The sequence below is a fragment of the Chelonia mydas genome, chromosome 2 (assembly GCF_015237465.2).
Source record: "Chelonia mydas isolate rCheMyd1 chromosome 2, rCheMyd1.pri.v2, whole genome shotgun sequence".
In the NCBI taxonomy this organism is placed as follows: Eukaryota; Metazoa; Chordata; order Testudines; family Cheloniidae; genus Chelonia; species Chelonia mydas.
In genome coordinates, this window is record NC_057850.1 from 229656225 (window position 1) to 229778120 (window position 121896).

General features: G+C 41.1%; 1 protein-coding gene across 6 annotated transcripts; it reads right to left on the reverse strand.

Annotated features, from left to right (window-relative positions):
• Window positions 1–62732: 62732 nt before the first annotated feature.
• Window positions 62733–119039, reverse strand: MKX (mohawk homeobox). 6 transcript variants are annotated; one of them, XM_027826704.3, is made up of 7 exons: window positions 118872–119039; window positions 115423–115714; window positions 112555–112714; window positions 103825–103978; window positions 102221–102556; window positions 65446–65479; window positions 62733–65329 (listed from the first exon to the last, which is right to left on the reverse strand). In XM_027826704.3, the coding sequence occupies exons 2-7, from the start codon at window positions 115602–115604 to the stop codon at window positions 65143–65145; spliced, it is 1053 nt and encodes a 350-aa protein (XP_027682505.1). In that variant the 5' UTR covers window positions 115605–115714; window positions 118872–119039; the 3' UTR covers window positions 62733–65142. The 6 variants fall into 6 exon arrangements, with proteins under 6 accessions (XP_027682505.1, XP_037746830.1, XP_037746831.1 ...); XM_037890902.2 differs by lacking the exon at window positions 118872–119039 and adding an exon at window positions 118245–118394; XM_037890903.2 differs by lacking the exon at window positions 118872–119039 and adding an exon at window positions 118245–118393 and having other exon boundaries at window positions 62733–65324.
• Window positions 119040–121896: the final 2857 nt, after the last annotated feature.

Genomic DNA, 121896 nt, shown 5'->3' on the forward strand with positions numbered 1-121896 from the left:
TTCACATTAAGGTCAGTGAGAGTCTCATGCAAATGCAGGTGGAAGCGTTTGTCCTCAATGATTTCTCTCTTGCTCAAGCCTGATCTGAAATCGTACTCCTCTGCTGCATACTAATATTTAGCAGTTCTACAGGGCTTTGCATTTTCAAATCAATACATTAATTCTCATAGCCAGAGGTAGATTATAGTTTTGTGGGACCCTGAGCCAGAGCAAGTGGGGGCCGCTCCCTATCCCTTCTGCCAGGAGTTCCCCTCCCTTCCCCCCTCAGCTAGGGTTGCCAATCCTCCAGGATTGGTCTGGAGTCTCCAGGAATTAAAGATTAATCTTCAATTAAAGATTATGTCATGTGAAGAAACCTCCAGGAGTACATCCAACCAAAACTGGCAACCATACGCGCAGCACTCCTGCTGGGAAGCAGGGTCGGGGCTCTCCAGCACTAACTAGGCGGAGCGGAGCAGGAGCGCCGGGCGGGTGAGGGATTGTCCATTTTTCTGGAGCCCCCAGTTGGCCGGGGCCTCTGGGCATGTGCCCCATTGGACCAGTGGCTAAACCATCACTTGCTCACAGCAAACCTCTGAGGTCAGTAAATACAGCTCTCATGTTTACAATTGTGGAAACTGAGGCCTTGTCTACCCACACAAGTTGCCTCAATTTTACCTCTGATTTCAGTTTAAGAATGGCCTGTTTTACTTTAAACACATTCCTAAGTGACTTAAGCTAAACCAAAATAAGTCAGGTTTAAGCCAAAATAAGAGAGCTTGCACAGGGGCTTGCATCTATTTAACTACATGAGTTAAAAACCACAACTGTAGTTAAGCAGGTTCAACTTTATTATATACAGAAGATACAGTTAATTAACTTCCCCAAGGCTATATAATGAAGACTTGATCCTAGGCTCACAGAGATAAATGGCAAAGCTCCCACTGAATTTAATAGTGCAGGATTAGGGCCTGAGTCTGTGGTAGAGGCAGAAATAGAACTCAGAATAGTCTACCCCCTTTCTCAGGCCGCTAGACCATGTTGTCTCCTATTTGCTCTGAAAATTACTGTAATGTCCCAGACAGGCATGTGACTTCAAGTGAGGAATAAGCAGCAGCAGTAAGTAGCTGGATCTCCAAAGCAACAACATAAATAATAAGACAGTTTTTTAAGATGTAAATATCTTTATTATTCAAGGAGTAAAGTACATAAGAAAACAGCAAAGATATAAGAGCAGAATTATTTGTTTTTAGAAAGAATGTTTTTCAAAGTCTTCCATAAGATGGCAGCAGCTTGTCAAGGGAAGTGGGCTGGGAGATGTGAAATAGTATGCAAAGATCTGCTAATCTAAAAAAATATCCAATTTTCATGTGTTTTATTTTCATTTGCTTGGTGCTGGTCCCTTGTGATTTTCCTGGCATAGATCAGTCAGGTATCTAATTTTTATTCGATAAAATACTTTCTATTGTCTTTAAAAAAAAACCCTGCAGACACAGATGTTCGCAGGCAAACTTCATAAGAGAGTTATTAGTGTCAAGTTACATTCTAACATTCACAGTGGTTGACTGTGCAGAATGTAGGGGAAAGTGACAGAATAATTCAGTCTTTTTTTTTTTTTATGTTTCATTTTGTGTGGTTATTCTTTAAAGGGAGAGACTTAGAGTCTGGAAGCAAGAGGAGGTAGAAAAACAGTAGGGATATTTTCCCCTCTAAACTAAGAAGGGGATTTGTCTCATGTTGTGGTCAAACGAATTTTCCCAATTTACTATTGTTTTTTAAAGAAAAGTGTTTTGTAGTTTTGGGGGCAGGGTCTTTTGTTTGTTTTATCTGAGAGAAGATAATAGGAGGAGAAGCCATTTGAGAGGAGAGCTCTGTTTTCTGAAAGCATTTATCTTAAAAGGTTTTAAATCTCAGGTATTTAAATTTTGTCTTATAATTTATGTGTTTCTATAGTGGCATCTACAGTTGAAATACACATGCACATATTTATGCAGTGAGATTATATATATTATTACTCAGATGTATTTTCACAATCATGCAGGTAAGAAACTGACATTTTTCTGAGCATAGTACAGTGTAGTTAATATCCATAAAGTGCTTCGAGATACTCAGGTGGAAGGTGCTATATAAGTGCAAAGTATTGTTATTTATTTATTTATTTAGCTTGAATGACTAGGGATTGAGAGTGCTAATAGTCACTTCTTTTTAATTTCCCTGGTGCTTATGTTTACTGGCTAATATTAGTCATCTGTTTTTTTTCCTGTGCACCATTAGAATCCAATCAAGCAAATGCACAGGAATCACCGTTTAAAAGTTGGACACTTCAGTTTCAAATTGGAAAAGATTTGAGGGGGAAAATAAAATATCACAGATATTTATTTTCCATTCAAATCTTCCTTTTTTAATAAACAAAACTTTCCAGCTTTTTTTTATTTTGATCCCTGGGTGTTTGATGGATTTTATTCAAGTGGGCTTCTTACTCCAAATCAATTCAGTTAGAAGCAAATTCTGTCAATGTTCCCCTGTCCTCCCTTAATATTAAAAAATGCAGTCTGATGATGACCCTAGTTTGAGGCCTTGTGTTGAAGTAAATGAGCTAGATCCAAGAAGTGTGAATGGTTTACATAGGTATTCTGGGAAGGAGGTGAACCCAAATTACTGATGACTGGAAGTCTGATATTGTAATCGTACAAAGAACATTAAGGACTGGAGGCCAAGAACAGTGTTTTGGTATGGCAGAGATATCTCTTTATGAAATATTGGACCTGCTTTCCTGTAGGAAACAGCAGCTGAAGTGAGTGGCTTTTTCTAGTTTCTCCCTCTCTGTAAAATTTTTCCCAACCCCAGCTAACTTTGTCTGTGACAAAGTTTAGAGCTATAATTGAGGTTATGTTTGGCAGTTGACCTTGTATGTTAAGGAGTCATTTCACTGTTACTGGTCCACAAGATGCTTGCTGCCTGACTTGCTTTGAGGAGACTCCTGGCATTTTCCCCTGCGACTGCATTCTGTCCCTTTTTTCTAACAAGATGGAAGCAAGTTATCAGGATCTACATTTTGGAAAGTTTATTTCAGAAAGGTTTTAACTGTCTTTTTAGAATCCATTTCCCACGGGTTTTGTGGTGGTGCGCCATACCCATCAGGAATTGTTATTTGTATTGTGGCAGCATCTGGAGACCCAGATCAGGAGCACCCAGAGGAGGCTAAGGGAAGCAAATTAAGTGAAGTGAAATGATGTGTAAATTAGAGCAGTCTCATGTGGCCCTAAAATGTGGAGCATGCAAAGGTAACTTAAAGCCACCTCTGCCCCATCCCCCTCCACTCCTGCCCCGACCACAGGAACAAACACACTGAGTCTGGGCCTGAATGTAGAGGATTGGAGCCAAAATAAAGCACCCAACGTTTTCAGCCTAGCACAGTCCATCTATGACAAAGCATAGGTGGAGTATGCTAGGGTGTATGAGAGTCCAACACCTAGCTGTATATGAGGCACAGGATAGGCCTCCCAATGGCCACACAAAGTGCTTTCCCTATCAAATTTTTGCTAATGGAACGAGTTAATGGCAATAATTTTGGTCAGTAACTAGCTCCTTAGAATAAATGGCATTAAGTAAACTATGTATCATGTGTTGCCACATATTACTGGTGTTTAACCACAGAAATAACTCATGAGGACAATATTTTTTTATTACCAGACACCATAATTTACTTCTTGCAAGCATGTAATTCGTGAGAGAGTTTTGTTCAGCCTATATGTTCTTTGGTACATTTTCTATTTAGTCCAACACAATGGGTGCAGAAGAAAGATTTAATATCATCCTGAAAGAATGCGCACAGAGTGCTGAAAAAGGAAAATGGAAATAATCTGTAATTGAATGTAGTTTAAATATGTGTCTACAATGCATGCAACAGCAGAATGACACTGAGGAGCTTTTATTTAGTCATGGAACCGTAATTTCTTGTGATACAAGAGAAAATTCATCCTGTTGGGTGGATTCCGTTAAATAACACTGAATCCCTGTAAAAAAGATACTCCTTTCCTTTAGGATAGGTGAAATTTTAAGACTTCAGGACAGAACAGGGGAAAGAAGAGACTCATACAAAACATGAATTATTCTGTTTATGACATATTGGTATGAAACAGAGTTAGAAATCCAAGAAGTATGCTGATATATCGGATTCAAAGGTTTCAGGATTCTGTGTATCAAAAAGAAGTTGGACGGGCTTGGTGAGTCATTGAGAATCCAGAGAAAACAAACTTTAGATGATTGATTTTAGCCTCAGCTGTGCTACATTTTACATCCATCTTAAATTGGGATTTGGTACAGCTGTAGCTGTTCCTGTAGAAAGTTTCTTGCCTGAAATCCTGCTCACTGAAGTCAACAGAAATGACAGTATCCAGCACCTCTCAGGATCAGACCCAGATTGAACACAGGGTTGTCAGCAACCATATGATGTGATGTTTGGTTCATAAAGACAGGACTTTGACTAAGGGAAGCTCCACACTTAAAACACTGCATGGCACAGCTGCACTGGTGCAGGTGTGCCATTGTAGCGCTTCAGTGAGGACGTTAGGTTACCAACAGAAGAGCTTCTCCTGTCAACATAGTTAATCCACCTCCACGAGAGGCTGTAGCTATGTTGACAGGAGAAGCCCTCCTATTGACATAGAGCTGTCTACACCGGTGGCTAAACTGGTATAACTGCATCACTCAGAGGGGTGGATTTTTCAGACTCCTCTGTGACATAGTTATATCAGTCATAGAATCATAGAATATTAGGGTTGGAAGAGACCTCAGGAGGTCATCTAGTCCAACCCCCTGCTCAAAGCAGGACCAACACCAACTAAATCATCCCAGCCAGGGCTTTGTCAAGCCAGGCCTTAAAAACCTCTAAGGATGGAGATTCTACCACCTCCCTAGGAACCCATTCCACTGCTTCACCACCCTTCTGGTAAAATAATCTGTAAATCTGTAGTGTAGACCTGGCTGGAAATGGCATTACTCCTGATTTACACCGGTGAGAGAGAGGAGTGAGACCCAATCTATCTTACATCTGATACAATAAATGGGGCACCATTTTTATAAAACTGGTTCTATTTTGGGGGGATTTCAGATGTGATGATTTGGAATTTTTAAATATTGAAGAAAACGTACATCATATTTGCCAGAGGAATAAAGTGATTCTGCACACTGACCTTTATTACTTCCTTTTTACCTTTTTCAAATGCCTACTGGAAATTATTAGAGCAACTTTGGTGCCAGGTAGTTCGGGTGTGCCTCAGAAAAACTTGTTATTCCATTTATTGTATTGTATTCTATTTCCTGTATGCGCTAATTATTCTATCTATTTAAAAAGATGTTTACATTAAATATCACCAAGCAAGTGGAATATGCTATATGGCTTTTTATGTTGCTCCTGAAATAGTACCACTGGCAACATTAAATCAGTTAAGATCTTTTACTAAAATAGTCCCCAGTGCAGCAGCAGGATCTGCTAGCATGAAACTTTTCAACCACCAGAATCCCATTCGAGTCAGTATGACTTTGTGTAAATTTAAGGGTCTGCACTTGTGAATCCTGTTGCAGAATCGGAGCCTTTCTTTTGGATTGAGAATTCAGAACACAATCCTCTTGCAGTATGTTCTGTAGATAGCACAGCATCTTTACAGCTTTGGAGGCTTGAAATGTCTTGCTATTTTACTACCCTTTATAATGTTTTAGGGTAATACAAACTAAATTAAAAAGTCAAAACACAAATAGAAGTGTCCCTTACCCAATGCACTAGTATGGATTGATGCTGATTATGTTAAAGGTGCAAGTTCTTTAAGGAATCTGTACATACCAATAAAAATCCAATTTATGTACCAGAAATGACTACATGTGTTACATAATTAGAATACCTGCACTGTCTCCTGAAATGTATCTCTGTTGGGCCTGCTTTAAATCTAGTGTCATCTCTTCAGATTATGAAATGAAATATAGCTCTAGGGCATATTATGAGAACCATATGGAAAGCTGGCTGGTTGGCTTGAATTTAAGGGAGTACCCTGGGCTACTCACAGCAAAGCATACTGTATACCTTTAAATGATACCTTAATTCATGGTAAAGAGTGACAGCTCACTTTTCTGAAATCAAAACCACATTTAAGAGTGATAACCTCTTTCTAAAACAGAATAAAATCAGAGCATACACTATCCTCTCTGAATAGTGGTTATTACTAGAACCAGATAACTAATATATGGATATGATAAAATCATACAACTACTTAATACAGTACATTAATTTGAAAGAGACTCCGAGTTGATGCAAATTCAAATATTAACTTGATTTATTAGCCCACTGAGAAATTTGCTCCACCTTTCAGCCATCTGACCCAGATTTATAGTACATATTTCTTTAACTCTTACTAAAGAGGGAAAACATTTACAATTTATAGTATGTATTTCTATAATTCTTCGTAAAGGGGGGAAACATTTAAAACTTTTAAAATATAGGCAGACAAATCTCTCCCCCCAACTTCATTCTACTTAAATTAATAGAACTTGCTCAAAATTATAGTCAGATGGATGGGATTTTAAGACAGTGAGGATCTAGTGTTGGTAACCAAATGTTATTCCTACATACCAGCAGAAGTAAAGTCAATAAACTCCAAAGGAAAATATATTAAAGAATCCTTATGCATCATGATTTTCCTCTTGCCATCGAGGGAAAAGATTGTATTTTATACAGGAACTGAGATGTTTCCCTTTCTGTAGTCCTGTGTGGATTTAACTAAAGCAGCAACTAAAAGAAACAAGACTTTTAATAAAGAAAGCCTTGTTGATAATTATAGAGTGGTTGTAAGCGTATGTTCGTAGCCTTTATTTTTCTTGTTCAGAACTTTATTATGAATTTTTAAGTTTCAAATGGCTCTTGATACTTTGCATGTGTGAGACAGATTTTAGGTAAATAAACATAACTTATTATTTTGGGACAATACTTCAAATATATATTTGAAAAAGGGTGCCTTCTTTGTTTGACCAGATACGATTGATATAAATCTATAAACTAGCTATTCTAAAACAGATTATCAGATTGTAAATAGCACCGGGTAAAAAGAGTGAAAGGAAGGCATAAATACTGTTTCTAATTAACACTAAAGTAAATCACTCTTAAATTAAGCTGGTGGGATTTATTTATTCAAAGTTTTCAGCAGTCACAGTTAGAAAATTAAGCATAAAAGTGTAAACATTCTGCGTTCAATTGTCAAATTATAAGTAATATTTATAGTTCCTGTAAAATAAAAGTCCCAGAAAGTCTTCATTTCAGTTGATTCGCTGTTCTTTGTCTTTTGCATCTACTAGAGTGAAACTAGTAATTAACTGAGGAAAGTGAAACTTAATAATGTTTAACAGGTTTTTTTTCTGTTCAAAGATCAAATATATTTTTGGCTGTTTCCATATGTCATTCTATCCACTTTGTTGCCTTTTTGTACCTCTTCAACTATTGTGTGTCATTTTAACAATGTAGAATGACAGATGTGAACAATTTGGAGGAAATTGTAACTACCTTCAAACATAAGGTACTCATTGATCTGGAAGAAAAACTTTGATCTGTGGAACTTCTAAAAATTTCTTTTCAGGTGTGGCTTCCCTTAGTACACATTTTTTTTAAGCCCATGCTCTTCTGAACACTAACTGATATGACTAATGCAAACCCAGTTTCTGTGTTTAATATCACTGGTTTTGTTGAAAGTATTTGGGGGGAGGAATTATTTTCACAGACCATTGGTTCAAAAGACTGTGGAGTTGAGACCAGTGTCATCCGACTCTTGGAAAGTTGGTTGGTTTGTTTGTTTTTTAAGACTCTCAGTGCATTACAAGATCTGGATTTGATGTTCACAGGTTGCAGTGTTGTTGTTTACAGCATCAGCACATTTGTTGTAGATCCAGATACAAATTCCATAGAATTGTATTTGCTGCAGCCTGTCCCCCTCACTCTTCTCCCCAGATTAGTCCTTAGCGTGAAGTAATTAAATGTACTAGTCTTTGGATCAAAATCAGGTATAAAAGATTAAAATTGCAGAGGTCTAAAACTGAAATTACATTTCTTTGCTTTTAACCAGGTATTTCTTCATTTCCATGTAATACCTTGAATGTATCTCATCTCTGTAGGTTAGCATTTTAGTGCGTCATGGAGACAATTATAAAAGGCCATTTAGAAGTTCTAAGAAACAATACCATTTGCAAAGCCATTACTGATCTGTTATGTGTTGAAAAAGCCAAGAGTCTGACCTGTAGCAGGGTCAGTTCAGAAACTGTCTCCCAGTAAGTAATATTACAACTCTTGCAGATATTTAATTTGTTCCTTAGTAATCCTTGATTTGGTATTATAAACCATTAAAATGGATGTTAGTCTGCTAACACATAATGTGCATTTATTTTCAGTGATTACTGTTGTCCTTATAATTAATTACTTTATTATTTTACATACACCCCCAAAGTTTGCTAGGTGCAGAGGTGAAAGTAAACTGGTACGGGCCGGTACTGTGTACCGGCAAGAGCCAGTGCACCATACTTGGCCGGCTTCCCCAGGTCAGCGATTTAAGGGCCTGGGGCTCCCAGCAGCAGCTGGAGCCCTGGGCCCTAAAATTGCCACCAGAGCCCCGCTGCCCGAGCCCCCGGGTAGCAGAGGCGGCCGATTTAAAGGGCCCTGGGTTTACCTTAGCAGAGCCCCGAGCCCTTTAAATCGCCGCTGGAGCCCCACTGCCCGAGCCCCGGGGTAGCGGTGGCGGGGCTCCGGCAGTGATTTAAAGGGCCAGGGGCTTCCAGCCGCCGCTACCGCAGCGGAGCCCTGGCCCCTTTAAATCAAGCCCGTGCCCTTTAAATCTTGATTTAAAGAGCCTGGGGATTTAAAGGCCCACCTCTTCTGGTTGAGGCCACACCCCTTCCAGTTTAGGTCCCGCCCCCTGCTCAGGACTCCGGCATACCGGTAAGTCCTTTAAGTTACTTTCACCCCTGGCTAGGTGCCTCAGAATACAAATAAGAGGGCCCTGTCCCAGTCATGAACAACTTACAAACTTAAACAAGACATGATACTATAAAGGGGGGAAATACCAGCAGGGAGCTGGTGTTGTTGGATGTGATAGCAATAAGATTACCTGGATATTTAGCCCAGCAAATGTTAAGTGTGACTATAGATACAAATTTTTAAACAGTTTACCAAGGGTCATGGTGGATTCTCCATCACTGTTAATTTTTAAATCAAGGCTGGATGTTTGTAAAAGATATGCTCTAGCAATTATTTTTGGGAAGCTCTATGGCCTGTGTTATAGAGCAGGTCAGACTGGATTATTACAATGGTCTCTTCTGTCTTTGGATGTTAGGAACCTCTATGAAAGTGGGTCTTCAGGAGGGAGTGAAATGTGTGGGTGTTGGCCTTGCAAACTATCTCAGGAAGAGCATCCCATGTGAAGGGCAGGTGGCCGGGAAGACAATGTGATGATGGGTGTGGAAAAGGCAGCCAGGGATTGGGGGTGGTATAATAAGAAATGAGGCTGGATAAGTAGGGTGGGTCAGAGTTATGAAGGTGAGGACAAGAAATTGGAACTTGATGCAGTATAGAAGGGGAGCCCTGGTGGAAATCAAAGGCAGGGGGTGACATGGTCAGATTGATGGACCAGGCAAATGATATTTGTGCGGCTACATTTTATACAGCTTGAGGGGATAATGCAGGTGTTGGGGAAACAAGAGAGGAGGTGGTTGCAATAATTAAGACAGGAAATGCAGAAGGCATAGATGAGTTAACATTCTCCCCTGGGGTAACACTCTTGCTTTTTAGTGCCATAACCATGTAATTCTTCACCCCAAATCCTTCCTCCTGTTGGTCCCCCTCTACTTGTTGCATCACATTTAAAATTAGACTATTAGAGCTCTTTGGGACAGGGTCCGGACCTTTCCATTTGCTCTGGAAAGTGCCTAGCATGCCTTTGGGTGCTGTACAAATAATAATAACCTGCAAGTTACACGATATGACACTGTTTAGGAAAATAAGAGTGCTTCAGTGTGTACGCTGGATTCCTGGAGTCTGATCAGGAGGGTATTATTTATAATAAACAAGAGTATCACTGCTCACCACAGCAACTAACTACCATGTTGAATGTAGATTAGCTTGTGCACTTGCATTACGCACAGACATATACAAAGTCTAGATTGTCGTTCTGGTAACTAACTAAAGGAATAAACATACAATCTTCCAGGAGCTGGCAGTGCAGCATCTAGCTCTCATTACTCTCTTTGTATCTTTGGCTCTAGCCATAATTGAAGACAACTGCTCTGGCCATTCAGCACAGCATCTGCAAGATGAAGTTATATACCGCTCAAGAATTAACAGCTCCAGATATGGCACCCACTTGCCAGTTTATTTCCCTCCTCTGATGTCCTCCTGGCCTCTCACTTGGCTTGACAGCTGCGTACCTGCCTGCAAGGCAGCTGAGGGTGCTGTTTTGGCTGTGGTGGATGATGTGGTGGTGGCTAGGTTGCTTTCAAACAAGGAAAAGAATGGGGAATGTGGTGTTCACACAGAGCTCAGTGCAATTACAAATACATGCAAAGCATTTAGGTTATTCCCAGAACTCTGGCACTGGCATTCCCATGAAATAGCAGTGAGCTACAAGAGCTTTCTGGGTCTATGCATTCCAGTGAGCGCACCAGGCATCATGCTTTGCTTCAGAAGCCCCATGGACAGTTCCCCCACAACATGGGCTGATTCTGTTTTCTGTTTGTTTTTAAAGAATTAAGCAGGGCTACAATTGATGTTAATATTTATGTATAGAAGGATGATTCCGTTAGAGGCTTCATGCCATGAAGATGGAACTGTATTCCCCAATGATAATTTATACAGCAGAGAGCAAAAAGAACTGGCGCTATGCTGGAACCACGCTGGAACGCTGAAGTAAACTGAAATTACAGGGCTCCAGGTTTTAAAAGCACATGTACACAAGTCAGGGTTGGCACATGCACGTACCTGCCTGGAACATGAAACCAGATTACCGTGAGTGCACTGGAGTTTGCACAAACACAAAAGTGCACTTTTAAAAATTTGGCAAAAAGAATATAAGACCACCAGAGATTTTTGTCTGGTAATGCATCCATTCGCCACTCAAAACAGATTTTAAGTGTTTTCTGTTTTCTTTAGTTGGCAGATACCATACAGGGCAGCTGTTCATAACTCAGCAAGAAAAACTCATGCATGGAGACTGCAGTGCTTTGTTTTCTGGATTTTATATCACTATAGGGAGCATGGACCTCTCAAGTGTGGTCTGTAAATGCAGAAGTACTGTGAGTGCAATGACATTTCACACACTGTCTGTCTGCAAGTCTAACTTGAAGTTTATTATTGCTTGTTTCAGAACTAAAATGTGTCTTCTTTCCCCTCTGGTGTTATTGACATATTTGAATTTTTGTTCATTTACTAATTAGCTTAGTTGGCAGCTCCATACTGCTTTCACTGAAATCCACTGATTTCCTCTTGAAAAGCGTGTGTATTATTAATGTAATAATGTCTAGATGCCTGACTCCTTCTGACAATACTGGACACACTTTTTGTTTTATAGAATGTGCTGATCTGATTTGGTGTTAGGAAATAATCACATTTGTGAATCTACATTTTTAGTAATGGTATTATTATTAATAAACATTGATATAGGTGCTTAAAGGTCTCAATAAGGATTCAGGCCTCATTGTTCTGTATAAACAGAGATTGACTCTGCTCCAGACCCCTTACAATGTAACAGACTTAAGAACAGACGGAGCAAACTCTACAGCTGCTGAATTCCTGTTTATGTATTATATTTTTGTATCTTTTTCTCTGAAATGGGGGAAAGTTCCACAGAAAGTCTGTGTTGCCATTTACTCTACGCATGTGCACACACATTTCCCAGCTAATTCCTAATAGCTTTTAAAAGTTAGTTTTTAAAAAATATATTTGAGAAAGACTCATGAGGTGGCTTTTCCAATAACATCTTAAACTTGTAATTCTGCAATGTTGTCTTTGAGCCATTAATGAAATCCATATTGCAAAGACAGCCTTGAAATAGAGGGAGGAAGGAAAAAGCAGCTGTATTTGCTATCCTTTGGCTCTAAATTCTTCATTATGTTTTTTTTTATTTTTTGTTTTTGAGCTATTTTGTGGAGCATGCAGCATTCATGTGATTTGTCTGTTGCAGACACTGCAACCTGTTAAGCAAGGCACAAACATGCCTGAGAAACTATTTCAGTATTTTCCTGTGCAAAAAGCAATGCATGTGGATGAAAATTCTACTACAAATATTTGACTTAAAATGCCAAAAAATAAATAAACTAAAAACAAAACAAAACAGTCATTACCAAAATTAGCTTAATGAAACCAAGCATTTTATATGACTGATGACCAATTAAATAGGAGAATTTGATTCTCACTTAAAAACTACACTATGGAATAATTAGTTAGTTAATTAATTGGTGTCCAGTGGGAGAGGAGTGACTCATTTTAGGTACATCAGTATAATTATTATTGTTATCTCTCTCATGCTGTAGTAGTTCCAAGCTGCAGGGCTGCTGTGTATGAAATTTACCCAGTAGGCTTTCCAGAGAGCACTGAAACTGTTCAGCCTTCAACTTATGTCTGATGGAGGAGTGGGAGGTGTTCAACTGATAATGTATGGAGGAGTGCAAATTTTAAATATGTGCATGCTAGTTAATAGATGCCTTATAGCCTTACAGGACACTTTAAATAAGCAGTATTGACATGCTGCCACAATTGGTTAAAAGCCCTTCTCTAACAAAGGCTTGTCACAGATAAATAAAGTTCAAACTTATCTTTATTTTGGGTTGCAGAACTCACACTGCTGTCCTTCCTCCATACCAACCTTCCACGTACTCTGTGCTGACCATGTATGGGCACCTGCTTGCCCATGTCACTGTACACCTGCTGCAGAATTAATCTCGGATCACAGCACTGTGGCCATTAACCTTCCACTTTGACTATGGTGAAATCCTGGCCCCCCTGAAGTGAACAGGAGTTTTGCTGTTGACTTCAGTGGGGCCAGGATTTTGCCCATAACTATAGAAGTCTGGGTATAGATATGTCTATGGCTTGTCTACATGGGTTTTTTGCCTCCAAGCAGTGACACCAAAGTGGCTGCACCAGTGCAAGCCCCTAAAGTAGATAATATCCAGCTCTTATAAAGTGCCTTTTAGCTATAGCTCTCAAACAAGGTAAGTATCATTAGCCCCACTGTCCAGGGAATGGGGAAACCAATGCACGGGGTGGGGGCTGAAGTGACTTGCCCAATGTCACCCATCAATCCAGCGACAGAGAAGGAAATAGAACCCAGCTGTCCTGAGTTCCAGCCTGGGCAGAGCTGTAGCCTCCATGCCACACTGCCTCCTTAGCCATGCAAAAAATGACTAATAGTGGTGTTGCTTACTCCGGTTTCAAACTAGAGTAAGCAGTAGTGATGCAAGCGCCATATTATACTGGTGCAAGGCGTCCATGCTGGAAATCTGCACAAACAGAGCTAAATCATTACAAATATCCCCAGGACAGACAGGCCCAGAGGCTGCAACAGCACAGTTGCAGCAGATTGGGCTTCCAGTGGAAGAGCAGAAGCAGTAGGGGCAGTTTTAGGAATAGTCAGCCACGTATGTCTGTCCTTTGGACCTCCCACATGAGGAAGGCTGGCAGCACTGAGCCCTGTTTTTTGTAAGCAAAGTTAGTGGAAAGTATTGGATGCCAGCTGCATATCAAGAAAAATACAAACTAAAATCAGTGTGTGTCTCTTTGATTTTTTTGCTGCTCATGTAGCTAGTTCCACTCATTTCAGATTAATATCTACTACACCGATGCTGCAAATTTGTAACTCAAACTGTTTTACTTCACATTAAGGTAAGAGTGTTTATTTATGCAGCTTCACTTCCAATAACAGCTCAACTTTACAGTGCATTATATGGGATGACATTGGTGCACCATAGTACAGGGTCATGCTATCGATCATGGGTGCCCTGCCAACACCCAGCAAGGAATTTTGAAGTAAACTGTATTAAGAGGCTGAGACGAAAGTGGAGCCAGAAACAATATAGGTTAGAAAAATATTTATTTTATTTAGCAAAAGAAGAAAGAGTTTGACTTATTAGCTATATTTTTCCTACCATATTAACTCCTGGAAAAATGATTGCAACGGGACTTCCTGGAGTTGACCCAATTCTGTCTCCAAAAAGCAGGATACCAAATGTGTTTGAGGAGCTACTAGCAGCTTATGGGCGAAGCTATTATGCTGCAGGCATTCTGCCATCCACCGTAATGTGTGCTAGGCTACATAAAGCACACACCCTGCACCTTGGTGATAAAAGATCCCCACACTAGGGTAAGGTCTGGTGAACAGTGGGAAGTTTCACCACCTGAGCACACATGCTATTGGCATGCTACTGTACATCTGATTATTAAAGTAGTAAAAGTAACTAATTCCAGAGATTTGCTGGAATACTCTACATGCTTGAGGCAGAATTCACCCAGGGTAGAGGGGCTGTGGAAGGTAATGCAACATAATGGAACCACAGGATGGGCTTGTAGAGGACCTCTGCAACCACCATGTGCAGCAGCACTGGCTTCAGTGCCAGATCTCTATCAGCCACCCAGAGGGATTGTATAGGGTCAGAAGAGGAGGCAATGCAGGGCCAGTGTGGGTCTCTCAGCAGCTATGTTCTTGGCCCCTACTCCAGGTGCAGGGCAAGAATAGCAGCCATTTACCCTATGCAGGCAGTGAAAGCGGTGAGTCTCAACAAGCTGCTGTCACACCTGCCCAAAATTAGATTAAAAGGTTGAAGAAAAATCCACACTTAAAATAATTCTGCTCAGCAAGGCTGGTGAGCTTCTGTAAGCCCAGAGATCTGAGGCATCAATTGTCTATAAACTTGGCATCTCAGCACAACAAATGCCAAGGTTTCATTGAGTCACTTTATTTGTCCTTTTAAAACTTTGAGGAGTAGCAGCCTCTGGGGAAATGCAGCAGCCAATGGGCTTTCTGTATTCCAGTGGATTTGGTGTGGCAGGGTGGAGGATGTCAGCAAACTTCCACCCTTACCAGAAGCCAGTTGTTCTCGTATATTAATGGTATAGACCAGAGCATCTTCACTCTCCCTCACCAAGCCTTGTTACTCCAGGCTCTGTCCTCTCAACTGATCACATGCTATTTAAACACACTTCTGTACCAAAGAGCTGGTACCACCCTTGCAACAGGCATGAGGTCTCCCCATTGTTCTCCCCAGCCATATCTCATTCTCTCCCTCTAGAACATAGCTCTCCACCACACTGGCAGGTGTGGTGATCTGCTTTTTTCCTAAGGATCTGGCCTTGTGGCTGGTGTCTTCTGCTTAGTGATTGTGGAGTTTTCCATGCATTAAGGTGACGTCCCTGCCAACAAGGTCTGGTGTAGATCTTCAAATTCCTTTCAGTGCATCCAGGTCATCCTGGATGCTCTCCTTGCTCCAGATTGCAGGCAGGGTTTGGAATTGTCTGTCAGGCCAGGCACTCAACTGTGACGTCACCATTTCAGATTAGTAGCTCTCTGACAGAAGTGGACATGTTCACTATGACCAGCAATAGGATGTGCTGGATGTTTAAACAGGCCTGCCACTTCCTGGTTAGATATCCCGCAAAACCCTGTGGGATGGTTGTGTGCTGGGGATAGAGCACATGGATGGTATTTACATTGACTGGATCCACATGCTTTGTGCTGTCCTACAACACAAAGAGTGTCAGGAATGGCAAGCTGGCTCAAATGGCTCAAATGGTCTATCTTGCAAAACAGCTGTGTTTGGGACCTGGATGTAGAACAGTAATCAGTCTAGGATCCAGCCCACTGGCAAGGTCTAGACACAATTAGTCACCACAGTAATGAACTGTGTCTTAATGTGTTGTGTGTGGATAAGAGCCATATTTAGGATCCGCTGTGTCACAACCTGGTTCTGCATACAGTTATAGTGTGTGATGGGGAGTCCAGATTCACAAAGGTACTTAAGTGCCTAACTCCCACTGAAATCAATGAGGGTTAGGTGTCCAAATACCTTTGTGGATCTGGGCTCAGTGGCCTACACTTTGGACTCTTCAGTGAAATCTGTGTGTTCTAGCACACGTATAAAAAGCAACAAATATCATTACACTGCAGACAAGTATGTCAGTATTGGTCAAAGCAGCATGAGGAAAATATAGCTTTTGCTGGAGCCCATTATAATCAAATGTGGAGAAAGATATTCCCTGGATACGCTTCATGTTTGTGTCACAGGGTTATGCTGGTTAATTTCACAACCCCCTTAGCAAGGAATAGGTGCAAAAGCAGTAGATTTAAACAGAGCAGAATAGAATGGATTTGTGGAGCAGTTCTTAAATTAATGTCTTGCTGGCTGTTTCAGTCCTTTCCATTTAGATGTTTTCCCCTGAATGACAGAAGAAAAAAGAGAAAATGGTTGTTTAATTCATGCTACATAATATAATGACAAGAGATTGTTTCCATACGTACTGTTTTTGTTGACCTTTTCACATTTTAAATGTCAGGAAATACCATTACTGTAGGTCTATCCAGCTTTAAGGCTACAATAACTTTGTAGCGGTTCACAAGGGAAATTATTATATATTATGAATTGCCTAAAACAGTGAACGTGTGTGTGTGTGTACGTACATGTATGCATACACACACTCCACTCTCTCTCTCAATTTCTTTCTCCATAATAATATCTATATTAAAGCTGAAGCCAACCTCCACTATAAAATCCTGCTTTTGCTTCCCCATAACACTGACTTGAAGAATTAGTTTGGCCTCAAAATTGCCAGATTTACTGGGAAGGTAAGTTTGAAGAACTGTCAAACAGTTTTGAAATACAGGTCATTTTAAAAGTACTCTGATTTGAAATTCTGGCTTTTGTCTAATGTTTCTTAGCACATTAGTATTAGCCACTTTTTTTCAGATGGGGCAACTATGATTCAGAGCGAGTCAGTAAGCTGGATAAGAGGCGCTTGGCGGGGAGGGGGGGTTATGCACTGGCTATTAAACTAAGCAATGGGGATTCTAGTCATGGGTCTGACACTTGAGAAAATGTTCTCAGGTTTTGCTATGAATGCAATACCAGCAGCCCCCTGTACGTGTTGTTTTAGAGCTGTGTTTTGCAGACACCGCGGGTCTGACTGATCGCCTGTTTTGGATGTCAAGAAGGAATTTTTTCTTCCTGTTAAGGCCAAATTAGAAGAGGCCTGAGGGGTTCTTTCCTCTCACCATCCTGGAGGCACAGTCAGGTTAAGAAGGAATAAATTTTAGTAATTAGTAGTAGTACTTGGTGGGGATGTTAGTTCATAGCAACTTGCAGCCAGTTGCCAGTGTGGTTAAAAGAGATGGTGCCAAGAAATAAAAAACCTGGCTGGAATTTTGCTGATGAGCCTTATACTCATGGGATAGGGCAGGGTCATTGTGGCCTTCACAGGCCAAGATGCCCCCCTTTTAGCGCTTTCTGTCCCCCTCTCAGGGAAGGGGAGTGAAGGGATTCAGAAGAGCAAGCTGAGTTTTGTGATACAGCAAGACAATCCTAACTGTCAGGTGTAATTTATTACTTGGCAGAACTTTGGAAATGAAAACTGGCTACCCATAAGTATAAAAATCTTTTCGGCTGGCTGAGATCAAGCTTAGAGCTGAATTTCACATTGGATTATTCCAAAGACTATATGACACATGTTTAGATGATGACACATTTTATTAGGTTTCTATACATAGTCTATCTTATATGTGTGTGTATATATATACACATATAATATGACAATCTGACTGCCCTAGTAAAGTTCTCAGTTTGTATTAATTTGTATGCTACAACAGTGTTACTAAATTTCAACTTCCACATCTGCAGAACACTAGATGACCTTTTCTACAAGTGTATTTAATTGTAATTTGCAAAATGTTTTAGTGCCAGCTACAGTTTTGAAAATCATTAATGCAAATGGATCAACATAATGACTTGATTCACTTTCTCTTTCATTTATTACATCCTGAAAGAAAAAATCTAAAGGTAAAAAGTATGACATCATCGAAATATTTTTCAGATATTTTGGGATTAATCTATATGAAATTCAGCCTTAAGATTGATCTCAGCCCATAGAAAAAGATTTTTTTCATATATATGGGTAGCCAGGGTTCACAGTCTTAATTTCCAAAGTTCTGCACAATAATGAATTACACCTGACACATTTTGTCTTCAGATTTTTGGTTTATACGTGCTTTGTTCCTTTGACTACACTGCAAAAGATTTATGATCTTTAATTATGAACTCTGACACTGGTGTATGCAGTGAATGCTAACAGACTTGGTTTATTTGGAGGCGCTCTGTATTTTCAAATGATTACATTTGATCATTGTTATGTATGTATTGCCTTTCAGTGGCATCATTCCCATCACTGTATTTAAATGAAATTTTCATCTTTTTATACTGGTATATTTCAAAGGAGTGTGACTAAAGCACAAAAGTGGTCTTGGATACATCTGGGTAAATATAGTGTCAACCTGGCAGTGAACTATTTTTAACCTAGTTCTCAAACAAATTTTTCTATTTTAGAACTATAAATGGTAGAAGATTTATAATCTATGATGTTATTGTGGTTGCATACAACAGAAACACAGCTTCAACTGTGTTAACTCACCAGTATTGCTGTATTTCTAGGATTGGAGTGACTCCCATGCATGGACTCAAGAGGGAGAGCAAGATAACTGTGAGATGACCTGTGGGCCAGCTATAAAAACTAATTGCCTGGGATAGGTGTCTGGCACCTCTTGCCAGAGAGGGCTGAGGGCTATGGATACTATCTGGAATCTTCTTGTTTTCAATGGTGGGGGTGGCTACTTTACCCTCACCACTGATTTAGTGTTTGGTGGGGAGAATGAAAGGGTGACAGGCACTCTGGAACTGAGTGTCAGCCAAGGCAATGTCTTTCAGGCATACAGGCCCTTTAAAATGCTTCAGCCAATCAGAGAAGAACCCACAGGTAAAGCTAAATAAGAGAACCTAGTGAGTTTCAGGGGCCAGATTGTGACTCTGCTCCTAGGAAGCCCTACTTCAGATAATAATCAAAATAGGGAGCAGCCTGCATAGCCAAGAACCTTCTTCAGACTGGCAACTTTAGAGTTTAGACCTCAGACATAAAAGACAAAACCCTAAGGGCAGATTTCCAAAAGCACTCAGCATTAGCTCATGTTGCTCTCACTGCCTTCAAAGGGGCAGAAATGGAGACCAACGCTAAACACTTTTGAAAATCTCACCCTAAATAATATTTTGAAAACTTTAATGATTAAAATTGCAGGGCAAAGGATGAGTATAAAGGCGTATGTTACTTGAAATTGCCCTTGTAAATGTATTCTGTTTAAGAAGGTAGAAATGACCTTGGAGAAGTCACCAAAGCCAACATTTTTGGTTGCCGCACTTTTGAGGGCCCACCTTTTGGTGCCTATAAACTGGTTTTCCAAGGTTTCAGCACCTGCAGTTCCCACTGACTTCAGCTGGACTTGTAGGAGCTCAGCACTTCTGAAAATTAGGTGAAAGGTGTCTCCAGTTGGTCACCCAAAATTAGAGCACGCTCTCTTCGCCTCCAGTCCTTCATCTGTAATATAAGCATAATACTATCTCTTTGACAGGAATGTTGGGTTCCTCAATGCTTAAGGCTCCTCAGTTAGGAGGTGATAGGCATTAATAAGATGTGCATGCTAATATGCATTTATATTAGTGATGAGTTAGTTGGTGAAAGTTCATGGTTCGGTTCAGTCAGCACACAAACTTTTGAATGTTGCTTTTCTGAACTTGACCAAATTTCTGGAAATCCAGTTGGAACTCTGGTGACAAAAGATTCTTGTTTCTTCTTCTCCTGGGCCCAACCAGGAATCACAGTGGGGCAGGTAAACTGAGGCAAATAAAACTAAGCATTTTCAAGCCTCCCAAAAGAATGAGGTTCAGTTCAAATTTTCCACTGTGGTTTAAAGCTGCTTCTTATTTGATCAGAGTCAGTTCACGTGTCCCTCACATTTTAATATGATCCGTTGTTCACAAGTTCCAAGATTGCATTCTTACATAGCTTACAAGAGCGCAGCAGGGCGGTTTCCAGTAGAATAATGTAAAAAAACTGAGACAGTTGGGAGGTCATCAAGGACAACTAGAGGATCAAACAGAGAGAAGCTGGGTGATTTCATTGAGTGAATCTCCTGTGGTTGATAATTTTGTAAAGCTGAAAGCCAGACTCTGGAGCAGCCCAGTTTTATTGTCTTCCACAAATATTCTAACTCTCTCAGAAATGCAGTAAAATGATCTTGTCTCAGCTTATTCATCTCAAAATGTGGAAAATGCAATCCTCTTAATCCTTGCTTGGAAGGACTTGAGCGACTCAGTAGCCAAACTGGTAGTCACTGTATTGCTATGGTGTCCAGGTTTCTAGGATTCCTACACCATTTTACTCTTGGATCATGGATGGCTAAATCACTTTCTATTACCTCAGAAAAGCACAGAAAATAATCATAATAATAATAAAATATTAAATGTGCTCTGGAATTTCATTCCACTTCTATAATGAGCTTAGCAAACTCATGAAGTGGAGAAGGCATAATTTTAAACAGACTTTAAATAGCTTTTTGCCTGTGTCACAGTTTCAGGGCAACTGCACCTGTATTCTCCCTCTGTAGTCCCTCAAGGGCACCCACTTAAAGGTTTCCAGCTCCCAGCCATCAGCTCTCTTGGGTGAAAATCAGAGCCTTCCTCCCTCCTGACTGGGATTCTTTCATGCTGCACAGTTCCCAGCCCACACTGTGATATTCCCCGGAAGCCAGACTGCCTAAACAGGTCAGTATCTGTGCTTTGCTTTCTTTTGAAAGGTGATGAATAAAGTAATTGCCTGCAGTCACAAGTTGCCACACAGCTTTTTCTAAGCAAGCACATTTATTCTTCAGGTGAAAGCTTTACAGAGAAAACATTAAAAACAATGAAATAACCTACACACATGCTGAAAAGCTTACCAGAGATCACCTATGAGTCTTACAAACCCTAGCAGGTCAAGTCCTTCCAACCCTTCTACGCAGATTAGGCCTCCCCCTTGGACAGACAGCTCTCACGCACCCCTTTTTACCCCAAAACCTGTGTACATGAATTTGAGACCAGGTCCTCCCACTTCCCTTTCTAGGCAGTATGTGTGTTCTTCCTCAAGGAACTGTCTTCCCCAACAATGGGTGGAGGTTCCCCATCTGCCCTGGGAGTATTACATGCAGCAATTCCTTGGGAGAATTTCTAATGGGAGAAATAAGGCAGGGCTGCTCCCTGTGAAGAAGCTGTAAAGCATGGATAGCAGAGGGGTCAGGCCAGGGAGATTCTTTAACCCCCTCCGCTGATAGCCAAATTCCTGTCTTTGCCCCACCTTCTCATAGGTTGGCTCCAGAGAAGCCAGTGGCCTGTCCTCAGATTCTCCTTCTCATCTCTCTCATACTGATGCTGCTTCTCCCACGCTGCAAGCTGCTGGGTTTCAGATACACTCTGACCCTGACCCTCTCCAGATGCAGCTTTTCCTGCTCTATCAATCTGCCCATAGTTATTGGTGCATTTGATCCTGATGAAACATGGGTGCTGCCTTTGTCAGCTTCTCTCCAACCTTCAGCTCCAAGATTTTCCCCAACTGCTGGATGTTCCCTGCAAACGGGGACCATAATTCCTATTTTGGTCATCACAATACAACAAGTCAATAGCTGTACCCTTGCCTGCTCCTCAGTGTTGAGCAGCCTAATCTGCATAATTATCTGCATAATTCAAGCAGCTGACCTGTCAGATGCCATACCTCTTCAACCCAGGTCCATGAGGCTGTCAAGCAAGAGCCTTATCCTCTGTATCACAGCGTCAGATGAGGGAACTGCAGCTAATGCCCCACCACCAGATGCTACTCCTGCTGACTCAGCAGCTCAGGTGGTAAGCAGCAGACTGCTGATTAGACACGACCAGGTATAATTCTTCCTATTCCTGTCCCACCCCTTGTCTCAGTAATTGGTTGTTAGGCTTGTTGCTGCCTTGATCCCTGAGACCAAGTCCCTGTCTCTTTGCTTGTCCCTGGCTCTTACTACCATGCCTAATCCCAATTCCTGCTACCACACCTTTTTCCTCATTTCTATTTCCTTGCCCTTACCACCACTGCTGATTCCATCTTTGACTGTTGGAGTGACTTCTGACTCCAACTCTGGCTTAATCCTTGGTGTGGCTCTGACCCTGAGCCTTGGGAAGGCTTTTCTCTGACTCTCATTTTGATCTTTGGCATGATTCCTAACTATGACCCTGACTCCACCTCTGTCTCTGACTTCTAGGTCAGAGCACCGTGTTATGAGCCCTGACATGACTTTTCTTTGGCTGTTTATAACTAATTTTCCGCATCTCTGTTTTCACTATTCCTTTCCTGAAAAGACCATAAGACTTTTTTCATAGAATCATAGAATCATAGAATATCAGGGTTGGAAGGGACCTCAGGAGGTCATCTAGTCCAACCCCCTGCTCAAAGCAGGACCAATCCCCAATCAAATCATCCCAGCCAAGGCTTTGTCAAGCCTGACCTTAAAAACTTTCAAGGAAGGAGATTCTACCACCTCCCTAGGTAACGCATTCCAGTGTTTCACCACCCTCTTAGTGAAAAAGTTTTTCCTAATATCCAACCTAAACCTCCCCCACTGCAACTTGAGACCATTACTCCTTGTCCTGTCCTCTTCTACCACTGAGAATAGTCTAGAACCATCCTCTCTGGAACCACCTCTCAGGTAGTTGAAAGCAGCTATCAAATCCCCCCTCATTCTTCTCTTCCGCAGACTAAACAATCCCAGTTCCCTCAGCCTCTCCTCATAAGTCATGTGTTCCAGACCCCTAATCATTTTTGTTGCCCTTCGCTGGACTCTCTCCAATTTATCCACGACCTTCTTGTAGTGTGGGGCCCAAAACTGGACACAGTACTCCAGATGAGGCCTCACCAATGTCGAATAGAGGGGAACGATCACATCCCTCGATCTGCTCGCTATGCCCCTACTTATACATCCCAAAATGCCATTGGCCTTCTTGGCAACAAGGGCACACTGCTGACTCATATCCAGCTTCTCGTCCACTGTAACCCCTAGGTCCTTTTCCGCAGAACTGCTGCCTAGCCATTCGGTCCCTAGTCTGTAGCTGTGCATTGGGTTCTTCCGTCCTAAGTGCAGGACCCTGCACTTATCCTTATTGAACCGCATCAGGTTTCTTTTGGCCCAATCCTCCAATTTGTCTAGGTCCCTCTGTACTTTCTGTGCTTTTCCCTTCTATGATACTTGCTTTTACTTTTGTTGGCACTTACGACAATTTATATCTTCCGCAATCCCACGGCTTCCACCATATTGTCATCGTTTTAGGGCAACTGCACCTGTATTCTCCCTCCACTGTCCCTCAAGGGCACCCACTTAAAGGTTTCCAGTTCCCAGTCATCACCTCTCTTGGACAGAGACCTGCACCTCACTCCCTCCTAAGTGGAGGCTACACAGTTCCCAGCCTATGCTGTGATATTCCCAGCAAGCCAGACTGCATGAACAGGTCAGTATCTATGCTTTGCTTTTTCTTCAAAAACTATGAACAGTATAATTGTCTGCAGTCACAAGTTCCCACACAGCTCTTTCTGAAACAGCACATTTATTCTTAAGGTGAATCATTATGAAAACATGTTAATAAACATAAAAAGAACCTATATGCACACTAAAAACTTACAGAGGTCACCCTTTGGTCTTATGGGACCCTAGTAGGTCAAGTTCTTCCAAGCCTTGTGCAAAGATTGTGGTCCCCCCTTAAACAGTAGACCCTGTTTGTTTGCTGAATCAGAAAGAAGGTCGTGAGTCAGTTTAAATTCAGCTACTTTATCCGAAAGTCCTTTCTTTGTCTGTTGGTCTCTGGAGAATTTTGTTCGAGCTAATGTTTGTGAGCCTCCCCTAGTGGTTGGACCACTCTGGGTGGGTTACCACCTGACTGATTTGCCTTGAACACTACCCACTGTTTTTAATTCCCGGGGGAATTGTGTTAGTCCTCCTCAGTGGAGTAGAATAGAGTTGTACATAAATCATTCTTTTAAATTAAGGGACAATGGGGTTACACTATCTGTCACATCTCCCCCTAGAGGGGTTACACACAGTCCCAGCCCATGATAATACATAAACTTAGTGCAATAAGGTCTTTCAAGGAAATTGAAGGAAATTGCCGTATCTGTCGCAGCGTGCTTTCTTGGAAGAGGAGCAGGGCAGGCTAATGATACTTTTTCAGAAGCAGCAGCAGCAGCTTTATGGGCCTGATCCAGCAAGGTGCTGAATGCCCCAAGATCCTATTGCAGTCAATGGGATTCAGGGCACTGCACTTTGCAGGACTGGGCCCTATATGAGTAATAGCAAATCACAAATGTGGTATTAGTTGTCAGATGTAGCATGATTGTTCAGATTAGGGCGACAATGCAAAGAACCCTTGGTGACAAGGCATGGAGATAGTCAGCTGGACTTGGCAATAAGACCAAGTCCTTTTTATTGGAGTACAGGATTGCACAGCGCAGCAAGAACTATAATTTCAATAATTTCCCCCACCACTTTAGGCTTCCCTGGACTCCCCCTTAATGAAAGCTCCTTGCTGCTCTCCTATGAGGGAAAGGGGATAGGGAAGGGAATCTCTCCCCAAGTGGGAGTTGCAAGGCACCTACAGCCACGGCCATGAGAAGAAAGTTGTTAGGTTATCTATAGCTATAAAAATCCACAGGTAGGCTAATTCTTTGTTAGCTCTCTCCATTCTTACTTTCTCTTGACTGGTAACCTTTGGGCAGAACCAAAGGGAAAGCTTTAAAGCACCTATCCAGTCGGCACAGTTTCCTAAAGACAGGCCATTCCAATTAGGCCACTATGGGTGGTAAAAAGGAGATCTCCTGTGCTCTTGATCATTCTCCAATGTATTTGTTTGATTTATCTTATTGTGGTGAACAATGTGAAGCTGAAATCAGAAAAGATTCTAGTCTCAGTTCTGTCTGGAAATAAAAACAGACAAAGCTAAAACTAGCTGCTGCTTCTTGATTAAAAAAGCTGGAAACAAAACTGATGAAACCATTCGTCTATTTCACGTGAAAACCTCTGTTTTGAGGAGAGCTATTCCATACTGTTCTGTACAAGGACGACACATTAATCTCCTTTTCTCTCCTTCACCTTTTATAGTGATATCATTCTGAAGGAGAAAATTATAAATATACTGTGGTTGCAATTTAACAACATTAATCACACAAATTTAGTAGTTTTAGATGGTAGTAGGTCATCCATTAGCTGAGAAGCTGACAGTTGTAGTATGGAATCCTGAGTTCAGGCCTCGTCTTCTCCTTTCAGGTCATCTATTTCTTTCTCGGCAAAAACATCTGGTCATTTCAAAACTGTAATTTTCATACATTTTAGCTAACAGTGGAATGTTGAAAAGCTGTTCTGAAAAACATAGTTCTTTTCTGTGCCAAACCAGTTGGCCTAGAGTTAGCAACTGTTATTATAAATCTTCCCTTTGCTTTTTCAACAGCTCTAAAAACTACAAAATAAAATGCTTTATAAAGACCAACCGGTGGCTGTCTAACACAGGTTAGTGCAGTGAAGAAGGTTAGCATGCAGAGCCTCCAACACCTCTTCAAGGCCACTGCTGGCACCATCACAGAGGGGCCCTGTGAACCCCACAACTTCTCCTCCTCAATCCCTGATTTCAGGGTACTAGACATCTAAAGAAGAATCTTAGCTTTCCTTAAAAAAAAATTTCTAACCCCCCTCCCCAAACATACAAACACACATACACTTCCCCCTTTCTTTGCAAAAACAAACAAATATCAAGCACTGGGGAGGGTCAAAAGAAACAAGGAGCTGGACTCCACTTCTTTATCAGGAGGCAGTGGGAACCCTAAATTCCTCTCCCCCCCCCCCCACACACACACTCTGAGTTAATGTTTAGCTGGAGGGTGTTCCTAAAAAAGTCTCACTACTTCTCCTCAAAATCCTTAGCCCAGTCTGCTGCATGGAGCTCTGATCGCAGTGGACAGGAAATCAGTTTTATTTGGTGCCAAGGGAAGAATGGCAACACATTGTTTTGCAGACCTATCTGAAAATGTTAAAGTTGGCTCTGGGAGCTCCCTCCTGGTGGCTGACTGATTAGCAGTGTGCAGCTGAACTGGTACCTCAGGTCACAAAGATCACAGCGTAACAGAAAACATGATCTAGCAGCCTGAGCATGGCACAGGGAACAAGGGCCTTCTACTTCCTAACCTGGATTCTGACCCTAATGCCTTCTTCACATGGATCTCAGGAAATCAGCAGAGGCTTCTGACTTCTAGGCCCATAGGCACTGGGTAGCATAGGCAGGGGAAGGCTGTGCCTCTCTAAACAGCCTGGGGTGGCCCCACCCACACTCCACCCTCAGGCCCCCTCCTGCCTGCTTCTACTTCCCTCCCCAGTGTGGCCAAGAAGCTGGGGGAGCAGGCAGGCTGGGGCTGGTGCGCACAAGGCCCAGGGCTGGGGGCACTGGGGCTGGGACCATGCCTCAGCACCACCTGTACGTCTGATGCTGGGACCGCGCCACTCACCCAGAGCTGGGGGTGGGGCTGGGGGCACTCCAGCCGTGACTCCCGCCCCCTGAACTCTGGCAATTTATTCCAGTGCTTAACCACTCTGACAGTTAGGAAGTTTTTCCTAATTTCCAAACTAAACTTCCCTTGTTGCAATTTAAGTCCATTGCTTCTTGTCCTGTCCTCAGAGGTTAATGAGGACAATTTTTCTCCTTCCTCCTTGTAACAACCTTTTATGTACTTGAAACCTCTTATCATGCCCCCTCTCAGTCTTCTCCAACAAACCCAATTTTTTCAGTCTTCCCTCATAGGTTATGTTTTCTAGACCTTTAATCATTTTTGTTGCTCTTCTCTGGACTTTCTCAAGTTTGTCCACATCTTTCCTGAAATGTGGCACCCAGAACAGGACACAATACTACAGCTGAGGCCTAATCAGTGCAGAGTAGAGTGGAAGAATTACTTCTTGTCTCTTGCCTACAACACTCCTGCTAATATATCCCAGAATGATGTTTACTTTTTTTGCAACAGTGTTACACTGTTCACTCATATTGAGCTTATGATCCACTATGACCCCCAGATCCCCTTCTGCAGTACTCCTTCCTAGGAGTCATTTCCCATTTTGTATGTGTGCAAGTTGTTGGTCCTTCCTAAGTGGAGTGCTTTGCATTTGTCCTTATTGAATTTCATCCTGTTTACTTCAGACCATTTCTCCAGTTTGTCCAGATCATTTTGAATTTTAATCCTACCCTCCAAAGCACTTGCAAGCCGTCCCAGCTTGGTATCATCTGCAAACTTTAAAGGTGTACTCTCTATGCAATTATCTAAATCATTGATGAAGCTATTGAAAAGAACCAGATCCAGAACTGATCCCTGTGGGACCCAACTTAATATGTCCTTCTAGTTTGACTATGAACCACTGATAACTACTCTCTGGGAATGTTTTCCAACAGTTATGCACGCACGTTATAGTAACTCCATCTAGGTTGCATTTCCCTAGTTTGTTTATGAGAAGGTCATGTGAGACAGTATCAATAGTCTTACTAAAGTCAAGATATACCACATCTACCATTTCCCCCCATCCACTCATTTGAATACATGGAAGGGTGTTCATGCTTTGAGGGGGACAAATGTAAGATAATGCTGTCAGCCAGGGGAGAAGATGGCTCACCCACCTCCAACTCGGATCAACCCCCAGAGTAATTGGGACAAAGGACTCAGCTTCCTTTGATTCTCAACTGCCTTTCAATTCATGAAGTCACTTATACCTTCACTGAGTGAGTGCAAAGTAGGTGTAAAATGCTGCAGTTCTGATTTTATAGCATGTTACACCTACTTTGCACAGGTGTAAGTGACTTCATAACCTGCAAGGCAGAAGCAAACCAGGCTCTAAGCACATAATTATAGATATTAGAAATGCAAGGATCTAGTAGATTACCGACCTTATCTATCTATTTGACTATATGTAGGGCTTTGTCTACACTGCACTTTCATCCTTAAAACTTTTGTTGCTCAGGGGTGTGAAAAAACATCCCCCTGAACGACAAAATGTTAACCACGAAAAGCGCCCGTGTGAAGAATGCTTCTTTGGCGGGAGCCGCTCTCCCATCGATGAAGCTACCGCCCCTCGTTGAGGGTGGCTTTATTTTGTCATCGAGAGTGCTCTCTCCCCGCAACAAAGAGCGTCTACACTGCATGCCTTACAATGGCGCGGCAGTAGCAGCACAGCAACGTTGTTATAAGTGTAGACATAGCCTGGGCATTTACACTGTCCTACTACCTTATCCTGGCAGCTCTGACATGTGCCAACCTTCTAGTTCACAGAAGGACTCATAATGTAGGAGCAGAATTCTTTTTTACACAAAGCAGATTTGGGTTTGGTTTTAATGTCCAGTGAAGATTCAGGTCAGTTTTTATTTTATCTGAACTGCCTCTCCCATTCTGTTCAACATTGTGCGTTCTTGCCAGGCTTGTTTACCTAAAGTGTGTTTACCTAATGGCTAATAATTATTATGAAGGAAAAATTTCCCCTAGCTCTTCCATCTCATTTCTACACCTGCCAGCTCTGCCCACCAGGACTCCCTCTTCCAAACACCAGTGATGCCCAGAAGTCTCCTCTTATAATTAACATTTCTGTGTGTTCTAAGACACAAGGAGCTGTATTGAACTTAAGAAGCTGAGTTTGGGAAGTGTTTTTTTTTTATGGCTTTAACCAATAGCCCATTTATTGCCATGTCTCTGTTATAAATGCAGTACACAGTGCTAGCCCCTTTTTCATTGGGAATCGGGGTTTCCTGGCCTACATTACAGTGCTGGCAATTAGAGAAACTACAACTGTGAGAGCTAAGGAGTAAAAATGTAAAAAGCTACTTAAGAAAAAGATCTCATGTGCTGGTCAACCTGAGAAATGAACAATTACTTTTCTGGCTGGCTTAAAAGGGGGCTGCTTTATTTCAATAGCAGAAAAGATATTCTGGCTCGCTCCCCAGGCACTTGCAGGGCAAATCTTCATTAGTCAAGGGTGCATGGACACCTGGGTCATCCTGAAACAATGTCATTTTCAGTAACACACCCAGTGAAAAGTAGCAGCTTTGCTGTGTAATGCAGAATCGTTCCAACCAACCTGATTGTGAAACATGAATTTTTGCTTCTACCTGAGCATTTGTCAAGCATTAAGATTATTCCAGAGGAGTGATTTCATAAATTGAAACTGAATTTTTTCCTTCCATTTTCTCCCACTTATTGTTAATAATGATTAGTAACCATTACTATTATTATTCATTAAGCACTGGCAATGTATTTGTATCGCTTCAAGACAAAAAACAAAGAAATTCCCAGTCCAGAAGAGCTTGCAAGCGAATAGGCAGAATAAGAAAAGATGAGACAAGTTGGGAATCTTAGGAGAAGAAATAATTTGTACCTTTTTTATATAATATTTGAATTGGTCACTTCATGGGTGCATCAAAGAAGAAGTGAATCTTGAATAGGAAGTTCAGTATTGCAGGGAGCAACATTGGTGGACTGGTTACTGACCTACGAGTTAGAAGCCCTGGTTTCTAAACCTTTCACTCACTCTGTGATCTTGCACAGCTAACTTCACCCATATGGGCTGCTGTTTCTCTTCCTCCCACTGTCTGTCTTGTCTGTTTAAATTGAAAGCTCTTTGAGACAGGGAGTATCTCTTACTGTTTTTGTACAGTGCCTGCTATAATGAAGCCCTAATCTTGGTTGAAGTCTCTAGGTGCCACTGTAATACAAATTATAATATGGGTAGGGCCCTACCAAATTCACGATCATGAAAAACACGTCACGGACCATGAAATCTGGTCTTTTGTGTGCTTTTTCCTTACACTATACAGATTTCATGATGCTGACCAGCGTTTCTCAAACTGGGAGTCCCGACCCAAAAGGGAATTGCAGGGGGCATCACGAGGTTACTTTAGGGTAGTCGCAGTATTGCCACCCTTACTTCTGCGCTGCCTTCAGAGCTGGGTGGCTGGAGAGCGGCAGCTGTTGTCCGAGCGCCCAGCTCTGAAGGCAGCGCCCCACCAGCAGCAGTGCAGAAGTAAGGGTGGTGATACCATACCATGCCAGCCTTACTTCTGCTGTTGGCGGTGGCTCTCCCTTCAGAGCTGGGCTCCTGGCCAGCAGCTGCCACTCTCCAGCTGCACAGCTGTGAAGGCAGCGCCACCACCAGCAGCAGTGCAGAAGGAAAGGTAGAAGTACCACAATACCCCCTACAATAACTTTATGATCCCCGACCCCACAACTCCTTTTTGGGTCAGGACCGCTACAATTACAACACTGTGAAATTTCAGATTTAAACAGCTGAAATCATGAAATTTACGATTTTTAAAATCCTATGTCCATGAAATTGACTAAAATGGACCCTGAATTTGGTAGGGCCCTAAATATGGGGAAGGTGGCAGCCTGGCACATTGAAGGGATATTCTCCATGCAGGAAGCAATGTAGAAAGACACCTGGAGACAGACAGGAGAGAAGGAGACAAATGGAGCATTGTATTCTGAAACATGCCTCTGAAATGAGCTCATTTTGTTTACAATGCAGTTTAATTGCAAACAGAGTTTGCACAGAATGCCCAGGGTTTACATTATTGGTGGTCAGCAGTTGTTAAAGTTTACGGCACTGGAAGTATTTGATATTTGTCAGAATTCACATCCTGCTCCAATACTCCTGAAAGTATTTCAGAAATCACATCAAAGCTGGCTTTTGGTTTGGTTTGGTTATTTTCTTGAAAGGTAGTAAATATCTGACAGGCTGGCCTGGAAATAACTTCAGCTTCATAATTAAACTTTCAATGGCAATGATATTTTCTACACTTATGCATTTTTTCAGATCTGTAAAGTATAATGTCCTCTCTAGCCTTTCTGTAAGGAGCTGAAACTTATCAAAAAAATTCAACTAGTTTACTATCTATTATTATTTCAACACTTGTTACAAGATTCTGAATGTCAGTAAAGTGCTAACATCAATCAATCATAGAATCATAGAACTGGAATGGACCTCGAGAGGTCATCTAGTCCAGTCCCCTGCACTCAAGGCAGGACTAAGTATTATCTAGACCATTGCTTCTCAAGCTATCTGATGTGGTGGACCGGCAATTTTTTTTTCCAATGTGCGCACAGACCAGCAGCCGATGGCTCGCAGACTGGCACTAGTCCGCGGACCACCACTTTGAGTAGCACTGATCTAGACCATCCCTGGCAGGTGTTTGTCCAACCTGCTCTTAAAAATCCCCAATGATGGAGATTCCACAACCTCCTTAGGCAATTTATTTCAGTGTTTAATCATCCTGACAGGAAGTTTTTCCTAATGTCCAACCTAAACCGCCTTGCTGCAATTTAAGCCCATTGCTTCTTGTCCTATCCTCAGAGGTTAAGAAGAACAATTTTTCTTCCTCCTCCTTGTAAAAACCTTTTATGTACTTGAAAACTGTTATCATGTCCCCTCTCAGACTTCTCTTCTCCAGACTAAACAAACCCAATTATTCCAATCTTCCCTCATAGGACATGTTTTCTAGACCTTTAATAATTTTTGTTGCTCTTCTCTGGACTTTATCCAATTTGTCCACATCTTTCCTGAAATGTGGCACCCAGAACTGGACACAATACTCCAGCTGAGGCCTAATCAGCGTGGAGTAGAGAGGAAGAATTACTGCTCATGTCTTGCTTACAATACTCCTGCTAATACATCCCAGATGATATTTGCTTTTTTTGCAACAGCATTGTACTATTGACTCATATTTAGCTTGTGATCCACTATGACCCTCAGATCCCTTTCCACAGTACTCCTTCCTACGCAGTCATTTCCCATTTTGTACATGTGCAACTGATTGTTCCTTCCTAAGTGGAGTACTTTGCATTTGTCCTTATTGAATTTCATCCTATTTACTTCAGACCATTTCTCCAGTTTGTCCAGATCATTTTGAATTTTAATCCTATCCTCCAAAGCACTTGCAACCCCTCCCACATTGGTATCGTCCGCAAACTTTAGAAGTGTACTCTCTATGCCATTATCAATAGCCTTAGAAAGTGAAATAATGTTACCTCAGCATTCACAGTATTGCCCATAGAGCCTCTTTTCTAAGTAGTGAATATAGACACTGAGCAGGGGCTGCGGATTGCCATTGGAAGTGGGAGGGGCTATGGAGTCCCCCTCACCTGACCTTCCTCCCCCGCCAGGCACGCCCCTTAGTAGCCTGATTCCCCTGACCCATGAGCCCCCACACTCACCATCTCCAACCTGAGTGAGAGATGGTGTGACCTGGCTCATGGGGTCACAGTGTCACTCAGGGTTGGCCCAGCCAAATAGTGGCCAGACCATTGCCCTGATGCCCCCTATACCCCTGTTCAGCTCGGAAACCTATGCTGAGGTAATATTACCCAAGGGAAAACCGGAAAGTGTGTAAGCACGAGCACTGTTTGCATCAGGGTTAATCTAACAATAGAAACCTTTGTCTGTATCTTAAAGCCTGAATTACCTTCACTGGGTTTAATTAGCCCAACGCTGGAACTTTCTGATACAGGTTTCTTCAGAGTAATTATCTGCGGAAGGACTGATTCATCAAAGGATTTCGAAGTGGTACAAGGAGCCTAGAGATGACATACACACCTGGAAAGGCAGCCGGTATGAATTCTAGACACTGCTTAAGTCCCAGTTTGAGCCAATTGAAGGGTTATAATGAGGGCTCACATAGTGCAGCCTTCTGTTGGCCCTCTGAGCAGGGGTAAACTTTACCCAGGTGCAAAATCACCCATTGTAAGTTCTCTGGAGCACGGGCCTTGGATTCTGATCTCACATCAGTTTAACATATATTGACTTGATTGGAGTTACTCCTGATTTACACCAGTGTGAGAACAGAATCAGGCTCCTGCTCCTTCCATTTGTATGTAAAACACACAGAACACCGTTTGCACTATATGCATAAGAATTAATAGCCTTCCAAATAAATATAACGTTGCCTGACAGTTCTGTCAGACTTGTAGATCACAAAAGCTAACTTCTTACCTTAATTTGGGCTTTCAAATTTAATAAATTCAATATAATAAACAGGGTTCAAGATTATTACAGAAAATAAACATTTGTAATTAGCCTCAGCAGCCACTTGATGTCAGCAATTACTGCAACTTTAAGAGTATTTTTTGGTGAAATATGAAGGGACATGCTTTCAAAACTAGCGCACCACACACCAAACTGGAAATGGGAACTGCAAGTGCGAACAGATGGTTAGACAGAAAAGCACAGAACTAGATGTTCAGCTTTGTTTCAAACTGGGTGCAAATTCACATGCATATATGTTTGTATGCAGTAATTTACAAAAAGATCAAGTACATTGCTGGTTGACTCAAGCATGCACAAAAAAATGTTTAATTGCACTGGGTTTCATTTGCTCAATTTAGGATTTAAAAAACAGACACAAGTTTGTGCCACTGGAAAAAATGTTGCTGCAGTACTGGATATATGGTAGGAACAGAGCTGAGGCATAAGCAGCCATTTTTATTTGATTGATTGATTTATTACGATAGTCACCTGTCAGAGCAGAACGGAATTTTAAATGCAAAGCAAAAAAATAAAATAAAATAGAACCACATAGCAAAACAAAGCAGTACAAAAAGTAAAACGAGCTTTCTCCAATCTTTATCTATCCAGTTCTCTTAGCTATCAGACCAAATCCTGCTCAGCATTATGAAGCCTACATGCATGAGTAAGGGTTCGTCCTGTGTGCTTCCAACAACGGATGGCTGGACAAATTGTGCCACGTGGCACTGGGAGAGCTAGTGAACACTATGAGATTGCCCAATGTCTTGTACATTATAAAACCCCTAAGTAAGTGTTTGATGATTCGCCAAGAAAAATCAAAATTCACAGCACTCAAAATTCCTCGTTGCCTTTTACAGGGAGCCTCGCTTATGGGTATGTCTATGCTGCATCTGAGAGCAAGCTTACCAGCCCGGGTCCAGAAACTTGCACTAGTACGCTAAACATAAACATTGCAGCTTGGGCTAGAGCCCACTCCTCTGCCTCGGCTTCAGAACCCAAGTTCCAGCCCGAGCCGCAAAGTCTACACAGCTATCTTTTAGCACATAATGTGAGTCTGTGGACCCAGGCTAGGAGGTTCATTCCCAAATATAATGTAGACATACCTTAAAAGTCAGGCATTGCAGCGCCTATGTCCCTTTGTGGATCTGGGCCCATGTAACCAGGAAGTGCAGTACAGTAGCAACTGTGAATCATTAGATGGTCACAGATTTGTTACAGTAGATTAGTGTTTTAAATGATACAAATTCATATAAAACATGAGATAAACAAGAAAGAGATTAACCTAACTTTGACTCTGGAATTTTGCAGTCAACCACCTGCTTTGCTAATAAGCCACAGGTTTGTATCACATGAGCAAGAGTCTGACTGGGAGGAATGCAAGGGAATTCAATGGTAGCCTTGCACATCTGTTATAAGTGTAGGCATTTCATTTACTTGTAGTTTTAGCAAACTATAAGCATACTGTAAGAGATACATAAAGAAGGCCTTTAAGACAGAAACTCTTAAGAAGGGGTCCATGAAATAGCGTGTTAATTCTCCTAAAAATGGCTTCAAATAGTAAGGGCTATATATATTATTGGGAGTGCAAGAGTGGATGGCAAGAGACCTCCACGCAAAACCTGCCTTTACTGAAAATAAAGATTTCATTAATTTTACCATTACCTTATGTGTATTAAGACAGTATGCAGCTTTTAGAACAAATGATGCAGGCCATAAAACCCAACAAAGATCATCTCCATGCTGTGATGGGTTACACCCACACACACACACACTCCAGGATGCAACCTGGTGTACTGGGGTTTAACTGAGCCACTCCTTCTCCACCAGCCTAGATTTCCTCTCCCTCTTGTGCTGATTTAGGCTCTCCAGCCTCTTGCAGCGCACACACACCAGTAGGGCCACACCCAACTGCAGACACAGACTGAAGTCAGCTCTGTCTGAGAGGACTCACCCAGCACTCATGTGCACACTCCTTCTGAGAGACAAACCCAAAATAATACTGTCTTGCACTGTATAGAAAATCTATACCACACAAGCTCATAAACTTTCGCCCCCTTTCTCAATGTGAAGAGAGATGTGCACCACTTCTTCCCCCCTCCCCGGGTTAGAAATTATATAGGTTTAATAATAAACAAAACAAATTTTATTAACTATAAAGGCAGATTTTAAGTAGTTAAAGGGATAGCGAACAGAACAAAGCAGATTACTAAGCAAATAAAACAAAACGCGCAAATTAAGCTTGATTCACTAAAGAAACAGGTTACAAAATGTAATTTATCACCCTAAATGTTGAATTAGGCAGGATGCAGAGTTTTTGTATCGCAGAGTTTCTGTATCGCAGAGTTCCAGTTATTTCTTCTTACAGACTGGACCCCTGTCTCAGTCTGGACTCATCCCTGCCTTTCCTTTCAGGCTAGTTCCTTTGTCCCTTCAGGTTCTTTCAGCAGTCCTCCTTCTTGGGTAGGCAAAGGAGGAGAGTCCCATTTGCCTTCCTCCCCATCCTTAAATAAGATTTACATAAGGCGGGAATCTTTTGTTTCTCAAACTTGAGCCCCCCTCTCCTTTTAGTGGAAAGTTACAAGAAGTCCAAGATAACATTTAGTATCAGGTGACAAGACCACCTGACCTAGTAGTGTCACAGGTACGTCCCAAGATGCCTTTCAAGAAGGAGAGGGATTAGTTCCTTCACAGTCTTGTTGTTTCTTCGTAATGGCCCATCAAATCTGATGGCCTGTCGTCTGGTGGGTGTCTTCCCAATACACACCCTGTTGTAATTGTTACATAGTCCATATTCCTAACTGTAGATACAGAAATCATACATGCATACAAACTGGATAATCACATTCAGTAAATCATAACCTTTCCAATGATGTCTTACATGAGCCATCTTGCATAAAATATATCTCAGTTGTGTCATATCCATATCATAAGCATATTTTCATAAAGAATATGGAGTGTAACATCACACGTGCTTCATCTCTGACACTGACTCTTTGATACTATTATTTGTATACACAATACTAAGATTGAAGTTCTGGTTGAATTATTTGCCACAGTCAATGTTTAATTGCTTATGCTACAAGTAATAAAGATCTTTTGTCCTAACGGTCATCATTCTATTTGTGGATCAGATTCAGTCTGACTGTCACGGGTTAGAAATGAATATCTTGGCTCTGTTTTCCATAGTGCCTATAAATAATACCATACTTATGTCGTAGTGTCTCACTTAGTAGTAGTGGCCAGTTCTTTTCCATGTACTATGGACATGACAAATACAACAATCAGTTAGAGCTGGTAAAAGACCATTCACTTCACTGAGAGTTGAAGACACTCAGCAGCTCACAGGATCAGACCTTAATGCATTTCCTTTAGCTGATGGCTCTAAGGAATGGGTTAATGAACTTTCACTGCTGTGGAGAATGTGTTCTGCTTTGATATTTATGAATAAAACTTATATGTCTAGAGGCACATTTAAAAAAAACCAAACCCTGATAAATAAAATACATGTACTGTTTATGTTCTTCTATGCAGAAAACTTCAGTAGCTTATAAGAGCCATATTTTTCTTGATGTATTTACTGGAATTACTAAGAGTTTAATGAGGGTAAGGGAAGGGGTGAGGAAAGTTGGCAGGTGTAGAAATAAGATGAAAGATTTTCTGCAGGTCCTTTTTTTATATTACCAAAAAATAGCTCCCAAACTGTATAAATCCACTTCTTTAGTCAAAAACTCAACAAGATAAATAGTTCTCTCTTTTTTTTAAATGGGGCTCTGTGGTAATTATTACCTCTAACCTTTTGGTCTGGGAACTTTGACAAAGGCCAGCAGATTTATGTTTTAGAGCAAACTACTCTGTTATGTTCAGCAGTTCATAAAAAGTAAAGTTCCCTTGGAAATTTCTCATGTGTACCAGCTCCCAGGTGCCTTTGAGAAGTAATATAATGTAAAGAACAAGTAATGCCTGGAATATTTCAGTGATGGCTAAGGCAGGTTTTAGGATAATTTACTTAACTAACAACAAGGAATGATCTTTAAAGTAAACACAGCTCTGATTCTGCTGTAACCTAGCCTGGCAGCATTCTTTACCTCAGTCTGTGCAAGTAGCCCCTGTTTCTCAGCTTGAGTATGTGAGCCCACAATAGTGTGACACTGCGTAGTGTCTTCTGGAATAGGAGCAACTTTAAGCTTCATGCAGAAGCTTAGCCCCATTTAACGCAGTACCAGGCAGAATTCAGAATACTCATGCTTATCACATTCACATACGTACTATTGTCTTGACACACATACATGGCTTCCATTACCAGTAATGGAAGCTACACCCATGGAGTAAGGGATGAATGTACTCCTAGGCAATTGCTGACATGCAGGTACTTTCTGATCATTCTATGCCAGATGCCTCCATTGCTCTACATTTCCACCTGCTTAAGTGCTTTACAATCATTCTCCACTGCTTTTCACCTTGAGTAGTCATTTGCACCTGCGCAAAGTGAGTGCAAACTGAGTTGACACTTTTTACAGATGCAAATGATTACACAAGGCAGTCCAGGCTCACTGAAGCTGCCCTGGACAGAAATTGCATTGTCTGTTGAAGCATGAAGAATACGTTGAAAGTAGGTGATGGAAATTCTCTACATGAAGGGATAATGGATATGCCATGAATTGAGAGAGAGAGACTTCATTTATTTTAATGAAGGTTTGATATTCCTTGGATCATGGGGTAACAATTATCAAATAAATAATGGGGAAGTGTCTGTCTTATACCTGATTTTTTTTAAAACAACTCTATATTTAGTATCGTGTTACAATGAAGGGAAGTTGAAAGTAAAATACCAAATCCAAAGGAGGTTATTCGCTTGGAAAAACCCACAGACAATGCAATTATTCCTAGCAGCCAGATGTGTAATAGTTCATTTTTGGAAAAGATCATATCCCTCCCCCTGCCAAATATTAGTGGCATGGAGAAATAAAGTCTGGGAAATCACTCCAATAGGAAAAATCAAAGACGGCCTTATATCAAGATCAAGTTGGTATTATAAGGTGTGGTTACCATTTTGGGGAATTTCAACAAGTAAATACACAAATAGTAATAAGGAGTTAAGCAAATACAAATGGGTCTGTAATGGTAACAAATACAGGTTATTTATTAATAAGATTTAATACTTATATGGAAAGTTCATGCATGTTAATGATAAGTTTTAAAATACTAATGCCTGTATTGTTGTATTGAAAGTTTTCTGTTCTATTCATAACATCACTTTAAAGAACAGGGAGCCTGCATTGCTACATGTTACTAAAGGCAATGGAGTCTCTTTTATCAAGGTCTTTGGTTTGAATTAGCACAGACTGATCGGGACTGAAATTGCTACCATCTCATGGGCCTTTGTGGTGGGTTCAATCCAGCACCCAGTACAGGGATATCCACACACAACAAACCGCCACCACCAGCACAACTGGGACCCATGCTTGCAACCTCAGCAGAGAGTAGGCTGACCAGATAGAAAGTGTGAAAAATCGAGACTTTTTTTTCTGGGGGCAGGGGGAACAGTTGCATATATAAGATTTTTTAAAAAATAGAACATGCACATAAGCCTACCTTGTACTATAGGGCTCCTTGAAGGAGCCCTGCCATGCAGCACCGAAGGAGCCTCCTTCAGCCCCACGTGGCATGGTGCGGCGTGGGCTCCTTCAGCCCTGCGAACAATCAGGACAAACAACGTTCCAACTGTACTTTGACCGGGACACGGGACAAAGTCCCTAATATCATGAGAATCCTGATTTTTATCAAGAAATCTGGTCACCCTGCCAGACAGGCAATGAAATGAATGGGCCTGAACTAACTTTCCCACCCATATAGGTAGGAGTTGAGATAGATTAGCAAGGCAGCGTAGGAAAGATTGCACTGCACTACCTGTGTTGTACTTGTTCTGTGGATAATAAACAAAGAGCTTCCGTCTCAAAGGTAATCAGTCAGGCATTCTCACCAGCATTAAATTCAATAATTAGGAAAACAATCACTGGAGGGTTAGCTGAGACTGGTGTTAGCTTGGGTGGGGGAAGTGAGGTGGAGATCAGGAGCTGGCCCACAGCTTTTACTTTGTAACGCCCCTGGAATGGGCTCCTTTTAAGATTATCCATTTAAAAACACGCTCGCTAATGTTTTTCCCTAACAATTTACTTACAGATTAATTTTTATAAGCTTTCCGTGGGGGGAAAAATGATAATGTGACCTAAAATATTTCTCTTGCAAAAACGGCCAAGTTACAGTGGAAAAAACCACTTCAGCCACATAAAGATGTGATAGCTATAAAAACAATCCTAGCGACTTGCACAGCTCTCCACCTGCAGCAGCTAATTAGAAGAGAGGCTCCAGAGCCAGCTCCTGCCGCATTAAACCCTAGGAAAGGAATGCTTCCTGTCTGTGTGCAGGACAGGATTTAGGGTCTAGTCCCGGAATCATCTGCTGCAACAGACCTGGGTGAAAGGCCCCTGAAATCACACTTCCTGCTTGCAACTGGATGAGAAGTGGAAGAGCTCCCATATACAAAAGCAGCTTTAGAAAATGGCTAGTCATTTATGTGGTCAAGTGAAACGAAACTCAGGGAGATCATAGTGGCCTCTTAAAAAGTAGGGGGGGTCCATTTCCTTTGGAGTCTGAGGGATATACAGGATTCCTAGCCCTCAGCTGAAGCTTACATATATTCAGAGGGTGCCTCCTAGCAGTTCTTTTTTCTTTCACTATAGACAGACCTTACATTTCAGGTTATTCTCTGTTTAGAACATGGGAGCGGATTTTGTGGGCATGCAGTGCCACTGCAGACTACCACTGCTCAGGTGATGCCTCCTCTTCAACATTTAAGCTTTCATTTAACACAAAAGTTGAACTTGTATCCCTGCGGGTTGTAAGGAAACTCCTCCAACCATACCCCTAACACAGCGCTGGGTCACAGTTACTGGCCTTGCTTCTTCTCTCGTTTGTTCTGGTGTTTACACCAGCAGAACTCTGCTGACTGCAGAGAAGTGAGTCTTGGCTTTCAGTGGTGTAATTGAGTAGAAAATCTGGCCCATTGACTGCAAACAAACAGAAATAATCAACGGTGCATTAGGTGCTGTAGGATCAAGACCCCTGCCCTAAACCATTCAAACAGGGAGTGAAAGATGTCTAAGGGTGTGTCTACACTATGAAATTAGGTCAAATTTATAGAAGTCGGTTTTTTAGAAATCGGTTTTATATGTTCGAGTGTGTGTGTCCCCACAGAAAATGCTCTAAGTGCATTAAGTGCATTAACTCGGCGGAGTGCTTCCACAGTACCGAGGCTAGAGTCGACTTCTGAAGCATTGCACTGTGGGTAGCTATCCCACAGTTCCCGCAGTCTCCACTGCCCATTGGAATTCTGGGTTGAGATCCCAATGCCTGATGGGGCTAAACCATTGTCGCGGGTGGTTCTGGGTACATATCGTCAGGCCCCCGTTCCCTCCCTCCCTCCGTGAAAGCAAGGGCAGACAATCATTTTGCTTTTTTCCTGAGTTACCTATGCAGACGCCATACCACGGCAAACATGGAGCCCGCTCAGCTCACTGTCACCATATGTCTCCTGGGTGCTGGCAGACGCAGTACTGCATTGCTACACAGCAGCAGCAACCCATTGCCTTGTGGCAGCAGACGGTGCAATAGGACTGGTAGCCGTCATCGTCATGTCCGAGGTGCTCCTGGTTGCCTGTGTGAGGTCGATCAGGAGCGCCTGGGCAGACATGGGCGCAGGGACTAAATTTGGAGTGACTTGATCAGGTCATTCTCTTTAGTCCTGCAGTCAGTTCTATTGAACCATCTTATGGTGAGCAGCCATGAGATGTGGATGGCATGCAGTCCTTCTGCACCGTCTGCTGCCAGCCAAAGATGTAAAAGATAGATGGAGTGGATCAAAACAAGAAATAGACCAGATTTGTTTTGTACTCATTTGCAAACCCCCCCACTCCGCCCCCCGTCTAGGGGACTCATTCCTCTAGGTCACACTGCAGTCACTCACAGAGAAGGTGCAGCGAGGTAAATCTAGTCATGTATCAATCAGAGGCCAGACTAACCTCCTTGTTCCAATAAGAACAATAACTTAGGTGCACCATTTCTTATTGGAACTCTCCGTGAAGTCCTGCCTGAAATACTGCTTGATGTAAAGCCACCCCCTTTGTTGATTTTAACTCCCTGTAAGCCAACCCTGTAAGCCGTGTCGTCAGTCGCCCCTCCCTGCGTCAGAGCAACGGCAAACAATCGTGCATCTGAGTTGAGAGTGCTGTCCAGAGCAGTCACAATGGAGCACTCTGGGATAGCTCCCAGAGGCCAATACCATCGAATTGTGTCCACAGTACCCCAAATTTGACCCGGCAAGGCCGATTTAAGCGCTAATCCACTTGTCAGGGGTGGAGTAAGGAAATCAATTTTAAGAGCCCTTTAAGTCGAAATAAAGGGCTTCATCGTGTGGACGGATGCAGGTTTACATCGATTTAACGCTGCTAAATTCGACCTAAAGTCCTAGTGTAGACCAGGGCTTAGGGCTTGTCTATATTCAGCTGCTCAGAAAAGTTAATATGAATTAAGTAAAGGTGTAAATGCAAATTGGAGATTAATTAAACTGCACTAAATCCCTCTGTGGACACTCTTATTCAAGATAGAAGTGGCCTTAATTCAGTTTAGTTTAATTCACTTTCTAGCCATAAGTGATAGAAAATCACCTGCAATTATTTATACCCTCAACATTGCAGGAACAAAATGAGAGGCTGCTTTTCAAATTCAGACACATTATGTGCCTGACAAGTACATAATCTCCACATAGTTCATCAGCACCTCTAATCTAAACTCCTATATACTGTGTTCGATAGTGCATGTGTTTTCCGTGTTTGCAGCGTACCAAACAAACTAGTATCTTACTTATCAGAATGTAATTAAAATTTCCACTAATTATTTCAGTATGAAGTCTACTCTACCAATGGTTCTTCATATAATCACACAAAAAGCTTTTAATGGGGAGCTAAACAGTTCAATCACACTAATTAATTGTGTTTTTTGGACAACTGCAACCACATAAGTGGAAAGATGGTTCTGGTACATTTCCCACTGCATCACTTTTCACATTTCTGGAACACATTTCCCCATAATACTTGTTAGTGTGCAGAGAAAAGAGTTGGAAAGGCACAGTACAAGGATGGCATTCCTGAAATATGATTTGAGATTTCTACTGGATCTGCGCTGTTTGCCAGAAATTCAAATTCTGGCAAATAACTTAGCCCTTCTAGGCTGTTTGCCCAATAGGCCGAAAGAAAAAAAATACAGCAAGCCTAAAAATCTGCTAATATTTATGTACCAGTGTGTGACTCAGTTGTTTTATTATAGAGTGAGAGTGACATGAGAAAGAGGGATGGAAATTCTGTGAGTCCAGAGGGAAAAAAATTAAGCATTTGAATGTTACTGTTAGAGTTTTAAGGACTTTAATTAAACCACCCTGAGACTTACAAGCTTGAAGAGGCCAAGAGAGAAAGTGAGCATGATTACTCTCTAGGGGTTTTCAAAGCTCTACTTTCTATTCATTTCTTAAAGTCCACAAATTGGTACAAAGAAAGTGCTTTTCCCATTTGAGCACTGTTGTTTGGTGATTCATGAAGTTTGCTCCCCTGACTGAAGTGGACATCTCTCAGTTACGTACCCCAGGGCTGCACAGCTCCAAAGGGAAAGAAAGTGGACTGAAAGGGGGTATTACAAATTTGAAGGGCTTGTGGGACCCTTAAACTTTTTAGATCAGCAGGACATTACTCAAAATATAATAAGAAAACATTCTTGTGAGTAAATGGATTGTTATACGCTATAGCATGGAAAAGTACATAAAAAAGGCTGTCTTGGCTGGAATCTCTACTGGTGGTTGTAGGCTCACGTTCCTGTTTCAAGGCTTCCATATTCCATGGTCTCTCTACATTTTCAGGCCCTCCGCATCTTCCTGTCTTTCCTTATTTAGTTTCATATAATAAGAGGAATTAAACCTATGCTTAAAAACCCACAATCTGCTCTTCTGGTTTTGTCTTATTCTTCCTCTCCTGCACCTGTGACTCCCTGTGCTCAGCTGCCAAGTTTCTGGTCCTACCTCTCCTGCTGGTAGCATGCCACAGACGGGAGTGAAAAGATAGCTGTGTCGTATGGTTCAACCTGTTTACGTTCCAAACTTATTTCTCAAATAAAGACAGACTACAAGAGCTAGAGGTCAGCAACAAACACGTTTCTCATTTATTCTTTGACAGGCATCACATGGGGTTAGATCCTCAGTTGGTGTTAATCAGCAGAGGTCCATTGACACCAATAGAGTTATGCCAGTTTACACCAACTAAGGATCTGCACACTAGTTTTTATATACAGTGTTAATATGAAAAAATCAGTCAGTGCAAAACTATGCAATCACTAGATGTAACATATTGCTGTCCCCCCATGGAATGCTCTAATATTTAACTATTATTAACAAGAAAATGGGGATTGACTACTATGAATTCTGTCCTAGACCAGGAAGTATGATGTACCCAAATGTCTGTAGAGGAACTGGAACTTTAACTGTAGCATGAAGTATTCAAAGCAAATATCACATGAAAGCATCACTTACTTTTGAAAACATGTTGACAAAGGGCCATCTGCTAACATTGATATTAGAGAAGGCTCTGAAATGAAAGAACTGATAAACATGTATCTAAAACCTGAGCAACATGTCTCTGGGATGTGAGGCCATTTGTGTACTCCTTGTGCATGATACTGGTCCTGTCTTGCTAAGGGATAACCAGGAACCCATTTAAGCTGTATAACATATTTGTGAGCTATTACTTGTCCTGGTGTTGACTCTTATCTCCCAAGGCACCTGTTGTTCTTGTGCCTTATGAATCATCCCCAATAGTTTCAGTAAATTGAAAGAAATGTCCTCTAACTAGAAGTACTGGGGACTCCATTCTTGTGGTGTGATCTGGTGTTTCAGTAACTTAACAAGTTAGCTAAGCCTTTATGCATACATTGGGTTTTTCTCAATGAAGAATTAGCTGGATGGTCTGGTGCTGATTTAATATGACCTCCTTCCCCATTAAACTGCAAGAGTTTTGAACTCAGAAGATAGAAATAAAATTCCTTTGTCACTTTGTAGTTGTCCTGGCAGACTGACTGAACATTTCACATACATCTTGGTAGCATACTCAACAGACGTGAAGGCCATTACACAGATCTCTGGCCACTTTGAATAAGCATCAGTGACCACCAAGAATATATGTCCTCAACGAAAACACCCAACAAAATCCACCTGACTATCCTGCCATGGATTCTCAGGCCATGATCACATATGCAGTGGTGCCAGTTTCAGCATATTCTTTATAATCTGATTCACAAGGAAGAAGGTTTTTGCCCTCTCTTCAATGGTATGATCCAAATGAGGCCATCAAAAGTGACATCAGGCAGTTTCTTTCAGATGCATCCTTTCACTATGTCCAGCATGAAGCTGACCCAGCATCTGTTGTTTTAAGAGTGGTGGAATAATAACTCAAATATGCTGCAGTAAGTATGTGCTGACTAAACTAGTCATCTAGAATAACAGGACATTCGTTTTTCTGATCTTCTAGTGTTTGCCCTTGCAAAACCAGGTATGCAACTGGAGAGTATTGGCACATTCTGAGTGCTTTCTTACTTATGAATCTGTCTTTCTATGTGCCCACCACTATGAAAGCTGGATGACTGCAAAATTACATAAACTAACTGTAATGGGGGCATTAATCTCTTGAGCACCTCCTAGAGGCTGGGTGTGGGGCCGCAGTTCTTTTCTCACCCTGGTACCCCCTGCAGGCTGCCAGCTGACTTTGGCGGGTCTTCAGCATCTTGGCCCTATGGCTAAATCACAAAAGGGTGGATAGGTAATAAGAAGTCCATCTTTGCATTCTACAGGCAGCTAGAGATGTAATAGTTTGTGAAGCCCAAATACAGACATGAAAAGATGGAGATCTCAGAAGCACAATTCTTTGTCCATATAAATATTGACACAATTTCTACACTCTACATAGAAGTTCTAAATCTTCCCATCCAGTTTGTTCAGAGTTGCTTCCTGTCTTGTGTCCTTAAAATTCTCTCCCAATTCCACTCTGTGTGGGGATACATTACACACCAATCATATTGGTAAACTGGGATCAAAATGCATTTAATAAACTTACTATTTTAGGATTTTTTTTATTTAAAATGTATATTACAGTAGCACATAGAGGGCTGATCTGTATCAAGAGCCCTATTGAATGAAGTTCTGTAAAAGCACAGAGAGAGAGAGAGAGAGAGAGAGAGAGAGAAGGAGACCTTTTTACGTTTAAAACTACAAGTTCAAAAACAGTTGCCAATCCCAAACCGTACAAAGTGCATTTCCAACTGCCACCACTGAATAAATTGATCCAGATTGCTTATAAGAGTATAATATCTAAATTTCAAATGAAGGCAAAAAAACACTAAAAATCTAAAAACCTGAAGAACAGCAGCAACCCCAGTACCAAATAATTTACATAGTCTACTTTTTAAAATGGCCCATCTTTGTCTGACCCAAAATAAAGTTTGCAAGGCATACCATAGATCTATTTGTGAACCTATACTTAACAGTAAAAATAAATACAGTAAGAGAAAAATCAAGGGACAATAACTGAAAAATACCCTGAAGTAAAACAAATAATGGTTGTAACCTGGAACAAGTAAGAAATATATGCAAAACATCTCCTCCGTGTCACAAAAAGGACATGGCGTGGACACCTGCAGAGTCAAACAATGCACAAATGCAGTCATGGCAATGGCCCTGTGAAGAATTCTCCATTGGAGATCACCCATACGCTTTGCAATCGGAAGCTTATATACAGTTCGCCAGGCTGGATGGATGGGTCCGCCACCAGGAGCTCTCTTTTCCATACTCTATCGGGAAAATCAACAAGCATTGGAAAATGAGGAATCTTTACCACACTCACACACAATGACTTATGGCCTAAGCTATTAAAAGGAAATTCAGAAGATCCACACATTTGTATTCCAAGCTCAAGAAAAACTGAGTAGGTGCATGCGTTTGAGAAGGGCCCTAACCAGTGCACCCTGAATGTTGCTATCTAATAAGTCCCACAAGAGCAGCTTTTTATATTTCTAGCTCTCATGCAGCCCAGCAATTCATTACTGCCATGAGAGGCTTTTTCAGGTTCCACATCCCCCAATTCTAATTCTTCCTATTCTAGCAAAGGCCCAGGGTTGTCTGCTGTGTTTATTGCTGACAAAAACATTAATATTAACTTTTCCCCTCCTTGATGCAATGGTGCGAGGTGGATAAACATCTTCTGAGGCAAGCCAGGCTCCCCAAAAATAATTGAAAGAGTCCCAAAAGTGAACACCTTGCAAAAGGCAAGTTAAAATGCCAGTATGGATGGCTGTCTTGCATAGAAGGAAGAGACAACATAAATAAGACCAAACCAGACTCTGAAATCCCAGTGTGGACAATACAACTGGAAAGTAAATGAGACAAATGATAAGTAAAAACATAAATATTGTCCAAATGGGCCATAAAGAAAGAGCCAGCACTAGCACTCAACTAGGTATACTGCTTGCATAAGGGTGAAAATGTCGCCACACATCAGTCAGGTCAGCAGCCTGTAAAAGGGTTGCAAATAGCTGAGCAGACAATGGATGTGGTTCAAAATGATTCCTATCCAATCTCTCATTAAGAGTGCAATTAAAATCTTCCCCCAAAATTAAAATATCACTTGTCAAACAATTTGTCAAAAAAGCACTCAAGCACCGAAAAAAACCACACCCTGTCTTTCCCTACAGTAGGAGCATAAACATTAATTAAAAAAATGATTGTGCTCAAAAGTAGCTTGAATAAATGTCCTGAAACAACTTCCTGCACAACCACTGAATCAGGCTTCACCATGTCCAGAGTGAGAATGGCAATCCTTTTGCTTGCAGTGGTACCATGACTCAGAAAAACCTCCTATCTCCTATACAGCAAACCAAGAATGTGTGTGTATCTCCTGAAAAAATGAAATCTCCACTTTTTTTCTGGGACAGGTACTCAAAGAGAGCCATACTTTTTTTTTTTAATGTCCCTACACCCATTCACATTCAGCAAGCCGCATACAAAATTATTCACCAGACCAATAGTCAACAGAAAAAATAAGAAAAAGATGGACAAAGGAAAAAAAACCCCAAACAAAAACATCAAATTCTCCTATATCCATTAATCCCCAACATTTCTATTGGTCAAAGAGACACGCCATTTGATCACCATTTTTTTTCATCTGTACCACTTCTGTTTGTCAAACTCAGTCACACAGAGACGTGTCTCATCACATACTGAGCAGATAACAAAAACAGATTAAGGACAGGAAACCAATCCACCACCTCTACTCCACATTTCCCCTTAGTCTCATCCAGAAACTTACCTACCAATAATATCCAGGGTATGTCCCCCCTCAGGCAGTTCAGGACCCAAAGAGTCTGTGAGTTTGTCAGCCCCCGCAGGCTGAGTCACTACTGACCTCAAGCGGGGAGACTCAGAGAGACCAGAGGGAGGGGGCTGCTGGGACAAAGCCAGCAAAACTAATACCTGAGAACTCTCCATGCTCCCAACCAAAGGGCCACCCTCAGCAGTTTGCTTCCCAACTACCCTGAGCAAACTAGCCCACTTTGCAGCATCCTCAAAAACTAGAGCCCCCTCTGCCTTTAACGGACATCTTTTGCTTTGGGGCTTCGCTTGCAAGCCAGAATCCTCAGTCCAGGCCCTGGATTCCATAGCAAGAGGCTCAACCTCCATTTCGAAGTCAGGCTCAAGCCAGGAGGCCGCTGAGTCAGGAGCCACAGAACCAGTAATGCCATCTCCCCTGGGGTTGGAACCTCCCAGGACCAACATCCCCAGAGACAGCTGGAGCCTGTTGTGACCCAGTTTCTGCCAGAGCCACCTCACTCTGTGTTTTACTCTCAGAAACCCCTGCATTCCTACTGTCGCCATTCTCAGGGGCAGCCTATCTCTTCTTAGGGCACTGATTAAACAAATGTGTCAGCTTCCCAAAACAGGCCCTGTCCTCAGTGGCAACAAACACTGCGTAGTCACGCTCCCCAATCCTATAATTCAGGGAAACTTTTAACACTTTGGAAGCATTGTTTAATATCACATAAACCTGCCGATGAAAGGAGAAGACATGCCGAACCTCTGGGGTTTTACAGCCCAAAGGAATCCTCCTGATAGGGCTAGTGATCTTCCCATAACCCACCAGGTCTTTAGCCAGCTGCTCATTTCCTAAGAAAGAAGGCACATCAGAGATAGAGACTTTAACAGCAGGTGTTGAGAGGGGCACTAAAGGGACAAAAATCCCTCAACCAGCCTAAGTGTGGCAACACACACAATAACAGCCTCTCTCATGTGGGAGGCATACCTCACATGTTTAAACCCAATCACCTTCCCCATAGCTAGAACCCACTCCTTCACAGAGGCAAAATCTGCAACCCATGGCCACGGGTTAAACCCTTAGACACCACACAAATTGAGGTCTCTGTCCCCCTGGGCTGGCCATGACAGCCCAGAGGCTGACAAAAAGCTGCTAAAACAAAAGAGAGCCTGAAATTAACCTAACAACCACAAAACTAAACACACAAAAAACCAAAACCCTATTTCCCCAGCAGAAAAAGCACAGAGAGAACAGCAAAGCACATCCACTTTCAGCCTCACTCCCACAATCCTTAGAGTATTAGGTTCACAGATACTGTGACTGTGCAGGATGCAGATGGAACATCAGAGGAACAGAAACTGTAGAAACTTAGGCTATGTCTTCACTAGAAATGCTGCAGCTGCAACACTGTCTGTCCCAAAGAGCTTGCAATATAAAATGATGTACAACATACATGGAGTGTAGTGATTGGACATAGGGCCTTAGGTTTTTCTTTGATCTAGAAGAATATTTAGAACTGTAGGTAGATGAGGAATGAAGAATCTATAGTAATTCAATAATCCCAGAAAGGAACTAAATATATTCAGAATTTTCAAGAACAGGAACATCCACCATGGTCTTAACCTTTGTGGGTACCTTGTGAAAACCATTAGAATCACCCATATAGCCCACATATTAGGGAATGCTGGAAAACTTTGCATTTGCCATTATGAACTCTCAGACTATAATGCTCAACATGCCAAGAATCTGTACATAATCTTGCTAACTTTCATTATGACCAATGACTAGGTAGTAGTGTATCCCCAGCATTCCTCTCCAAAGCCCTCTGAAACAAAGCTGGTTCCAGAAGATAAACAACAGTGCCAGGCTATCACTGTTGTTAGTAAACCCTGAGATTTTTCCACCATTTGCATTTATAAGTAAGTTTGGCACAGGTCAGTTTTGCTAAGCTTTTCACCCACTGCAAAAGAAGCAGAGATCAGAGGAAGTGGATTTTAGTCTGAATAAAATACTAGCTTTATAGTCACAATGGTGTTTCCACAGATTAGAATGGTGGCATAATGGGAAGTTGCCCATTTTCTCAGCCAATAAAGAATTCATGCCTTGATCAGAGGTTTAAGATCCGCTTCAACATTTGATGACCTATGTTTCTATTCTCACCTCGCATCACCTGGTTAGTTGTCTGACTTAATGTACAGCTCTACAGAGATGCCTTTCATGTTCCCCAATTCCCTCTTAAAAGTAGCAGCTGTTCCTGCAGCACTGTGGTTGGACCTTGTAACTGACTCACTGTCCTGAATCGCCCCCTTCTGGCATGATGCAGCATTTCCACAACTCTGCCTCAGCTCTCCATTGAGATTTGGGTTGTCCAGCATTGAGATGACTTGGCCGTCTGGCCATGGCCCACTCTAGTCCCAACTTTCTGGGGTACCACTGTCCTTCGAGTCTCAGGTAATGTCCACTATGATGCCCTTCACATGTAATCTCCTCCAACATCTTTTGTCCCTCCTGGGTCTCTTTTCAATCCTGGTCTTGCTCTCAAATGGTGTCAAACAAGAAGTACCCCTAGACCTGACCCCTACAGGGCTTGAGATTTCAGTCACTTTTCCTTTCCCCCCTGAATCCTCTGTCATGTTCTCAGGATGTTGACTCGCAGGCCCTCCTTGCTCAAATTTTATCCCTTCCCAGGGCCCACCACAGTAGCTAATCTTCTCCTACAGCTTTTCCATAGCCCCTTATCCGTGGCTCTTGCCCATCCTCTCCTCTCAGGAGGGGATCCAAGGCTGCCTCTCCCCTTGGCCTCGTCCAACTGCCCTGGGAATCTTCTCTTGAGTCTGCCACACTATCTTCAGGTGTACCCAGGCTCTCTGGATCTAATTAACCCCTTCTTCTCCTGCGTGCAGTTTTGACACCCCGTCACAGACCTGTTTCAGCTTTCATTGTTGTCATGCAATGTTCTAGCCAATTCTTATGGCTCCTTTGGACCAGAAAGGATGGATCACCCTTCATTGGAAAGAATGGCAATCTACTTGTTTGTGACTGTTGAACATGAGGGGCAATTTGCTTTGCAAATGATATAGATCACAGAGGAAGATGACTGACTTTGCTATAACCACTGCATCAGATAATGGAGCTACCCAGAGCTACAAAAAGGCCTACAATAGTGAAGACATGCAAGTTTGTTTGTTTGTTTTCTTCTTTCTCCCTCTGTTTTCTGGCTCTAGCCCCTTTCATTGTCACATTTTGACAGTCCTTCACCTTCCATTCTTGCCTCCTTGTGCCCCATTTACCACCTCTTGCCTGCAGCCATGTGCCTTATGCCACAACATGCAGTCAACATGTCTCTTTTCACCCCACTGCCAGCCCATCAGGTCTTTGCACCATGCCGGGTCTCTGCTTCTGAGTGACCTATCTTGTCACATCAGTAACATTCCGAAGTAATGATATGTGACGTGAAAATTCTGCTAGCTTGTAGACTTTGTTAGACACATTCACCACTTGGGATTCTCTTACAGCAATGTCCGTAACCTTGTGGTATGACACACCATGCTCAGACAATAGGCACTTGTTTCTGTATTGCTTAACTACATAGCCCAGCCTGTCATGAAGGGCATCAGTTAATACTGTGTCCACCATGTTTAAGACTGCAATAAACTGTGCAGTTTTTCCTTCCTCTTCTTTGCTTCTTTTAGGTAACCAGAATCCCACAGCAATCACCAGTGGCTCCGGAGCTTTATAAGATCTCTGCATGTGCTTTTGTTCCTGGTGTGTCTGTCTGCATCAGACTCCATAATAGAGTGAAAGTTTTATTTCCTGTGCTGTTCAGCAGAGTGAATACAATCTGGTCCTTCAGTATAGCATGTGCAGCTACGTAATATTCAAAAGTATAGGAGCTCCACATTCTCATCAACAGATAGCTGCCACTATGGTGACATGTACCAAAGAGCATGTACCAAAAATCTCTCTGTCTCATGATCTGCTCAGTTGCACCTAAATGAAAGTTTCCTTGCTTCTGGAAATTTTATCTTTCACTTTAAATATGCATCTCTCTTTCTCTCTCTGTGCCTCCTTCCCTCTTCTTCAAGTACTTTGTTTTCCATCAAGGAGCAAGTCTTACCTCTTACTTAGAGTCTGGAAGGCTGGAGAAACAGAGAGCTTTGCAGTACTAACTCTCCTGCAGGTAGGAGATTTGCCCTGGTAGTGGTGTCACAAATTGTTGTCTTCCTCACTAGAGCTGGGTATTTTTTCAGTTTTCTCGCAATTCTGAAAAATCAAGAATAGTCTCATTTCGGGTTGTCATGAACATGAAAAATCTCCAATTTCTGGCAAACCTACAAACAAATTCATTTTGGGTTGAACGAAAAAAGTTTTGTTCAAATCAAAATAAAATGTTTCAGGTTCAATTTTGAACCTTTAAAAACGTTTTTGATTTTTTAAAAATAAAATTAAAGAAAGTATGAAAATGTCACAATGAAATGTTCTTTTTCAGATTATTGTTTAACTAAACGGTTCAGCGAAACCAACACAATTCATGAAACAGTTCAATGTTGGCGAATCTACATTTTTCAATGACCAATGTCTCAGCCAAAAAATGTCGCCCTACTTCTTAACACTGTTAAGTTTGGAAAGGAAACGTACTCCAGTAAATGAATACACCAGCTGTGAGTTATCAAGGCATTCATCTAATAGTCTGTGGCACAATAGACATTAGATGGCTGCTGCCATCCCACAGGTTTAAGGTAAACTGTTATGGTCCATGTTATGGTGGACTATCTATGTTCTGGAAAGTCACACTGACTACCAATACATAATGCAACCTCAACCAAAAGTGGGGCTTGGCTGTCTACCCCAAGAGATCAGAGTAAGGTTGTGGGTGTACGTAACCCTCTGATCAGTGCATATTATGCATGTCTGACCCACAGAGGGCATAAATATTACGGTGCCCAGTTGCAGTGCCAGGCTGCTTAGCTCAAGCTGTAGAGACTCGGGCTTTTAGCTCTGGAGATTTCTGGTTCAATCTCTAGTGTGCTGTTCAAAGAGTTAGAGCCCAGATGAAGGGGCTATGGCTGCATCTTAAAGCACTATGCCTTATGGTTTTCACCCACCTGTCATGTGGCATTCTGAAAAGGTGAAATTCATCTCTGTGCAGAGGGCCAGCATAAAGTTTGTGCACCACTTACATCCATCTCTAACATTATAATAGTCTATATATGTCTAAACTGCAGCCATCTTGAGATAAAGCTCCTACTTGAGCAATGAATGGGTCATCACAGTGGACTACGGAAGGCAAGAAACCCAGAGGGTAAAAAAATGTTCCAAAGATTCTTAGTAATGCATTTAAAAAATAATAATCCTGGAGCTTGTTTTTGCTAAAAATTGAAATTGATGGAAAACTTCCATTGAGTTCAGTAGAAGCAGAATCTGGCTATATTTAAGACTTCACAACAAAAAATGAAGTTTTTATGCTAACTTTTTATCTATGTAACTGCACACGCCATGTTTGTTCAAGACCTTTATGACATGGCCTTGAATTTTAGTCAATTAAGAAAAAAAGAATGAATACTAGAACACACCCAGTTTAAAAAATGTAACTAATTGTCATTGGTCCTCAGAAGACTTTTTTCTTTTTGTTCTTGTAAAACAAGTTTAAAAAATTACACTTGGCATTTAGTTTCTGTGCTACCATTTTGTTGCTGTTGAGGAAATGTAGCAAAAAGTAGCTAAGTATTAGTTTACATAATAATGTTTCCACATGCCCATATTTAATGTCCAGTTGTAAATCCATGTTCCACTAAATCCCACACTCATGCTGGTACATGTCCTTGTGAAACAGATACAGGGGATATTTCATTTTATAAATTGGGTATAGAATTCCGACCACAGTTGCCCATGAGGAAATTGCAAAAAGGTTTCAACCGCCCTCCCTGTATTTTTGTTTCTGAAGGGGGCCCTGAGTAATGGTCCTCAGACTATATTTAATGTAGTGATTTATTTATAGTAGTTCTTACAGTAAATGCTTTTATTTTAAGTTGCTTTGGTTAAGATAGCATTTGTGGCAATGTATTTTGATAAGAAACAGGTTTGGTTTTTATATCAAAGGGGGTAGAGTACATATAAATATATATCTAACAGTGCTACACATTTCAAACAAAGTGACAAACACTTTGAACATTTTCAGTAAGAGCATAACTTAGATATGGTCATATGGATCTTCCCATGCCATGGAACCAGCCTTGTTCAATCTTCTCTGATTAAAGTCTTTATACTACTCATTCACAGACAACCTACTAAGCTGATATCTGTTCCAAGAATGTAGCCAATGATTTATAAAACTTTGACATTTCCAAGTTTTTCTTTACAAGATATTTTAAAAGGTTTGGGTCACTGTCAACCATGTTTTTTGAATTGACAGTTTATGTTGGTTTCACGACCAGTAAAATATTACAACAAATCTATGGCCACCTGGAACTTTATGGTTACCATTTTGCTGCTCACTATGACCATTCAGAAATTCATATACTAATTTTTTGTTGTTGGTGGTTATCATTTTAAGTGCAGGCAATACCCACCTCTTTGATCTGTTGCCTTGTGCTTTCTCCTGCTTCCTCCTTTGCTCAAAGGGATCTTGACCCTTACCTTCAGGTCTGGAAGGAGAAATGCATGATCTCCTGGCATTAAACAACAAGCCCTGTAGTTAAGGGTGAGCAGTATTAGAGACTTCTGTGCTTACCTTCTTTGTCTTCAGACTAAGCATGCCTACTTTTCATGAACCCAGGGAGCAGCAGGAGCCCTGAGTTTGTTCGCAAACCCTTGTATCTCTGATGGCAACACAACAGTGCTACAAAGCTACCCTTCAACTCTAATAACATTGTGCTTGGTGAATTTGTTAAACACAAAAACGTAACTTTTTGAAAAATAAGTGTGCAAAGTTAGGCTCCCAAGTGCACATTTTGGCACCTAAATAGGTGGCCTGATTTTCAAAAATGCTGAACAACTAGAAGTTCCCAGTGACAACAGTGCAAGCTGTGGAGTATTCAGGATGTTCAAAAATCAGACCATTTATTTAGTTGTCAAGTTGTGTGTCACAGTTGAGGGCAACTGCACCTGTACTGACCTTTTATAGTCCAGAAAGGGCACCCACCCTTAGGCTTCTAGTTCCCCAGCCATCCCCTCTCTTGGGAGGCGACACATGTCTCTTCCACTCCTGACCAGGGTATTGCCAGGCTGCACAGCTCCCTGCCTACATGGTGAATTCTCCAGCAAATTCAGACCATTTAACAGGACTACTTTACTTTTCTCCACAGAGAGCGCACAATAGGCATAGTTTGACTTACATATTGGGGGGGGGGGGGCAGCTCCAGCCAGGTCAACGGGGCCATGCACTGGGGACAAATTCCACACCTGCCCAAGGCTTGCAGGGCTGGCCTGCCATGGGGGTCACTGTTGGCCCATGGGGCTGGGCATCTGCCCTGGTTTTGTTTGGGTCTCACACAGGTATCCGGGCGGCGGGGTAGGATTTAACCAGGGCCACAGGGTAGCTAATGTGCAGGAGCCCCAGCCAGGGGGGGTGTGGGAGGAGGTGCATGTGTACTGGGACGAGTATTTGGGGGTGCTGGAGGGGATACCTGTGGGGTGCTGGAGGGGAATACCAGCAGCCTCACACTCGAGGTGGTAGTGTTGTGATCCCTGTTATCATGGCAGGGCAGCTGGTGGAGGCCCAGGATGCAGCACCAGCCCATCAGTCAGCACCTCCGAGCAGGTCTCTCCCACTCCCCCAGGAGAGGCAGAGACCTGGCCCTGTCACCCCTCCTGGCCAGGCTGTGAGGCCCTGCATTGGTGCAGGCGTCCCAGCCAAGAGGCACTTGCTGGCTCCACTTACCTGGCAGACTGGGCCAGGCCAGGGTGGGCGGGATCCAGCATCTGCAGTTGCGGGGGGGAGGCAGGGGGCAATCAGCTGTGGATGCAGAGCCGGGACCAATCAGGCATGGAGATGGCTCTTTCTGAGCTGCAACATCTGCTTCCCAAGGAAAAATCCCAGACTTTGCCTCTTATTTGAAAAGTCCAGGTGGACAGAGAGCAGACTACCAAAAAAGAGGCAAAGTCCAGGAAAACCCAAACCTATGGTAACCCTAGCTTTTGGGGGGTGGGGAGGAACTCAACCCATGGAGAGCACACAGTGTAATTGCCACAGTTAAATTACCACAGGTCTCTTTCTAAGTGAGCACATTCTTTAGGTGAAAGCATTATAGAGAAAACATATTGACACATGCTAATAAGCTTACCAGAGACAGGGCCGGCTCCAGGCACCAGCGTTCCAAGCAGGTGACTGGGGCGGCAATCTTAAAGGGGCGGCAGTCCATGCATCGTTAGGACGGCATGGGTTTTTTTTGCCGTGGCAGCAATTTGACGTCAGCTTGTATCTTCACAGTCCCGCAGCGGCAATTCAGCAGCAGCTCCCTTCTTCAGGCAGCAATTCGGCACGCTGCTTGGGGAGGCAAAAACTGTAGAGCCAGCCCTGACCAGAGATCACCCCAACTCCAACCAGGGCTCTGGATGGTGAATAGTCCTTCAAACCCCACCAGGGTCTGGTCTGTGGTTAGGCGTTCATAACCCCTTGTGCACAGAACAAGAACCCTCATGACTGTGAGTTATCCCTTTATGTTTTATGGGGGAGCGCTTTGAGCATTGGCCTGCTAAACCCAGGGTTGTGAGTTCAATCCTTGAGGGGGCCATTTAGGGAGCTGGGCCAAAAATTGGGGATTGGTCCTGCTTTGAGCAGGGGCTTGAACTAGATGACCTCCTGAGGTCTCTTCCAACCCTAATATTCTATGATTCTACGCTGTTTGGGCCTTTTGATCCTGGGAATAGGTTGCTGGTAGCCAAAGGTCCCTTCCTAAAGGTGAAGTTTCAAAGAGCAGGGCTGGAGGTGGGCATTTGTATTTCCCTCCTCTCAAGTATTTCCTAAGTAACCTACTCAGCTAACCATAAGTTCTTGTCTTGGCCCACTGTTTAAAAGAGTCCTACGAAGCTCATAACACTTCCCAAGGATTACATCAATTACGTCTCCTAACAATTTACATACAATCCCACAATAACACACAAACATTTGCATTTTTAATACAATGCACTCCTACAATACTTAAACTTATTTCAGCAAGGTTTGGCCAGGGTAGTGCAGGAAATTGACTTAGCTGTCACACTACACACTTAGGAGACTAACTTTAGGCACCTATATTTTAAATACTAGCCAAAAAAACCTAACTAAACTCTTTTTTATTTGGGTAATGTCTCTCATCAGCATCCATCTTCATCTCACCAACAACCAGTGGACCAAATTCTGAACCACTGTTCTGCTGCCTCCAGGCTGAGCAGTCACGGAAGGGAAATGTAATCTTGAGGGGGAACCCACAGGAACACTGCAGTCTCTCTGCACCACAGGTTGGGGAATCTATGAACCTGCTTTCCACGGCCATATATGTTGTTCCTCATCTGCCATCCCAGCACAGGGTAAGGGTTATCTCTGGCTGTGTGACATCTGGGTAGCTCATGAATGTGCCACATGTTACCCCATCGTTTACAGACCTACAGACAATTCCTATATGAGGCTGCCAAGTAGGGAGAACAGGATCATTAAGGATGAAAATTCCCTCCCTCAGGGCAATTGGGAAGGGGGAGGAGCTAAGACAGCTTCCCTGGAATCCCCAAGCGACTCTCGCACAAAGCATAATTTTGTCCCATCTTCAGGCTCCTCTCTCACCTCCACAGCAGCTTTGTGAGTCCCAGGATTGCAACAGACTCCAAAGAGAAAATGGAAAGATCCAGAAGGGCTGATTGGCACAGGCAGGCCGTTCAAATGCTTGAGCTCTTCACCCCATTCATCTGCTGTGTGTGCCCGACCTCAGAATGATATTACACCTGTGGCCCACATGAAGGTCGGAGTGCTCCCCAGTTAGTGCAATATATGAGAGGTCTTTTTGAGTTGTAAGTCCCAGCTTCTCAGGAACCAACAACGCCCCTTTTGGTGTTAAAACATCTCCTTTATTTACTAGGCGGACAAGGGAAACATGGTTTCCAAAATCAGCTTTGTCTCTCATACTTTTCTTCACTGCTGATGTAAATGTTACTGCAGTTACTTACCAAGCTTTAACTTTCCACAACCGAACACAGACAGACAGCCAAACACAGATATCAGGGAAGACAGCAGAAGAGGGAAAAGGATAAAAAGCTTAGCTGTGGCTGAACTGAAATAGTGTTATCATGTCAAAGGTGGCACCTGTCTTGGATTGGCAGGAAGCCTGGCCCATGGACATTCGGGTCATCCTGGAGTTGGAGGTGAAATCCTGTTGTCAGGAGAAATTGCCAACTCTATCCCAATAGAAGGAACCAGTGGAGCAGGCGATGACCAAATTCAGGACAGGCTAGGTCATACTGAGAAAAAATGTGGTCTGGTAGGTCCTTCTAGAGCAGGGGTTCTCAGGACAATTTTTTTGGTGGTCTAAGAATACAGCCACCAACTCTTGCTGGTGGCCACACTCACACTTTTTCATGAAATACTTAATTACCTTTAGGAAAACCAAATAAATATGCACAAATTACAATGATTTGGACAAAAAGAAAAGGAGTACTTGTGGCACCTTAGAGACTAACCAATTTATTTGAGCATAAGCTTTCGTGAGCTACAGCTCACTTCATCGGATGCATACTGTGGAAAGTGTAGAAGATCTTTTATGTATATGCTTTATGTGTATAAAAAGATCTTCTACACTTTCCACAGTATGCATCCGATGAAGTGAGCTGTAGCTCACGAAAGCTTATGCTCTAATAAATTGGTTAGTCTCTAAGGTGCCACAAGTACTCCTTTTCTTCTTACAGAATTGGAAAACTTGCCACATGCACTTTATTAAAAACAGTTTAACTTAATTAAGCACACTATAATGCTCGTGGACTAGCACTAAAGAATTAGCGCAATAGAAAAAAATCTGATTTATTGACTGATGCAAATAATATAATTTTTTAAATTTAATGTGTCAACATTTTATTGGAAATTTATATGAAGAGGTATTGAAATGCTATTGTAGTGATGGTCAAGATGGCCCATTTGGACAGTTGACAGGAAGGTGTGAGGATACTTAACATGGGGAAATAGTGTCCTCTCTCCTTCTTGTCAGCTGTCTGGATGGGCCATCTTGATTATCACTACAAAGTTTTTTTCTCCTGCTGATAATAGCTCATCTTAATTAATTAGCCTCTTACTCCACCTTTTCATGTTCTCTGTATGTGTGTATATATATATATATATATATATATATATATATATATAAAATCTTCTTACTATATGTTCCATTCTATGCATCCAATGAAGTGGGCTGTAGCCCATGAAAGCTTATGCTCAAATAAATTGGTTAGTCTCTAAGGTGCCACAAGTACTCCTTTTCTTTTTGCGAATACAGACTAACACGGCTGTTACTCTGAAACCAATGATTTGGACATGTATATATTTATTGCTAGCTAGTAAGTCTGTTGTGAAAAGTGATATTAACAAACATACAAGTACTGCTTTTCACAGCAATCTTACTAAGCCCTGGCAAGCCTGGGGACAAATTAAGCCCTGGATGGAGGGTGAGGGGAGGCACTGGAGGCCCGGGAAGATGGGGGTTGGCAGAGGTAGCAGGGGACCGGAGCCTGAAGCCCTGCTGCCAGAGCCTGATGCCTCGCGGCTGAACTCAAAGCCGTGTGGCCAGAGCCTGGGGCCTGCTGTTGTGCAGCCAGAGCCCAGGGCTGGAGCCCAAGCCCCATGTCCAGAGCCTGCCTCCCTGCTACCTCAGGGCTGAAGCCCAAAGCTTGAGCCCCACCGCCCCTGGGAAGGCCAGGAACTCACTGGCTGCCTGGTCCTCCAGCCTTGTGCCCCAGGTGACTCCAGAGGGGGGCAGGACCCAATCCCTGCTGATAGCCCCAGCAACCAACATCAAGGCGGTGCATCTAGGCGCAACAGGGACTCCTGGGTATTAAACAAAGCATCCCTCTCTGCACTGTTTAAGAGTTGAGCCAGCAAGTCTATGGTCACCCTGAATGAGCAAGCAAACACTATGCACACCACACAGACTCTCACAAGACCACATTCTGTCTGCTACTTCAGCTCCTTCCTTCCCTCAGGAGCCTGAGAGTTTTCCTTGAGAACATGGCTCCTGAGCCCCATAGTGAATTTCCAACAGGGTCAACCCAAAGAAGTGCAGTGTTCCCAGCTCCACCTACGTGGCCATAGAGAGGTCACTTGACCTTGTCAAAATGAGAACAAGGCATCAGCATCAGACTGGTAGCCCATTGAAATAACCCTTTGCAAATGTTAACAGGGTTTTCCTGATCTGTTCTATGCCACATAATACTGCTGTGAGACCTGGACTACACTGGCCTGATGGGGCAGACATAAATGAATTAATGACCTCTGCTGAACAGGGAGAAAGTGAAGCAAGGATTCAGGTGGCAATAATATGAGAGAAGCTACAGTACTTACAGTACCCTCACCCTTTGTGGGAGAATATGCAACAGTTGCCCCTAGCCTCATGAATGTACCATTTCTCCAGCAGGTATTCTAGGCAGCCATACTATTACTGATGTGAATTTTCCATACACACCTGCCCATTATTCACATTTCTGATGTCTTGTATGTTTCCAGGTTCTGTGTTTGTTCTTTTCGTTACCCAGCGCTCACTGCGTAGCCCCTGGTTGGCTGCCAGATGGGGTCCAAGAGTAATCGAGGAACACTTTTGCATTTTGCAGCTTGCAGGCCCAGTAGGACAGATGATCCTCTACTGCATAACCTAATATGATAGTAGCATCTTGAAAACCCATTAGGCTGTGAGTGCTCACCTAGATTCAGAGCATCCGGGCAGTGTGGGAAGCCAGAGCAAGGGTTACATTTTCAGAACTTCTGGATCATTCTGGACTACAGCTTTGAAAATTCTTGTTTTTGAAAGCATCCATAACAGAGAGCTCCAGTCCCCTGATGTTTAACCCATGACTTCCTTTGGAACTCACGCTACATAGGCCTTACTTAAATTCACACAGGAAGGCTGTGATAAACCAGGGAATAGACTCCAGGTCTTCACATGCAAACCATCTTTCTGTCCCTCAAGGTAATGTGCCTTTACCGTAAAGGAAAGAAATGCCCCTAATTTGTGGTTATTTACAGCACTGTAAATCAAGCATTTGCCATGAAGTACCAATAAAAATTGTTTAACATCAGACTTAAATAACTAAACTCTCAGCAGCAGCTCATAAAATGAGACTTGGCAGTTCTTATGCAGTTATGGTTAAATTGACAGTCCTTTAGGGAGTTAAGATAGCCAAAAGCAGTAATAGTTAAGAACATAGTGATAGATAGTGCAGTTTGTTGGTTGGACAATCTTTACTGCACACTGTTGAACCCTTCACATGTTAGGAACTGTTAATTAGCACTGGAATGGGAGAATGAAGATATCCGTTAATGGGAGACTTTGTCATTTCAGTACTATCCTACTGAACTCATATAGCCTTCACCCACATGAGCCTAGACAGAAGAATGAGCTCTGGCATAAACGGTGCTGTTGCCATCTGTATGTAATAGGATACTTTTCAAGCAGGAAGAAAGATGGAAGAGGAAGCAAGTCCAAAAGAGGCTGAAACGGAAAATCAAAATCTGAAGAAGGGACCCAGAGCACAAATGTAAAAAGAACATCCATTAAGAATCTACATCTCAATTCCCTTTAAAAAGTCAGGTGTGTGAGTTAAATTAGCCTTGAGCAAGATCTAAGTTCGACTGCCAAAAACCACTTCCACTGCCAATAGCCCAAGCTGACATAACAGAAGCATTTGGGGACTTTTCTGTAGCATTAGGCATTCATGTCTCTTTTCCACTTACTTTTTTAAAAATGTATTTGTATTGTGGCCAACTACCTCCCTCTCTGTTAAACAAGGTGAGTTCACAGATGGGGCCCAAATCAGATCCACAGCCCTACACTTTGAGGGACTTTTAACTCTGTCCCCAGACCTGGATCTGACTTTTGCAATCTCCCGTATCCTGGAGCAAAACATGCTGAAACTTTGGCATGTTCAAAATCTGGATCCAAATTTTGCAGCATAATCCCACCTCTGAGCTCCATTTCTGTTACAGTTGTGAAAGCAAGGCAATGTTGCAGTGCAGTACAGCCTTGTGATCCACACCTAGTCACACTCCCCACCCCTACAAGAATGCTGAAGCAACTTTCAAAACTCTAAATGCCAGAGGGCACTGGGAGTGTTCAAAGGCTTTCAGTCTGCAGTCTGAAATTCATTTTCCTGATATTAACTTGTGCAGCTCTAAACTGTGTCCTTCATGCCCATGCATGAGTGTGTCCAGTGGCACAGAACAGCATCAGCCCCAGAACAGCTCAGGCTTTATGCCACAGAAAGCTGGTATATATGCCAGGGGTGGAAAGGCTGCAGTGGTGAAAGTCAGCTGCAAACTTCCCTTTGCCACATGATTCAGAGGCATCCAAGGCAGCCCAAAAAAGTGGCAGCATTAGGTGGGGACGGTGTCTTGTTAGTGTGGACAAAGAAATGTGCTGACTCAGAACATCTCTGCTACAGCCTTCACAAACTGGACCCCCAGACAGACTTAATACTAGCTACCCTCCCACAGGGGGACTCCTCCACCAGGCAGTTACTTTCACAGATGCATAGAGCTTAGAATTGCCTTCCTGTGCCAGCTTTGGAGAAAAGGCCTAGCATCTGTCAGAGCATAAGAAATGGCAGCATCAGAGCCATCAGCATGAGCATGAGACTGTTCAGGGGAAATTCCCACGTGAGATTCTGAAATCATATTCTGTGTAGTCTCCTCTCCGTAGCCCAACACACTATGCCAGGAGGATCAGTCAGTAGCCATGACCTGGGGTGCACTCAGCTGCTACCATTCAGTCACTCGTCAAGGGGGCTACTAACAGACAGGCGACAATTCCCCTCCTCCCTCTGCTTATCACATGCTGCACCCCACTCTAACAACGCCATAGTACTACATGAAAAGAGAGAGAACATGGCATGCAAATGATGACTAACGAAAGAGAAATGACCATTTATTTCAAAAACGGCAAGATGTGGTTTGCAGTTATTTATTTTATTAAAATGGTTACATATGTTGAAACAAAAAAGAGCAATACTAATAATGTTTGTTTTTCCTACATCATAAATAATTATTGAGTCTCCATTAGCTGTTGGCTCAGCATTGATCATGATCCTTGTTATTTAAAAAAACCCACACACACATACAACCTATTAGCATTTATGTTTTTAGAAAACATTTAAGCAGCAACAGAAAAAAATAAATTAAAGAAAATTGTAACAAGAAATGATGCAAGTATTTGTTAATTGTAAAACCTACTTGATATGTTTTTTTCAGGCTATTCTTTGTGCTTTGATCGTTTAAAAAAAGACAAACACATGTTTCTAAAATGGCTTGTCGTCTCCAGTTTATCCCAGAGAAGTCACTGAAAGTACTTTTCATTTTTAACAATATGACAAATATTGTTGTCATTTACTCAAATAAAAACACTGAGAATATATCTAACAGAATAGTTTGACAAGACAATCAATTTATTGTCACAAAATATTTAATACCAGAATAACTTATAATAGTATGAACAAGAGTGAAGTATTTACTTTCTGTTCTTAGTTACAAACTCACATTATTATGACAAAAATCCAGTAAGTCAGGTATCAAAAATTATTGTCATGGAATTCTAAATACATAATGATGCAAGTCAATAAGAGGTATACTTCAACTGTTCATACAGTCATGACATATGTTTCCTGCTTGGCACTTTATGTCAATGCAAATCAGCAATTTAGAAAACAAAGTAAAAATATATATGTACAAAATATTTCCATATCAATCATTTTCACTGTACCCTAAATAAACCCAACATAATAGTATGTTACATCGGGAAGGGTCCTAGGAGTCACAAAAAGGATATTTGCTATATATCTTGACTATTTTAGTGCAACTGGAACAGACTATGCTTGTAGGGTAGTTTCATTATTGGCCCAATCCTGCTTCCACTGAAGTATATGGGAGTTTTGCTGTCAATGTCAACATTCCAGGACCAAAGGGCGAGCAATAACAACTGATAGGTTACCCACAGGAAAAAATATCCAAACCCTGGGAACAATCAGCTCTTTTCCAGTTTTCTGTAACTGATTCAGTACAAATTATATTTGGCTTCACCATTGTTTATTCAAGCACTGGTTAGGATATTGTTGTACGATTCAAGAAAACCTTGTACACCAAACACAAATTTCTGCTTTTACATTGATTATATCACTCAATAGCAGTCAAGTTTAGAGACTTAAAATGTTATTTTTAACGCATGATTTAGCATTGACTTTAAACCCTCCTAAAATACATGCTGATATTTTTCAATGTTTCATGTCCCAGATGTTTTTAATTTGCGTTTTAACTTGGAGTATATATAGTTTTGATTATGTCTTTTTTTCCATTGAAATGTGAATTGTCAATCAACTGTCCTTATTTGATACAGTATGTACAAAATAAAAGCATTTGGACATATTAAAGTAATAAGAGTTTCCATTGTGGAAAGTTATTGAGCTCCAGTACAAATAACAAACTGTACTATAGGTTTAGTTTGGTACCAGAAGAGATTGGTTTTGTTTATGTATATAACTACTTCAATAAGTCAATAGCAAAGCTTTAGAAAGATGAAATCCAAATTGACTGTACAGATGGTCTTGCTGCAACCTTCCCCACTATAAATCTCTAATGATCACAATGTCTGTGTGTACGTGTGCATTCAGATTAATTTGAATGACTGAAATATTCTTAAACCTGTATGTTTTCTACAGTATTGCACTTTTCAAAGGAGTTATTTTGGTATTTTAACACACTGCAGATACAGGTAAGAAACATGCACAACAACCTCATTGTCACTTTGACAAAGCAGACTATACAATTTTTAATAATACTGTGGATTTAAAAAAAAACAAAACATTTTCATTAAGATTTGCCAGTCATCAATTTGTATAAGTCAAATACACAAAAATTCTCTCAAGGGCTTCCAGCAATAATGTGTTCAGCCCTAGACTGCTCAGGCTCACTTGAAATAATATACAAAGATTAAGGTTAATGGCATTGTCATTTTGAGGCATAACTGTGTTGTATTATGCCCACGTTATAGCTTATTTTTTGAAAGCAAGGCACTTATTGTTATAGCAATGCAGACATTTTATGCGCACTTTGATTAACATAAAATAAGTTAATATTTTGATAAAAATGGACTTTATTTTATAATTTACATGCCTTTTATAGAAGCAATTGAACATTTTATTTAATACAATGAAAAAGTCTGGGTCTGAGAGTGCATTTTAATTTTTTAACTGACCATAATGTTAAAAGGATCTATTTTCAATATTTGCTTCATAGCTGTGGATCGGATTTTACTGAAAACCAATGCTGTGAGGAATGTCCATTTGACCAAACAAGTAACAATTTCTCAAAACTGCTGAACTAATGGCACTTTAACAGTCTTTATTTCTGATATATGTGATGACTTTTGAATGATGCAGCTGGTAGTTCCCTGCAGTTTATCCTTTCCTTGGGCAAGGTTTGTTAGGGCCATCGCTGCATTGATCTCCTTCCAGTATGTTTCGTCTTTGCTTGGTCCTTTTCTGTTAGCTGCGCTAGATTCAAGCAACAACAAACATTTACATGTACAGATTACATTTCTACCATGACATGTGACCAGGGTACATATTGCACAGAAAAATTCAAATGGCAAAGACAGCCCCTCACTCACCTTTCACACTTGTTGGGTCCATTTTCCAAAGTTTCTAAAAGCAGAGAGAAAATCCTATTATTGTCCATTTTGCGTACAGTATTTCCCAAAACATACCCCCAAACCCAGCATTAAATTGGCTCTGGTGGAAATAAGACTACTTCTGAAATGGAGATTAGTCTTTGATTAAATTAGTTGTATAGATATCCAATGGGAGAGGCTGAAATACCGTGGACCAGATTCACTCAAGGGTCTTGGCCAGGAGGAACTAGCATAGACCCTGAGCAAGGCACCAGGTGACAAAAAGTCCACTTTGAGAAGCTACGGCCAGGTAAAGACACAGGGGTATCATAACCAGCAAGGCCCCCAAAGTAGGTAGCATTAATGGGGAGGGATCTGCTCTCTAGGGATGAATTCCTCCTGGAGCACAGCGTACCAGGCTTGGGTGGTAGATGTAGTTCTCCCAGCTTCAAAAAGGTGACTCTGGCCCTGGAAGCTTACTAAAGGTTCTGGTGAGATGAAGCTAGATGTTAAAAAAAATAATCCCGAGGACATCAGGGATGATAAGAAACATGAAAAAGCAGAACCACAGTCCTGTACGAATCTAAAGGTAAATTTTCTTCAAAACAAAATTTCCACTGACAAGACAGTATGTGGTTTTAAATGTGACCCTGACCCAGTTTGTAACTAAACCACAAACAGGGATTTAGAAAGGACACATATTTACATAAATAACAAACACACATGATCAGTAGCCTTTAGTGATTTTGTTGTATCACAGGCATTTTCTCCTTCGCCCCATCCAGGCGATTCTTTTCAGAAAATTCTGTGAGGGGAGGGGAAAGTTGCATCAGCATATAGAACATTATATGTGATTATGCTCTATCCTGCAGTTTCCAGGGTGCACCAAGTGGCGCATATAGCCCCATGAAACATCTGCCAGGCAAACCAAGCTTTGGGGGGCAACTTGCCCCATAGCAAATGACACCCTTGCCCACTCAAGAATGACAATTGTTCATTCAAGGAAGTTCTCTACAGTAACAGACAGAAGTGGATTTCCAATTAGGCACAATAGGCACATGCCTAACGGTGCTGGCATCCCCAGTCTGTGTCTGGATTCCAGAGAAGACATACTTGAGAATCAGGCTGATCACTGGTTGCCAGCTACCACGATAATGCCAAGGATGATCTTTTCTTTTAATAGAGCTTCCATCTGAAGGGATCCCAAAACACTTTACAAACTTTACGAGGTAATTGTGCAAACTATATATAAAGAATCACTTCATCCGCCACTGGAATGCAGCCACTTCTGTCATGAAACCCAGCATATGTTTATCAGCACAACACAGCACATAGCTATATTCTATACCAGTTCAGGGTGGGAAGTAAAGAATATGATATCTAGCTGACATTGCAGGAGAAAAGTAAGCTGGCAGGAAATAATTAAACGAGTTAGAATTTGGCTAGTTTGCCAAACTTTAACAAATACCCTCTCCTCTTCCAAAGTGCCATGAATTTCATAAATCTTCCCAAGTGGTCAGGGACCTGAATTTTCTATGTCTTTCCAAGATGAAATGTACAAAAGCACAGTGCCCACTAGCAGTATTTTAGGATATTGCTTCAGTACTGGTCTCAGCAGGGAAAATGTGCGATCTGTACTGAGAGAAGGAGTCACAGAGAGAAGAAACATTTGATTTGGTGGGATGTACTGAATCATCCCAGTATAACAAAAGGCCATCTTCTTAACCCTGTACCTCCCTGTATATTCTTTTCTTCTGATTCATTTATTTTCTTTCATTTTAAGAGGATAGGATGGGGGTGAATATGCCCCACCTTGTAAAAAACCCTGTGTGGGTAGGTGTACAAATAGAAATGGAAAAAATAATGAATGTCACTGCCATAAGAACACACACTCACTCAAGCATCTGTGAGACTTTTACTTTAGGAAAACATTCCTGTGAACAAAAAAATTGCTTGTACAAACATTTGAGGAACATGGCCATGAATGGTGATCAGTATTCCAATTCCACTGTTGATTTCAATGAGTATTTGCAAATCTTTTTTAGGAGTGTTCATCTAGATATAAATGAAAGTGACTTGCCCAAGGTCATATCAAACCAGTACCACAGCCAAAAAATAGACTCTAAGGGCTTGTCTACATGAGAAGTTTAAATTCCACTAATTTGAGCTAGAATACACTCAAATAACTTGCATATATACAACGCAATTCTAGTCCTCACTCACCGACACTTACCATTACATAATGCTATTGTTTTAAATAAAAAATAACTCTTTAACTCAGTCAGGTTTTGTTTTAAAAAACAAATAGATGTACTTAAAATGTTTGTCTCTAAAATTGCACTGTAACAGAAATATCATTGATTATTTTGCAAAGTTCTTGCTAACGATTGATAAAAGAGAAAGATTGTATAATGAACTCCGAAAACCTTTAATTTCCAGGGTTGTGGCCCTTTTTGCTGCCAAAATTCCTTTGCTTCTACTCCAAGTTTCTACTGCACTTCTTGTCTTGCACTTCTATAGTAGCCAAGAATCTCAAAGCACTTTACAAAAAGTATTAATTAAGCCTCACAACAACCCATTGAGGTTGGTAGGCACTGTTTCCATTTTATAGATAGGGACAATGCAGCACCGAAAGGCTAATGACCGCGTTCAGCCAGGTGATAAGTGCCTTTACCTCCCCCTGATGTCAAGCGGAATTGAGGGTCTCTAGGATTGCTCAGCACCTTGGAAGATCAAGTCTTTAAAATGACTGGACCAAATTCACAAAGCAAAGCTACATTTTGCTTGTTGTTCACCTCTCGTAATTTGTCCTGCTCCGTCTCTCTGAGTATTGGGCATAATGTCTTTTGACATTCTATGTATCTGAATACCAACTAATCAGAATATTTTAACTGGCAAAGGGAACACATTGGTGAAAACAACTTCTGAATGTAAAAAAATACCCACAGGCCGCTGTATTTCTGAACAACAAAGGAGATGGGGATCTTGAATGCTGAAAGCCAGAATATACAATGTATTCCTGAAAATGGTGCTGTTTCCTAAGACAGATCCTTTTCAGTCGCAATGGTAAAAATGGCATGACACTGGCACTGAATACTGTCCTTGACAATGGTATTTGCAAGGACTGAATTAATAATGCTAAACATACGAAATCCCATTGACCATACCGAGGTGAGCACTTGGTCATCAGCAATGTACAGAATGAGCATTTTAAACTTGACCTATAACTACTATAAAATAGACTTGAACTGCAGATCCCAAATTTGACCAGTACTTTATTCAGGAGAGCAGGGATACCCCAGATTTACCCTATTTAGTAGCCATGAGCCTAGGAGCTATCTTAATTTGCATAAAGTAGACCTGATTGCAGACATCTTTCTCTAGAGGCCTGGCTCTCCTTTTGGTTCCATCAAGATGGAGCAATACACACTGGGAGCTTTAGCCTCAATGAGCCAAGCTTCTTTACTAAAAATTAATAAAGGCTGCATTGTAGAGGTCTCTAGTCCACATTTGGCTTTGGTATTGTATTTTGGTTACCAACCCTGTTTAGCTTGATAAAGGAACAAGCCAATATCATGTCATGCACTATGTACAGTACTACCAAATTATAGGACCTCCATAGCACTTTACATATGAAAAGCACTGTATAAACAACTATGTCTTGAAGAAGAACTCCAAAGTTCGTCTCTCTCACCAGCAGAAGTTGGTCCCATAAAAGACATTACCTCACCTACCAGGTCTCTCTAATATCCTGGGACCAACACGGCTATAACAACACTGCATATAGAAAAGGAGTACTTGTGGCACCTTAGAGACTAACCAATTTATTTGAGCATAAACTTTCATGAGCTACAGCTCACTTCATCGGATGCATACTGTGGAAAATACAGAAAATGTTTTTATACACACAGACCATGAAAAAATGGGTGTTTATCACTACAAAAGGTTTTCTCTCTCCCCACCCCACTCTCCTGCTGGTAATAGCTTATGTAAAGTGATCACTCTCCTTACAATGTGTATGATAATCAAGGTGGGCCATTTCCAGCACAAATCCAAGTTTTCTCCCCTCCCCCCCCCCCCCAACCCCACTCTCCTGTTGGTAAAAGCTTATCTAAAGTGATCACTCTCCTTACAATGTGTATGATAATCAAGGTGGGCCATTTCCAGCACAAATCCAGATTTTTTTGTGATAAACACTCATTTTTTCATGGTCTGTGTGTATAAAAACATCTTCTGTATTTTCCACAGTATGCATCCGATGAAGTGAGCTGTAGCTCACGAAAGCTTATGCTCAAATAAATTGGTTAGTCTCTAAGGTGCCACAAGTACTCCTTTTCTTTTTGTGAATACAGACTAACACGGCTGTTACTCCGAAACACTGCATATGTAAGGATAAATATATAGCAATAAATACTATATGATAGGTACCTGCAGTCATTATCAACTGCAAAGCACTGTCTACTGAATTCCAAATATCACATTTTCTAAATGTCCTCTAGTTTCAGCTGCATTCAATATTCTTCTTCTGTGTCCTACTGAAAAGGTACTGGGTTAAGTATCAGAGGGTGATGCACTTCAGTGAGGGGAGGAGTGATTTCTGTGTACACTTTGGAAAATACTTTAGGGTCCTTGGGGTGAAAGACAATTAAACAGCAACAGTCAGAAATGCCTTTTTATTATGTGTTTGTACTGTGTCTAGTACAGGGGACGCTGGCCTACAAGTACCACAACATAAATAATAAATAATTATGAATGTTGTTGTTGTTATTGTACTAGTACCTTCCTTTCTGCTGTTCCTTTCTGCTCCCAATTACACAAGCACTCAAGAGGGTTAGATTTTATTGACCAGGAATGCTTCATTCAGTTCCCACCATGCACCCAAAGAGACCAGCTAGGCTGAATATTTGTTCCCTTTTGTTTATAGCAGGAAGTACCAATAAATCTCCTACCAATGGGATCCTATATACCTTTCCATTAATAGAAGTGTTCAGTATAGAGTAAGCATTAAAACTATAGCATTCAGTGCCAAGATTATAGTTACTGGACAATAATAGCTCTGTAATGCAGTATGGTATTTTTCAGGAGTCACATAATTATCATTATTAATACATCACACATATAGTATATTTTGTTTTTCATATTCAAAGTTCTGTAAAAGTATTAACTCATTAATAATCCTGACAACACACTCGTGAGGTAACTGTTATTATCTTCATTAGAACAGATGGGGAAAATGAGACGCAATGTACTGAAGGTGACACTATTCACTCGAAACTCGTCAACTGCAAAAGAAAAGTTAAAAGTCATATATTTTCGTTACTATGCCTGCCCTGAGCCCTCCTGCCAGTTTTAGTACTTTCATCAGCACAGTTGCCTATTTTAAAAATATTTTTTCTCTCCCTTGCTACTGCATGAAAGACCCACACAAACTGAATAACAGACTGCACAAGAGAAACAGTGAAACTGGCTAGACAGAACAGGCTGTCACATGCACTAAGTCAAACTGAGGAAAGAGCAAGGTTTTTTTTCTCCAGTGTCTTTCCATTATATTTATCTTAGCTGTTACTTGTAACGATAACAGGCAAAACTTTTACAGACAGATATGTGGTTTTTGTAAGTTGACGGTGTCCCTTTACATGGCTTGTCCGATGCCCCAGAAGGAATTGGTGTAAAGCCAGGAGAGGAATACAGGGGCATTCCATGCAACTAGGACAGACCCCAGCAAACTAAGATCTCCTTATTTTGACATTCTTGCAGCAGTTTCAGTTATTTTAGAAACACACATAGGCCTGTCTAGTTATTTCAGTCTAGCCTCCAAATATGGAAAGAGGCTGGAATTTAAGAACAAAGCTTTCAATAATATAAATTACAGCTACAGCTTAGTCTTCATTTTGATCTGACAGTATTATTCTTACAGCACACACTTGTGCAATTATGAACAGCTTCACCAAAGTTCCCTCTAGTGAGCAGCTAATGAAAAAACGATCAATTATGCTGCGTCCTGCTTAAGGGACACACATCCCCCTTCCCTCCTATTTTATGAAATTTATAAAAGGATCATGCAGAATTGTAGTATTTGTGTACCAGACCCTGCTTTTTTGTTATCATTTAGAATATGCAGAGCAAATGGAGCTTACAATTCAAAGGGAAAGGGGTGTGTATGAGAGGGTAGAAGAGAGAAAAAGAGAAGGTTACAGATTATTTTATAGTGAAAACAAACCAACATGGAAATTAAGACACAGAAAGTCACTCTCATGTGACTGAAACATATTTAGAATGTATAGATTCCTTATGAATTTCACATTCTCTATTCCAGAAATTAAGGCAACTCTGATCAAAAGGGGCTCTTTGTCCCCAAATCATGAATACTGTAAAATATTTGCGGGGTTGATAAAAGGCCGTGTATAACTATCTTCATTTTAAAACTGACAACAGCACTTGACTGTTTCTCTTTCCTCCTCTTGTGCACTGTGTTTTGTTGGTTTGGGAGACCCTGGTTTCACATATGTTGACCAGCATTTTCAAAACAAGCTAAAGAAAGAAACAGAAGGAGGAAGAGGGATGAGGAATAATAGGAGTCAGTTGAATGAAAAATAAAGTTTACATGTGTATGTAAATTAGTGGTGATGTGATGTAATTCTCCAGGTTACTGACATATCTTGATTGTATAATGCTTTTCAAACCACAGTTTAAGGGTACATGACTTAAACAGCCGTGTGAGAAAGCAGAGGGGAAAGCTGGGTTAAGTGGAATTAATATTATTATATTAATTTACATCAATATAGCTCCTTTCCTCCCAGTAGATCCCAAAGTAGACCCATAAACCAATCAACATCACTAAAAATCCAGCCACCTCTGGAGGACGAAGGTAGCAAGCAATCAGCGTAGAGCATGCTACGCCACAGAAAGGAGAGACAATTGTAATCATGAACACTGGGCCATTCTCCTACTCTTACAAAGAGTGTCATTTATTATCCACGCAGAGCAGGTAGTACCTTCTGAAAGACCCGAACTCAGTAAACAGCAGTTCATCTAACTTGAGTGGAGGAAATGTGAGTTGACCCGCCTCTGTGCTCAATCTATGGAGACTAGGTGTTACTGTTCTGTTCCTTAAACCAACAAATATACTTCTTTCTGAAGGACAATTCTGTTCAGCTAATGGGCCATTCTATCAAACAGCTTTATAGAGCATTTATGATCATCTTCTGACCCCAGAAACTGGTGCAGAGTTCTTCAAAAAGCCTTTTCCCTTTGTGCTCCCCTGTTCCATGTCTCGCTGATCTACAGAAGCCCCATGACAGATAAATTATAGAGGGAGGAGGGTAGAATGGAAATCTCACTCTCAATCTGACTGTTGTATATAGCTTTTTTTTCTGCAGTGAAGAAAGTCCAACATCCTCTCCCCCCCCACAATTTCCCCATCATAAGCAACAGAACTGCTCAAGGCAGTTTACAGCCTCGAGAATCTGGCCTGTCTCCACCTGGAATCAAAATTAAATGTTTCTCCCATGGGGAATTTTCTATCTGCTTTGTGGACAGGGTTGATCAAATTTTGAACAGACTGGCTGCCGCTGACAGAGTTATTTGTGTCAGGTCAGGGGAGAAGCACTGGTTGACTTACTGCCAATTTGCACTGCCAGAGGTGTTGGGGAGTATCAGGCTATGACCTGTGAACTGGACCCACATCCATCATACTGGTATAATCTCCTGAGCACATACTGGGTTCACACTTGGCAGAAATTTGTCAATACCTTATTTTGTGGAGCTGGAGGAGGAAAGGTGCCAGAAACTCTCAAATGAATGACCTCTAGCCCCATGCTCAGAAGACCAATTCTTTAAATTGATGTTTTCACTGATGATTACCCTCTCTGTATGCTACAAAAGGTTACTGAGAAGGCTGTGATGAAGTAGCTCCAGCTACACCTTGCCTCGACCCCTTTCAGTCTGATTTTAGATCTGGCTACAGTACAGAGACTGAACTGGTCTTCCTGGCTAATAATCTCTTTCTGTCACTGGACAAAGATACAGGTACCTGTACTGTCCTTCTTAGATCTGTCAGCTGCTCTCAGATTTATCTTTGGAACCTGGCAGCGGGAAGAGAGTTGTATTTGAATGGCCCCATTACTGCTTTATGAAGAGATTTCAGAGGGTGGAATTGGGACATTTAAATATAGATTTGTATTTATTTATAGGGATTTTTTGCTGAGAGGAGTTGCTTATCTGCTCTGATGGTTCTCTCATATAGGTATCAAAATCTGTCACTCCCCCTCTTTTGATTCAAATGTATATGAGGTCACTGGAAGAGAGTGAGATAGTGTGGGCTGCAGTGCCAACAATATGCTGATGACACTGGGGATGGAGGTTATTGCATATAGGCCTTACCAGTTATTCCTATATTTGCCAACTCCAGACTGAATAACTGCAATGTTCTGTGCATGGGAATACCTCTGTAGACCACTTGAACTTCAGCTAGTGCAGAAGCATTTTATTTAGATGTTTTTTTCATATGGATCATATTATACCTATTCTCCACAGACTGCATAGGCTACTAGTTTGTTTCAGGGTGCAAACCCAGGTGTTGGTATTGATCGATTCTTTAAAGCCTTATATGGTTCAAGTCTTGCCTGTTTCAGAAATCACCCTTCTTTTGTGCACCCAACTGACAGCTGGGAACAGTGCTGCTCTGGATTATCATCCCTAGATTTGAATGGTTGGGACAAGGCATTCTCAGTGAAACCTTCACTTCTGGAATTTGCTTCTGGCTCTGGAACATCAGACCCAAGTGTGTTAACCTTCAGGGATTGGTACAAGGCCTATCTACTCACTCAAGTCACTGGAGACACAAGAGCTTGAAGTTTTCCTCTGTGGAGTTTATAACAAAGAATGGGAAGCGTTGATCTTGGTGGAGAGCTGTCAGCAAATGGAGGATTGTGTTACGTTCTTTTGGGGCCTGATCCAAAATTCACTGAAGTCAACGGGAATCTTTCTTCATTGACATCCCTAGGCTTTGGATCAGGCCCTTCCTTTGTAATTAATAATGGAAGGGCTCAGATATCTTGCTGATAGTCAGCAGTATAAATTTTAAAGTAAATAAATAACTGTCATAAGCTTAATATATGAAATGTTGCATATGAAGGGACTACAAAATATCTTGTATTGACTGGAGGAATGGACCAGATGATCAAATAGGGCTTTTCCATCTCCAACTGTTATGATTTATAATGTAAACTAAGAAAACTTCATTTGTCAAGCAGTGGGGAAGGGGATAGGAGAGCTAAAGGACGGAAAGAAAAGAGGAGAATGGAGAAGAGAAGGAAAAAAGATAAAGGAGATTTTAAAAGAGGGAGTGGGGAGAGAGTGAGAGTACATGAGGAGAAAGGGAGTAAGAGGTAAGAAGAGAGGATATTTTCTGGATGTATTTATTTTCTTTATTTTTAATATTAAAATATCCCCTTCCCAGCCAAGATCCTCAAGGTACTGCAGACGGACATGTTCAGATTTTCACTCTATTTGAGAAGTATAACTAGGAGTTCTTAAAGATTAAAACAAGGTTTTTAAAATAAAAAAGTTAAAGTTAAATGCAGCCAGGGTAAGCTCTCTTATACTGCGTGGCAAGCCCCAATTGTTTTTCATTAAAAGTGAAGGATAAAGGAGTGGGTTTCGAAGTCATTTTTCAACACTGTGTTGACACTATGGCAGTAAAATCAGATTTTGTTATGCTAGTTGGCTGTGGGTTTGGGAGCAGACCCTACATGCATGGTATAATATTATGATATAAATGCATACACACAGGATGTTTTCAGACTCCTGCCACAGAATTCACAAAAATGTTGCACAGAACTCCAGGGATTCTGCTCATAACCATTCCCCTGAGCTGTCCAGTTCCCCCACACCCCAGTCAGCCCTCCCCAACAACAACAAAACATACAAGGTACAAAAGTCATTTAAGCTGCAAGATGCCCTATTGTCAGGCCATACATCCGAATTTCTAACCCAATGCCAGAACTGATTCCAGGGAGTACTTATCCAGCATTACAGAGTGAAACATGCAAGTCAGAAGAGGGAAAGGACTTCACTGTTTCTCTCTCTCTTGCATACACCTGATTGAGGAAAAGGTAAAGAAGCACTTGACAAACTGACATGACCTTTCTAAATATAAATCCACAAAAAAATGTTCATTTCAAAACACAATGGGATGTCAGCAATAGTTTTTACAGCTAAATGTTCAAAAGAGTCACCTAAGTTGTGCCTAGACATTCATACTACCTATGCAATCACATAGGAAAGGCTTAAAACAGGGCTTCAATGGTGCATAAGCATTGCAGGGGCAAATTTCACCCATATACAGAGAACCTTCATATGCACACATTGACCCACCTGTCATAGCGCTTTTGAACCAGCTTCAAGAGGGGAAAGAGCTTAATAGGGCCCCCAACAACTTGTTTCAGATCAGAGAAGGGCAAAGAACAGATTTCTCAATTCACTGGGAGTTCCAAAACACAAGGAATAATTGTTTTGAGTTGACCTGAAAGGAAATGTTTTTGAAATTTCTGGTGAACCAAAAAGTTGGAAAAAAATCTGTTTGGGGCTGAACTAAATGGTTCATTTGGCCCAAAACAAAAGGTTTCAGTTTGACAGAAATTCAAACATGAAAAGTCATTTTGAATAAAAAAAATCAAAATGCTTCATTGCATACATTTCACAACAAAATGTTTCGATTTTTTCAGAATTTTGTTTTCTTTTGTTTTTAGCAGAGACAATCTGGCAAATTCAAGGGAGTAGTTTGGTGCCTTAGTCCCCCTGGGAATCTAGCCCAGAGTTCCTGTGTGACGCTAGGCAAGTCACTTAAACCAACATCTCACAGGGGGTCACTGATTGTGTGTTCCTCATTTTCTGAGCACCTTACTTGGGACCCTGGGGTCTGATTTACAGAAGTGCTGAGCACTCACAGCTGCAACTAAAGTCAATGGGAGCTGTGCTTTGAGCACATAAAATGCTATATAATACTAAGTACCCTGAAAAATCAGGTCCTGGGCATCCCAAACTGGACACCCAATATTAGGGGATCTCTCTATGCCTCAGATCCTCATCTGTAAAATGGAGATAATACCACACCCATTGTCTCACAGGGGTGTGGTGAAAATAAATTCATTAATGTTTGTGAAGCACTCAGATACTATAGCGATAGGTGCCATAGAAAACCCCTGAGGAAACCAATAATTCTGTTTGAGTAGCATGCAATAAATAAGGCCTAGGGCCGCACATGATGAGGAGAAACAAAATATTGAACAGCTCTTCATTAAGTGAGCACCATCCATCTTATGCACTGAATGAAGCAGAGGTCCTGTGGAAAAAACGGTATGGCCCAGTCTCCTCCCATCCCAACTCCCAGTCCCAGTTTCCACACACACATCCAGGCTCCTTGACCCAATCTACTCTTCCCCCCTCCCCTTGTCTGGGTCTCGGCGAGACTGTCTCTCTGCTCTCAGTTCAGGTGCCTGCACCCCAACCCAACACAGCCCACAGCAGCCTAGAGATGCAACTGCAGGGAAAGTCCTGCTCAGTCCCAGTGTGCACAGAATCTTTGGAGTATTTAGCTTCTAAAATCCAAGCAGTCTCTACTTAGAATGTGCAAATCACAATTTTTCAAAGGCTTATAACTTTGCCAAATTTGGATGGATTTTCATGGTGTTGGGAAAAGGCATATCTTTGATACAAAGGCTACCCTCGTACCAAATTTCAAGTCCCTTCTCCTCCTCTGCTCACCACAACTCAGTTTACCTTTATCTTCTTGTCTATTATACGTTTCTTCCCAAATCCAAATATTCCCAGACACCTTCCAAATAATAGGCCCTTGGAGATTTCCACAAGCTGGAAGGTTTGTCGATGTAGATACTATACTTTCAAAACCATTAAATGAGTGAATGAAAAAGAATACAGCAAACAAGATAAAGGAGAGAAGAATATTGCAGCAAAAGGAGTTCACAAATTTTGTCCAGAGTTCAGGAGAAGCAGAAATTCCTCTGCTCCTCAAGGTCTCCAACCACCTGCCTGTATGCAAAGAAAGATTTGGGTCTGTCTTTGTACCAGGAGATTCTCTCCCTTCAGATGTGAGGAAGGTGGAATCCCATGTGGAGTCTAGAATGGTGCAATTTCAGTGTGCTGTCAAGAAACTAATCTTTGAAAGAGCTCTCAAACCCAGCTATGGTGGTGGGTGTGGTATCAGGAGATAGATAGCTTAGCTTGTGTTCTTGAGGAGTAGAGGAATCTTTACATTTTAAATGTCAACTCATTGAAAGTTGTAAAACAGATGAGGCCATTTTACTCCAGTATAGTGTCTAATGTGCGGGAGGTCTTAAAACAGTAGTAGATAGATTTGTATATGACACTGTGAAGGCTTTGGATCCGAAGAGCTGTGAGGAGGAGAACTGAATGGTTCTTTCGGCAAAACATTTGAAACTGTCTAATGAGGTGAATGAGAATAAGGAGAACTAAACAAATATTTGTACTGAATGCCTTGTCAGAACTGGGAGATTGCTTCTGATATGATCTATACTTCTAATGTTATTGTTTCTCACAGGCTTACAGACTTTGTAGATGTTTGTTGGCTACTAAATCATTCTTTAAGAATGTTGGCACCATTCCTAAGCTTGACTAGTCTAAATGAGAAGAGGTTTGTTACACAGTAGATACTGCTGCTTTGAGAGAAAGTGGTCTTGAAGAAACTAGCTTTCAGAGGAGAGTTGAGGGTGTGATCTAGCGGTAAGAACACTGGTCTGGGAGTCGGGATTCCTGGGTTCAGGTCTGAATTATGCTTCTGACTGTGTGACCTGGGCAATCTCCCAGTGGCTCATCTGATCTATTTGCATAATGGGTATAGTAACTGCGGAAGTTCAAACCCAATGGCATTTGGGGGTTTGCAGGAGACTTACATTACTTTAAAATGCGTTTGAGGAAAAGTTGCAGAGTTTTGTCTGTTAACACTGACATAAGACATGTATGGACAGATTCTCCCCTCTGCTGAAATCTACACAGCATAGGAAAAAGTTGGGAGAGTGGGAAAGGGCCATCAGGCAGCAGCTTCTGACTTACAGCTGGTCAGAAATTTTTCATCAAAATCTTTTTTCAATGAGAAATGTTGTTTTTATCAAAATTGAAACATTTAAAAATGTGTTGATATCAATGAAAATTCCTACAGAAAAAATATATTTCAAACTGGACAACAAAATTGTTTCCGAAAATTCTGCAAAACTTGAATTTTTCAGAAACTCCATTCTATGGGAAATATTAAAAATATTTGATTTTGTTCTGAGCCAAACTGAAAACAAATTATGAAATGTTAAAATTTTCTACCAAACAGAAATTCAGACCAGCTCTGTTACAACTTAATTTTCAAGCTCCCCTGGCCCTAGTCTAGGGGCTGCTCTAAGCTATGGTCCCTACAATGAATTACACACCTGTCATACCCCTCTTCACTCAACTCCTTATTTTCCCCAGCATGCCCTCAGAAACAAGAAGAGGGGCAGTTGGTGCAGGAGCCAGCTCCATCATCCCTACACCATCAGAGAGTCCCCACTGCTAAGCAGTGCAAAGTGGCTGGCTCTTAGTACAAATATCCACTGTACACATGTGAAATGTCTCTATGGACAATTGTTCACAAGAACAGGAACTTTTACAAAGTCAAACACTGAATAGAACAACAGAGGCTCCTAACGTGCAAAACTCAAACAAAAACATAAAATCATTTTCAAAAAGAGAAATGAAAAAACCCAACATCTAAAACAAAAAGGTTATTAATGGGGTGTTGTTCTGATTAGCTCTAAGACTGTCTGTGCTCTAAATAAAAATCACTCTCTTGATTGGGTGAGATGATTCAAAAAAATTATTTCATTTGAAGAAACTGTATTGCCCATTTGAAACTGTAGGTGATAAAACAATAGTAGATGCCCTTGTTACTATAGTTTCCCATATACCAGCACAGCCTCATCTACCTGACAGGGAGACTGTATCAATCATATTTATTATTACATATGGTTCTCAGAAAACTGTTCATTGCCCTGCCCAATGCAAACTAGTCTACAACTGAGTCTGAAGAGCGATGCGCATCAGTGATTTCCATTGAACTCTAGCTCCGTGACTGGGGGTCATCACCCCTTCGAATCAAGCACTGTGTTATCAAAAGCAGCACCTCACAACAATGTCTTGAAACTAGATCTAAAAACTGGATATGATTTAAAGTCTTTGAAAGTCCATTTGAATGTCTTTTGAAAGTCATAACAATCACTCCTACTGTTGTATAAATCAAAACTCTTTGTCTAAGTAACCAGAAATTAGCTATTTAATTTTCAGCTAAGCTTCTACTACTTCATTTTTTTCAAGACTCTTTGAACTGATAAGTAATGTGACCTTTAAAATCAAATTTGTAACAAGGAATTCTATTTAAGCACTTGATAATATAAATGTGGTAAATTACCACATGAATATATTTTTAAATTGTGCCACTCTCTCTACGAGAAGATCAAGCTATATTTTCTTTTTGTACCTTGAGGCAAAACAGGAGTTGTGGAAAATGTTTATCAAAAAAGGTAGTCTTAGAAACCCAGCCAAAAATTTGTCTTCATGTTTTCATGTTATTTTAAGAATGCTGAAAAGTGTGTGTGTGTACACACACACACGCACATATAATTTCATACAGAATCTTAAATATGTTTAAGTTCTACAGAAACAGTAGAAAGTTTTCTTTCACATACATTGAATTTTAAATTAGTGTGTAACTACGTCTTTAGCTATGTTATTGTTCCTTGTTTCAGCAGATTATTCAAGATGCACTCCACTATGAAACCACTCTGATTCCTAAACAATAGAAAGGATGCCCTCCACCAGGTACATGCATATTGTTTATTTCTGTTGCAAAGAAAAATTTAAACAAACCAAATGTCCAGTCAACACTTACTCATTTGAAACAAAAAGAATTCTCCCTCTCATTGAAAGCAGATTGTAGTGAAGAAGCAGCAGTCTTCAAGGTTGTATGATGTTGGCAAAACTAAAAAATGCTTGTAGTCCAACTTGTTTATGTTCAGCTGTGTTTACTTAGTCTTAACTCGACAAAGTCTGCCTCTAATTATACATAGCAGCCATTGGCCCACAGATAAATAGATATTACACAAACGTTTGGAGGGAATGACGTTTAGCCACTATAATTTTTGGAATAATTTACTCTGTATCCTGAACTTAAAGCACCAAAATGATTCATAACATTTTTGGGATCCAAACATAAATATTTCCACTTAACAAAGTGATTGATCTCTATGACCTTTATGAATTTACATGACATGTTACTCACAAACAATAATTCTATAGTTAGGAATCCTGCATGTTTGTAAAAGGTGATTTTAGGTAGAGGTAGGGACTGATTCGAAGTGAGGTCAATGGCAAGACGCCCATTGGCTTCAATGGGCTGCGGCCCAGAATTTGCAATGCAAACTGAAAAGAATGTCGCAAGAGAGATGACTTTAACTCAGTTGAAAAAGACATCTCCGTAACATAACAACATGCGTGCAAGTATATATTGCTCAGTTATCTCAAGAGAATAAACCTCAGATTAAAGCTTATGTAAGCTTAGGTAAGAAGCAAAACCTCATTGCAGTGCCTAAGTTACATATGTGTATTGCATATTAAACATGTATTATTTACTTTGCTGGCTGTTATTTATACAATGAAAAATTAACATACATTGCTCACACTCTTGGATGCTATAATCCAAACTCAATTTTCTCTTTAGATCAGGCAGATTTTGGTTTGATGACATTTACATATAATGCTTGTAGTTAAGTAGGCCTAGTTTTTCTTTGAAGTCAACAGGAATTTTGCAACATTAAAGATATTATTTGGTCCATGTATTTTGTATTATAAATTAGTAATTTGAATAAATAAATAAATTATAATCCTTAGCTCTCATTCCCCCACTGATACCCTCTCCTATTGCTAAACCTGTACCAATCCCCACAAACATACCTGAAGAAGAGGTTTGACCTCAAAAAGTGAGACATGCCAGAGACTCCTTGAAGTCCACTAGGGACTTCAGTATTGCTATTGATTTTAATGCCAGGTGCTCAGATATTAGGATGGTGGGTAGGAGAGTAAACTGTAGATGGGGTGGAGGGGGTGGGAAGAGAGACAGAGAGAGATTATTGGATTTTATAAAATTAACATGCTTTTGAAAAATTATCTTTTTGATCAGAATATTAAATAAAGAGACAGCCACTGACGCAATAAAAAGCATATGGTATTGATATACGCAGCTTGTCTACCTCTGACATCTAAAATATTCAGTTTAAAGAAAATTAAGACACTTGTTTACACAGTTCTAGCTCTGTGTTTACAAGACTAAAATGAATGTTTCTAGATGGGACGATTATACCCCAGTCATTTCCTCTCATTTTGCCTTGATTCACAAATGAAAATTGTTATAAAAAATGGAATGTGTTTTTGGATGTGGGTAGCTGCAGAGACAGAAAACAGATTTTTATCATGTGGAACAGCACAATGAATTCTTTCTTTTGAGGCTATTTTCTTACAGAGACTTTATATTAAGACCTTATTAGGTTGTGATGCAAATCTGCATGCGTTCAAGAGTGTACCAATTACTCAGAACTGAAGAAGACTCAAAGACCAACTGAATCCAGGAAAATGAAGCAGCACAGAAATCTCATCATCAGCCCAACCACATGACAAAAACAGAGGCATCTCCAAAGTCACTGATAGAAATGCCTGCCAAAAAGAGAGAGACTGCTGCAAGAAAAATAACTTTCACAGCTTGATATCTAGGTCTTGTGACTGCTGTCCAAACAAGGAGTAGAAGTGGTACTATATAATGTGGCAGAGTAAACAGAACCACCCACTCACCACCACAGATAGCATTTTTAATCCAGATAATGTATTTCTTTTAAAAGTGATATTTTGGGGCCAGGGAAGCGGGAAGGGAGAACAAAGGTTCTGTTGATGTTCCATTTAAGCTTAAAATTATATGGATAGTCTGATCTGCCATGACATACATTTATACACTTGGATACACATGTAAAATGAATTGTATGGGAATGTAGGATTTGCCATGCCAGATCAGACTATTGGACCATCTAGTGTGATGTCCTTGTGTGCCAGTAGCCAATACTTGATGTTTTAGAGGAAGGCTAAGATCCTGTAATGCTCCTTACCAACTGTCCAAAGCCTGTGGAATGGGGTAGGTGAATTTTCTTCCTGGGCCTTATAGATGGCAGTCTGAAACGTCTTAAAACAAGTTTCAGAGTAGCAGCCGTGTTAGTCTGTATTCGCAAAAGAAAAGGAGTACTTGTGGCACCTTAGAGACTAACAAATTTATTTGAACATAAGCTTTCGAAAGCTTATGCTCAAATAAATTTGTTAGTCTTTAATGTGTCTTAAAACAAGAAATTCAATTTGCAGAGGTGACAGAAAGAAAAGGAATTATGGGGTAAAGTTCAAAATATTTGGAATATTGGGTCAGATATGCATCCAAACATGTCCAAACCACCTTACAGTAGGCTGAAAATTAGGCTACAAATTTGAAGACATGCCTCTGTGAGAGATTTCCAATACCTCCAGGTTTGGGTTCGGTTAGGCCAACAACACTGTGAGTACAGCATTTGTCATAGTATTTCAGCACATCCACTTCCTGCCAAAATCAGGAAGTGCAGACGTACTGGAAAATTAAAAGAAAAAAAAAAGAAGTCAACTGAGCCTTTTCCAAACTCCAAATAAGATCAGGTTTGTTTTAAATTTTGAGCAAAAGATTTGTATCAATTCTTATTGTATCCTGACGAGGTCATACCAATCCTTAGAGAAAAAGTGTGCTTACTTTGATCCCATGTTACATGTAAAAACAGTGCAGACATGCAGTGAGTGGACTCACAGGTGCCTGCCAGAGGCTGGGTGGTGAAATACATTTCTTAAAAGCATGTCCTTTTATGGAAAGTGCTGTGTAAAGAATGATGCCACTTTTTCATTTACTCCATAGGAAGGTTGACATTTTCTATGCTTGCCTAGATTTTTTGCCTAGATTTGCCCCAGTGAACCCCCAGGCCTTCCCCAACACTTCTACCAGTTCTCTACCCTCTCCAGCATTTTCTCTTCCTGTCTCCTTCCCCCAACACTTCCCTTTCCTTTTCCTCCTCTTTTTCTCTCCTTCCCAGTACTTATTTCCCATTCCTTTCTTCCTTTTCCTAATCTCTATCCTTCCCCATCAGCTTCTCACTGTTCCTTATTATCCATTCCTTATCTGCCTCCTGGCCACAATGCCTTTTTCTCCACCTCTGTTCTTTCCTCCTTCTCTTGCCTCTTCCCCCACTTCATGATATCACAGAGATGAACTGACACAGCAGGAGGCTCAAACAACATACTACCTGAAGAGTGAGGGTAAATCCTGTAAGTTCACAGTCAGTGCTAAAGTGAAAAGTATCATCTAAAAAAGACATGATCACATATGAATAAAATGAATAGGGAAGTGTTATTTATCCCTTCTGTGACGGGGCGCCTGCCCCGCACTGGCCCTGAGAGAGTTAAAAACAGCCTGGGGAGGCTGAGTGGCAGGCAGCCAAAAGAGTGGCTGCAGGGGAAACAGCCAATTAGGATGGCGGCTGCAGACAATTAGGCGGTGGCTGGACCAGCAATTCAGGGCCCAGCCAGTCCATATAAATGGAAGCTGCAGACCAGAGTGAGTTAATCTGCTGCAGGGAGCCCTAGGGAGAAGACTATCTTCCTAGAGGGCTACAGAGAGACCAGCATCTGGGGAAGGACAGGTGCTAGCAGGGACCGGAAAAGTTAGGGAGAGCTCCTGATGGGCTGCCAGGACTTACAGGCTTGAGGACCTGCGAAGAGGGCAAAGGAGCTGGAACCAGAGGCAGGAGCAGAGGGAAATGAGGCTCCGTGGAAGTGGCCCAGGGAATAGAGACAGTGAGCTGGAAGGAAGAGGCTGCAGGAAGCTGCTATCTGCAGGGTCCTTGGGGTGGGGCCTGGAGTAATGGACAGGTCTGCCCCCACCACTAGCTGCTGAAGGAGCAGCCTGGCTGTGGACTGCCAAGCCACTGTGAGGAGTGGCTCGACTCTTGCTGGAGGAGTCCCCAGGAAAGGGAGGAAGCCAGATGGTGGCATGGCCGGAGGGGCTGTGCCACGAAGCAGATGCCGAGTGAAAGGAGCCATAATGGGTCTGCAAGTGGAGGCGAGGATGGGAGAGCTACCACCACCTGAGGGTGCACGCACTGGGACTAGGGTGACCAGGCAGTAAATGTGAAAAATCGGGCCAGGGGGTGGGAGATAATAGGAGCCTATATAAGAAAAAGACCCAAAAATCAGGACTGTCCCTATAAAATCGGGACATCTGGTCACCCTAGCTGGGACCAAGCTAATTCCCATAATGCCCAGCAGGAGATGCCAATGTGGTGAGTGACCCCAGGACACCTTCCCATAACACAAGAACAAGAGGTTACCTAATGAAATTCATAGGTAGCAGGTTTAAAATGAATAAAAGGAAGTACTTTTTCACCACAATGCTCAATCAATCTGTGGAACTCGTTGTCATGGAATGTTGTAAAGACCAATGTATAATTGGGTTAAAAAAAGAATCAGATAAGTTCATGGAGAACAGCTCCATCAATGGCTAGAACAGAGATGCAACCCAATGCTCTGGATGACCCTAATCCTCCAACCACCAGAATCTGGGACTGGATCAATCAAAATTGCCCTGTTCTGTTTATTCCCTCTGAAGCATCTGGCACTGTCCACTGTCAGAAGACAGGATATTGAGCTAGATGGACCATTGGTCTGACTCTGTATGGCCATTCTTATGTTCTTAAAACAGAAGTAAATGACTACACCACATAGTGATAGCAATGGGAATTAAGCACATGAATCAAGACATTATACATACTTGCTACCAATTCCTTTGCTGGAAAGGGAGTCTTGATTGTGTACAGGATTGTAACAAAGATGTATCCTAAATCAATATCCTGGATGGCCATGGAATATGGGATTTTCTTGCATTGGCCACAACAAATTAGAGTTGAAAACAACAGTTCAGATAAAATAAGATACAGCCTCAACCTTCACCCAGGATGGAACCTAACACAACCCATACCTTTGCTGAGGTTCAAAAGTGTTAGACAAAGCTTTTTTTAAAAAAAAAGAAAAAATTGTTAACTTCTACACTCTTCCATTTCTGCTGGGTCTTACAGCAGAAACATTAAAATACCACAAGAGAGGTTACTTGTGTGGTGTTTAGGACCAGGCCAACACCATAAAGTAGTGGAAATCTTGTGAGGCAGCCTTTTTGTCTTAAATTTCAAACAAAGGAGGAATCAGACTCACTCCTGGCTTAACTTCACTTGAATCAGTAGAATTACACCACGAATTAATTTGGCCCAGGAAGGTCAGAAAAATATAATATGCACTGAACTTCTGAACCTTTTGAGGTCTGCCCATCGCTACAATAAATATTTAATCTCCATTAGAAACAGGCTGAACAAAAGACATGCATAAAGGAATCATGTTTGTACCCAATACACTGGAAACTACTCTGGAACATTTTTTTCATGGTGAAAATATTACCCCTGTACACTGCCAAGCCTTAAGTTCTGTTCCATCTCCAGCTGGTGATACTTGGGCAAGTTAAATCAGTCTAAGGACTAGTCCAATGTGCACACCCAATTTTTCAAAATTTTATCTGTTTTCTTTGCCTCACCCCTTTTATTTCACTCGCATGCTTTTTTGCTGCTGCTGTCTTTCCATCCTCTCTTCTGTCCCACTGCCTGCAAGGTGAGCACACCAATTCCATGTAACGAACATAAGGGAGAGAAGCATTGCATGATTTTTTCTGTGCACAGTAACTTGCACAACATTTGATAATACACAGGGATTAAGTCATTCATGAATAGGGCCCAAAGGGAGGAATAACTCCAGAAAAACAACCCTCCTTACTGGTAGAACAGCATCCAGAAATTCAGTCATTACTGCCACAGTTACAATTTGTAGTCTGTCTGGCAAAGTAAGGAATCTAACTGCAGGCTCTGTGGTTTAAATAAAATGTATCTACAGCAGTTTGGATCGATGTTTAAAAATGTTCCATGTTATTTTAGTCCAAGGACAAGCTTTTCAAATTAAAAGAAAACTTTGGCTTTAATTATAGATTAAAAGTGAAAGTTGTTTAAAAAGAATGTGTTTTCTGAACAGAATAGTTACAGAAACTGTTTGAAATTTAAAATTCATTCTCCTCTCCCAAGTGTGAGGCAATATTACCCATAAATATTTAAAGCAAATGTGTGAAAGTAATTAATTTATGAACAATATTTAGGATGCTTTTGCCATTACTGTCGTGGATCATTGGCGTAATCTTACTTTTTCCAATGTTTAAGTTTTTATGCTGAAATAAATGTAGGATTATTCCAGACTACAACGACGCCACAGCAGGAAAATTTACCCACTTTTCTTGATTAAAAATATTTACTGTTAGGTATATGCAATGTAGCATGTCACCACTACACACATTAATGTAAGGGTCTTATTCCAGATCCAAGTATTGGCAATGTGGTCTCAAAATAGTTAGGTGCTATAATGGAGAAGCTGCTACTCTTGGGATGATTTTCAGCAACAATGGCCCATCTGAAAATCATTAGTGCATAGCAGTGGATTTTCCACATGTTCATATGCTGGACAAGCAGGTTGCCCTTGAAGTATTGTTCCCTAGGGGAAGAAGGAAAACCTAGAGAAAAGTATTCTATTGTCAGATCACTATTTAACTATAGCCAGACAAAAATATGGTCAAGCATTCAGTTAGCTGTGCCAGACTGGCGACAGCTAATGAAGATGACAAAGGACTGAGATTCAGAACAAAGAAGGCTAATGGGAGGAGATTTCTAAAAAAATAGAAATAGGACTAAATATGTAAATCTCCCGTCTTTCATAGCACTGACCTTTATTGTTATAAGGCCAAAACTTTGGAAAGGGTATTCTCTTTCTTTGTGGAATATCTCGGTATTTGAAGTACCAGCTAGAAATGATTGAAGTAACCCTAAATAAAAAGGGTAAGAAAACATCTATGTAGTATTTGACATTTAATGCCCCATTAATCGATAATTTGGCTTGAAGGAGAAAAAAAGTTGGCAAAAAGGAATGGAATTAATTCTTTAGCTCCTTGTTTTTACTTTAAAAATTCCCATCAGGCCCCACTTAAACAAAGAACTCTAGTTTTCCACGGAAAAGACAAAAAGAAAATCTTGCTCTAGTATGTCCTGCCACATGCTTAACTACACAGTAAAATAGTATGTACTTGGATTCCAGTCACATTTCAGAAGTGTAGTATTTATTAGCTACTCTGTTGCCAAGTTCCACTATTATCATTTTATTATAACTAAGGTATATTTTTACTAACTAAATTATATTTAGCTCTTTAGTTTAAGCACTTGTAGTTTTGAAGGTACTGGAGTGTAACAATATGCCACATATAGATGATACACAATATATCACAGGAAGTTGAAGTTTTATTTTTCTTGCTCTCTATAAACAATTACTATGTGTTTGTGGTCCTGGGGCATTCGACTTTCATAAAGCTCTACTGAAGCTCTAAAGACGTGTAAGGTTCTGCAGAGCATGTCCCTCAGACTGAGCCAACCTCAAGCTGAGCTTGGCGGGGAGGAAGGGGGTAGCTCGAGGGGGGGGGGGGGGGAGTTTCTGGGTGCAAGGGGATGAGGCTTAGTGGGAGGGACTCCCCTGCAGAGTCTCATTCCACCTGTACTCAGAACTGCACACCGAGGCCCTGTGGATCCAGCTTCTCCCCCTGTACCCAGACCCCCCACCAAGCTGCCCACACCCAGATTGTGCCACACAGAACCCTGGTACTCTTGAGAGAATTCCGCACCAAAAAAATAAAAAAATTAAAATGTTGCAAAGTTCTGCATATTTTAATTGTCAAAATAACACAGAAACACAATAACAATATAACCACACCATTTTCAATTATTTTGGTAATTTATTTCAAAATACTTGTCAGCAAATAATTGAAAATGGTATGATTATATTGTATTATTTTGACAAAAATGCAGATTTTTAAAATATTGTGCATAGAAATTTTAATATTTTGATGCAGAATATTTAATTAGAATTCCCTCAGGAGTGTACTACACTCTTTACTTAACTCCACCTTTTATTTACTTGAATGGATGTTTGGGGTTAGGAAGAAAAGCAGGATTGGGCCTATAATAGGAACACTTCACTGTAATGGTGAAGCATAATAACCTAGGGAGAGGAATAAAACATCAGGGCAAGATTTCCTAACCAATAGCATTTCCTTTAGCTTTAGGAATGCTAAAGGAAATGTTCTAATGGGTAACAATTAAAATGATCCTAGCTGAAGTAGTTAAATAAGCAGGAAGACAATGCAACTGACTTTAATATTGCAGAAGGTGTTATCACAATAGAGAGCCAAATAAATAAATATACAATATAGTGGAGTGCACTAATTACATGTACAAATTTAATCTCCTGAAATGTCCAGGGTTCCATAGCATTTCTCATATATTTCCAGTTCAAAAGTGTTACTAAATATTCAATACTGTTGAGAGTCGATAATGATGATGGTATGACAATTACACCAACAAATATTACTGAAGGATGAGGACTCCAGGTTGTATGACAAACCAATGATATACGTTATTCCCATGAAAAGAAACTAAATGAGCTAAACTGTGCTTTCATTTACCCCTGTACAACCACATGGAAAAGAAATGTTTTTACTGCTGTGTTTTTACTGCTGTCAGGAACTCCACTGAAGTCAATGAATGTTTTGTCAGCAAAAAATATTAAAGGACTAAACCTTCCTTTACGTGATCTTATCTGACAATCCAAGTAAGTTATTAATATTATGTCCTAATCAATGGAGACACCATCTAAGCAACGTAAAAGAGAGAAAAGTAGGAGAGCAGTGAATTTTAGTGCATCACTGTAATGCATAAAATACCACTAACCAACACTGCATTCACCTGAGATGTGGGAGTCTCTACTCCAAATCAAACAGAGTAGAGATTTGAAAACAGGTCTGCCAAATCTCAGATGAGTGCCTGGCCATTGGCTATAATAAGGGAGGGAGATTGATCTCTATCGATCTCTCTCTCCCTCCTCTTCCCCCTCCCCGTCACAAGAAAAGAATGGCCTGGCTATGACACCTAACTCCAGGAGAGGGTTCACAGCTGAGAATCCCAAGATAAGATAGGTGCCTACCTCTGGCCTGTCAGTCACCTAAGTACCTTTGTGGACCTGGGTCTTAAGCCCCACCCCTTCCTCTGCATTTAGGTGGCTCCCTGCTTGCTGGCTTTTGAGAAGGTAGCTAGCTCTCTGGGGCACCCAATCCAGGACTATGAATTGCATTGGACGGCAGAGCAGCTATGAGTTAGGCGTTGCAATGCTGAGCACTGCAATGCCTAAGGGCTTTGTGTATCTAGTGCAGGGTGACTATTTTTGTTCAGGAACCTGCGGTGAAACGCTGACCCCCATTGTCAATGGCAAAACTCCCATTGACTTCAGTAGGGCCAGCATTTTACCCTTTGTCTTTATATCTGTCCAGAAAGTGTCTAGCACGGCATTTCTCAAATGCGGCCACCAGGGAGTTTTTCAGCAGCCATGACAGCCTCCTTGTGGGGGGCAGGGCAAAACAATGCCCCGCCCCCCACGTAGTGCCCAGCTGTGGATTCTGTCTGCCTTGGTGTTTGCTGGCACCACCAGCAGGAGATCAGCATCCTCCACCATGCAGCCTCCTGGGGGCTCCAGGCAGAGGCTCTGCAGACACATGGGGCCAGTGTGTGTGATCAGCGGGCTTCAGGTTTCAGCCGCTGGGCTCCAGTTCTGGGCTTCAGCCCAGGATGGCAGGCCTTGAGCTTGGAAAAATTATCAGAGTGTCCACCAACAAGGGTTGGTGGCCGCACTCTGAGGCCACCAAAAGATCGTTCTGAGAACCCCTGGTCTAGCACACTGCTAACATTAGACAAATAATAATATAACACAGAGAAACGTCTGCGAACAGAAAGAACTTAAAGTGGTTCACTCCGCCAGAGCTCGTTTATAAAAAGCCCTGATTTTTTCAGCAAGCTGGATTTAAGATGACAAATAGTGAGAGAGAAAGAAGGAAGCAGACAAAATAAAGGGAAATAGAGAAAACAACATTTAACTTTAACTTCAATAGTGTAAATCTGTCAAGAGTCACAAATGGCCACAAGACTCTAATATTCCAACTTTAAGCTAGTCTGAGATACCACAGCTCTGGCACTTAGCTAGTACTTCATGCTGGAAAGAGAGTTTTTACATTTAGAAATGTAAAACACTGTAACATTTAAGGAATTTTGGCTATAGTCAGCTGGCCATCTTTCCTCCCAGGTTCAGCTGACAGATGATTTTGAATGTTGCTTTGCCTTCCGTGCATCTGTTGTCTAAATCAACTTGGAGGCAGGAGGGAGGGATTGAAAACTGGCTTTTGAAATAATGGTACATTTTAGTGTCATAATTGAGAATCTTGGCAATCAGTGCCATACCAAAAGATTTGGTCATCATAATGTTAGCTACTAGCCATGGGTGAAAGACCTAGACACTGGAAGTCTTTCATATTAAGGTTCAAGGCTTGTGAAGAATTAAGAAGGAGAACACATTTCCTGACTCATTAGAATTTTTCTTTAACTATTTATTTTTGTGTCCCTTTTCAGCTGTTCTAACCCTCAAGCTTTTCATTTCATTCTCTTTTTTATTTAGGTTGTACTTACTTTTCCAGGTTTTCTGCAATACAACTTCCTTTTCCAATTTAGTCTCTTGCTTTAAACTTTTGTCTCTCTGGGTTTTTTGTTTGTTTAGTTGGTTGATTTGCTTTGCTTTTTGTCTCATAAAACTCACGCACATATACCTTGTCTGTGAATTGAGTGTATATTTCAGACACCCCCACATTATGTAAAATGTGTGGTAATTTCTGCAACTGCTTCTTGAAAAAAACTCAAAAGGCATCAAGTAATATCTAGCGTTTATTATTCATGGAAGTTTAGGAATCTAGTCTTTCTTGAAGGACTATATCATTTTAACTAGAGAGAAGCCAAAACTGGAACCTTAAATCCCACCCCGTTTGAATTTTGGAGAGGGATGGGATGGATACACTTGAATCCAACACTGGCTCCCTGTTTCAGTTATGGTTTTTTGTCCAAAATGGAAGAAATCTCATGAAAACTGGTTCTCATGAGTTTCCTTCTCTCAAGATGGCAGAAATATCACAAGATAAGTTGATCCAACAACTTTCCCACCATTATGAGGGTGAAGCTAATGAGATTTTGGAGTGAAAGACTATAAACCTAATTCCCAGTCTAAACCTGGTGCACACACAGATCAAAGCTCTGCTTCCCTCAATCTATTGCTATTTGCTATTGGTGTCAACTGTCTCCTGTAAGAGTCCATTTGCACATGTATGTAAGAGCAGAAGTCTGGTCTCAATAACCTACTTCCATCATTATGTTTCAGGTGTTCACATTATGGACAAGTGACCTCAAAATTTCTGTTGAACGCATAAAGTAGTTTTTTAAGTTATGGTGTGGCTTTCAAAAGCCACAAACCTACAATGGGCAATAGGATTTGCTATATCATATAAGATTATTGGTCCACCTACTCTGACAGGGTCCAAAACATGACATTTCAGACCAAAATGGGAAAAAATATAGTGAATAAAACTGATTTTGCAGTGCTATACTGAAGAGAATTTTAAGTATAAGTAATTTCTGCCCTACCGTTCAACCTTTAATTTAAAAAAAATCAGTTAAAAAATTGGCTCCCAAGAAAAGCTATATGAAACTATCAACTATTAATTTCTCATGAATTTGTATATCTAATCAATAAAGAAATTTCACCATTTTCACCAGTGAACACAAGTCTTCACCATGAGAAGTGATTAAATGATATCTTGGGGCAACAAACTAAGGACATTCACACATTTGTCAACCAAGTTAAAATATTTTCACAGCAAAAGGCAGTCTTTCTTTTTCTCTGAAAGAAGTATGTGTATGTGAGAGAGAGTCAGACAGACAGAACCCAGAAGAAGGAAAGAAAAAACATTTTGTTTTTCCACAAACCATTGTAAAAACAGTTTTTCACCAGTTTCACAAAGGGAGTAAATTTATTCACACATCTCTACTCCTGGTAAGATGCCTTGAGTTTTATTTTCCTATCAACACATCAGGGATTTACAAGCATAACTCAGACTGGTATTATTGGGATGTACCTGCTTAAATCCACTACACCCAGATAGGAGAATAAACTCCCATCTATGCCAAGTTTCAGTCCAGACTGAATTTTAACAGCTGGGTTATAAAGTCTTGGATTAAAAGGGATTTTAATGGAAACACCAATACAACCTTAAATATAGCAGCATCAACAGCACCTCTCTAATATTGTAGAAGGACACAGGCCAATCCAATAGACCATGGTACAAGTAGAATTTACCAGTATGTCACCAGGAGTTGTTTTATTTATATCAAACAGTGAAAACAGAATGGAACACACAGAAACACCATCCCAGGTATGACGTTTCAATTCAGACATTTTTCCAGAATGAAATGAATTTTTATAGGCTCCCGCCTCCTTTAAATTTACTGGAAGGAATGCTAAAAATACATGCCTCTTTCATTCCCCTCCTGCTAACGCCCCCATCCTGGAATGGATGTTCGGATGACAGTTCCATGTATTGTGCATGTTCATTTGGATGCATTTGCACATCTGCATATACACTTTGGTGCATTAACGTGTGTACACACAAGATGAGTGGAATTTTTAGGTGTAAAATTCACCAAGCAAAAAGGTGTTTTGCCCATGACAATGTTATTACCTGTACATGCAGGTGTGAGTGTATGAGTGGAAGCTTCCATGAGCGATGAGCCATTGAAAATCCACTATGCAAAACAGGAACATTTCAGTGTCAGGCACAACAAGCGTGTTGCCAGTTCAAGCTCAGCAAAGCAGTAGTTTAGTCTGTCTCCAGCTACAAATTTGTACTAGAAAGTAGAATCTCTCTTGTCAATGATAGAGTGAAGCATGTGATTTAAAAGCCAGTCCCCACAGAGTGGAATCACATGTTTTTATCTGTGGAAATTTGTTTTGTTTCTTCCCTTCACATTTCGCTTGAATTTTCTTTGTCTCATGTCATATTTTTCACTTTCTTTGCCCCAACTCCTCCCTCCTCCACAAATACCTGGTAAAAGGGCTTTGCATTAGGGCTTCCCAAGAGTCGGAGAAAACAGATTCTCTCCTCCTCCCCCTCCCAGATGGTAAAGCATCGGTAGAATGGTTTTGTGGCCACTGCACATGCCTGCCCCAAACCTCCCCCATAAATACACAAGGGAGTTCCAGTGGATCTGAAAGGTGCCATGTCCCAGCTTTATCCCCCAACCCTTCCATGGACCCAATGGGGAGACTGCTCCAGATCTCTGTTCTCTACGGCCTCTGCACCATTCCTCCCCAAGCAGCAGAACTATGGCAGGTCACTTATGCTCAGAGCCTTCTGTTGACTTTCTGTGGGCCCAAGAATTTTTCCCTTTGTCTGCTGTATTAGGAGTCCCTGCTTTTATTGTTCTGTACATGCAGGAAGACAGACAGGATTCAAGGGATGCAGTTTAATTAGGCTGCAACTTTATTAACTTAACTCATCTGGGGACTACCCAGCAATAACTCATACGGTATAGGTCATCATTCCTTTGTTAATCATTTCCACCTGTTATGGGAGGACTGCTCTCAGTCCTCCCCCCTCCCAACCTGGCCCCAACCCATTGCTGGGACCCCATTGCCCTCATCTTGTATGAGTGCTAAGGGGCTGAGGAAAGCAGGTTGTCTCCCTCCTGTACCAGACATTAGGAGCCTTATCTCCTTTCCCCAGCTTCTTTAGGTGATGCCTTCCCCTGAATCTGCTTCCAATTCCAAGTTTATTGGGGAACCAGATGCCCAACAGAATGAGTATGTGCACTGGATACATGCCAAGTTGTGACAACTTGAACCGAACTCCTGACCCTACCCCATCACATCCATGAGCTGCTTTGACATAGACAGAAAACACCACCCCCACCCCAGCCAATCTGGCAGTGAGGGAAAAATTCCTTCTCAGTCCCAAAAAAGGTGATTAGTCCAACGCCTAATAGCAGACCAAAACACATGATCCTACTCTGAGCCCAGGGTGCTGCTGCTCCAGCATGAAAGAGGGCTCTGTCTGGAGGGAATGGAATATAAGTATTCTCCCTCCCCCAGGTGTGCATGGCCAGTATCCCACCTGAGCTCCTTCCAGTCAGCTCCTGGCTCAGGTGATGCTCCTCCTTCCCTCCCCTTTTAACTCAAGGCGGGGGCTCTTAAAGATGCCACAACTCCTTTTCTTCCCACTGGCCAGACAAAGCCCCCACATTCAAGACTGCAGGGAGCGCATTTTGGTGTGCATCCTACCCTACCCTATAAACGCTGTGAGCAGTCCTTACTTAAGCAAGTAATTTCACTGTCTTCAGTGGGAATCACTGACATGAGTAAGGGTTTGTAGGACTGGATATTAGGCCTTCTCCACATGAGAAAATTGTACTGACTTAACTAAATCTGTTTCAAAATGAATTTATTTAATTGGTACAAACATCTGTGTGGACCTTCTCACTCTGGTTTAAGAGGGTCTTATATCAATTTAGTTTCTGAAGTAGATTTTGAAAGACACACATACTTTCAATGGGAGTTGGACATGTACCTTTCCTTTGTGCCTTTGAAATCTCCCCTTAAATTGATAATTTATTGACTAAACTTAACCAATAGTCTAAATTGCAACAAGAGTGCCCACATACAGGTGTTAAACTCATTTAACTAAATCAGTTTCTAAAGCAGTTTCCTTTTCAGTTTCTACAAGCTCATTGAATATTCCTTATTTAAATGTTAATTGTCTTATTCTAATTTCCTTATTATAGTAATTATTGGTCATGCTATCCATTGCTGAAGCTGAAAAACAATTTATGACCAATCTAACCTTCTGTTTTCACACACTCATAACTTCCTGAAACAGTCATATTTTGGGCTGTCCTCTTTTTAAAGGCAATTCTTATTCTTTTCTTTCTTTCTCTTTCTTCTCTGCAAAATCTCTTCAGTCATTTTGGACAATGGGGAAAATGGGGAAAAGATATTCTTTCCCCTTAGTACACAGGTTAACCACATGTTTTCAATAAGCCTAGATGGATGAAGTCTGCAACGTGGCAGGGGCATAGTCCTCACTGAGGACTGGAGCATTTGCTAAATTTGAGGGAGGATATGAACATAAAAAGGTGTAAGCAACGGCCAATGATGTTTGGGCATACTCTCTTGGCGTTGTCTGCCATTTCAGAGGCACCTGCCAATAGTGCTGTCCCATGATGACAGCACTGTATATTTTTCCCACCTGGCCAGACATAGATCCTGGGCAGGCACAAGATCCTGGGCAGCTTTCAACCTAGTGGTAAGAACATTTGTATGAGGGAAGCTGTAATGGTCTCAATTAAACACACATTGTCATAATATCGATGGCAGGAGAAAGCTGTAGCCACACAATCATTGCTTAACCCATCATTTTTAGATCTCTCTGGATTTTTTGTCACATTTTAATTTGAATTTGAATTTTCAAATTCAAAGTTTTAATTTAAAAATATATATCCTTCTCTGCTGTATTGATAAAGCCAGCAAAAAACATGAAAAACAATGTGCTGCTACCCGGCAACAAAACTGTCTGCAACCAAATAACTGGCTTCATCCTGCTTTTATTAAAGTGCATGGGAATTTTGCCTTGCCATCAGTAGAAGCAAGAAGAGAAACTGACTAGAAACAACTGTGAAATTGACTTAAATGATTTTCATTGTCAAAACGGAAAGAAATTCAAAAGTGTGCAAACAGCTTAAGTAGTGAAAAGCCAACTTGAGTTTTAACATTCTCACAGTTTGTTGACAACATAAGATATATTTTTAAACTGATACTGCCCATTTTAACACAGGTAATTTCTTGTTTCTCTTTTTTCTAAAAACAACAAAAGAAATTAAATGCAATCCCTTCCCAAAGAAAATCTATATTAATGCAATATTGCCCAATCTGATAATGCAAAAGGTAAAGTTCCATTAGCAAAGTTATTTAAACTGTGTAACCTTCAAATTTCAGTTCTAGCATTTTGTGCATTAAATACTATATTTGATATTCCACTTCCCAATTTTGGTTCTTGACTACACTGGGGTCTGCAGCTAGGACCTCCTGCAGTTGGTTTTAAGTGACCATTTATTTTAAAGTATCCCCAAGGATTCCTGTACAATTTAGTTCAAACTTGCAGAAATCATTAATACTAGAAATTTTTGCTGGCCCCTCAAGACAGGTTCCATTGTATTTAGGTTATGCTTTAGATTTTATAGCCCATTTTAAAAGTACATGTTCATTTCTGAAAATATTAAATTGAGAGGAAAAGTTGGCAAGGACAACACAGAATCAGAATTTCTGTAGAGTACATACACACACAAACACACACACACACAGAGGCATAAATGATATTGGTGATCATGGGCCGGATCTTATAATTTGCTGAGTGCCTCCCACAAAGTTGAGGTGCTAAGCACCTTCAGCTCCCAGTGCAACTCAGTGGGAGTTGAGGGCGCTTACAAAGTGCACAGGATCAGGCTGTGTCAATCACAAACTTCCCAGGAATCAGAAGAAGGAAAAGAGGAAGGAGAAAGGGGGGAAAAAGGAGAAAAAAAACAAAAGCAACAGTAATGAAAACACTAGAAACCAAACATGCTCCTGAGTACAAACGTCTAAAAATAAAAATCAAACATCTTCAAAATCAACCAGTCTCTCAAGTTTTTTTTTAAGCTACCTTCCTTTCCAGGTCTGCAAGTCTTAATTTCCTCATTATTTTTATTTGTTTTGGCTCTCCTACAGTGCTAGGTAACACATAAAGTAAAATTAATGAAAATCCATCTGTCTCAAGAAGTGTGCAAACTCTCCATCCTGGCATTTCATTCTTTTTATTTTAAATTTTGCTTTTATTTATCAGCCCTAGCTCACAAAATAGTGACATTCCAGGAAGTTGGGTGCTTTTTAATTTCCTTAACCTGTAATAGTGCAGAAGATTCTGTATCAATAGGTGACCAACAGATAGAGCATTTGAAGAACATATCAAGATAATTACAATGTTAAAATTTTAATAAACCATTGGGCAAAGATTAACTTAGGTTTTTGACACACATCCAGATCTCACTAATCTTGTTAGATCTTTTTTGTTATATTATTGTACAATGCTTAACACAACGGAAACCTGGCCTCTAAGTACCTCCACAATATAAATTATAATAAATAAGAATAGATAAATGAGATTCTCAGTTCTTCATATATTCAATGAGTACATCAGAACAATATACAGTGGAACCTATCCGAAGGGACCAGTAAAAATTGGTTACCTAATATAAATATTTTTTAACTAAAGGTTAAACACAATCATATCGGAAAACTTGAGATACATAAAACTAAAGGCAGGAGGCTGATCAATTCTATACATAGTATATCTGCACTAAGAACTACTCTGGACAGATAACTTTCTGTCTTAACTGAACACATATATAACAGCACATGATATATGTATCCCTTAAGGTAGAAGCTCTTACATAAGTAATATGTATGAATGTATATATTTTTCTCTTTTTCACTGTTCTATCATTTCATGAGCTGGCAACGGTACATATCACTTCAGTCTGTTCTCCTATTTAACAATGTCAATGATATGTGAGAATGGAGTGAAATGGCTGAGGGACTTCAATACAGAATGTGTAAAAGATTTAAGCTATGCAGCTTTCTGTTTTCTTTTGAAGACTATAGTGGGTATTAAAATGCTAACATTTGGTTCTCATGACCTCACAATAATTATGCAGCGGTATAACACAAACACATTCTCTTAACAATAGGTTACATTCTAGCCTAGATCTCAAGGTAGGACTCCCCAATTCCATACATGGATCTAGGGTAGCATATGGTCCAGTCTTTATAAGCATATTAATGATTGGAATGGGAAATGGTACAACCCATTTTCCGTATAAATTTTAAACTGCAATTTCTTGTTTTTATCATTGGACGTTGAACTCATATCCTGTTAATTCGGCCAGAACCATTAAGATATACAGGGCCACATTCTGATCTCAGTTACACCAGAGTATATTAATGGAGTTACCCCAGATATACAGATATAACTGAAATCAGAATGTGACTTGTAACATGGACCAGCTGCAGTTAGTAAACTTTAAATTCATGATTAGCTACAAGAAATTGCTCTTAAGAAAATGCACAATAAATAGTTTGCTTCAAAACAACATTTTCTTCTGGCATGTCTTCTACCATTATAAACATATCAACTTTGCTAATATTTTTTCAAAACTAACGTGCGAATCAATTTTCACTCACAGTTTATTTAAATGCCAAATAAATTGTTGTCATGAACTAAAATGCCAAACAGTTTGAAATTCAATTCTTGTCTGCTAAGAATTATTTATTTTATTAACACAAACTATATGGGTCAATAAATGTATAGTAAGCCTCACTTTTTAAAGTCATTCTCTAACTTTCTGCAATCAGAGACTTATGACTGACATCAGAAAATAATAATCGGCTAATCTGGCATCACAAGAATGGATTGTAGCTATTATTGAGAACATGCATACATGTCTGCTACATGATTATTCTGGGAACAATGGAGAGGTGGAATTCTGAAACACTAAAACTTTCTTATTTTAACTCAAACTGTCTAGCAATCATTTTGGTAATTTCAAATATTTCTAAAATAGCTCTCATAAATGGACTTGAAATAACTTGAAAACACACACATTATTTTTTCTTATAACAGGCTCTGTTCTTGCATCTCATAACACCACCAGAACCCCTTTAATGGAATTATAAACTTACAGTTTAAAACAGCCTACCTGCATCTACTATTTTATGAGTAGCTCTGTACACATGGGAAAGAGATTGCATGACATTGCACACACCTGGCAATTTTTTTTCCACAAACTTCTGCTTGTCTGTTTTGTAAGTGTAGGTAGAATAAAGTATATCCTAAAAGTTGTTCTGTTCTCATCAAAGACTGTAGCACTTAAAAAGTTAATAAAGATATTTAAAAAGTGATTTAAAAAGATCTTACAATGAATTCCATATATGCCATGGTTATTAACTTTATGGGGAAATATGCTGCTATTCGTACATTACAGCCCAGTCTGTTAACACTGCAACGGTTATAGTACGGCCGTCTCAGCCTTTCCATTAAAGACCCTATTTTTCATTCTTGGCTGAAACCTGACAAGCAAAACTTAGCCCAGTAGCAAATTTATTACATTTAAAAAAATCATTGTGACCATTTTAAAGTTACAATATAAAAGTATAGAAAATCCGAAGTTTACATGTCTAAGCCGCTGTAACTTCTTCAATAACTTCTGATTTAAAAACAAAACTTGGCAGGCGATTAGTCCATAATGTAGACCAAATGCTCTTGGTATGCCAAAAAATAATGTTAAATGATCAAGCAATTTAATTTTTGAATGTATTTATTATGCGTGCACCATTCCTGTTCTACATAAGATTTGATATTACCACACAATCTAAATTCATCATCCCCCTAAGATCTGCATGAAAGGGGTCATTGCTGTCTTCTTAGCACTGTACTTATCCCCTCATATTCAGCATATCTCTTCACAGTGACAGAGATCCTGGGAAATGGGCAAGGGATGAGAGGTAAAGAGCTATTGACAAGTCAAGAGGAACCTGTGTCTTTCCCTCCCAATCAGCCCATCTGGAAATCCACAGCCTAGAGCCGTATGAACTTTCCCACAGAGCCCCTCCAAGCCATAGAAAAATGACCACTGCTGAAAGAATTAAAAGCTAAGTACAGAGTCCCTGGTAGGGCAGCTTCAGGTGGGGAGACCCGAAGCCAGTGGGAAGGCCCTATGCTGGTGCTGGTGAGATCAAAAGTTTGAGGTTCAAAATTCTACTTTTTTCAGGTACGGAGGGGAGCCACTGCCCTCTTCTTCCATCCCCCCAAAATTGGAATAAGCTCCAAAGCAGAGCTTTTCTCCCCTCACCTCTCTCTCCCATCTGTGAGGCGGTGGCGGAGCCCAGAGAGGGTGCAAATCTTGCCCTAACATACACCCATTAAAGGTGGTGATTTCCTGACAGAGAGCCTATTGGGTGACACAAACACATTTTTTCTTTTATTGTTAAGATTAAAAGAATAAATTAAATGTTAAAAATATTAAACCAAGAAACTGAGAGCAAAGCATGAGCATGAAAACTGCATGAGCACAGTGTGTGGTGCCTAGGTAGTACAGCAACAACAGGGCCAAGCCACTTGCCAATGTATGCAGCAGTAGGAGGTGATTAACGATTATAAGCCCCAAGAGGTCATATAACCAGCTGCACACTGGGGCTGACTCATCCTGTGGATGACTGAGCCTGATGTAAGCAGGAAGGAAGGGATCCACATGGTCTGCTTGGGGAGCAGGTAACTTACATAAATATGCTCCCCCACTCCAAGGATGCCTAGGTGGATTTAGATCCTGATGAGGCCAGGGTGGTACTTGTACCCTAGCACTGCAGTCATGTGACTCCTAATGGAGAGAGAGGGAGAGGATGGCTAAGCCCCCTAAACATCTCAGGACTTTCCTTCTGGGCTCCCGCAAACTAGGGCACCCACTTCTGAAAATGTTGGCTGCATATATCTTTTTATGCCTACCCTGAGGGGGGAAAGATTAAGGAGTGTCTCAAGAGTTCTTTGCCATCCTCCCCCATCTTCAGCCCCAACAGATGCCCACCTCAGCCTCTGGGGCAACAGCTCTGTACTATCCATTTTAAAACGTGTCCCTGATATCCATTGTAAAATATGGTATTTACACCAAGGTAGCTTAATTTCATGGACAATCATCATAGAAGTGTAGGATTGGAAAGGATTTCAATAGGTCATCTAGTCCAGTCTCCTGCACTGAAGACAGGACTAAGTAATAACTAGACCATTCCTGATAGTGGTTTGTCTAAATTGTTCTTACAAACCACCACTTATTGAGATTCCACAGCCTCCCTAGACAATTTCTTCCAGCGCTTAACCACCCTGACAGAAAGTTTTTCCTAATGTCCAACCTAATCCTCCCTTGCTGCAAATTAAGCCCATTGCTTCTTGTCCTATCCTCAAAGGTTAAGGAAAACAATTTTTCACCCTACTACTTGTAACAACCTTTTATGTACTTGAAAACTGTTATCATTCCACCCCCTCTGCCCCAAATTCAGTCTTCTCTTCTCCAGATTTAAACAAATTCATTTTTTTCAATCTTTCCTCATAGGTCATCTTTTCTAGACCTTTGATCATTTTTGTTGCTCTCCTCTGGACTTTCTCCAATTTGTCCACATCTTTCCTGAAATGTGGCACCCAGAACCGGACACAATACTCCAGCTGAGGCCTTATCAGTGCAGAGTAGAGTGGAAGAATTACTTCTTGTGTCTTCCTTATGGAATGATGTTCTGGGATGTATCAGGGGAGGGTGTTCTGATGATGACAATAATAGCTTATAACTATGTGATTGCACATGTATCAATAATGGGAGTTATCCATTCATATGAAGGGCAGAATGGACACCTATATTCATTTTCAGGTGACATTAACAAACAGAGCCAACTGTTTTAAAATGATACATGAAGAATTCCTTACCTGTCCGATAGACAAAATTGCCTTCAGTCTCCGATGATGATGGGGACACCAATTCCTCCTCAAATTCATTGGAACTAAATGAACCAGAATGATTCCTTTGTCTCGTTTTTTCCATCATGGCTGCATTAGTAGCCATGACATGTCTCAATGAGTCATTTAGATAACGATTCAATAAGCTGCTTTTGTATTTGGGAGGTGAAACATAATCCTCATTGGCACTTGTCTCTGGTCTCACTCCTGTTTTTATCACCGAATTTTCAGTTTTAATCACAGTGTGGTGAACTGGTTTGTTATATCCCCCTTCATTTATATGGTTTCTTGGAGGATTTTCCCCATCTGAAGAAGAAACATACATTATGGTTTATATAATATTTATAGAGTAGCCTTATCTGTGCATCTTTAAATACATATAACATGATTAAAGCTAGGCAAATAACATAACTAATGATTTCTCAATTAATTTCACTTTTTCCTGTTCACAAATTGTCCATAAGCAGATCATAATCTTCTCAAATGTTTTAGCTATTCTAAATTATTTTCTGAACAATTTTAGAAATAATGCTTTGTCTGTAACTTTTATATGAACGGTGCATTCCGTGCATCTGATATTTGAAATCGGAACAGTCAACTAAATCACATGGTATCTTTCAATACCCTGATCTGATTAGCTTAATTCTTAACATTGTGTTTGCTAAGAATTGTGAATTTGAAATTTATTTCCCATGAACACTCTGAAATATTTGCTTAAAATTTGCTCTTTAAACAATATTCCTGCAACTAAACTTTTATGGAAAGTGAACACAAAAAAAACACCCGTGCAGATGAAACAAATTCATTTAAAGGCAAACAAATATTTCCATAAATGTTTTGCAGCATTGGCTCATTTCTAATATGACTACAGTGGATAAATACATATATCATGTAACAAAATTATTGGAAAATTGGTTAAATGTATGATTATTATCAACATTCAGAAAACAAAAGTAGAGTGCCATATAAAATTTTTTCACAGCACTGCACTTTCATTTTGCTGAGGAGAGGAAATGTGAAGGAATTTTCCAAGGACTGCTTTTTCTTCTATGATAACACTACAAACCAAATCCTGCTGACCTTACTATGTGAGAAGTTCAACTGAAGTTAATCAGACTACTTTTCTTAATAAAGTGACCAACTGATTTGGCCCTACCAGCATATAATATCACATAAACACAGGAACATTAAGGCCCTTTGATTTCAATTAGACTAACCATGTCCTTAAAGCTCATTTTTAAGTGTTTTGCTGTACTAGGACCTAAAGGAGTAGGTCTGTTATTTAATACCCAAAGAACTAAGCATTATTTTGTCTAATAATAACATACAGCAATGACAAACAAACCTAATGTATGGCCAGATTCTCCCCCCCAGTTAAACTATGTAATCCTATTAACTATAGTGGAGTTACTTGTGTACAGCTCCAAACAGAATTTGGCATACTGCTCATGAAAAATAAAGCCTATGGCACTGAAAGCTTTTTGTGAAAGATCGGAATCCTTTCTGAAGAATCTGATATTTTCTAGTTTCACATAGAAACATGGAACAAAGTTAACATAAAAATATCAACAAACCTTCAGAACATGAATCATCACTGCTTACACTAAGTCTTTCAGCATTTCCTTGAACGTATTTGTTGTACAACTTTATTCGTAAAGCCCAGCTGAGATCTGGTTGCCGGACTGTATTCTTTAGGCGACGTCTTGCATTGGCAAACCAGTTTGATACCTACATAAAAACAAATGCAATGGTTTTCCTCAAAAAAATTACAAATCTAATCTGCTAATTGTTTTACAAGTTTCATGTATGCTTTGTGAAAATGACTGAAATGTATTCACATGTATCAAGGCCCGAGTGTGTGTTAAACTCAATTAATGAGAATGGAGAATTTTGCCTGAGACAGGAGTGCAGGATCAGGCCTTCAGTTGACAAATACTCTTTCTGAAGCATTAGCAAGCACTTGTTATTAATAATAGTCAGTTTTAATTCAACTCTTCCATAAAGTCCCTTTTATATTAACTTCAGCATCTTTGAAAAAAGATAATATACTGAAATTTTTAAAGGAATTCCAATATACTATTAGTTTTTTAAATTAAAGTAATGTTAGATCATCTACCAGTTGACATTGCAACATCTATTCTTAGACTATAAAGTATATGTATAATAAAAGAGTAAAATATAAACCCTTTTCAATATGTTGACATAAATGACTAAATTCTGCCATTTGCTGTGCTGGCACATTATGATGGATGACAAGAAGGTAAAGGGAGCAGCATGTAGGGAACATACCATGTTTAGAGTCACTGTAGAAACCTAGACATTGATCTATAGATAATTATCCAAAACAATATTTTTCGAATAGTTAGATATGACAAAATGGACAAAAATTATTTAACACATGTGTTGTGCCTTCTGATATACACTGGCTCCAAGAAGTGAGACTAAAAAAGAGAGGGTTGCAATATTGTGTAGTACTTTGTGTGTTAATGAAGTGAAGAAGCATGTTACACATGCTATAGACTCTGACAAGTCACCTACATTGTGCAAACATTCCAAACACGATCCCATGTGTTTACAGTGACTTTGAATAGTAAGGTTTGCAGTATTTGGGGAAATGCTGACTTTGATTCCACTTTCACTTAAATGAGTGTAAAACTGGAGAAACTTGATTGATATCAGTGAGCTACACTGGTGTAAGTAAAGAGATTCAAGCCACCTACATTCTATAAATTTGGAAATCTCAATAGAAACTAATCATGTAGAAGGACTTTACAGTGCAGGTTACTTCTGCCAGGGTTAATTGTATTTTGATTGACTCTCTTCAGAAAGGATGCAAAGCCGCATTACTTGAAAAGCAGAATGTGAGGGATCTCTGGATTGTCCACAAGGCCCTCCCCTATGTTTGTGCTGTGAGAGTCCTAACACAGAGAGCTGTAGAAGAGGTGATTCACACTGATTTCAGCACGATACCATGGCCTATTACCTTGCAAAGCCAGCTAATGCATGTTCAATCACCTCTAGCCATGTAAAAAGAAAATGAGGACTTGTGGCACCTTAGAGACTAACAGATTTATTTGAGCATAAGCTTTCGTGAGCTACATCCGATCAAGTGAGCTGTAGCTCACGAAAGCTTATGCTCAAATAAATCTGTTAGTCTCTAAGGTGCCACAAGTATTCCTTTCTTTTTGCGAATACAGACTAACACGGCTGCTACTCTGAAACCTGTCATTATGTAGCCATGCAGTAATTGTATCAGTAATCATAAGATAAAGGCTTAAGGAATGGATAGCAGAAATGCTAGAGACCTACAGGCCTAGACCTATAACAATAGCTTAAGCAGTTAGCATAAGTATAAGGTCTTACAACCTGATAGGAGTAATTACTCAGTAAGTTAGCATAAGAAAGTAAACTAACAATGACCTTAAATCACAAGATGGCATAAGACTTTGTTTATTGTTTTGTAATAGTGACCAGTGTTTCGAACTGCTGGTAAGTGACCCAGAAGGCAATTTGTATCAGATTAGAGTATTTTTGGAGGGAACATTATCAGATGCTCAGCTGCAGATAACCACAGTAATCCAATTGATGTATATGTTTATAAGCATTGCTTAATTAATATATTCACCTATAGGATAAGGGCACTCCAATATTATGAGGGGGAATAAGTTAAGATATAGTAAAGGAGGGAAGAGCTATGCATACATATACATGAGGACCATCAAGGGCTATAAAACATCTCGTCTCAGTACACCCACTGGAGTTCTTCATCGGCATGCCAGACTCAGAATAAAATATGTCTCAACTTCAAGAGCTCTCCCCAAGTATATACCTGAGATGGTGCGAGCCATCTTGACAACATTATACATATTACAAGACTTTATTTGTTAGGATTGGTTTACTTATTGGATTAATTAATTTAATAATAAAACTTTTATAGTTATAGAAAGTCTTCCCTGACTGGGAATGTTGTTGTCACTGCCATGGCCCATGGGGCTCCCAAAGCAGCAATTCTGATAATACTGAGCCTGATCTTGGGACAAGAACCTACCAAATTTCAGAGCACTAACTGGGGATTCTAAATTAATAACCTAGTCAATAACTAATCAACAGATCAGGCAACACACCAGATAGCAGCCTATTATCAGAAAGCTGCAGTGTGGATCAGAAAGATGGATTTGGCCTAGTTTTGTAATCCAGCTATTGCAGTAAAGTACATAAACAGCACATAAGTAGTTAGCTAATTATTTTGATCGCTAATCCATTTAAGGGTGATTATTGGGAAAATAAACACTACCTGCTTAATTACAACTACAATTTTCATCCAGCTTTCTACCTAGAACTTAGAAGAGACTCGTTAAGCCTGTCACTTTGATTTTACTTAAATCCTATTTTACATTAAACAGGGCTCCACAGCAACTAGTGTGAGCTCTGGATCAGCACTCTAATGCCACATTCATTGCTTTACAGACTCTGTTGTTTGCTGTGATGGGTTAGGAGACCAAAACTGTAGTTGGCAGAGAAGACTAAGTAATGTTTGTTCTGCTCCAAGGCTGCTTGTTTACATTCATCATACTGACACAGCAATCATTATAGTAAACCAGAAGGGATGTATTGGAATCCATCCACCTTCTAATGCAGTTAACAAACTCATTCCAGACTGTTCAGATGAAACGTTGGTCACCTGACTTCCACAGGATTTAGTATAATTCTAGATTCATATGTGCAATAATAGAGACTGATTGATTTGGGGTCCAGTTGAATATTTTAACAGTTTGTGCAATGCCTAAGAAAACTGACCATTTTCTCAGCATCCCATGAGAAACATATTGTTATCAAGTCAGGCCTGCACAGATTACCATGGTGCTATTAGAGAGCCACATACAGAAATGGTGTGACTCTTGCATAAAAGCAATTAGATTTAACTAAAGTGATTTACCCTATCAATTTATTGAAAACCTGACAGCAAACACTGTGGATATGTTCTTTCCATGCCAACTTTAAACATTTTTCATATTAATATGAATGAACAGTATATTCATATTTTAAGCCTTCCGGTATGAGAGGGTGAAATAATAATATTCAACTATTAAGAAATAATCTTAATTCAGCATTTACAAAAGAGACTTTTCCCAAATGTGTAGTATTACAGATCCTGCCTCAGAAATACACTCCAGCTACTGACTCCCCCTTAGATGACTTTATACACAGATTCTGAACGGAACTACAAGACTGTTCACTAATGCTGAATGAAGATTAGGCCTATCCACCTAACAGTTCCTAAAATACTGTGGATGAAATCCTGGCCCTGTTAAAGTCAAAGAGAGTTTTGCCACTAACTTTAACTAGGGCAGGAATTCATCGTATATCCGTATGTGTTCATTCAAATGTTGCATGTCAAGTGTCCCAACAAGTCTGTTATCCTATGGCCTATGTTATACAGGAGATCAAGCTAGGTAATCACAGTGGTTTCTTCTGAGTTTATAATCTATTAATCTGTCTGCACATGTCATTACCACTATTATTTAGGATTTATTTATAAAAGAAAGTACCCTAAACTAACAACACCCGAACATCCATTAAGATGGTTATGAATTATATTACTCTGTCTACATGAGGAATCTTAGCAAACAAAAAAAATAATGACTTGCTTACAAGGCACTGTGAGAAGAAATTTGTGTTAGAATCCAACCAATGATTAAGTATTGTTACTCCCTATTTATGCATAATAATAATAATAATCGTCATAGTATTAAAACAAGAGCCTTATGTGTAAACAAGAAAAAACAGGTGGATTTACCATAAATATATTTGTCAGTCTTCTAGAAATTCCCCAGAATGGTCAAAAGTATTTATGCAGGCACCCAAGAAATACTGACCCTTTGGCTTTACCGCTGAAAAAATTATTCTGATTTATTATGCTTTTCTACTCAAGAAGAGCCAAGGATTTAGAAGAGGGATAATAGCCAAATGATCCCTTTCGCCCAAATAAATTATGTCATAGATATGCTTGTGTAAACGGTAATATTATTAAATCCACAGCAGCACATGACCAGTATATTAATCTTGCTATGGCAAACAATTTCTTATTAAACAATAAAGCCATTCATATTTCCTTTTGGAAAGAATATGCAGTCATTTTTCTTTTTTATTTCACAAGAATATTTAAACTAAAATTTAAACTAAAATAAATCAAATGCTGTGGTAATAGTGCAAATGAAAACATAACATATTCATGGCAAATTAACAGAACAAATTGCTGGATTCCAAACTGGAGTCTAATCTGTGGGGTAAATTGTAAGACAGCTTTTAGAAGTATATTGCTTTCAGGTCTTCTGCCTTCGCAATTTTGGGAGTATAATGTTTTGAACTGCTCGCCAAATGCTGCTGTAACTTACACCCAGTGCAATCCTATTGACTTTACTGGGGTTGTTTAGGTATAAATCAGCACAGAATTTTGCCCAATGTGTTTATATTAGTGATTAGAAATAAAGGAGCTTCGTAATACCTTCCAAACCCTAGCTCTTCATACAAGTCTGCCTTTATTTTCTAAATTTCTAGGGTCCAGGAAATAGAACAAACCTCCTTTTAGTTTCACAGCACCAACAGACAAACAATTACTAAAATGATGGAAATTAATTTAAAAAAACCTGGGAGGCAGTGGAGGGAATTAAAATATCAGGACACTCGAAAATGGCCCAAAATCTCGCTAGAAAGATATTACCCTAATAATAACCCTCCCCTGCTTCATATGATCCTGCAGAAGCCCTATTGTGCAAATCCTGCATTTTGGAGGTTTGCATATTTGGAGAGAGTGGGCAAGATGTAAACTGGGCAAAGCCTGGGGACAGTCACTCTACTGTATTCAGCATCATTTGCCAGCCAATTGTAGAGGAAATATATGCAGGAATGAATGCTGATTCTGTAAAGTTAAGTAGTAAGTTCATACAGGTTTATTCTCCGTGCTTGCAAACACCATGTGTGGGAGCAGACAGGTGCAGGCAAGGAGACATTGGCAGCACAATTCCACCTGTAACTATTCTGGAGTCCAGAACATAGCATAGAGGGGCTAGACTTCAGTGCAGATGCATCTAAATGTATGAGAATTATTTATCATTCTTGGAATCTCTGCACGGTTGTTACAAGGTAATCATTCAGGAAAACAATACCACCCAATAAAACCAATTGGATGGTTCCCTGGATACACTGTTGGTGGAAACTCAAGGGTTTTCAAAGTACTGTTTGGCCTCCCGTAGGATTGTCAATGCAGGGTGTGAACTAAGCCTGTCTGCAACTGAAGGTGAAACAGCTTCAGTAGATAACAAGCTTGAAAGACTAGTGAGAACGTAACTACTGTGAACACAGGCTGATATTCTAGGTGATAACAAAGGATGCTGTAAAGCTCTGAGAAACTGAATTGATGAACTGGAAAAAAGCTAAGATTAAATGTAAGACTGTTTAGAAAATTTGAAGGAATGCAGTCAGGAGAAAACATTACATAATGGTTCCTGGCTCTTCTACATGTCTTGGTATTTGGATTACTAGATTAGAAGGGCACTTATACAACACCCTGTTTGACATCTCTGGAATATGCAACTCTTGGAATGAGAAACAAAATTTTCAAACAGATACAAATATATGGCCCAGAATCTGCCCTTTGTTATACCTCTCTCAATTCAAAGTAACCCCACTGACTTCAGTGGAGTTATTTCAGATTTACACCAGCGTGTCTGAGATCACAACCTGGTTCTGTGTGTTTAATTCTCACGGTTCAACTATTTTGATCTGGATTCCAGTCTTGTTCTTTTTTGGCATTTGAAAAGCATATATGGGATACTGTTGTTTTATTCTTCCAGGCGCAGGAATTACTGTGGAAGCCAGACATATATATTTATCTCTCATACAGATGCTATGGTGCTTCTGGATTAAAAGAATACTACACCTGAATTATGGGAAAAACAGATGGAGTTTCTCTTTGATCTTGTGCTTCCGTAAATTAAGATAATAACTGATTTACATGATTCTTTAAAATGTGATTTTCACATAAAATGCCTAGGCCAAATTCAACCCCAGTGTAACTCTGGTGAAGTCAATGGCCAGGGATTAATTTAGCTCTATATTATTCTTTTACTCTGCATCCTACTTAGAATATAAATTCTGTGGAACAGGGGCCATGTCTCACTCCATGTTTGTACAGCATCTATCACAAGAAGCCAGAGCCTGATTACGGCTTGTGATTGCTACTATCATGTAAATATTAAATAACAGCAATCCATACAGTTGCTTTATACAGTTAATCTGTGGCACTTCTAAAGAAAAACAAACAAACTTCTCTAATATATCAGCTATGTAAAATGATATTTTCTCCACACATGTATTCTGAAAATATTTTAAGTCTTATGTAAAAATATAGAAATGTTCTAAAGGTGCAGACCAATAATAGTCATATCAAGCTGTTGTAAGTTATAGATAGTGCTATGTAATGATATTTAAAAAGTCAGAGTGATCCTTTCATACCTATTTTTAAAAAATCAGATAAGTTGTTTCAACTATATCTTCCAGTTATAAATGGCATTTTCCAGGATGTAAATATTATTTTGGTCAAAGCTATGTTGCATTCACTAGTGCATGCCGTTCACACACATACTAAAGAGGTACCCTCTTCCAAGTACAGTTCATAGTACAGTCTTCTTTGAGGGAACATGCAAACTAATATTGGATTCCTATCTCCTTCCTACTTTTCTAATATTTGATGATATTTTCTACATGGATATAATCTGCTAAGTGGCACACAGTGGAGTACTGAGGTCCTGACCCTACCGAGACATACACACCTGCTTATCTTTATGCACCATGATGAGTAGTCTTACTACAGTCAAGAAAATCATTCATAGTGTATAAGTCTTTGCAGGATCGGAGCCTGAGATAGCACCACCCCACAGCTGATACCATGTAACGCCATCATCTAACAGATGGTGCCAGATGAAAAAAGAAAATATAAGGAAGTAAGATTTACAAATCCCTGGAAACCAATCCTATACTCCTTTCTCTTGACACAATCTTCACGAATTTCAGTAGGAGTTTTGCCCGGGTAAGTAAAACCAGATAGGCTTCCACTATCTAGATCTTATACAGATAATTTGTATATACAGTCTTGTGAAAATGGGAAAGTCAGAATCATTAGATGCAGGTACCCTTTGTGTGTAACGGGTGTAATACGTAGTAGTAGTGATCTCTGTAGTTAGGACTGGATAGCTCTTTCCATTCTATCCCATTTTCATATGGGAAATGAACAGCTACTCATCACTTTCTGAAACATTTGTTTTTTGTGCTAAAATCTTCCATGCTTAGTCGCTGCCTTAAGATGATTTTTTAAAGACTAAGCAAAATTGCTTTCATGAATGAGATGATTTAAAAAGTATATCCCTTTCTCACAAAAAAGGAATCTCTTGCAACTTGTGTTTTAACAGTTCTACCATCAGACTGGATGAAGTTAGAAAGTGCAAGCGTGGTAGGGAAATAGTCCTGTTTGAGAGGAAGTATTAATAGTTTGGTTCTGAATTAGTTAGACAAGTGCTTGGAGTCCTTGCCTCGTTCTTCGTTCCTGAGACCTCTCCTGCCCCCAGCTAGACCTTTCAAGGTGTGCCTGGGCTGAGCCACGGACTTGGCAAGAGACACTTGTCCAGTCACTAAGGTGAGCACTGGTGTTACAGAGGGGATAGCCAATTAGTTGCATAGTGAGGGGGGCGGGGGTTCTTATTATATATTCCCGTAGCATTCGGGAGAGAGATTCCATGCTATGGGCATTCTATTTCAAAAGGTGTTACGAGTATGTGACCCTTTGTTCAGTGCACAACATTCAAGAAACGCAAGCTGAGGTGGCAAGTGCAAGCTGAACCCTGCCCCCGTGCGTGTACCGCGTGTGTACCCCTTACAACGGGGTCTTTAATTAGGTGATTACTTCGCGTTTTCAAATAGGCCAATATAAACCTCACCCAAACTAGAGTATTTAGTCACGCCTCCTTAACCGTCTCCTGGTGTAGCTTCGTGGGTGCCTGCTGCCTGTGTGTTAAACATTTCGGATACTGTCCGAATACTAAGGATACTGTCACACCCAGCCGGTGTCAGGACTTGTACAGCGCCGGGGAGGGGGGGGAATACGTGGCCCTACACTTACACCCCACGGACAGTGTCACACGAGGGAGGCTGGCGCCCGCCGGCTGTGCAAAGCCAGCGGGTGGATGCCGCCGGTCCCTGATTTGGGCTGCTTTCGCCTACAGTGCGCGGGGAGGGAGGCGCGGGGTTACCTGCACCAGGGTCATCTGGGAGCCGAGGGCCAGCAGGATCTTCTCGGTCTTGGTGGGGTAGGGGTTGTCGCGGTGCTTGTAGAGCCACTGCTTGAGCGGCCGGGCCATGTCCTGCAGCGCCTGCCGCTTGTGCCGCACCTTCCCGCCGCTCTGCCGGGCCCTGCACGGGGAGAGAGCGGCCCGGCCGGTTAGTAACTCGCGGGGCGCCCTCCGCCAGCCTCCCTCCCTGCGCCCGGCTCCACAGCGATGGCTGCGGCCCAGGGGCCCCGGGGCCGGAGCTGGAGTTCACCGCCTGAGAGCGGAGGACACGGTGTGTGCACACGTGCGTATCGCACCGCACCACCGCACCACGCGATCTGTCGCTCTAGACACGTGTGTGTACACACGCCGCGCTATGCAGTACAACTAGCGACAGGGGCGGGTGCAGCTACAGAATCTATAAACCCACCCCCGCCCGATGTGAACCTTAACATACTGTACAGGTAAAGTACGTATGCCTTGTGGGGGTGTAACACACAGGGACCCATGCACACCACTGCACATGCATGCCATATATTTGCAGCCAAGGTCCTACAGCACATTCTGGCAAAACAAACAAGCGAAAAACCCCATTCCACTTCATCATGGTTTTCTAGCATGAGTGAAATGAATCCCAAAGAATGATGACAACACTACGTAACAATACTTATATTGACACCTAAAGAGTACTGTGTTCAGCAATCTCCCTGTCTGTGGATTAAGACATGGGGCCAATTGCCTACAAGAAAATACAAATTGCATTCTACTGCACCCACTACTGTGCTCTCCATATTGCAGTGTGAATGTTTCCTCCACTTTGTCTGAAGAAACAAACTTCTTAGATTTCCACGACGAAGCAGGAAAATTGTGGAAACGTTTCAGTGAGAAGCACAAGCAGAAGGCTGACCTTGGGACACTGAAGAGGGGAGGGAGGAATGTAAAACAGACAAAACAGAGATTGCAATAGAAAAATATTTAATGCCTGCCATAAAAACCCAATGTCCTCCTAGAACATAAAAGAGAGGCGGTGGCAAAGGGCTACATATACCCGCGCTGAAGTATTAGATTGCTGAGTAACGTGAATCAACGACGTGTCTGGTACAAAATTAGCGTCCGTTATCAGGAGGTGTATGGTATTCGGCATCTGCAAATATTTTTGGTAGGTTTGTAATCGGCCTTTTCAGCAGGTTTGCGAGATCTAAGGAAGCCTCCGTCTTGAGCACATTTAGCGTTTGAAAATATTGCAGCACCCTTCCCTGCCTAGTTTACATCTTTTGTATCGCCACGAGAAATATGTTCTTCTGTACAACACTTTGGGAATGTACACTTAAAAATCTGGCTAATCTCACTGAGTTAATTTGCCAGTGATAGACAATCCATTCGCGCTACAACTTGAAGATGTTAAGCAGGTCCTGGTTCATTGGTGCACAAACCCTTGTTAAATCAAGAGGTCAGACAATCATCGTCTTGAAAACACACGTGTCATTTCCCAAATTTGCAGGCAAAAATCTCGGATTTGAAAACAACTAAAAGAGGAAAACGTGAAACTCTAGTTTAAAAGATTTAAAATGCTTAAGGAAATAAAGTCAGAAACAATAAACCAAATTCAGAAGAACAAAAATGCAATCGGATTAAAAATAGTCCAGGATATGTTCCCAATGAAATGCCTGCTACATCGTTAGCGGCTGCTACAGGGAGCAGGAAGAAATGTGATTTTGGTGTTGTAGTTCCAGACTTTGTCGGCAGGTGTCGCTGTCCGGCCTCGCCAGCTTTCTCCCATATTTTCCGGATTCTTTCGCCTGTTTCCCGGTCTTTTAAAATACTTTATTTAAAATCTATGTCTGAGTCGGCTGGTAATAACATTTTGATGAAACATAATCTCTGCCCTACCAACCAGCACTGCAGTTAGAAGTATGAGCTGATGCAATCTTTAAGGTGGAAATTCAGCAATAAAGCTCTTCAGCATTTTTCGTTTTCCTTATCTCTTCTAATGCCTTAATCCTTAATTTCTAAATTTAACCAAAGATTTATCACAACAACACTACAAAGTATATTTTATTAGACTTTTAAACTAACAAAACTTATTATTTCCCCTCCTCCCACACCACCTCCCTTTTCACCTGTTCCAGAACAAACATTAAACATCTGATGTTTTATCGCCAGGTGGATTTTTAGCACAGCTCTGTGTCTAATACCAATATTCCCGGTCTTTGAAGGGCTTTAATGAAAGCGTGATTATTTTAAAATCCTCTTGCAAACATTGTAACAAAACATAAAGTTCATTTTCTTTAGCTTAGCTAGTAAACTTAAAGCAAAAACAAATTTGTAGACAGTTTGATTTACACGGTTAGACTTTCTTAAGGCTCCATTTGCTAAAAAGATCTCAAGATATCACTTCCTAGAGCTCGTGTTTTATAGCTGCCCTATCTGGCTGATTTGATATAATGCCATGGAAAGAATCATTTATAGAGCGGCTTTCCTTCTTGCTGGTCTGTTATTGCGGAGTTAATATTTTAAAACAAACAGTATAAAGACTTAGTTTACCCCTTTTTGTATTTGTATTTTTAAAAAGCAGGAGATAAGTAATCCAAAACAGAAGTACACTCTTTCACACATTCCAGTAAAACAAGATTGATACTGCATTATCTGCTACAGGAATTTCCACTGTCCATGGCTGTGGAATTGGAATCTCAAGAGATTAAGGTTTAAAAAACATATTCACAATCACCAGTCAAACAATCGTTTGACACCGCTAGATTCAACACACACCGCGCTTGCTTCGCTAGGTTCTGTTGTTATGTAGCGCTGCAAGAGTAACATAAATTACAGTGATCAGAATGAGGGCCATACCCTGTCCGCCTGTTCCGAAGACTGAGGTTGTCTTTAATTGAAGGGCTGTCGGGGATGTGGACTTCGGGGTGCTGTGGGCTGTCAATGACCCCCAGGTAAGGCCGGCTGTTACTTTCCCTTTCTTTGGCGTTTTCCTCAAAAAGCACTTGGCTGTTGAATTTGTTAAAGACTACGGTGTTCATGGTGGGGGGGAGGGCTGGTGGTCGGCTGCAATCTGCCTGGTTCTTCAGTTGCAGCAGACTCTGGTAAGTGGGAAACTTGCCGCTTGGATGTCCAGATGACTCGGTTTGTGCTGGAAAGAAGAAGCATCGGGTTACTCGAGGAAATCAGTCATATCACAGTAATTATTTAAACACGAGAAACATCAAGGCGAACTTGGCAGGGAAGGAGCTTTCTGCCGCTGCTTTTGCTGCACACGGTTCACTACAGAGCTCCATGTCCAGTCTGAATTGTTGCCCAGGTTGTGAAGCTGCTCTTTGTGTGTGAGAGCCAGTGTGTGTGGTGGGTGTGTGCACAACTCCGTTCTATGTCCCTGATCCTCACTGGAATTCCTGCCCCATCATCTCTTCTCCTGCTGTCAAATCTCCCCCAGAGCCAGGGTTATCTAAAAGCCGTCGCCATCCGCGGGGCTCCCCAGGGTGTCGCAACAGCCTGGAGCTTCCCCTCTCCGCTCCCTCTCCCCCCAAAGCAATAAAAAGAATCACCTCTGTAAACTCAGGATGGGAAATATCTTACAGGGTAATTAGATTCAAAACATAGAGAATTAAAACATTGTTTTAATTCCCGTAAAGCCTGAAGGCTCGCTTTTATACAGAGGTTACTCGCGAGGGAGATCTACAGCGCAGGGCTCGTTGCTAACTAAGCTCCGGAGCCACAAAGTCATCTCTTGGGAGCTCGGCGGTGTGCCCCGCTATCTAGAGCTCACAAAGGCTGGATTGTGGGGCACTCCTTCCAGACAGGACCGAGACCCTCAAAACGCAAGCGCAGCCCGGGGGACAGAGCTCTCGGATCGCCCGGCGCACGCAGTGCGGGAGCCTCACGCCGTGGGGACACGAGTGTTCCCCGATTCACGGTGTGAGCGTGGGCAGGACACAGGCGATCCGCGTCCAGCGTCCGCGCCGGGCGGGGGGCGGGGCGAGGCTTTAGGCTCCGAGGAGATCAGGTGGAGGGGCAGCTGAAACCAGCATGGCCCGGGGAAGGCAGCAGGGGCGTGGCAGCCATAGGTGCTGGAGCTAGGGGTGCTGCTGCCGCACCCCCCGCCTTGAAGTGGTTGCCATTGTAGGCCTGGTTTGCAGTTTGGGTCAATGGCTCTGGGCACCCCCCACTACACAAATTGTTCCAGCGCCCAGATGGCCGTGCCCAGAGGAGAAGGGCGGGAAAGGGAACGGGTTACAAGCTTTGGTGTGTGGCCCAGTCTCTGGCTAATTACACCCCCCATCTGGCACTAAGGTGAGCCTGGGCTATTGTTAAGAAGCGGGAAGAGCTGCGGCAGGTAGCGCCCCTGGGCACCCTTTTCTTGCAACTCCCCAGGCTTATCCATTAGGCCGCGGTCCAGCCAGGCGCACGGACTGGTCCACTTCGCGCCATGAACTCGAACGACACGTTCTCGGAGAAAGGCGACGGGTTTTCTTCTGGTGTCAAAGCCTGTTTGGCCGACCCCTGAGGCGATGGTAGGGAGAGTCCCGCGCGCCTTTGTGTTTGTTTTCAAAGCTGTCCCCTGCGCATTGACTTCCTCCGCGACCCTCTCACTGTACCGCTCTTGTTTTCCAAAAGAACAGCCCCCTTCCCGCTGCTGCCGCCCCCCCGCCACCCGCCCCGGGAACCTGCAGCCCGCCCTCGCCAGTTGCTCCCGAGGTTGCTGCGCAGGGAAATGTTTAAGTTACTGTACACAGAAATTAAAAGACGGCCACTGTCAATATTTGCAAGGATGCCATTCAGACATTATTTGGCTGCTGCGTGTGAAATATGACTAGATGTCTGAATCCACTGGCCTGGGACGTGCACACTGCTCTGAGTGTGTGTTTGCACACAGATACACACGTATTACAATTACACCGCTTCGGAGTTGCCACAGCTCCTCCTTGCTTCTTCTTTAGGAGCCTTTGGATCCCCACCATCCAAACTGTCCTTTAAACGCGATAAAAGGATCCATCATCGGTTCTACCCTCACGGGGTTGATTTACCCATGTGCTTATTTTGCCTGGTCCCACTATGAATCACATTTGCTTTCCTGTCCTAACCCCCAACAGAAAGCAAAGGCGTTTCCATGATCCAGCCGACGTGTTTTCAGACATCGAGGGAGCAAACAACACAACTGAATCTAACAAGCCAACTCTTCTGACACGGATTTTAAACACAAACTATTTGCCAGGGCCTCTTAACGGCACAAAATTATTTGCTAACATAATCCATTGATGCCCAAGGCACAGGTCCCAGGTGTACGTATCCAGCACAGCTAGGTCCATCCCGAGTTACAACCGTATCCCGGGACACAAGGATTTTGCTTCACTTCCCCAGTAGGACCCTGCTTGTGCACATTCCAGAGCAAGCTATCGTGCTGTTGTCAGTCCCCTCAGACAACACACAAACACACACACACACACACGGATGCATAAGAACGCCGGAGAACCGAAACACGGGGAAACCACCCCCTCTCCCTCTCCAGCAGCCCGGGAGACGTGCTCGCGAGGGCAGCAGCCAGAAAGCCGGTTCAGCCGGGGATCCTGCTCACACGGCAGCTCAGCAGCGGGTCAGAGCCTGCTCCAAGCCAGGCTGCGGAGCCGCGCCTGGCCGCCAGCCTCCGGGCGGCGAGGAGACAATACCTGAGGCAGGCGGGCCCGCGGAGTCCGCTCGGTGGGGAATAATCCAGCTGGGTCCCTACTCCCCTTCCCACTGTGACTCCCGCCGCATGTTTGCTACACGCCGCCCGAGCTCTGACCACACCGACCGCGGCAGCCGCTCCTCTTTATTTACCGAGCAGGCACGGCCAGGCCCCGGAACATGAATCCCGAAGCCTTCTCATGTTTCCTAGCTGCGGAGCTGAGCCTGCGAACATCCTCCCATTGCGCTATCCACCTTCCGGGGCCGTGCAGAGGGGAGGCTACGGGGCTCCGCGGCGATTCTCCTTGGCCTCAGGCTGCAGAGAGACCTGCCCGGCGGGAGCCTCCTGCGCCTTATTTTCTTCTGGTTTTGCTCTTAAAATCCCCGGAAAACCAGCCCTATCCCCCCATTGCTTGCAAAGGAGCGAAGCCCCGCCGAGCTGCACGCCTGGCTCCCGGGCCCGGGGGACCTCTGGGGTCCTAGTTCTGTCAGCCCGTCCGGGGACAAGGTGTCTGTTGCGGGTCGGGCTCGGGCAGAGATTAAGCGGGGAAAGCCGGCACATTCATCCCAGCCTGTGCTTGCTACCATCCAAACACCTTCAACACACAAGGTAACCCAGCAAGGTTTACCTGGCTGGCTGCTACGCAGGTGGAATCTGAACTCCTTCGGAGCAGAGGTGGGCAACCCTCCTACAACTGCCCGGGGCAGCGCCGGGCTGGTTAACCCGTTATTTTAGACCGACAGGCCGAGCAATAGCCAAGGGGACATCCGCTTTCTTCCTCTGCTTCTGTCCGCACAGGAAATGTTTTGCAGCTCCAGCTGGCTGACAGCTGCCCTAATGAGTGACATCACTTTGTGTCACTGTGATGTCACACTGTAATGTACAGGTAGATAAGTCATGCTACCTGCTTAACAAGTAATACAAGCACGTTAAAATGGCCGCAAAATATGGATCGAAACCCTAATTTTGAAATTCATTAGATCGTTACGTATTCTTGGAGAATTGGTGGGGCAAGTGGGGTGGCCTTTCGCGAAGCAGAAACATTTAAGATATTCGAAGCAAAAAAATAAACAACTTGCCACTTTTTGAACAAAGTTTTTAAGGGCCGGTGTTTAAGGGCAGCTCTCAAAGTGCAAACTGCAGAGTTCAAACTCGGAGCTTTCCATCGTCCTTTTATTTTTGTTATCCTACACTTTTCCATCTTACCTTCCACTCTATGTTCGCATCAAGAGTAATGCATAATTAAAGACGCTGGCTGTTTTATGAATAGGAGGCATACTTTTAAAAAACGGAGCCTGTAAATTATATTCGACGGTACCTTTTAATCAGGGCAAACTGTTGCAGCCTTACTGAAAAGCATGCAACTCAGCGATTATTCACTGCCCCGGGTGAACTGTTTATGACGTGAAAGTATTATTATCATTGTATTACAATTAAACAAAACTCCAAAGCGAAACACTAGATCAGGAAGGAAAAATGAAAAAAACTTCCGAAAGCTTTACTTTAGAGCAAGAGCTGGACAGAGCAAAATGAAAAGGCAATTTAGAAAGTGTTCATTTTCAAACATATTTTCCAGTTACTGCCTCATTTCCCCTTTATAACACCGCTTGAACTGTAAAAATAATCCCGCAGAATAACACGTGGAATTATTTACACTTCACAGTACATAATTAGGTTGTAATTCCATGGTGGTATTCTGTTACTAAACATAAATCACCAGGAGAAAGATTCTGACTGGTTTGCTAATGTCATCTGGGACCCCGAGGTAGAACTGTAGCCCGGAAATGGCATATAGACTGATAGCAGATCACCGAAATGGATTTATGGATTTCACTGTACTGTGCTGGCGTCTGAAAGTTTTAATTAAACATGGTAAAGAATATTTAAACATTCTGTGTGTTGGGAGGAAAGGCTATAGGCTTGACAATGATTTTTAAAGTCGTGACTACATGACTTTTGATAATACAAAGAATTATGATGCCCAATACAGTAATTCAATTTATGAATCTGGTAACATTTTTGTGGTTTCTTTCATACAGATGTCAATGCTAAAACGTTAACAATCCGTGCTCGTTTTATTCCCAAGGAGTAGACCCATTTATTTCAGGGGATCTGACATGGTTTACCAAATAATTATGCGATTCATCTATCAGTTGTTTAGTAATCACACTAATGTGATTGTCACAATTAACAAGTGCATGTTCATAAACACGTGTGCCTGCATATTACATAATACTAAGAATAATGAATAATAATGTGGTTTGGATTTTAGGAAATCTCACTATCTTTGATCTGCTTTTGGAGGGGTTGCTTGTTTTCTCAATTTTTAAAAATGTAAATATGTTGTTAATGGTGCTAGTGAATCACTTTCTATTTTCAGGTCTGTACTAGAGGCATGTTGTGCACCTTAACTACTCATGTAAACTCACTGGAATATAGCTTTGTTATTTGATTTATGCCTTATAATTATTCATTTGAACATGGTTTGCACATAAAAGGGGTGAAAGCTCACCAAGAAGCAGGATTAGACTTTATAATAATCATATTTTTATTCTTTTTCTGCAAACCTTGGATTTCATATAATAGTGAAATGAAAAACCAACAAAACCAATTTTGTAATGTAGCCTTTATCTACAAATGTCACCAAGGAGTAGGGTGACCAGACAGGAAATGTGAAAAATCGGGACAGGGAATGGGGGGTAATTGGAGCCTATATAAGAAAAAGACCCAAAAATCAGGACTGTCCCTATAAAATTGGTACATCTGGTCACCCTTCCAAGGAGCTTTTGCCACACTTTAATTGTAAATAAAGTCTATGCACATTTGGTCCACTATTAAGAGCTGTAAAATAGAGATTTGGATAATACTGATACCTAGTTCATTCTGCAGGAGCTCCATAATGAAGTTGTGATAGGTTCTCAAGACTTCTTGTCCTGTATTATCATGGAGGTTATTAAATCAAAGTGAAGAGAAGCCCCACAAGTGACACTTTAATTCTACTTGTAACAAAGTTCTAAAACATTTTTAAAGCATGATTGTAAAACTAAGCAAAATATTTACTTCTAAGTTAAAGACTCACTTCCTTGTGTTTTGTAAAGATGCTGTTTTACTAAAGGCAAAATTCTTTCTAGTGGAATCATTTTTTCCATTAGTGCTTTCAAAAGAAATTCCTGTCATTTAGGCCACATCCCCAGTCATCAGCAAGTCTTCCAGAAACACACAGATGAGAGAGCTAGGAGACTGAATTCTGCTCTCCCAATTGGTCATATTAATCGATAGGTGGACAGCAGGTTAACAGAGAACAGCCTGTATGGCTGATAGCAATAAAAAATATTTTTAAAAAATCAACATTTGGAAAGCGGTGCTGGAAAAATACCAACAGGCCCTGTAGGGAAAAGTCTGCCAAACAGTGTGAAGGAACTGCAGGAGCAGTTGGCACCAAAATACCTTACAAGCCTTTAAAGTAGTGAGATCTACCAAATAATCACATGTAAATTTCACATACACTCTTGCCCTCCATATTTTATTTCTTAGATCAAATTTGAAAAGCTTTAATGAAAACAAGATTTCTATTTTCAGAGCATAACATTTAGAATGTGATACAAAATGTAGGCTTTATGTTTTTAATTAAGGGTTACTTACCCAACACTGCA

Coding starts and splice junctions, on each gene's coding strand:
- MKX (XM_027826704.3), bottom strand. CDS start 115,604: ATGAACACCGTAGTCTTTAACAAATTCAACAGCCAAGTGCTTTTTGAG. Junction 103,979..112,554: donor CCCAGATGACCCTGGTGCAG/GTAACCCCGCGC, acceptor GTTTTTATGTAG/GTATCAAACTGGTTTGCCAA. Junction 65,480..102,220: donor CAATTTTGTCTATCGGACAG/GTAAGGAATTCT, acceptor CTCTGCTTTTAG/AAACTTTGGAAAATGGACCC.